This window comes from Haliotis rufescens, unplaced genomic scaffold, assembly GCF_023055435.1.
Source record: "Haliotis rufescens isolate VD_foot unplaced genomic scaffold, xgHalRufe1.0.p SCAF_105, whole genome shotgun sequence".
Lineage (NCBI taxonomy): Eukaryota > Metazoa > Mollusca > Gastropoda > Lepetellida > Haliotidae > Haliotis > Haliotis rufescens.
The window spans coordinates 12055-156233 of NW_025963786.1; the positions used below are offsets into that span (position 1 = coordinate 12055).

The 144179-nt window shown below is 40.7% G+C and overlaps 6 protein-coding genes and 3 long non-coding RNA genes across 11 annotated transcripts in view; 5 read left to right on the plus strand and 4 right to left on the minus strand.

Annotated features, from left to right (window-relative positions):
* LOC124152870 overlaps window positions 1-12151 on the plus strand; it is a 16540-nt gene extending 4389 nt beyond the window's left edge. For both annotated transcript variants that reach the window (XM_048392007.1, XM_048392006.1), the window contains exons 2-8: window positions 227-427; window positions 1453-1807; window positions 7712-7879; window positions 8443-8605; window positions 9428-9591; window positions 10753-10839; window positions 11732-12151. In XM_048392007.1, coding sequence (XP_048247964.1) covers window positions 236-427; window positions 1453-1807; window positions 7712-7879; window positions 8443-8605; window positions 9428-9591; window positions 10753-10839; window positions 11732-11985 — 1383 coding nt within the window. In that variant the 5' untranslated portion in view covers window positions 227-235 and the 3' untranslated portion in view covers window positions 11986-12151. The remainder of the gene's footprint in view (window positions 1-226; window positions 428-1452; window positions 1808-7711; window positions 7880-8442; window positions 8606-9427; window positions 9592-10752; window positions 10840-11731) is intronic.
* A 4906-nt stretch (window positions 12152-17057) lies between these two features.
* Window positions 17058-23604, plus strand: LOC124152871 (tumor necrosis factor receptor superfamily member 1A-like). The gene is made up of 7 exons (XM_048392008.1): window positions 17058-17540; window positions 18460-18820; window positions 19110-19271; window positions 19871-20063; window positions 20362-20492; window positions 21193-21276; window positions 21853-23604. Exons 1-7 carry the CDS (start codon window positions 17454-17456, stop codon window positions 22116-22118), a joined length of 1284 nt encoding a protein of 427 aa, XP_048247965.1. The 5' UTR covers window positions 17058-17453; the 3' UTR covers window positions 22119-23604.
* A 3325-nt stretch (window positions 23605-26929) lies between these two features.
* LOC124152841 lies at window positions 26930-66134 on the plus strand. The gene is made up of 10 exons (XM_048392015.1): window positions 26930-27025; window positions 27470-27500; window positions 29161-29261; window positions 31604-31747; window positions 33316-33661; window positions 35347-35505; window positions 37674-37845; window positions 38028-38146; window positions 64861-64947; window positions 65194-66134. The coding sequence occupies exons 1-10, from the start codon at window positions 26930-26932 to the stop codon at window positions 65490-65492; spliced, it is 1554 nt and encodes a 517-aa protein (XP_048247972.1). The 3' UTR covers window positions 65493-66134.
* Window positions 44978-50766, minus strand: LOC125377911. Of its 2 annotated transcripts, XM_048392009.1 has the most exons (8): window positions 50314-50766; window positions 48734-48854; window positions 48203-48250; window positions 47883-47927; window positions 47195-47367; window positions 46862-46960; window positions 45953-46020; window positions 44978-45101 (listed from the first exon to the last, which is right to left on the minus strand). In XM_048392009.1, exons 2-8 carry the CDS (start codon window positions 48756-48758, stop codon window positions 44993-44995), a joined length of 567 nt encoding a protein of 188 aa, XP_048247966.1. In that variant the 5' UTR covers window positions 48759-48854; window positions 50314-50766; the 3' UTR covers window positions 44978-44992. The 2 variants fall into 2 exon arrangements, with proteins under 2 accessions (XP_048247966.1, XP_048247967.1); XM_048392010.1 differs by lacking the exon at window positions 50314-50766 and having other exon boundaries at window positions 48734-49580.
* Window positions 66135-76015: 9881 nt separating the features above from the next.
* On the minus strand, window positions 76016-98795 carry LOC125377913 (glucose-6-phosphate/phosphate translocator 2, chloroplastic-like). The gene is made up of 4 exons (XM_048392016.1): window positions 98733-98795; window positions 81728-82658; window positions 78933-79262; window positions 76016-76038 (listed from the first exon to the last, which is right to left on the minus strand). Exons 1-4 carry the CDS (start codon window positions 98754-98756, stop codon window positions 76016-76018), a joined length of 1308 nt encoding a protein of 435 aa, XP_048247973.1. The 5' UTR covers window positions 98757-98795.
* Window positions 98796-101830: 3035 nt separating this feature from the next.
* LOC124112677 lies at window positions 101831-104983 on the minus strand. The gene is made up of 3 exons (XR_006857646.2): window positions 104855-104983; window positions 102959-103103; window positions 101831-101914 (listed from the first exon to the last, which is right to left on the minus strand). It is a non-coding gene; the product is annotated as an uncharacterized LOC124112677 (long non-coding RNA).
* Window positions 104984-114395: 9412 nt separating this feature from the next.
* On the plus strand, window positions 114396-115264 carry LOC125377914. The gene is made up of 2 exons (XR_007219866.1): window positions 114396-114662; window positions 115012-115264. It is a non-coding gene; the product is annotated as an uncharacterized LOC125377914 (long non-coding RNA).
* A 5556-nt stretch (window positions 115265-120820) lies between these two features.
* LOC124112678 lies at window positions 120821-121688 on the plus strand. Its single transcript, XR_006857647.2, has 2 exons — window positions 120821-120932; window positions 121421-121688. It is a non-coding gene; the product is annotated as an uncharacterized LOC124112678 (long non-coding RNA).
* A 7978-nt stretch (window positions 121689-129666) lies between these two features.
* Window positions 129667-144179, minus strand: part of LOC124112710 — a 14558-nt gene continuing 45 nt past the window's right edge. Inside the window, exons 1-8 of the mRNA XM_046472837.2 lie at window positions 144165-144179; window positions 139687-139881; window positions 138580-138949; window positions 136907-137068; window positions 134903-135074; window positions 133667-133842; window positions 131152-131238; window positions 129667-130665 (exon numbers count right to left, since the gene is read on the minus strand). The exon at window positions 144165-144179 is cut by the window's right edge and continues 45 nt beyond it. Coding sequence (XP_046328793.1) covers window positions 130412-130665; window positions 131152-131238; window positions 133667-133842; window positions 134903-135074; window positions 136907-137068; window positions 138580-138949; window positions 139687-139866 — 1401 coding nt within the window. The 5' untranslated portion in view covers window positions 139867-139881; window positions 144165-144179 and the 3' untranslated portion in view covers window positions 129667-130411. The remainder of the gene's footprint in view (window positions 130666-131151; window positions 131239-133666; window positions 133843-134902; window positions 135075-136906; window positions 137069-138579; window positions 138950-139686; window positions 139882-144164) is intronic.

Consider the following 144179-nt stretch of genomic DNA (forward strand, 5'->3'; position numbering starts at 1 on the left):
TATTACAACTGATCACTGTATATTGCAAATGAGGGCCGGTGGGGTGGCCTAGTGGTTACAGCGGCCTGTCACGCCTTAGACCGGGGTTCGATTCCCGACATGGGTACAATGTGTGAAGCCCATTTCTGGTGTCTCCCAGCGTGATATTGCTGGAATATTGCTAAAGGCGTTGAAAAATCATACTCACTCACATTGCAAATGACATTGAACTATTTAATAATTTCAGAATAAATGAATGGGATCTAGTGTAGCCATGAAACAAGGGACTCGAGTAGCACAACAAGGTACTCGCCGACACACAGAGCAGGGCACAACACGGATGCTGATGTTGTACCCTAGACGAGGACCTGGTGCTGCTGTCGGTATCTACGTTACCCTGCTACTAACAACGACATCACTGTTACAGACGGCCGCGATCCCAGCTCCCGTGAGTATGAACGCCACATTGAGATGACGAGCTAATCATTTTCAAGTCTTAAGCGTTGTGAAAAAAATACCAATTTTTTTAAAGATATGTTCTGAAGCATGAATCTTGAAGGAAGACCCATCACTCTCATAAACCCAATCTTTAAATGTCTACCTTGACTGTTGGGCAATATGCATATTGATTTATATATATCTATGGACGACAGTTGAATGCGGAACCAACGTTCCCACAATGAATTGATGACACCAACCAACTTGGAGAGTTTATAAGTGCATCATCTGTCCACTCCGAACATTGTAAACCGTGACTCCAAACAGTGACAAAAGATGTACTCATTCATGCACATCCAAAAAGACAATTTCACGTTACTTGATTGATGTGGTCTTTGATAGGCGTTTACAAGTTGGGAAAACATAAATACATAACACTTTTTTATGGATAGAAACTTCTTTCTGTTCTTTGTGCGACGTATCAGAGCTACTTTGTGCTCCTTCATCAGGTGAATGCTTACTAAATGCATAGAGTACTATATATATATTACACAACACAATGTTTTGCACATTCATCCCAACTTGTTTTGGATAAGAAGAATAAAAAGAAGTAGCTTTCCATAAAAAAGTGTCATGTATACATAATTGATGTGATATAAAAAAAACTAGTTCCGTTACCCTGGATTTCGGAGACACGAAATAACATTTTCGTTGAGACATTCAGCTTGGCGTAAGTGATAAGCAGTACATATGCATATAGGTTTCTTGTAAGTCAAAACATGTACATTTTGAAAGGAAAACTCTCTTAATCATTCAGATGGCATCTGAAAATTTAATGGTTTCTAAGAGTTGCAAATTTTCAAATATAGACATATTCTGTGGCAACAGGGGGCCCTAACGTACCTTATCCTGAGCAAACAATATTCACCATGCAATGTACACATGATTATAATTATGCCCTATCATGAAGTAAATAAATGATATTGCAATAATGAGTGCTCTTTTAAAAATCCGATTGTATGTTTCAATTACCAGGTTTCGGACCGCCTGACGACATACACACACGGCGAGAATATATGTTTGAAGTGTAAACCTGGGACATTCCTCCACAGCCACTGTTCAAGGAACTTTACTTTTTCTGTGTGTCATCGATGTCCGCCTCAACACTTCCAGACTTACCATACTCAGGCCACGCGCTGTGCACCCTGCCACGCCCATTGCCTCCATGACCGGAACATGGTGCAAGTCCAGGGCTGCTCGGCCACCCATGACATGCTCTGTGAGTGCAGGGAGGGATACTTTGAACAAAAACAGGGGGTCGGGTATGCAGAGATACGTCACTGCTCCACATACACGCCCTGCCAACCTGGACAGGTTGTAGTGAAAAAAGGTAAGTTCTATATACATCGTATATTTTTCCCTCAGTGAACATCGGCTGCAGTCTACATGCGTGTCTTGTCTGTCTTATCCTTGTCTAACATGACTGTCTTGTCTCTCTTATCCTTGTCTTACATGCTTGTCTTGTCTCTCTTATCCTTGTCTTACATGCTTGTCTTGTCTCTCTTATCCTTGTCTTACATGCCTGGCTTGTCTCTCTTATCCTTGTCTAACATGACTGTCTTGTCTCTCTTATCCTTGTCTTACATGCTTGTCTTGTCTCTCTTATCCTTGTCTTACATGCTTGTCTTGTCTCTCTTATCCTTGTCTTACATGCTTGTCTTGTCTCTCTTATCCTTGTCTTACATGCTTGTCTTGTCTCTCTTATCCTTGTCTTACATGCTTGTCTTGTCTCTCTTATCCTTGTCTTACATGCTTGTCTTGTCTCTCTTATCCTTGTCTTACATGCCTGTCTTGTCTCTCTTATCCTTGTCTTACATGCTTGTCTTGTCTCTCTTATCCTTGTCTTACATGCTTGTCTTGTCTCTCTTATCCTTGTCTTACATGCTTGTCTTGTCTGTCTTATCCTTGTCTTACATGCTTGTCTTGTCTCTCTTATCCTTGTCTTACATGCTTGTCTTGTCTCTCTTATCTTGTCTTACATGCTTGTCTTGTCTCTCTTATCCTTGTCTTACATGCCTTTCTGTCTCTCTTATCCTTGTCTTACATGCTTGTCTTGTCTCTCTTATCCGTGTCTTACATGCTTGTCTTGTCTCTCTTATCCTTGTCTTACATGCCTGTCTTGTCTCTCTTATCCTTGTCTTACATGCCTGTCTTGTCTTACTTATCCTTGTCTTACATGCCTGTCTTGTCTCTCTTATCCACGTCTTACATGCTTGTCTTGTCTCTCTTATCCCTGTCTTACATGCTTTTCTTGTCTCTCTTATCCTTGTCTTACATGCTTGTCTTGTCTCTCTTATCCTTGAGTTACATGCCTGTCTTGTCTCTCTTATCCTTGTCTTACATGCTTGTCTTGTCTCTCTTATCCTTGTCTTACATGCTTGTCTTGTCTCTCTTATCCTTGTCTTACATGCCTGTCTTGTCTCTCTTATCCTTGTCTTACATGCTTGTCTTGTCTCTCTTATCCTTGTCTTACATGCTTGTCTTGTCTCTCTTATCCTTGTCTTACATGCTTGTCTTGTCTCTCTTATCCTTGTCTAACATGATTGTCTTGTCTCTCTTATCCTTGTCTTACATGCTTGTCTTGTCTCTCTTATCCTTGTCTAACATGCTTGTCTTGTCTCTCTTATCCTTGTCTAACATGACTGTCTTGTCTCTCTTATCCTTGTCTTACATGCGTGTCTTGTCTTTCTTATCCTTGTCTAACATGATTGTCTTGTCTCTCTTATCCTTGTCTTACATGCCTGGCTTGTCTCTCTTATCCTTGTCTTACATGCTTGTCTTGTCTCTCTTATCCTTGTCTTACATGCTTGTCTTGTCTCTCTTATCCTTGTCTTACATGCTTGTCTTGTCTCTCTTATCCTTGTCTTACATGCTTGTCTTGTCTCTCTTATCCTTGTCTTACATGCTTGTCTTGTCCTTCTTATCCTTGTCTTACATGCTTGTCTTGTCTCTCTTATCCTTGTCTTACATGCTTGTCTTGTCCTTCTTATCCTTGTCTTACATGCTTGTCTTGTCTCTCTTATCCTTGTCTTACATGCCTTTCTGTCTCTCTTATCCTTGTCTTACATGCTTGTCTTGTCTCTCTTATCCGTGTCTTAAATGCTTGTCTTGTCTCTCTTATCCTTGTCTTACATGCCTGTCTTGTCTCTCTTATCCTTGTCTTACATGCTTGTCTTGTCTTACTTATCCTTGTCTTACATGCCTGTCTTGTCTCTCTTATCCACGTCTTACATGCTTGTCTTGTCTCTCTTATCCCTGTCTTACATGCTTTTCTTGTCTCTCTTATCCTTGTCTTACATGCTTGTCTTGTCTCTCTTATCCTTGAGTTACATGCCTGTCTTGTCTCTCTTATCCTTGTCTTACATGCTTGTCTTGTCTCTCTTATCCTTGTCTTACATGCTTGTCTTGTCTCTCTTATCCTTGTCTTACATGCCTGTCTTGTCTCTCTTATCCTTGTCTTACATGCTTGTCTTGTCTCTCTTATCCTTGTCTTACATGCTTGTCTTGTCTCTCTTATCCTTGTCTTACATGCTTGTCTTGTCTCTCTTATCCTTGTCTAACATGATTGTCTTGTCTCTCTTATCCTTGTCTTACATGCTTGTCTTGTCTCTCTTATCCTTGTCTAACATGCTTGTCTTGTCTCTCTTATCCTTGTCTAACATGACTGTCTTGTCTCTCTTATCCTTGTCTTACATGCGTGTCTTGTCTTTCTTATCCTTGTCTAACATGATTGTCTTGTCTCTCTTATCCTTGTCTTACATGCCTGGCTTGTCTCTCTTATCCTTGTCTTACATGCTTGTCTTGTCTCTCTTATCCTTGTCTTACATGCTTGTCTTGTCTCTCTTATCCTTGTCTTACATGCTTGTCTTGTCTCTCTTATCCTTGTCTTACATGCTTGTCTTGTCTCTCTTATCCTTGTCTTACATGCTTGTCTTGTCCTTCTTATCCTTGTCTTACATGCTTGTCTTGTCTCTCTTATCCTTGTCTTACATGCTTGTCTTGTCCTTCTTATCCTTGTCTTACATGCTTGTCTTGTCTCTCTTATCCTTGTCTTACATGCTTGTCTTGTCTCTCTTATCCTTGTCTTACATGCTTGTCTTGTCTCTCTTATCCTTGTCTTACATGCCTGGCTTGTCTCTCTTATCCTTGTCTAACATGACTGTCTTGTCTCTCTTATCCTTGTCTTACATGCTTGTCTTGTCTCTCTTATCCTTGTCTTACATGCTTGTCTTGTCTCTCTTATCCGTGTCTTACATGCTTGTCTTGTCTCTCTTATCCTTGTCTTACATGCTTGTCTTGTCTCTCTTATCCTTGTCTTACATGCTTGTCTTGTCCTTCTTATCCTTGTCTTACATGCTTGTCTTGTCTCTCTTATCCTTGTCTTACATGCTTGTCTTGTCTCTCTTATCCGTGTCTTACATGCTTGTCTTGTCTCTCTTATCCTTGTCTTACATGCTTGTCTTGTCTCTCTTATCCACGTCTTACATGCTTGTCTTGTCTCTCTTATACTTGTCTTACATGCTTGTCTTGTCTCTCTTATCCTTGTCTTACATGCCTGGCTTGTCTCTCTTATCCTTGTCTTACATGCTTGTCTTGTCTCACTTATCCTTGTCTTACATGCTTGTCTTGTCTCACTTATCCTTGTCTTACATGCTTGTCTTGTCTCTCTTATCCTTGTCTTACATGCTTGTCTTGTCTCTCTTATCCTTGTCATACATGCTTGTCTTGTCTCTCTTATCCTTGTCTTACATGCCTTTCTGTCTCTCTTATCCTTGTCTTACATGCTTGTCTTGTCTCTCTTATCCTTGTCTTACATGCTTGTCTTGTCTCTCTTATCCTTGTCTTACATGCTTGTATTGTCTCTCTTATCCTTGTCTTCTCCTTGTCTGAGGACGTGTTTTGATTTTTTCTTATATTGTTTTGTTTGATACATGCTTTTTCATGCCAGTGCTATGCCTGACTATGTTAGGCAACACCAGCCTGCATCCTTCTATTTGCCTCATGGCTGCTTCAGTATAACTTACATGACTTTTTCCTTAATATGGTCTTATAGCTAAAATGGATAGAACTATTATTAAACCGCCCGCATGTTATCAGAAATGCGCGGGCCACTGTAACTTGATAATTAGGAGATGAACATACTGTGTTTTCAATGTAGAGGTAGGTTACCTGTAGATTTAACCCCGCTAAATTGAATTTGGAACCGAACGCGCAGCGTGAGGTTTCAAATGTTATATTTAGCGCGGTTAAATCTACAGGTAACCTAGCTCTACATTGAAAACACAGTATGTTTATCTCCATTCTACCATGACTAAATAAAACGCGAACTCTTTGGTGTTAGCAAATATACTGTGTGAAGCGGCATGGGTTGAGTTCAGTGTTTTGAGTGGGTTATCGATCTGAATTACCGAATCACCGAACTAAATATGGTGCTGTATATACTCAGGCAGTTTGTTAACACCGTAATACTTCACTCGAACATATGACAGGCATTGGAAGCATATAAGCACGGCAACTTGGTAAGCTAACATGAGGTGGGCATCCCTAAAGAAAACAAAGCAAGCTTTGCATGGCTTTCGCTCTACATCGCGCGTCACCATTATGACGTCATATCTCTCATTGTGACGCAAAAGATATGACGTCACAGTCGTATATAGAAAAGCGCCAAAATTTCAAGCTCTCTGTTGTCTCCAAAACGTAAATACATTCCCTTTGTTGATTTCTGTCGTGTTTTTCTGCACGAAATGTATTGCCACACATCCTTTGAATATTGTAGTAACCGCATCCGTGCATTTTGTAACCTGTAATTGGAGATATAGTTATTTAAATATGCCTACCGACAATGACTGAAAATAGTACTATTCTATCAATATTAGCTTCCGCGGTGATGCGGCCGTCAAACCAGCTGTTTCAATCAGAGGGGGTTTATTGTGATTTAATAGCCTCTGATTGACCAATCAGAATCGAGTAAATTCCAAATTCATGGTAGAAGGCCCAATATCACGCCCGTTGTTAGGTGACGTCATATGATAGGGATAGGTGACGTCACGTTCAAAAGTGACGTCATCTGGTTTGTAAAAGTGGGTCAGTTATATTCGTGTTGATTGCAGTAAATGTTTCAAAACTGATATTGTTGTTTCTTTTTATTTGATAACAAATTCCATCCAGTTTAGCTAAAATAACGGAAACAGTATTTTTTCAGGGCTTTATCATTCGCAAAAGCCCTCGGTCTTGTAAGTAGAAGTCCTCAGGCTTCTGCAGATGATAATGCCTTGGAAAATAGCGTTACCCTTATATTACATTTTCTTCTGCTGTTCTTCTCACTATGCCCTGATTCACTTGATCTTTTCTGTTCAGTCTTCTAAATGCAAACAATAATGGCTAAGTTCACAATATTCCTTAATTATCATCGATTGTAAGATATTCCTTCTCTGCATCCAGGGACAAAGGTCTTTTCTGTTCAGTCTTCTTCTAAATGCAAACAATAATGGCTAAGATGACAATATTCCTTTATTATCATTGATTGTAAGATATTCCTTCTCTGCATCCAGGGACAAAGGTCTTTTCTTACTTACTTACTTACTTACTTTGGAGATTTAACGTGCGCTTTCCGACTGATGCGTTTTTCGAACACAAAGGTCTGTTCTGTTCAGTCTTCTTCTAAATGCAAACAATAATGGCTAAGATCACAATATTCCTTTATTATCATTGATTGTAAGATATTCCTTCTCTGCATCCAGGGACAAAGGTCTTTTCTTACTTACTTACTTACTTATAATTACTTTGGAGATTTAACGTGCGCTTTCCGACTGATGCGTTTTTCGAACACAAAGGTCTTTTCTGTTCAGTCTTCTTCTAAATGCACACAATAATGGCTAAGATCACAATGTTCCGTAATTATCATCGATTGTAAGATATTCCTTCTCTGCATCCAGGGACAAAGGTCTTTTCTGTTCAGTCTTCTTCTAAATGCAAACAATAATGGCTAAGATCACAATATTCCTTTATTATCATTGATTGTAAGATATTCCTTCTCTGCATCCAGGGACAAAGGTCTTTTCTTACTTACTTACTTACTTACTTTGGAGATTTAACGTGCGCTTTCCGACTGATGCGTTTTTCGAACACAAAGGTCTTTTCTGTTCAGTCTTCTTCTAAATGCAAACAATGATGGCTAAGATCACAATGTTCCTTTATTATCATTGATTGTAAGATATTCCTTCTCTGTATCCAGGGACAAAGGTGTCTGACCAGGAGTGTGGACACTGTGCTTCCGGGTTTTATTTCCAGGGAGGTAACTGTAAACAGTGCACGTTATGCAGCGACAACTCCACAGTTCTGAAGCACTGCAGTCACAACGAAAACACCATATGTTCCGAGCTGGACGTGGTACATGTCGAGGGTATGTGAAACGATCCCCTTGGGTTGGAACTCAAAGTGCATGTACATCTAAGCAGTGTTGACAACGTGGCACTATCTAATGCAGCGATTCATTAACTGTGTTATTGTACATTTTACTGTGAGATAAGTTGAATATTTACTTAATTCTAAATTATTCGAAACAATGAATTACTTTCTGGAAGACCATAGTACCTTTGATCATGCATTATATTTCACAAGTGGACGAGATGGGTGGCCACATATGGTTAGTTGAATTATTCAACAGGTTGATTCGGGCGGTCGGGTAGCCTAGTGGTTAAAGCGTTCGCTCGCCACCCTGAAGACCCGGGTTCGATTCCATACATGGGTACAATGTGTGAAGCCTATTTCTGGTGTCCCCCGCCGTGATATTGCTGGAATATTGATAAAAGCGGCGTAACACCATACTCACTCACTCAACGGGTTGATTCTACGTGTCTTACTACAATGCATTCAAATTAGTTTTTCCAACCTCAATGTGATGACGAATTAACATGAACCTGTTAATTGCTAAAATGTAATGTTTTCTCTGCGGTTCTGTTTCAGATGAAGTTGGTATTCTTCCAAAGCATGATGACCGTCACAAAGCGACCAATAATCTATCAGTGCTAATACCTACTGGCGTGCTGGTTTGTGTTTTCGTCAGCGTATTAGCAGCACTGTGCTTTCTTTGTAGGAGGCGTCGAAGAAACATTTATTCCTCAAATAGGTATGTTATGTATGGAGATAGATCATATTCCTTTGGGGTTTTCTTACACATGACAAACACCCAACTTCAGATATTTTTTTTTCCGCTCTCTTTCTATCAAGTGTCGGATAATGGACCAACACGGTGATACTGTATGACCATAAATACCCTAAGTCAATCATATTCGTAATTATATCAGATTCGCCCAGAGAGGATTATGGTATGAATATATCCACATCAACCATGTTTGTCACAAGAGCCGACAAAAGAGAATCCGGTGGTCAAACTATGATTTGGCTAATTGCAGGTCACTGTGCTCCAAGAGTGTGGATCACTGATCATTGCTTCAAGTCACTGATCGGGCTGCTTCAAACTCGTTTATATACAGGCCATATGACTGACTGCATCCTTGGACACTCCTATACATCCTGAACATTACAATGAGATAGCCCTGTATCGGCACAGCCGGAGAATTAGTGGGTGTGTGAGTTGGGTTTAACGCCGCTTTTAACAGTATTCCAGTTATATCACGGCGTGTCAGCTTAATGTGGGAGGAAAGCCCGAAGTGATGCAGGTCTCAGACGTTTACCACTTCGGTGAAAGCCACGAGCACGGGTATGGTGCTGACAAACCTAGAAACATAATCGGGGCGAACGGGCCACAATCATAGGTTTCTGGCGTGTCTAAGATACGCAACTCTGCACAGCGAATCGCGGCGCCTTAGACGACTGGGCCACCCCCTCTCCCCGGAGAATTAAGTCTCATGTTGAATGATATACTGAACAGACAAATCAAATCTTATTTTCATAGAATAACAGTTTATAATGTATGGTGCATTTTCAGTGCGCTGCCCTTGTTGGGGGTTTCATCTCCACAAGCAACTACGAGAGTGCCCACACCAACAGCTAATAGTGGGACCACGACACAAGCTATAGGTTTAAGGAGAAGGTCATCCTTAATTCCACTACAGACATCTCGGAGATCCAGCATCTATTTAGGACTTAAAGGTAGCAAACACATCAGTCCATTATTAAACATGATTTATGGGTTTTAAATTGTAGTTACGTGTCAATAGGCCATCATGCTTTAACAACAGCATACATTTTAGGTTACACAAATACCCTTGTTTTTCTTCCATCACCCTAAAAAACCGAGCTCGTTTTAGTGTGTTTGACTGTGAAGCTGTTTCCCAGCGTCGGTCGTATAACATCATAACAATGCCGAAAGCAGTATTCATTACCAGACATTCCACTGGCCGTCCACTTGAATATTTCCTGATAACATGTGACACTCCACTGGCCGTCCACTTGAATATTTCCTGATAACATGTGACGCTCCACTGGCCGTCCAGATGAATATTTCCTGATAACATGTGACTCTCCACTGGCCGTCCACTTGAATATTTCCTGATAACATGTGACACTCCACTGGCCGTCCAGTTGAATATTTCCTGAAAACATGTGACTCTCCACTGGCCGTCCACTTGAATATTTCCTGATAACATGTGACACTCCACTGGCCGTCCACTTGAATATTTCCAGATAACATGTGACGCTCTACTGGCCGTCCAGTTGAATATTTCCTGATAACATGTGACACTCCACTGGCCGTCCACTTGAATATTTGCTGATAACATGTGACACTCCACTGGCCGTCCACTTGAATATTTCCTGATAACATGTGACACTCCACTGGCCGTCCACTTGAATATTTTCTGATAACATGTGACACTCCACTGGCCGTCCACTTGAATATTTCCTGATAACATGTGACACTCCACTGGCCGCCCAGTTGAATATTTCCTGATAACATGTGACACTCCACTGGCCGTCCAGTTGAATATTTCCTGATAACATGTGACACTCCACTGGCCGTCCACTTGAATATTTCCTGATAACATGTGACACTCCACTGGCCGTCCACTTGAATATTTCCTGATAACATGTGACACTCCACTTGCCGTCCAGTTGAATATTTCCTGATAACATGTGACACTCCACTGGCCGCCCAGTTGAATATTTCCTGATAACATGTGACACTCCACTTGCCGTCCAGTTAAATATTTCCAGATAACATGTGACACTCCACTGGCCGTCCAGTTGAATATTTCCTGATAACATGTGACACTCTTGAATATTTACTAACACGTCTTTGTGCAACTATTGCAGAGCCAACTTCCTGGACTGAACCAATTTTCAAGATTTTATGTACCCACCTAACTGGAAATTGGAAAATGTTTATGCGACATTTACCAGGTAACATCTCCAAATATATTATTTAAATCATTGACGGGTGAATTAAATACTTTGGTAATAACGAATATACATGGATAAGCTTCAAGCCACAGACTTCAATTGTTGTACCAGTAAATTCTATAATAACTGAGTAATGACTCATGACTGTACACCTTGAGTTGTACCATTAGGACAATGTCTAACATCATTTAAGCCCTGCATATCGAATGAGGTAAGCTCGGTTAACTCAAAGTGCTTTCAACAAAACATATATCGAGATATCGGGTTACAGGGCCTTCAAGGAAATTACCTATATCAAGCAACAAAAGCTATCATTTTGTATTAAAATGAAATAATAAAGAAATCATGTATTGAAACATGACTACCTTCACTATCGGATTGGGAGGGTCTGGGATTGTATTTATAATACAATTCGAATAACTTGCTCTTGAAAGTACTACCAAAATATAATATGGACTCATTTTTACCAAAAAATGTCCCCAAACCAATGTTAATGTTTTGTTTCCCAATAATGTTACAGTTCAGTTAAAAGAGAGAGTAAAAAGGGCATAATATTTCATTATTGAGGTCAATGTGCGATTTCCTACATTAAGCCTTGAGTGACATACTGCATGCACGTCGATTCACTTGGAGAGGTCTTCTAATAAGGTCAGATCTATTCTGATGGGACTGGGACCAATTACTAATTACCCATTACCATAGCCCTACTCATGTACCTTTCTGTACTAGCATCGTTTTATATAATAATTAATTATTTAACAGTGACTGTCACCGTTGGTTGGTCTTATCTAACTGTTGCACTGCTATCCCTTTAAATTATCCTGTAATGTGTAATCGATCGAAGTGTAAAATCCCGTTCTCGCACATCTGTATATTTTGTGATTTGTTTCAGGTGACGAAGAATACAAATCATCAGTTGACGCTCGGTGTGAGCAGATTTGTGATGAGGTCAGAAACAACGTCCCGGAACAAATCTACACTGCTCTCAGAGAGTGGACGCAAGCATGTGTGTGGCCAAATGTTTCTGTGGAGAGCGTTCTAGCTTCATTGGAGTCGATGCAAGATACTGAGGACTTGTGGAAAAGGGTGTCAGATGCAGCCATGAGGCTGAATGAAACAATCCCAGAAGAAAACAAAACAGCGTAGAGTTACAGCAAATATATATTAAATGAACTTGTGATTTCAGGATTCATTAAATTAATTTGTCGATGACCGGCTGAATTGTTGTAATGGTCTGTCCGTTGGTCCCTTCACTCATTCAGGATGCTGTAATTTCCTTACCAAACAAACAGTAAACATCACATTGATCATCGCAATGGTTGTTTTAAGTTGCATCGAGATATGCCGTCACAATTGTTGTTCGGCCAAATTATAATTACCACTGTGTGTGTGTGTGTGTGTGTGTATGTGTGTGTGTGTGTGTATGTATGCATGTAATTATGTGCATATTGATATAAGGTCAAGATTCGTATTTCTGTCACAAGGGGGCAAACAAAATATAAAAAAATAATTGGGTAATAAAATGTTGTAACTCAAAAGTGAACTATTGAATCTAAATTTGCTTCGGCAAATCAGATCCAGGTAGTGAGTTGAGGGGGTGGAGGGCCAAATATTCCAATTGGGTATTAACCTGATTCTGTTTTTACATTAATTAGACAATAAAGGACAGGGTACGATAATATCAGGTTAACATGGATAGTCTTTATTTGGTCCTCATGTACAGACACGTGCATTTTAATGGACATGGGTATATATATATATAAACCCCAGGGTACATTTGAATCAGAAATCATTGATAATAAATAATATGAAATAAATGCTGCTTTCGTTATTGACAATAGTTGGTCAGTGTCAAACGTTGTACTCCTGTACAGTGAAATTATCAGATCTAGAGAGTCCATACAGTGACTTTAACAGCACGAGGATAACCTATTTGCCATTGGAAGGAGTGTCGAATCTTACCCTATTGGGAGCATGAAATATCAGTGAAATTATTGTCAGTAGATCTTACTTTTTATATAACAATATTGTTTACATGGACAGTATCAGTGTTATCGAAATAGTTTCCACCGACTACTTTGTGTAGCACTGATACGGCTGCCACAAGACAACAAATACATCTATCTCATCTTGAATGTGCTGTGAACCAGGCTCGTACCTGGCTTGCGTACAGTGTTGCGTAATTTCGGACCCAAACACTGGATCGCGGCGAAATCTTCTCTTTCTTTAACCGAGACTACATTTCTCGGATTTTACCTCCACTTTAGGGATTTCAACAGTAGTTGATAGCAAGTTAACGTGACGTATCCGTAATGCACACTGGATCCGAAAGTAAACTCTGGCTAAGTCCGAAACTTAGTGGATCCGAAATTCACGCCATTGTCAGCAATGTTTCTTTCATGGTAGTTGTTGTGTACAACATGATTGGCAATTAAAACAATCAACATTCTCTTAGCTTGGTCTGTGATGTCGTCCATCAGCTTCACTGAGACGCACATTTAAAAACTGGCCTGTTGTTAAATGATCCGTTCTATTGACCTGTTTGTTTGTTGTTTAACGCCGTACTCAGCAATATATGACAGCGATGTGTAAAATCGATAGTGGGCCAGACAATGAAGTGATTGACATCATGAGCATCGAATCTACACATTAGGATACGATGACATGTATCAGGCAAGTCAGGGAGCCTGACCACCCGATCCCAGTAGTCGCCTTTTTCGTCAAGCATAGTCGCCTTTTTCGTCAAGCATAGTCGCCTTTTTCGTCAAGCATAGTCGCCTTTTTCGTCAAGCATAGTCGCCTTTTAGGGCTAGCATGGGTTGCTGAAGACCTATTTAATGTATGTTGATCTCCTTAGCGCAGCTCTCCCATTGACTTGAATAACAAGGACGTAAATACTCCCTTTTATGAAAATCTAACGGGTGCCTATTGACCTGTTTCTCCCCTGGAGATTTAATTTGTTGTTTATAAGTGTTGATAACATAGATTTCTGTTCCAAGAGAAAAAAACCATTGTATTTATTGTGTTGCGGATCCGAAAGTATTTTCGCTGTTTCATTGAAAGGAATGCCGTGAAGCTATGGCAGAACAATATTCAGAGCCTGTAACAAACAACAACCCATCCCGCAATGGTTATACAATAATTGCTCCCACAGCACTTTTCCTATTATGCCCCAAAGTCAACATTATCTGTAAGACGATGACGATTAGTGAAATGCTGACAATTTGTCAGATAACATGGACTATTACTCATAGGGGCACGGGTATCACAGAAGTTATTTTCAACGAGCATTACCTAATTTTTCTCACGCCAAATGTTCCATTGTCTTCGTTGTTTGCGAAGCTGATGAACCGTTGATCGGCAACGTAAATTATACATTTTAAAACGAAACAAATAAATACGCCAAAAGCTCGGAAAATATTTCACTTGGGACAGACAATGCGTAATTCCTCGTAGCGCGTAGGGTATTCCTGCGGTTATGTACATATATATTTACAAATATATATAAAACAAATATTTACTACTCAAGCCTTCCGTGGTCCCACGCGTCACAGCCACGTAGGCAGACAGGCAGAAATAACAGTGCATGTGTGTGTGTGTGTGTGTGTGTGTGTGTGTGTGTGTGAGCTGCGTTGTGTGCATACAGACTTCACCCGTGGGGAAATCAGGTTAGGCTCAATTTCACGTCCACACACAAAACTGTATTGCTCCAACTGTAAAACGGACCGTCTTGGCTACTCCAAATGTAGCTGCTGTAGTGCCATCTTTCTACTTTCTTCCATCCGCTCATGCTTGTTTCTATTCTGAGTATTCTGATGTTTTATAGGTTATCACTGATCAAGGTCTTGTAGTAATGGAAATTATGACTGTATAAGTATTTGATGTTAAATACAGAGTTGTTCGTTTCATTTGAAAGTTTATTTTAATTATGATGTTGACTGATGAGGGTGGTTCCCAAGGATTTATCACAATATTTGCTGTTCACTGGATACGCAGAACGTCCTCACAAAAAGACATGTGTTACGCAGGTAACCTTACATTAGTTATACGTCCCATTTGACATACACCTTTAAACATCATAGGTCATGGCTGAATGCACTGATTGGTCTACCCTATTTTACCTAAGTATTAGAATGGAGTGATCTATTAGAAAAGTGATCTATATGAGTGAACTTATACACAAGGAATATAAGATAATGTAGAAAAGTAAACATATTAATATATAAAAATTCATCATTATTTTTAACAATGTATATCTGTCTTTGTTTAGCACAATATCAATAGCACTGTATGTTTGAATTGTCTGCATAGAAGCCTGCAGATTGGGTGGGGCTGCTCCGAAATCGATCTGGGCCATCTTCGTGCGGGCAGCCCTCTCGATTCTCTGAATACTAGTAACTTCAATGAAGCGGTAAATATTTGGATGGTCGTTGGGTAGTTCTCGATTCACTCTGTTATGAAAATCCTCAAGATCGTTGTTTGTGCCAGCTTGTTTCAGAGAACAGGTGACCTCCGATGTCAACAGGGCTTGCAAGACTCCACCTTATTCAACCATGAGTGAATGTACGATGTCCACAGGGCTTGCAAGACTCCACCTTATTCAACCATGAGTGAATGTACGATGTCCACAGCGCTTGCAAGGACTCCACCTCATTCAACCATGACTGAATGTATGATGTCCACAGCGCTTGCAAGGACTCCACTTCATTCAACCATGAGTGAATGTACGATGTCCACAGCGCTTGCAAGGACTCCACCTCATTCAACCACGAGTGAATGTACGATGTCCACAGCGCTTGCAAGGACTCCACCTCATTCAACCATGAGTGAATGTACGATGTCCACAGCGCTTGCAAGGACTCCACATTTTTCAACCACGAGTGAATGTACGATGCATATGTCCACAGCGCTTGCAAGGACTCCACCTTATTCAACCTTGAGTGAATGTACGATGTCCCAAGCGCTTGCAAGGACTCCACCTCATTCATTCCTGAGTGACTAGGCTTTGAATAATTGGTTGGTTGGTTTGTTGTTTGACGCCGCACTCAGCAATATTCCAGCTATATGACGGCGGTCTGTAAATAATCAAGTCTGGACCAGACAATCCAGTGATTAATATCATGAGAATCGATCCACGCAGTTGGGATCAATGACATTCATCAACCAAGTCAGCGAGCCTGACCGTCGATCCCGTAATTCGCCTTTTACGACAAGCATAGTCACCTTTTACGGCAAGCATGGGTTGCTGAAGACCTATTCTACCCAGGAATCTTCACGGGTCGGCTTTGAATAAAGAGTGATTGGGTTGGCTTTTACGTCGATTTAAACAGTATTTCAGCTGAATCTCCACGTGTCAGCTTGATGTGGAGGAAAGTTACAAATGATGCCAGATGCAGATGCACTGGATAAGCGACTCCACATAGGTCTTAGTGTCGTTAAAGAGGGTGGGGATGAAAGGTGTATGGGGCTTAAGGTCTCGTCCAAGACTACTGCATTTTCTGCATACTGTGTGTGTCAGCGTAGTTGCTTAGTTCTACTAGTCCGGACTAATGCCGATTTTATAGTGCTAGCCCACTGAGATATCATGCTGAAGTTTATCAAGAATACCCCACTCAGACACAGTTTACTGAGTTAAACCCGACCCCTTCTTGTGTTTTAGCCGAATGCCGAGCACCAGGCACGATGACAACAAGTACCATCTTTCAACATAGTTTGGTATGACGCATCCAGATAATTAAACCAGCGTCATTCCGCTCTCCAAGCATAAGACCATAGAGGCGGACTATATTTTTCGGGAAAGGGTGAGTGAGTTTGATTTTACGCCGCTTTAAGCAATATTCCAGCAATATCACGGCGGGGGGAACCAGAAATGGGCTTCACACATTGTATCCATGTCGGGAATCGAACCCGAGTCTTCGGTGTGACGAGCGAACGCTTTAACCACTGGGCTACCCGACCGCCCCTTTAAGAAAGGAAATTGAGTAAAAAATATATGCGATGTCGTAACTTCAAAGAACCATTCCTTGATGCTAAAGGCATAATGTCCGATACTATATATAAGATATATTTGTTATGGCATTGCGTAAATGATTACTTGTTAAGGTATGCGGCGCAACCACTGAACGTGAAAAAACGATGACGCCGCGACTTACATAGATAGCGTTCTCATATACCTAACCAAGGTTTGTACACATTCATGTCATATAGAAGGTTCGAGGTTTGACGCGAGGGTTCAAAGTATATGTCACGCGACCTACATTTGTGAATGGGCTCTCAATGTAGTCCGGGTAGACCTACATTCGACCGATAGACCTACTGAGTACAGATACGTGTACTAGTATTCCCTTGACATTGAGACGGTGGTGGGGAATAAACAAGGACAAGATTCGTGATATGAAATTAGAGTATGACTCACGAGGCGACAATCGGCTGATCAGGACAGTTGATGTGGTTGTCCAAACAGTCCGTGTATTTCTGAGAATGACCTCAATATGCCTTCTGTTTCTGTGATTGACTGATCACACTGAGTTTCGGAGTTTATCCCGTGTGGTATAACAGTATGGTAATACGTATACATAGGCCTATTTCATTGTCACCAGGACACAGCAGCGACAATGACGTTGACATATTTCCACCCTGGATTGAGATTACAAACGGCTCTCTGTTTTATGACGGTTTTGCCAACAACATGTTTGGCGGCTGTAAGTATTTATTATATTTATTAAATTCACATTTCTCAATGGCATTAGTAATTCTGATTTCCTAAGAGTATTGGGTAAGACCTCATAACTTTGTACCACAATTAGAGACAGTGTCCAATATTCTTTTACGGTTCATGTTATTAGTTATGGTGTCTTTAGTTGCCGTATACCGTGTAAATATTTTCCTGCTAACCTAATATCACACCGTATACGGCAACTAAAGACACCATAACGAATTTGTTATGCCGAAAAGTTTACACTCCCTGACATCCATATCGAACGTGTCATGTCAAAATGAAAACTTGACAATTACAACCGTAGGTTGACATTAAGGGTCAAAGGGAGACTACTCTTCAAACCTTAGAGGGCAAAGCTTGTTGACAAATTAACTATAATCTTTATCAACAAGAACGTGATCTAAAAAACAGATTAACATCCCAGAAGATCACAATTAATGATATTAAAACACAAAACAATGTCAAATAACGAATTCCGGTACCCGAATTTTCATGTGAAATATGTGAGGTGGGTGTTTGAAAATCCAAAATGGCTGTTACTGACGGCATATGGTCTAATATTAGGTCAGTATCAACCATCTTGGATTTAAACTGACGGTATACGCTCATGTGGGGTCAGTAGTTCTGCTCTCTGATTGGTCAATCTCACTTTGAGGCACAGTAAAAAATTATATGCTGTCTGGTCACACAATAGGATACGAACTGATAACACAACAGGTAAACATAACTCCAGTTATTCCTGTGTTCCCAGACAACGTCTCATATAGATAATATAGCGTCAGATTGCACGCAAAATAGTAATTCTTTCCTGGTCATGTACATGGGGATCTGTAATATGTTGTAGTCAAGACAGAGAACATATGTAACTACCACGTAATATAGGAGCATGTTTCTGATTACAGATTATAAGAGACACCCCTCACCTGGGAACCTACCCCCATGATGGAGTCACCTGTTTCAAGTGTCCACCTGGAACATACGTAGACAAGCACTGTACTGGGGACTTCACATATTCTGTGTGTAATGACTGCCCTGTTGGCACCTTCCAGTCTCACTACAGCCAGGCAACAGAGTGCTCCCCTTGCCAGACATTCTGTCTCCATGACGACAACATGGAGGTGGTTGAGAGTTGTACATCCACCCATGATGTGAAGTGTCAGTGTAAACAAGGGTATTATTTACAGGTGAAAGACGTGTTCTCCGATATAAAAATATGTAAAATATACAGTTCCTGCCCCGAGGGACAAGTTATAAAAAACCCCGGTAAGAATTGTTATGTTGAATGTTTATAAGTAACAATATATTTATTAATTATAGAATAACAGTTATGGTATTATTTTCTGTTTTACAGGAGAAGAAAAAATATATTATAGGAGCAAAGGAAGTTTGATATTTCTACAGTAAAAAGTACATATTTGGGTTGTAAGGATAAATGAAGTAAATAAATAAAAGATTTCTTAAACGTTACATTGCGATTTATGAAAGTTGTTTGAGAAACGCAATATTCATTGACAACAGTAATAGCCCTCTCTCTCGTGTTCTACTGTTCCAGGGACATCAACATCAGATACCGAATGTGGTTATTGTCCAGAGGGTCAGTTCTCCAGGGATGGACAGTGTCGGACATGCAGCTCGTGTAGTGGGGAGAACAACACGCAGCTCAAACCCTGTAATGAAACTTCTGATGCCCAGTGTCTTCATCATCACACAAATGGTAGGAGAACTGGTACACACTCTCTTTCTTACACACTGGTACATATGTAATGTAACTTAAGAACACACACACACACACACACACACACACACACACACACACACACACACACACACACACTCTCTCTCTCTCCTACACACACACACAGACACACACACACAGACACACACACAGACACACACACTCTCTCTCTCTCTCTCTCTCTCACACACACACTCTCTCTCTCTCACACACACACACACACACATTCAAACAAAGTAATAGTGATGTGTTTTTCATGACGCTTTTAGCAATATTCCAAGTAGTGCTGGGCTTCACATACATTGTATTGCACCCAGCGTGAAGATCAAACTACATATAGACCTTATTGTGTTATCTAAACATTAAGACTGAGATTGAAACAAAGATAAAATTAGAATATTCATTTTTAAATATATCAATTAAATGTTTCAAGTAACAATGTTATCGGTTTGATGAGACTCAATAACCTAATTAGATAGCGATGGGAGGGGTGGGGTGGGGGAGAGCTTAAATTATTTGTTTTGATAACAATAATTTGTTCAGGATATAAAATATGATTATCTTCTCCTTGTTTGCAGATACGACCGAATTAGTTACGGGAATCCCAGAAATAACGACCCACAAGAAGGATGGCAATATAGGCGTGGTAGTCGTGGTTGTTCCAGTAGTTCTGTTGTCCCTCATTGCTGCGGCAGTACTTCTAGCAGTACGTTATGTTATGGCAAGAAAAGGTCAAAAGGGGATCTACAGCATTGAACTGAATGAAAGAAGGTAATACATCAAATGTGCTTTCCAGTTAGGACCAACATGTTTAACAGTAGCTTTGATTGTAAAACATTTGTATGTAACAAATAGGCTTACCATTATCGTGATGATGCAACAGTTTTCCATCAGTGCATGTGCTCTTGGGTCGTCGCCATAAAATTGTACGGCTTTGGAGCCCTGTAAACCAATATTCATTCACTCACTTTCCATTGACAAACGAATATGTGCCTGATTTGTTTCGATGAGAATGTGACTTTCAGTATCTCTGTTTATATAAAGTGTTTTTATATTTGTTTGTTCTTAGAGTCACTGAACCCCTAATTGACAGATCCAACTCCACGTGTTCAACTCAACCACCAAGGAAAAAACAAAGAACATTCAGTGGTAGTAGTGCTGTCAGCGCAAGAACAGTGTCATCATTTCCCGATCTTAGTGGTATTGATAAACCTCATTCTCTTTTCTTAGTGAGCATACATTAGGTGTGTGTGTGTGTGTGAGTTGGGTTTAACGCCGCTTTTAACAGTATTCCAGTTATATCGCGACGTGTCAGCTTAATGTGGGAGGAAAGCCCGAAGTGACGCAGGTTTCAGACGTTTACCACTTCGGTGAAAGCCACAGGCACAGGTATGGTGCTGACAAACCTAGAAACATAATCGGGGCGAACCGGGATTCGAACCCACAATCATAAGTTTCTGGTGTGCCCAAGGGACGCAACTCTGCACAGCGAATCGCGGCGCCTTAGACGACTGGGCCACCCGTGCCCCCTATACTTTAGGTATACAAGTAGATGTTTACTTGGGCATCATGTATATGTACATTACTACTCGCAAGTACTCACCCGTAATGTTTTAGCAATACCACAGCTAAACAATACGTTAATTCCGCTACCGTACCGCGTTTATTCCACAAAGCGTACCCCCCTATTACAAAAACGTACACCGTAAACTCCGCGGTACAGTTCCGGAACTCCACCACGATCATGAGGGCGGAGGCTGTAAGCTATAGTGTATATTGTAACTATTCCAAAGAGACTAGTGAATCAAAATGTATTCTGTTTTGTACTCCTGGGAGTATAATGTGAATAAAACATAAGGTTTTTGTCATATGTATAATTCCATCCTTTTATCAAATGCAGATCCAGACATGTGGAAGCTGAGAGTGTTCGACCTCCTGTGCAGCAGACTCACGAACTGGAAACGATTCATGAGATACCTTCCAGGTAGAGTTACGTTAAACCTGCACTACAAATAGATTTAGGTTTCAGGTTTGATTAACGCCGTGGGCAGCAACATTCCTCTATGAAGTAGACGGTACAATTAAAGGGACAGTGTATTCCACGGTCAAGAATCTGTTACCATTTCCGTTTTGCATTAAGGTGATACATGGGTATATGAAAAGGGGCGGTCGGGTAGCCTGGTGGTTAAAGCGTCCGTTCGTCATGCCGAAGGCCCGGGTTCGATTCCCGACATGGGTACAATTTGTGAAGCCCATCCGTCGTGTTATTGCTGGAATATTGCTACAAGCGGCGTAAAATCATACTTACTCATTCACTCCATACATGAAAATGAGACATTGTCCCACAGTGAGTAGGGCCATTGTTTAGTACTAGACGGCTATTCTGAAGAGCACTGGTGACATTTGAAACATTTGATTCTCATTTGCTGTGACCGCCAATGTGCCTCTTTGATGGTTTTATAGGGTATGTAGTTTAATACCGTGTTGAGTTCCCCAATATGTGATTTTACACTTGTCGTGACAGTTAAGATATTTTATTTTCTCATTTATAACTCTCCAGGGGATGCTGACTTTAGATCGAATGTAACCAGTCGATGTGAGCAGATTCAATGGGAGGAACAGGGTGATGTAAGGGAACAGATCCACAAGGCCCTGGAAGAATGGTCACGGTGCAATGAAGATGGATATGTTAAGATTGACAGCATACTCGATACCATAGAACATGTTATTGGGCATAATGACAAACTATACAAGGATGTTTGGGACCTGTGTTGTGAACTAGCCAAAGAACAGAAACAGAAACATACCCCACAGTCTGTTGTATGATGTGCGGACGTACCACCGACAGACAGAAAACCTGCAGGATGGCAATGTGTGGAGTCAGCACTCTGTGATCGTTATAAGGAGACCTTATTCGGTCCGAAAGACCATTGGCTGTGTGTTGTGATGGAATGTGTAGATGCTGAAGTGGTTGCCATGGTACAACTACCCACGGTTAAATATAGATTGCCAATTCAAGAGAACAACCAGCCTAGATTTTCTGCCGAAACAGATTCCACTTGACGCAAAGGGCCATATAGCGGAAATTATATGAATGGACCACTGAAAATCAGTAATGACACCAGGTGTTCACGAAAAGGTTAAGTTATTGAACATGGACTCGTATGCAATTCTGTGATAAAAACAGTGACTTGTGCTATTTATATGGAGAACCTTCCTGAGTTCATGTGACTATTGCTTCGGTGGTGTGATGGAATGTGTAGCTGTCACAACGACAGAATGGTTACCCGGGTACCAGTCATGCACAATGCTCTTGGCAGAACCATATCTTTATTTTTCTAAGGATAGTCAATAATTCATTTTCAGTTGAACATGATGGAACTTCAAAATGTATTCAAAGACACGACTTAATTTACAGGGATCTCAGCATATATGTTTGTTTTCAGCATCTGGTCATCTATACATATACTCACAGCCAAAAGAAACGCGAACCATAGTAACATATAGAAAAGAATGTGCGTAAAGAAGAGATGTTTCCAATGTGTAGCAACTAATGAAAAAACTAACAATCAGTGATCATGAAGTCCTACCACAGAGTGTCATTCTTATCACGATATGCTGCATGGATTTATGACGTCACATGTGATGCGTTCATGAGCGTCGGTTCACACAACATACCAGTATGTTCGTTTGTGCATCAAATCAATGTTACTTATCTTGAATATGAATAATTATTCCTATATTAACCAACATCTATAGTATTCGCGTATCTTTTGGCGGTGAGTATATATGTATGTATAATTCCCTCAGATGGAAATCCTGAAACACCCAGTCTGCGTTTATTCTACTCATATATTTCGAGGAAATTTCCAGAAGTATTTGTTTATGATTTTTTAAATACTTTTGTATATTTTTCCCAGCGACTTACATTATTTTAATATATGTATACGGTGGCATCTTTTCTACCGTTCTAGCCATTAGATATCTTTGCTGTAATTGCAATGTGGTTCACAGCAAAACCCTTTTAAGTCCGAACCCCGTGAATCCGGAAACCCGCTTTCCGGGTGAATCTGTTGGAAACTCTTCCATATTTGGAAACGACGTGGCATTTCGTCGACCCGATGATTCGTTCATCCGGACACTGTTTTAACCTGACGATTTCACGGGGAACGCATTTACGGATTAACGAGGTTACATTGTACTGAGTATTCACTTCATGTCCGTACATATGCTGGCAATGCCAATGATATGATCTAATTGCGAGATGTACCTTCATCTTAATTACTTGTTAGAATAAACAATTAAAAACAAACGTTTTTATATCCTTGTTCTGTTGTACACCTAAGGCCACTGTTGTGTTTGTTTGTTGTTTAACGGCGGTCTGTAAATAATCGAGTCTGGACCAGACAATCCAGTGATTAATATCACAAGCATCGATCCACGCCATTTGGGATCGATGACATGCATCAACCAAGTCAGCAAGCCTGACCACCGGGTCCCGTTAGTCGCCTCTTACGAAAAGCATAGTCGCCTTTTATGGCAAGCATGGGTTGCTGAAGACCTATTCTACCCCGGATCTTCACGGGTCACCACTGAAATATTTACATGTGAACCTCCGACATAGATATTTCACTATTTTTACGAATGTACTATCCTGTTTTGCATATACAAACAATTAAGGAGGTTTATTTCGTTGAAAATAAACCTGGAACTTCACTTTTTATCAAGAATACCGTTGTTTTTTAAATCTTGTTCACACACATTAACAAAGTGGTGATTGTTTGACGCCGCACTCAGCAATATCCCAGCAATATGATGGCGATCTGTAAATAATCGAGTCTGGACCAAACAATCAATATTATGCGTTACTAACAATGCAAGGCTAGAGAGTATGTACTTCTGACATGTTAAATACATCGCCCAGAATGGAAGGTGTGAAGTATAGTATATACATCATGCAGAGGTCGGTAGTGTATGTATAGCGGACATTTTATATACCTCACTTGGAATGAGTTAAAATTTTAAGTCACATCGGCAATATTTCACTTGGAATGAAAGTTGAATGTGTATTCATACAGGATATATAGTATGCATTTCTCACAATGAAAGGCTAGTGAGTATGTATATTGGATATGTTATATACATCACTCAGAATAAATGGTGAAGGTGTATTCATTCATATAGGATATATAATATGCATTACCCACAATGAAATGCCGGTGAATATATTATATATAACGGACATGTTATATACATCACTCAGAATGAAAGGTGAAGGTGTATTCATATAGGATATATAATATGCATTACTCACAATGAAGGCGAGGAAGTATGTATATCGGACATGTTATATACATCACTCAGAATGAAAGGTGAAGGTGTATTCATATAGGATATATAATATGCATTACTCACAATGAAGGCGAGGAAGTATGTATATCGGACATGTTATATACATCACTCAGAATGAAAGGTGAAGGTGTATTCATATAGGATATATAATATGCATTACTCACAATGAAGGCGAGGAAGTATGTATATCGGACATGTTATATACATCACTCAGAATGAAAGGTGAAGGTGTATTCATATAGGATATATAATATGCATTACTCACAATGAAGGCGAGGAAGTATGTATATCGGACATGTTATATACATCACTCAGAATGAAAGGTGAAGGTGTATTCATATAGGATATATAATATGCATTACTCACAATGAAGGCGAGGAAGTATGTATATCGGACATGTTATATACATCACTCAGAATGAAAGGTGAAGGTGTATTCATATAGGATATATAATATGCATTACTCACAATGAAGGCGAGGAAGTATGTATATGGGACATGTTATATACATCACTCAGAATGAAAGGCGAGAAGTATAGTATATACATCATTCAGAATAAAAGTCGGGAGTGTATGTATATCGGACATGTTATATCACTCAGAATGAAAGGTAAGCTGTGTTCATATGGGATATACACTGGATTGTTTTGCCCAGTCTGAATTATTTACAGACCCCAGGCATATAGCTGGAACATTGCTGTTAACAATGCACAGTTGGCACGGTTGTTTCGAATTAAAGAGTTTTATTCAGTGCTACACCACCATCTTACATCCACATTGCGAAAACGATACATGCTTAGGACATATTCACTTGTCGGTTAGTACAACTCACACATCCGTGTGAACACACATACTGGCGCGACGAGCGCTCATGGGCTTATTATAAACTACAATTCCCAGACCATGGATTAATGTTGAATTTAATTTTGTTTTATTTCGGGCGTTGACGGTTTCCATTTTCTTTGTATAGAATCAACTTTGAAATACCTCTGTGTTACACTGGAGTATATCTTGTTACTGTAAATTTGGAAAGCATGACACCTGTATCTTATCAGCGGTTAAATATCTGCAAATATATTTGATCTGCAAAATTATTAAACAGACCAGTAATTAATCGAAAGGTAGTTTCTTTTTTACTATCTTCATCAACACCTGTTTAGCGTGATGAATCGTGAAGTACATTCTTTGTGTGTAGGCTTGTCACTGAGGCGCCCAGGACCTGCACCTGGTGGTAAGTATTGCCCTATTTCAACGAACCAGCATATGTTGTTTTGTTGTTAATTATGATCTGTTTAGTTCGAATCAATCATGTGAAATGTTTTGTCAGCACCATACCCGTTTTTCCGAAGTGGTAAAAGTCTACGGCCTGCATCACTTCGGGTTTTCCTCCCACATTAAGCTGACACGCCGTGCTATAACTGGAATACTTTTAAAAGCTTTTAAAACCCAACTCACTGGGGGCAAATGATGGCCAAGAAGACACCCTAGGGGCAGAAGAGGCCCCCGGAGGGAGGACGACTGCCAAGAAGTATCATGTTAACACCCCGGAGGCAAAGAAGACAGAAGAGGTCCAAGAAGTCCTCTGGAGGCAGGACGATGCCAAGAAAACCCAAGGGACCCCCAAAGAAGACACCCTGGACGCAGATGAGTTCGCGCTATATGGCTGAAATAATGCCGATGGCCAGAACAGTTCGCGCTATATGGCTGAAATAATGCCGATGGCCAGAACAGTTCGCGCTATATGGCTGAAATTATGCCGATGGCCAGAACAGTTCGCGCTATATGGCTGAAATAATGCCGATGCCCAGAACAGTTCGCGCTATATGGCTGAAATAATGCCGATGCCCAGAACAGTTCGCGCTATATGGCTGAAATAATGCCGATGGCCAGAACAGTTCGCGCTATATTGCTGAAATAATGCCGATGCCCAGAACAGTTTGCGCTGTATGGCTGAAATAATTCCGATGCCCAGAGCAGTTCGCGCTATATGGCTGAAATTATGCCGATGGCCAGAACAGTTCGCGCTATATGGCTGAAATAATGCCGATGCCCAGAACAGTTCGCGCTATATGGCTGAAATAATGCCGATGCCCAGAACAGTTCGCGCTATATGGCTGAAATAATGCCGATGCCCAGAACAGTTCGCGCTATATGGCTGAAATAATGCCGATGCCCAGAACAGTTCGCGCTATATGGCTGAAATAATGCCGATGCCCAGAACAGTTCGCGCTATATGGCTGAAATAATGCCGATGGCCAGAACAGTTCGCTCTGTATGGCTGAAATAATGCCGATGGCCAGAACAGTTGCAAGAAGTCCTCTGGAGGCAGAGCAACTGCCAAGAAGAAACAAGGGGGCACAGAAGAAGACAAAAGAGGCCCAGGTAGGCAGTCTTTTCTTCAATATTTTAGAAAGAACACATAGAAAATATGAATTCTGTTTATTTTTCAAATTTCGAAGACATTATCGTGAGCACAAAACAACGTAAATCGCATTTCAACATGTTATTACACTACCTGGTGATGAAATGTGCTTATTGTATATGTTGACTTATGGAATCTGTTTTATTACAATTATTCAATATTGCAAACAATATTTTCGTCGAAACCTTGTGTGAACTTGGATCGGCAGATCGCACCAACTCACCATTATTTCCAGCAACCGCCATCACGCCTTAAACCGAACCTCGGTTGTCACAGAATGTGTACCTAAATCATAAATGCCTTACTCATATTAGTCAGATATAACAATTAGTCCTGATACATTGATACAATGACTATATAGAAGTGTGATAATGATGCTTATCCTTGACTGTCATTTCTTTCAGACGCAGGAACCCGGGTACACTTGGAGTAGAGGTAAGGCGCCGCGCTCACTGCCCATGCGTCGCCATGTGGATGGAAGAGATCCGGGGCAAATAGGACGCAAACTGATCCAGGGCGGAGGTGTATGCTTCACGTTAAGGACTAACTGCACTTACCCCGCACTAACTCTGCACTAACAACTGATCGAGGGCGGAGGTGTATGCTTCACGTTAAGGACTAACTGCACTAACCCCGCACTAACTCTGCACTAACAACTGATCCAGGGCGGAGGTGTATGCTTCACGTTAAGGGCTAACTGCACTTACCCCGCACTAACTCTGCAGTAACAACTTGCACTGGGCGCATACCCTCCAATGGATTACTTTTTTTCTCCTACGGTGTAGGAGTCCAGTCTATGGTTTGCCATACACTGCAAACACAACGTTAACCTGTTGTTCCAATATTGTGATCTATCTATACAGAAGAAATAATATATATATTATAAAATGTAAACAGAATGGATTACGAAGAAAATACACAATTATTTATTTAATCAATGACAAGTAATAATTATCGGTATCGTGCACAAACATAGACCCAATATCCGAATACATGTATAAGCTTTATTCTATACAACTTCGAAAAGGGGGCCATTTTAGCATCGAATGTATATAATAAATATACTATTTCATAATTTGACAAATACGATGTATTATGCTTTGTCAAATAAAATGTATATCGCATCACGTGAAGTCTGAAAACCCTAATTCCACTCGATGCTTCGCAGCTCGTGAAAATGTTTTCAAACGTCACTCGATGCGATATACATTTTATTTGACAAAGCATAATATAGTCTATTTATTATACGCATACGCATTTATGTGAAAGAAAAATCATATTTCACTTTTACACAAAGAAAAGCCAGTAGTACCGTAACACAACAAGATGAGACAGCCTTTCTTCTTCTGATATTGGGGGCGGTCGGGTAGCCTAGTGGTTAAAGCGTTCGCTCGTCACGCCGAAGACCCGGGTTTGATTCCCGACATGGGTACAATGTGTGAAGCCCATTTCTGGTGTCCCCCTCCGTGATATTGCTGGATTATTGCTAAAAGCGGCGTAAAACCATACTCACTCACTCCTGAAGGAATGCTGAAAATAGTTGGGTGGACTTTAGGGGGGATATGCTCCTGATATATGTTATCTCGTAAAATATATAACATAACATTTGTTTTAATTAAGAATGATAACAAAGTATGAAAGAAATACAGAGATGCTCGCTAACAATATTCAAATATGCTTGGAGCTCGGCACTCTCCGACGGTTCAAGCAAAACAAAATGTCATGATGTGGTTGCTTTAAGTGTTAAAGGGGCCGCCTTCTGCCTCTCGGCTGACCAGCCCCTCATTGGGACTCATGTGTGTGTGAGTAGGGAACACATGTCTATTTGGATGTTCAGTATTGACAGAAAGGGGTATCGGGTTCACCGTCCTTTCATACTACGAACACCCCTTTAAGATTGGCCTACATATACAGGCTGTGAGATAGCTGTTACATCACAGCTCGCTTAACACGTTACACCACGCAGGCACTTTTTATTTTTAGAAAGTATGTGGCATCAATTTTAGCTCTTTTAATATGACGTCAGGAAGTAGGGCGGGGGAGGAGAATCTCGAATATTTTCGCGCACATGTGACTTGTGAATTGCCATTGACAGAACACTGTTACGGTAAGTCTCCCACGGTTTACATAACGTTTTATCTTGGACTGCCAAGGCGATCACACTGTGGCCAGCGTTTCACTGTGGGGATTGTCAAGGTACATGTATCAGTGAGAGGGCTGTTATTTTACTCGAACACAACCATTGTTTTATACTATTGATCATCGACATCATAATTGATAATCTTGTTAATTTCGGGGCGGTCGAGTAGCCTAGTGGTTAAAGCGTTCGTTCGTCACGCTGAAGACCCGGGTTCGATTCCCGACATGGGTACAATGAGTGAAGCCCATTTCTGGTGTCCCCCGCCGTGATATTGCTGGAATATTGCTAAAAGCGGCGTAAAACCAAACTCACGCACTCACTCACTCTTGTTAATTTGAAGGTATGTTATGTTTACAGCAAGGATATGTTATTTACGTTCATAATTTTGTCTTCAATCCCAGGGGCGGTCGGGTAGCCTTGTGGTTAAAGCGTTCGCCCGTCACGCCGAAGACCTGGGTTCGATTCCCGACATGGGTACAATGTGTGAAGCCCATTTCTGGTGTCCCCCGCGGCGTGATATTGCTGGAATATTGCTAAAACCGGCGTAAAACGCACTCACTCACTCACTTCAATCCTATTGTACATGTATATATTGAATGTGTCGTCGCAATACGCATGTATGTTGTCGGTAGGACGTTACATTATTCTACCATAACTCACCAGATGTAATGGAGAAGCCGTTATGAAATGTATTCAAAGTGAGCTCTCTTTAAACCGGAATCCTCGCTTTCTGGACGACCTATGTGGGGGCGTCTCTGTGATTCAAAACATATTATACCTGTTTATCCGGACGAATAGCCCGGGAAGGAGCTTCACTGGAATACTGGGGTGAGTGAGTATGGTTTTACGCCGCTTTTAGCAATATTCTAGCAATATCACGACGGGGGACACCAGAAATGGGCTTCACACATTGTACCCATGTCGGGAATCGAACCCGGGTCTTCGGCGTGACGAACGAACGCTTTAACCACTAGGCTACCCGACTGGATTACTAACAATCATTTTTAACATAAGGTATTTTAGCCACTGACTCATAGACCCGCGGCTCATGGCTTGTGATAGGTATAACCTATATATACTTATTACCTATATACCCAAACTAGGCCATCGTATCACGAGACAATGACAAGTACAACATAAATGAAGTCCGTGTTGCTGACACTTTCACAAGACTGGGATATTGGCTCAATACTAATGACTTATTGGTACTTGCTTATTCGTATTCCGTGTGCTACTGTCTACAGTGCAGCCTTGGTAGACCGGATACTGGCAAATCGGGAAACGACCTCGCAGTCGATTCCAACTGGGAAAGCTTACATCTACACACATATGGACATTATTAAATATTCCTAATTAATTAATCCGGACATTTGTTAAACCGGACGATTTCTTTTGGGGGGCTACCCTCCGGATTAAACGGGTTATCGCTGTGTATAATTACCGCCATGGACCATGGGTGAGAAAATGTTTCCTATGCGATTCTATTGCTGTTGGTTATGAATCCGAAAATTTGTTAAAACAGCTGACTTCTGTGGGTCTACTAACGTCCGGATTAACGGGGTGTCACTATCTCGGGGTGTCACTAATGTTTCCTATGCCATTCTATTGCTGTTGGTTATAAATCCGAAAATTTGTTAAAACAGCTGACTTCTGTGGGTCTACTAACGTCCGGATTAACGGGGTGTCACTATCTCTAATTAACCCTGGGGACCTGGGTAAGAATAAAACCCGCCATTCTATTGTTACTGTTAAGATTGGATAGGGTGGTAAGACAAATAACGTGGTTGATTGCGTGTCATCGTACCCCGGCGGCAATCACAGGATTGTCTGGTCCAGATTGGATTATTTTCAGACCGCCGTTATATAGCTGGAACAGCTTAAATATTTCGGACAACGGCGTCATAAAACTAACAAACAAACATACCACTGTATGCTTATAGTATATTTCTATTCATTCTGTTACACAATCGCATCCTCCTTTTAGACATGACATGTTTAAGAATAACGACAACGATGGTGTATGTCAGAATATACGTCAGAAATCATTGGTCACGATGACCTGGTGACTCACCACTGCATGGCCAGACTTGATGTTATCTTCATGTGCACATGATTAGTGACCAGGTGACAACAGTTATTGAAGAAAAAAAGGATACATACATGACATGTTTAAGAATAACGACAACGACGGTGTATCACTCAGAATAAACGTCAGCAAACACGGGTCACGATGACATGGTGACTCACCAAAGCATGGCCAGACTTGATGTTATCTTCATGTACACATGATTAGTGACCAGGTGACAACAGTTATTGAAGAAAGAAAAGACACATACATGACATGCTCCACACTTGTAACATAGTCAATATATTGACGTGTATGTATCTCTGATTTCAGGCCCTCTTCATCGTGATGGGCTCACTGCACAAATACAAAAGACGGATGACGAAGCCTTTTCAAATATCCAGTGTCAGCTTTTTCAAAGGCCCTGCTGTGTTGGTTGCGCTGTTTATTGTGTGGGACAATGTTGCCTGTTGTAATGTAAGTATTTGCTAACGCCCACGAGTTACGTACAGGCGACACCGCATGCGCATTATCAGTGATTCATGTCACTGCACATTCCACAAGTGTGTCGTTCTTCCAAAGGACTCCTGCGTATAATATTGACTTGTTACAGTGAAACAAGTTGCACAATTGACTCAATATTTTGTGGATATACCTCCACAGCATCACGTGATGTCCACAGCAAAAGGTGTCACTATTGTGCGATTTCTTCTATCTGACGCTCAGAACATACAAATCAACCCTATTAGGTGTAGTACATTCTCCACAAGAGCGGCGGTGGGGTAGCCTTTTGTAAAAGCGTTCACTCATCACGCCGAAGATCCGGCTTCGATTCCCCACATGGGTACAAGAGCCTTTATTCGTCACCACTTTCCCCTGCCGTCACCTGTCCCGGAATGGCACGAGTTGGTCACGAATGCAAGAGTCTATTGTTTCGAAATTGGACCAATTTTTCACTTTAGATTAGGCAACCAGTCTTCTCGAACACCCCGATAACGCGTTTCGTCTGTCTACATGTGTAGGGGACAGAATGTCCAACATGCAACTCATTTGCTACATGTGTTACATCAAACCGGACCAGAACAAGTGGGTGAGTGAGTTGGGTTTATCACCGCTTTGAACCCTATTTCAGTTATATCACGGCGTGTCAGCTTAATGTCGGGTCGGGTACATTTACCACTTTAATGAATGATCATTAGTATGGCACTGACAAACCACGGTTCATATATTCTGGGTTCAAACATGGACCAGGGACACAAAACAACACAACAAATGTTTATGTTTTTAAAGAGATATGGCAGATACCATTAAAATTCAAATAATATCTTGAAAGTAATTTTATGATTTTGGGTGAACATATTCTTCTATAAATGGATTTCAGACACATACTTATTTTATCATTAACTTAAAAGTCCTTTAAAACATATAGTCCAGGAGCCAGGGGCCATTTATCTGCATGAATGAGAGAGTCTTTCATTGGTATTTCTGAAAGGGGTATCCCATGGGGTATCCAAAACAGAACTGCCTGAATGGCACAGCCGGGGCATTTTAGCCAGAATTTACCCTTTTCTCTCATTTTGCCGGTATGGACTATCTGGCGAAAAAGTGGGGAAGGGCAACTTCAAAATTGAAATGCGCTCTTATTAATGGACCTATAAAAGAGATCTAGGTGTCAAATTGAACAATCATGAAATATACAGGTCAGTAGGGGGCTCCTGGACTAATATATTTCAACTTGTTTTCAGGAGGACAAATCTTTTTCCGAGCGTCAATAAGTTCAGTTTCACATCAGGACGAAATTATATTCAATTATCCCGACAGGGCAATGCTTTTCGAAACTAATCTAATAAATGTGTATTTTACTTTCAGTTAATAAATAAGTCTCACATTAAGTAGAAATCTTAATTTTATCCCCGACTCGGCAATGCTTTTCGAAAATAAATGAGTGAGTGAGTAACTTGGGGCCACTACCAGCATGGTAAGGGAACCAGACATGTTTTGAAAGAATCTCACATGTACTTCACTGATTAATAAAACTTGTACAGGCAACAGAGGATCATGCCGTCTCCTATCTCCACCACGGAACTGTGTGCTTCAAGTGTCCACCAGGAACATACAGGTACAAACACTGCGCCATGAACTTCACATCCCCCGACTGCAGGCCGTGCCCCCCTCAAACCTTCCAGTCTCATCACACACAAGCTGGACGCTGCCAACCCTGTCTTGACCAGTGCCTCCACGACACCAACATGGTGGTTGTCCAAGCCTGCAGCGGAACAAGTGATCTGACCTGCGAGTGTACAGGCGGATATTATCTGTATAATGATGGGTACTCTCACACGTGCAAGAAGCACACACCCTGTGATAGTGATCAGTTCACTTTACAAAATGGTAAGTTGACGGATTAATCTCTTTCCTGAGCGGCGTCCAATAAAACTAAATTCTCTTCTGATCGGTGTTCAATAAGATTAAATTCTTTTCTGAGCGGTGACCATTACGATTAAACACTTTTCTCGGGGGTTTCCACTACGATTAAACACTTTTCTCGGGGGTTTCCACTACGATTAAACACTTTTCTCGGAGGTTTCCACTACGATTTAACACTTTTCTGGGCGATGTCCACTACGATTAAATTCTTTTCTGAGCGGTGACCACTACGATTAAACACTTTTCTGGGCGGTGACCACTACGATTAAACACTTTTCTGAGCGGTGTCCACTAATATTAAACACTTTCCTCGGCGGTGTCCACTACGATTTAACCCTTTTCTGAGCGTTGTCCACCTAGATTAAACACTTTTCTGAGCGGTGCCCACTAAGATTTAACACTTTCCTCGGCGGTGTCCACTAAGATTTAACACTTTTCGGAGTGGTGTTCACTACGATTAAACACTTTTCTCGGCGGTGTCCACTAAGATTAAACACTTTTCTCGGCGTGTCCCCTAAGATGAAACGCCTTTATCGGCGGTGTCCACTAAGAGGAAACACTTTTCTCGGCGGTGTCCACTAGATGTAACACTTTTCTCAGCGGTGTCCACTAAGATGAAACACTTTTCTCAGCGGTGTCCACTAAGATGAAACACTTTTCTCAGCGGTGTCCACTAAGATGGAACACTTTTCTCAGCGGTGTCCACTAAGATTAAACACTTTTCTGAGGTGTGTCCACTAAGATGAAACACTTTTCTGAGCGGTGTCCACTAGGATTAGGGACATGGAAACGTGTTCGCACTGTTCCCAGATTTGCAAATTTGCAAATTGCAAATTTAACATGTTTCTTTCGAAATGTTACACATTTAAAAAAAAATAACAATTAGAAATTTAACGGAATTTATCTTGAAACACCGGGAAAACAAGAATCACTGAAAAACTTAAAATGTCAAGGAAACGTCCAGAAAGCTATTCCCACCGCGGATAGACATGGTGGACATATCTTATGACCACGTCCTTCAATTGATTCTTTCCTGTGTTTCATGTGATTCATGCTTCATCGATTTTCAGGATTTTCTTACTTGGTCATTTTATTTTTGTTGATTTCTTTTTAAGATTTCCTTGGTTTTGAATCGTGTTTCTAATGATTTGGCCGAAGGAAATCTGTTTCTTTGGATAATCGTGACTGGTTAATCTCTGGCGTTTTACGTGTGATGTTTACTGAAGCAAAATCTGTAAGAAATATATAGCTTTAAAAGAAAGCGTGTCCTAAATCTTGAAAAGTTGCGAAAACGTGGCAAGTCTCTTAGAGACCGAACTAATTCTCAACATAAATAAATGTTACATATTAATGCATACTAAATCGCATATGTTACATACAAATGCTTGGAAAGCAAATATTATATCTTTACAACTTTAAAACTGCGTTATTTTTATTGTCACTTTCGTTGACAAGCGGGATGCTTATAAATAATCCAGTAGTCTAAGGGGCAAGAAGGAGCTTCGATCCTTTGTCAAATCAAGAACAGTTCGTCTTGGGTTCGAATCAAAGAATCACCCCATTACATTCCTCGGTCTGTAAACTGACGCGCCGTTACACAACTAGAATACTGTTAGACGCTCACATTCAATGACGAGGTATACTTGCAGGCACATCCACGTCGGACTTCGTGTGTTCCATGTGCCCAGGGAAACAGTTCTACAAAGGTCAAGGTCATTGCGTGTCGTGCACTTCCTGTGCAGCTCTGAACAAGACTCAACTGTCGCCATGCACAACTGATGAGGATGCAACGTGTGACGTAGCACAGGGTAGGTTAACGTATTATTATCCCACCAGGGTGCACTGTGTCCATTGTCTGGACGGGATGTTATTCTTCGTAACGGCCCCAGCAGGCGCCTACACTGTGGACATTGCAAACATGTATCTATGTCATCTGTAGGGTCATCAGTGCACAGTGTCAGCGCCATATCCATGTCATCTGTATGGTCATCAGTACACAGTGTCAGCGCCATGTCTATGTCATCTGTATGGTCATCAGTACACAGTGTCAGCACCATATCTATGTCATCTGTATGGTCATCAGTACACAGTGTCAGCACCATATCTATGTCATCTGTATGGTCATCAGTACACAGTGTCAGCACCATGTCCATGTCATCTGCATGGTCATCAGTACACAGTGGCAGCGCCATTTCTATGTCATCTGTATAGTCATCAGTACACAGTGTCAGCACCATATCTATGTCATCTGTATGGTCATCAGTACACAGTGTCAGCACCATATCTATGTCATCTGTATGGTCATCAGTACACAGTGTCAGCACCATGTCCATGTCATCTGTATGGTCATCAGTACACAGTGTCAGCGCCATGTCTATGTCATCTGTATGGTCATCAGTACAGTGTCAGCACCATATCTATGTCATCTGTATGGTCATCAGTACACAGTGTCAGCACCATATCTATGTCATCTGTATGGTCATCAGTACACAGTGTCAGCACCATATCTATGTCATCTGTATGGTCATCAGTACACAGTGTCAGCACCATGTCCATGTCATCTGTATGGTCATCAGTACACAGTGTCAGCGCCATGTCTATGTTATCTGTATGGCCATCAGTACACAGTGTCAGCGCCATGTCCATGTCATCTGTATAGTCATCAGTACACAGTGTCAGCGCCATATCTATGTCATCTGTATGGTCATCAGTACACAGTGTCAGCGCCATGTCCATGTCATCTGTATGGTCATCAGTACACAGTGTCAGCGCCATTTCTATGTCATCTGTATAGTCATCAGTACACAGTGTCAGCGCCGTATCTATGTCATCTGTATGGTCATCAGAACACAGTGTCAGCTCCATATCCATGTCATCGGTATTGTCATCAGTACACAGTGTCAGCGCCATATCCATGTCATCTGTATGGTCATCAGTACACAGTGTCAGCGCCATATCCATGTGATTGGTATTGTCATCAGTACACAGTGTCAGCACCATGTCCATGTTCGTGGGTATCACCAAAGTGGTAACTCAACCTCTGATCATGCGACCTGCCCTCGCGGTCCCCCACATCGTGATATAACTGAAATATTGTTCAAACCCAAGTCACTCACTCATTTTACTGTGGGCAGTTGTGGAAATGCAAAAACGTATGTCACGAGATGGGACTTTTCTAATCCTTACGTTAAGAAGATAATTATAGCTTAAACTGTATAAAAGTGATCAAAACCCTTAAAGTTTCCATATTCAATTGAAATATCCGCCAAGAGCAGAGTCGACCGCACGACTCCGACTACATCATGAGCATGTGTTTATGAATGAATCACTATCAAATAGTGATGATACTAGGTGTTCGCGAAAAAGGTGAGCGTATTCTGCCCCATCTGTGGCACCCGTCACAAACACATGGAAAGGCAAGTCAACTGTTCACCTGGAAAAGCACAGGAACAAATGGAACAAGTCAAAATAGGGCATTGCATCGGGCATCATTTTGTCACTGCGTCAAATCATTCTATAGTAATGACCATAGGAAGTATCTGATAATAAATATATTCCATTTCCATTTGGTGAACTGATGACAATAAATTATACAGTAAACTACGTTTATATCGAAAACGCTTATACCGAACTGGCGGGTATAACGTACTGGTTTGGGGTCCTATTGATTTGCAGTATATAGGGTGTATATGTGCCTATAACGAACTGCGGTTATAACGAACTACAATAAGTGGTCCCTTTTATTTCGTAATAACCGTAGTTAACTGTATATCCGAGCCAGAATATCGTGTGTACATAATAAAAACGTTACCACAATCGTTTTCAAATATATATTGTGCATTGTTTTCGTGGTGACAACTTGCGAATATCTTGTAATTATTGTTCTACTTTTATGCTGATTACATAATTATATAAAAATAATCTTTACTTTACAACTGCAACGCAAACCCCTATCATCGCCACTGTTTCATTCCAGACATGTCTGTGACAGAGATGACTGCACGCAATCAACATGAAAGTAACAACATCCCTTTCATCACTGCTGGGGTATCCGGGGTCGTCATCGTGATAGTTCTGCTGATGTTGTCTCTTGTATTCTACCTTAAGAGAAGGAAGCACACCATCGCTTTACCGCACAACGCAGAGAGGTGACGACAAGTACAGATATCCTGATGTAACAATAACTAAATCCTTATGACAGATTTAATAATAATAGAGACCATAATAATAATAGAGACCATATTTATTTATTAGGTTACATGTTTGTTAACTGAGGATACCTTTTGGAAATTGAATATAATAATAATCAGTTTTATTCTTGATGCTTCAGCCCTGATCCTGGCAAGCATGATCCCACATCGACATCTTTACCGCTTCTTCCTCCTCGACCAGTGTCGTTATCTTCTTCCACGTCAACGTGTCATCATGCACAGTTCCCGGAACTTGCAGGTGTGCCTCCCGTCATTATTCATCTTTCTGTACACACTATCTATATACGGGCACAAGGGTGGTCCAGCTGTCTGAGACGAGACAAAGCGTGTGCAGAGTTGCGTCCCTTGGCATGCCAGAAACCTTTCGAGCTTTCGAATTCCAACTACGTTTATCTGGACACGCGTTAACCCGAAAGCTATCAGAAACCTATGATTGTGGGTTCGAATCCCGGTTCGCCCCGTTTATGTTTCTAGGTTTGTCAGCACCATACCCGTGCCCGTGGATTTCACCGAAGTGGTAAACGTCTGAGACCTGCATCACTTTGGGGTTTCCTCCCACATTAAGCTGACACGCCGTTATTTTGAATATGTGTACATGTATGTGTGTGTGTGTGTGTGTGTGTGTGTGTGTGTGTGTGTGTGTGTGTGTGTGTGTGTGTGTGTTTGTGTCTGTCTGTCTGTCGTGCGCTGTGTGTATAGCATTCTTTTTTATTGTGAAATTAATAGTATTATTAGAGAGTTACCAGTTTTGTCACTGTTTATGTCTTACAGCCTCATATACTTGTCACAGTATGGCTTAAACTGTCATTATGTGTACTGGTCCTAATTCACTCGCCCAAGTGCTTAGATCAGGAGGAACCTTAATTACAATTCTCCGACATGCTGGTCCCCGTTACAGTGTGATGTGTGGCAACCTCAACATGTTACACAAGACCAAATAGCGTCCATTCCAATTTGGAATGATCGTTGGATTTCTTTGGAAAGATCGCTCATTCCAACATTTCCAAAGCTTGGAAAGATCGATCTTTCCAAAAAATCCAAAATTGGAATGGCAACATTTCCAAGCATATTTCCAAAATTGGAAATGTTTGGAATGGCTTGGAATGGTTTGGAATGGTTTGGAAATATGGTTAGAAGGAAAAAGTTAAAATATGTTTTATCAGTAATTTGGACAATAACAACAGTTATTTATTGAGTTTAAACTATATAATAATATATTTATCTCAAACATTCACTACTTGTCTGTGTAGCGAGGGGCTTTTACAGTCTCAGTCCCTAAGGTGGGAGAGAGACCCGCACTTGACTCGACAAGACCCTAATAGGTCTCAAGATTAAGTATTCGGCTGGATGGCAGCTGCCATTTAATGACAAAACAGACGGTCGTCTAGACGGCTCACATGTAAGTGCGCCGACATGTGCCTAAGATCATAGAATGGACAATCTTTAGTAACATCTAATTGATTGTTGTCTCAGGCCAGAGCTGTGAATAATTCTGTTCATTGAACAATTGGAATTCAGGAAGTTATCAATAATTGTTTTATTTAACATGTTTACGACATAATATTATGACATCAGGACGTACTACAGACAGAACCATATATTTTAAAATCAGTTTGCAATCAGTTTAAACTCTTTAACCGCGGGAAACGAACACTGAATTATTTATGAATGCTTCAATAGAATACAAAACATGTTTTTGTTATCCTTATTACAAACAAAAAATAATAATTCCAAACCGACAGATTTCAGATAACCTGAAATTACGCTTCTAGAACAAGTCGGGCGTCCTTATAGACGTGTATTTATGTCATATAATGAAAGACTATGATTTCCAAGTCCCGATTATCATGTCAATGATATATCAGTTTTACCACATGTGCACAGACCGCCTATACTTTTGCATAACTATTCTCAACTGAAAGTCCTATCCTCTTATCAAATATTCTGTGAGAGTAATCATCATTAATATAAGAAAACTCATTCTCATCAAAGAATACAGAACAAATGACTCAGATGCATACATTTATTACCATGCTTCATTCATCACGAAGCAGATTTACATAATTTGTGAACAGCCCTTGAACTGTGATTATGAATTTTACCATTGTCCATATTAACATAATAATATATACATATATACAAAACAGGTCAAGTTTGGAATTTTGAAATATGCCATAAAAGGTAGAAGGAGGAGGGGGGGGGGGGGGGGGGGGGGGGGGGATTCCGTCAAACAACTGTCAAACCATTTATTGCCATGTACGTACTTGCACACAGGGAAGTCAGCGCTGTCTGGGGCTCCAGGTAAATAAACATCGTGGTTTTATGACGGGAGATCAGACGAACCGTGAACCAGAGGCATGCGACGTAATTACACCAGGGTATTGTCTCTTGAACTGGCTAATTGACTTCATATAATTGGTAAATATATTCGTTTTGACGACCGTGATTCATGCGCATCCCGGCTCATTAAGTGGGCTCCAGGCCATAAAAACAAAACCACAAAAAACGCCCCAAACTAATACAACAGATAAAAGCGCCAACAATCTACGTAAACTAGGTAAAGACATAGAAATAGTTTGGATCCCTGCCCACGTTGGGGTGTTTGGCAACGAACATGTAGACAAAGCAGCCAAATCAGCACTAAAATTAGAAGAAGTAAGCATCCCAAGCATCAACCTACCAAAATAAAAAAAAGGAAATTAAAAGTATCACAAAGGAAAACAGCGGCAAAATAACAATCAGAAATATGATTGCAAACTAAAACGCCACTCAAAAAAACATATCCATCATAAAACCAAAAACATTGACAGAGTAATAACCAAACTACAAACAGGCCACACTAAGTTAAGCTCTCACCTACACCTAATTAAAAAAACCACCAAACCGGTAAATACCCCCACTGCAACTTAAAAAGAAACGCCCGAACACGTATTATTCCCGTGTGACATTTACATTTAGAGCGCCCTATTCAATACTTTATGGAACACATTACCAGCAACACAGACCAAACAACACTCCAATCCTCACTAAATTGCAACAATCACATGACTGTACTGAACCCCCTACATGACTTTAAACCTTTGAAGCACTAAGCATATATCTAATCAAACCAGGCCTACTTGGCCGCATTTAAAAAAAAAGGACAAAAAACAAGCTGCCAATAAACCCTAAAATTCCTAACCTATAAAAACACCCCTTTTAGTAAGTAAGTAAGCATGTTCTGATGAGGATATGAATGATGATGATTCTAAACTACTCCATGGTATGTCAGTGCTGAGCTGACCCAGCTGTCTTCTTTCTGCAACCAGGCAGGAGGTGGTGCAAATGACGAGACACCTGTAATTCGTCTCGTCCGTGGTACGATGGACGCTGCTGTCTTGGTTGTTTTACTAAATGTCTCGTCGGCCACTTTTTTAGCGGCCCTCATTTCATGACTCTCCCAGTCCCTCCTTCTCACATTGAAGACCCGGTTGCCATCCTCGTCGACCGAACTCTCTTCTGACGACATGAGCTGCGTTTTTTTCATTACTCGAATGTACTTGGTCCTTGTGTGATGAGGTAGTTCGGATTTTTCAATGCCAGTTACACGGTGTCTGCTTTTCTGAAAGCAAAACCGTTCACTTTATAACACCCACCTTTCTTAAACACGAAATAAAACGAAGACAAAACAGAAATGTGCCCATTACTTCAGTAGAATAGTTTGTCCTGAGCATGTTGTGTTTAGAGTCACTATAAATCGAAATTCTGTAAATGGGAAGAAATATATATCTAAATCTATAAAAAGAAGTCTACAGATAATCTTCAAGTTTCAGTAACATTAACTTACAACTCATAGTACATATTATTTGCAGTTGAACTCCTAAAGTAAAACTCACTGCGTACAAGGGGTTTATGTTATTTTAGAAAACATGTAAAAGTAGGAGTTATTTAAGACGTTTTAATGCAGGAATAACAAACATGAAACATTTTATTCTCATTTCAGAGAAGCAATTGCAGCAACTATAGTTATACGCATCGTTACATTCCTAACTATCTATCTGGTACTTGGTGTGAATATTAGTCACTCCCCACAGAGTATGAAACATGAAACATTTCGTAGTATAGATAAATATACTACCAAAAGACATGTTACAACAATGATCTGAAGGTATGATTGGATTTATATACGTTTTAAAATGACACGACATTTCTAACAACATTGGAACATATCGCAAGTAAGGGAGATATGTCAGTTACGATTCCGATATTCTGGTTTTGTTTATCAGAACAATTTAAGAAAAATCTCTGTGGAATGGCTGGGCAGCTGAGTGGTGATCTGCTCGAGGCTAATTTGTGTCGATTTAACATGTTTGACAACGAAAGTCCGGATCGATAGTAATGTAACTCATCAATATAGAATATTTGGTAACGGAAAGAATCGGATAGTACATAGTACATTTAGATAAGAACGTAGTGAAATAAATGGCTACAAATTTGATAGATTTGCTCCTCATAATTTATCTTCTAGTTGTGGTTACTTTTATCAGGGTAATGTTCATTATCTGTTTCAGTACCCAAGGTACAGTCCTCTGAGATGCAATAGTAAATTATGTGGAAGGAATTTGTCTGGAGGGAACTTCATATAGGCATTGTCTGTTGGCCTTCTTTATTTGAGATAAACCATTCTTTAAATCATTAAAAACAAATGCTTCCTAATTTATCATATTCTGAGAGTTTCTGTAATTGTATTTGTGGCATATCTACCTCTAACCAATTTTCTATGTGCATATACATGCGGCCGCGGGTGACAGATTTATTAGGGTCATTGGGTGACGCTCAGGGTTTCTATAAAGGTAGAAAGATGGCGTTATGTACCTTTTTATGGCGGAAAGTGTTATTTGTGTAACATTAGTTATTTAGGAAATGATTTCAACTATTTGAATATATTGACAACACATTTACATTGAGGGTGCAATGTAAATTCGTCAAGTAACATTTAAAAGAAACTATTAATTTCTTGCAACGACAATAATAACTACCAAGAAATGGTAAGATTTAAACCTTACCTAACAACGTTTATACAATTCAATATTACTGAGACCGGGCAAAACCCTGCTGTTAAAAGAGAAATTCATACGCATATAATAGCAAGCCAATGATTTTTTAAATTTTGTTGCTAAATCGTATTGCTCAACACAAAATAGTATTGAGGACAACAGGCAACCTTGCCTTACTAGGCTTGGTACTGGAAACATATCCGTCGGATGGGCATTAATGGATACACATGACCTATTATTTCATATATTGACAACTGCTCAAAAATCCGTTTCAGTATTACCGAATTTTAACAACAGAACAGTCACGGTTTACTTTATAAAATGTTTCGAGGCGTGATGTTGACAAACAAAAAGTAGTACGCCTCATAATATCCTTTGATCAATGACCGCTTAAAATGTATGCAGGTTCAGTCGTTTTACTCTTCTGTATATGAATTGATTCAAGCCAGGTAAATAGGAAATTCAATAAGTCAGAGCAAAGTTATACATGGAATATCAAAGATATCCCGAGGTGATTAGCGACACACCTCTTAATAAGTATTATGATGAGTTTATTTCACAGGTTAAAATACTGTGAAAGACTTAAAAAACGATATTATATATATTGACTGGATTCTATTATCTACTAATGTGCAAAACCACAAGCCCTAACCACTGACGTCAGTACCGGCAAAGCACTCGGGAGCATCGCTTGGAATCTTCTTCTTCTTCTTATTTTCTAAACACGTTGTATGATGATATTGCATTTACATGAATTCATTTGCCAATGTCCTAGTTGACTCTCCGATGCATATGTGCATCAATGGACGCCCAAAATATTATTTCGAAGCTGTTATGCGAATACATGGAAGAATACCGGCAGAGATGTGCCCCACTTTTACTCTTATGTAGAAGACGAGCGAGTGGTAGCTAGACTGGCAAAAAGCTCTTGTAAAATATATACTTTCATATTAAAGGTTAAAAAAAAATCTCTTTCGCGCCTGTGGTTTATTACACCTCCACAAATGTTTTCTGAACAGTGATTGAAATTATAAACAAGTTACACAAGTCGTGTGTGTTGTCCCACTCATTAGAAGACTGACTAAAATAGCTGAGCTACGCGTGTGTCGACTCTGGCGTTAACTAACAAGACAGAGACTGGGGGATAATAGAAATAGTCTGTCACGTAACACATTGAATATATACAGGTGTCGGGTGATGGTCGTGCCACTGTTCATAACAACATTTTTTCAGCACTAATTACAATGATATAATGACAAAGCAATATATTGACAAGTTACAAAGGTGGGCATTATAGACAAGCTAATCAATGCTAGTCAAGTGATCACGGTTTGTTAACTCACGTTGATTGGACAGTCTAGACAACACATGACGGCCTTTCCGTCTTAGAATTGTAGTGTATACTTGTAAAATTACCTGGGGCACTATGTATATATATACACTCATAATATAAACAACAGAAAATTACCCGGGGTGTAAACTATATAAGGGTAAATAGGTAAATATTAAAAGCAGGCAATTTACCAATTTTTATACACCCCGGTTGTCCTAATAAAATTCTCTATTCTAATCTATCCTGCTGTTAATTCTGCAAAAAACATATGTATTCCAAATTCCACCTCTCCCTATAACCTTACTCCACTGGGCACCTTTTAATTATATATTAATAAGGCGCCACTCACCTCTAAATTTCTCTTTTTTTTAACTCGGCGGCCATGGCCAACAGGCCTATATAAAGTCACACCTCAAACACTTCCAACAATTGGCCTTACTTTGCCCAAGTTAAGCTTCACTCAAAATTCATCTTCAATAATCCAAATTTTATATCCTAAGGGGGTATTTAATCCCTCCAGCAACACAAATCTTTCAACTTACCGTCAGTTTCCTTGAATTCTTTCTGGACGCGTCCGTGTGTTCTTTCTCTTTTCCGTTACGTGTTAAAATAGGTTTAAATCTTTCCACTAGTAGGCATGTGTACCTTTGCATTGACTTATGGAATTGAAATGTTTTAAAAATGTTCATGACGGACACATGCATTTGAAATACACTTAAATGATAAAAATACCTTTAAATTCCTGTTTTGTCATGCTTGGAGCTATCACCTTAGAAAAGTCCCAGATGTATTTGACAACTTGTCGATTCTGTGCGGACTCCAACCTGCAACAAATGTTTTACTTTTATTATATGACCAAAAATATACATATGCCAATAACTATTACATATAATCTTCTTTAACGACTTCAGCATGAACTTATTAACTTATTTTGAAGTAACTAAAAGAAGCAAGATTATTAGGTATAATTTCACTGCATAATTAAGACATATTCGTTTAGATTTGAGATATATTGGTGGTACAGTTTTCTGGTACAAAAATAACAAAAAGATATATATTTATGTGACTGTCTCATATAATTTCCCATTACAAAGATTCCTAAGACTTTATTTATGACTATTTTCTACTGAATCGGGATTCATGGAAGAGAAGTAATCGTGGTGGTATTAAGAAAATATTATTTTTGCCAAAATTGCGTAACAGTCTTTTTCGGATGTACCTCCAATTTTATCAGAAAAACTTGAGGCACACAAAACTTTGCGACTCGTTCATTGATTTTGGAGGTAAAATGAACACTAAAAAGGCGATAAGATTTTAAAACAAGCCTATCTATTCATCTGAATAAAAAGTACTGTAATAAAAGTATAAGTGAAACAAAGATAAATTACATATGACTTTTGATAGTTTTGATTAACTTTTATCAGCGACAAACCTATAGGGGTTTAAAAAGAGATAAATAATTATATAGGTTACATACTCGGTCTCACAGACGCAAAGATACACATATCAACAGAAATAGTGCTTACAATGCCACAGTGTTTTCCTGGTGTAAGTCGACTCCAGACAAATGGTTGTCAAGTATGGTAAAAATGATATTTTCGAATTATTTAAATGATTGTAACAGAATGAACATATCGTCCTTTCCAAAATTATCACTGCACACTACGATATTTACGTGAACATAGGCTCCATAGTCCACCCTTTCTCAGTTTCAGCATGGTCGATCGCTGCCTTCAATGCTGCCTAAGGAAGAAAATTGATAAAATATAGTTAACACACAATAGAAAGAATCAATATTGGTGATTTTATCTGTGAGATAAATCTATCGAAACTTGATATTGTCTTATGAGAAACGCATCGATTACTGTAAATCGTGAAATTAATGCGATTGCTGAACCCAAGCTATTTAAAATAGATACACCTGGCCATTTAAAAAAAATTAAACAATTACAATAAAAAACAGTTGCATCCCACATCCACCTCTGTGGACACACCACAACATACCTACCTCACTCAGATACCACCATGCACAAATTTACGTGACGTTCACACACATACACTCAAGACATAATTACTTTCATACTTGCATACATACGAAACTCATACGCATTTACCATTCTGGACACAAACAACGTTCACGCATACAAACACTTTCTCATCCAAACACACTCATCCAACATACAAAAACGCTCTATGCTCCATGTCTACAAAATACCGTACCACAACAGTAACAGGTCCATGCGTTGGTTTACAACTTGATTGTTTACAACTTGATTGTAAACAAAGTGGTGTTTTATCATTACACTAGTGCAATCTCCCCCATGCCAAATATTATTTTAGATAAAGAAAGTGAATGCTTTCAAGCCGAAAGTAACTGAATTGAACCTTAATCCGCTTATTAGTGCCGAGTACTTCGGGAAAACAATCGTTATGGTGTTTTTCTTCCCAATAACAACACATAGTTTATGTTGATTCCCCTCGTTTAACGCGCTGTATAATCTCGGTCGCTAAACACATGTGTATTTTTCGGGTTTCTCACGGTTTTCCACATATCCGCCGTTTTGATGTTTTGCTGGGATCTTACCCTTATGTTTGTACTGACTTTGCTGGATTTGGTCGAAGTTTGTGTTGGTTCCTGGACCCTGTTGTCCAAACGTGTAACTTTTGCAGTTAGGGCGGTAACCTGGAAATACAAATATAGTGAAAATTGACGGTGAAACGTATCATGGTATGCCCTACTAGTTCACTTACTGTTATATCGCATGATCCAACACTGGCTGGATGCAATTTTTAAAATCAATGTTTCCTTGTAATGACACGTAAATATATATTTAACTATAATTTTCCCCTTGAAACACGATAAATCATATCGAGAATGCATTTTAAACTGAATACAGTGTTGACTATCATCACTTACCTGTGTATTCTTTTCAGTAAGTTTGCTCTTGAGGTCTCTAACCTCGCTGTTTAAGTTTCCAATTTCCTTTTTAAGGTCGCCGACTTCGCCCTTCAAATCTGTAATGGCCCTGTGAAGTCGTCCTTCCATGACCCTCATGAGTTGGAGAAATTCTGCATAGGGGATTGACTTTCCTGTAATTAAGAGAAACATTAAATACTTACAAAGCACCTGGATGACCGTTTTACGTTCTGGGAAAAATTCAAGTGCAACCTTCTCCAAAATATGCACTCAAATATCAAATTCAAAATATATTCGAGCCAAACAGAACTACCCCTCCTACCCCCTTCTTATTAAAAAGAGTAAGCTAATTTTGCCATCAACTGCAATCTGAAGTGTTATAAGCACTTGGTTGCAGTCATTTGAAATCCCGCTGGAATATAAGACAAGCCTCAGCGGCAAACATAAAAAGGATAGTTACATTAAATGATCTTGTTGCTGGTCGAATGTAATTGGTGTTGACGAATGAGTGTTTGAATATCATTAGCTAGGGCATTTTAATGTCGATTAAGCAATCCTTATCAATAATGGAGATGTTCCTCCTGTGTCATTCCGCGTATCTTGTGGCAGCTAAAGATGTGCCAAAATCATATAAATGTATGATTATTCATACAATGCGAAAAATCATTTCATACGTTGTGTGACATACCTTGTCTCATACGAGGAGTCTCAGCTTGAATTGCAGCTTGTTTCTCTGAAACATTAATTTGTTTATCAGATGCCGTATGAGTGCTATTTTCTAAGCAAATTGCAGACACATCGATGCACTACATACCATTGATCGCCAATGGATACGGATTTCATTTATCTTTATGAATATCCATTTAGATGTTGAAAATAACTGCGTGTCTAAGCATACCTACGATAATCTCTGATTGAAATGAAAGCAAATTACATGTTAAACTACACGAATGTGACAAGAAAATTCATGAACCTGCTCATAGAATTGTGTTTGATGAAAATACATACTACAGCTTGAGGCTCTTCTCAGTAAGTCCTGACCGTCATCTTCTCCATCTGCATAGAAAAGTACAATTTAAGAAATGGGCTTGGGTTGATGAAAATATATGAATCAGTTATCTTGAACGTGCTTTATTGCTCGAACATAATAGTTTTTAGACTGCATACATTTGCAAAGTTTATATACATTTTGCCTTGCACAATAATTTACAGTTCATGTCTTTCTTTGATGATTGAGCCCTGGACATTTAAAAAGGTAAAGAAATTCATCTGCGACTGCAGGCGAGTCACAAACGTTATACTTTGTTTGCTTCACGTGGACTGCTAAAGCTAACGGTCAGTCCTACTTGTCGTAATTACAGACATATATTTTATTACAGTCTCACCTCATATTTACAATATAAAATCTATTTAAAACAATTATGTATGAACAACCCATTACAGGTTATGAGAGACACTTTCTGCAATCACAGACACATTACAACAGTTCAACCTGGCCACTAATTAGGAACCATTATTGTAAAGTTCGGTAAGAAATACCTGAAAAGTCGTAAACTCTTGTCATAGGTGTAGATGAGGCAACTGGACCGCTTCCTAATCTATTCTTTTTTCCATTTTCTTCCCTTTGTCTCAAGATTTTGTTCTTGCGCTTGACTGGACTCTACGATGAGACCAAATACAAAATTAAAATGTTTCCACAATATGGTTATGCGGTAAAACTTGAATTCGTCAAACACTTGTTTTCGACACTAGCAGCAGATGATGTAAACGGGTGATATAAGTGTTAACACATTTAGTAAAACAATCCCTGACAATATGAATATTACATATATAACTGACAGATGTATAACAGATAGTGCACAATGTTCAAGTTTATAATATATTACAACACCGTTTTCATTAACATTACTGAAATCAGACCACTTTGACAATGAAATCGTTAATTGATTCAAGAAAGGTATAGACTGGCAGAAACTGAAGCAAAGCGATAGTGGCAGGGGAGCTATGTCTCGTCAGACTAATGAGGCCGCGTGATCTAAGGAGCGTGAACAACATGGATGCCGCGTTTCGGCCGTACCGAACAGTCAAGCTGCGATCTCGGAGCTGCTCGTCCGATTGAAACCAATTGCAAGCGGAGACAAAATTATCTCCCTTACCCAAACATGATCGTTGCTCAAATCTATCTTGAGTAAATCATGAAATTAATGCGAGCATGACATATATGCGAAAAATGCGACCGTCATTCCCTCTGATTATTTTTTTATGTTTCATTTCATCATGATAAAACAGTTAGTCACTTATAAGGTTACCAGGTTGAACATAAAAACGATCGTTCACAAAAACGACCAAATTTATTCTCTCATCACTCAGCCTAACAGTGATATAGCTGCACATAAAACGTTCAAGTGCGCTAAAATATTACACATGGTGGGTGGAGGACCAGGGGCACTTTGAGTTTGACAGGTGCCATCAACTGGTCAAGTAACATCACGGTTTGTATATTCACGTTGATTGGACAGTCTAGGCTGGCGCCAACTAATCATGACGGCGTCTTCAGAACAGAACAGGACTTTATTTATTTAGTCTTCAGATCATATTATCACTTGTTGTTACTTGAATAAAACTGATATGCATACAGATTTTATTGTTTATGATTTTTTTCCCATGACTTTTTTTCCTAACCTACTCTATGATTTTTTTCAATATTTTTGTCTCGTTCACCTTGGCGATATTCCTTTTGGAACACTATGATGATACAATTCAGTTCATACAGACACACATTCAGTCTACTAATAAAACATTCATGTTACTCTATTACAAGAGGTCAGCGTATAGTTTCCTGGGACATGAAGAAACCGAAATAAATGATACAACATTACTTAACTGTCTCACTGTATTTCCTTTTTACAAAATGTTATTCATTTACATTAGAATATAGTTACTGCGTACATTATTGTAAGAGGAAAGATGTTAGACTTAGTATAGATATTTAGTTTTCGGTTCACCTTTTCCCTATTTTGTATCGTTATATTATTTCCGAATGAAATATTGTTTAAATCAAAAATTGTTAACTTCCCCGGATAATCAGTGAATAATCTATTCACTATTTCAATTAATACCTGGTAATTGGTGGCAAATTCCGACGATGTGTCACTCTTGTCCTCCTCGTCGATCTGGTATTCGGATCCTTAAATTGAACATGATAAATATGTTGTAAGGATATAATGCATTGCTTACCTTGAATCTAAAATGCGAATCAGTATTTTGCGATTGACTAGCATGTGTTTCAAACAATATGTAAGTGAAATGGGATTGCTTGGTTTTAGCGTGTTTGTAGGGATATGGTCACACATCTGAATACTTAGTTTGGTAGTTTGGGTAAGAAGCATAGTTAAGCCTTTGTCCTATCGAATGATGATAACTGTTCGGTTTTCTTATAACATAAAACGCAGGTAGAATAATTACAATTGAAGAGATACTGATTATAAATTCAGAGGAAAACATGTAGTTTGCATGGTGGAACTAGATTTAGTCAGAACAATCTACTCAAAATGCCAGCCAAATAGAGGAATGATGTTAATCAACTCTATTTCAAGAGCCTGAATTCATATGAATATAAATAATTCATATATCAATTATTTGTCTTAAGTTATTAAGAAAATATCCAAATGACAAATAACCCAAAATATTGTAGTAGGTGACTGTAGTAATTAATAATTACGTTTACGATTTGAGAGAAATAAACATACACGCCGTGGTTCCCGTGCACAAATGCCGATGTCATAGAGAATTGGCTAAGTTTCATTGCAAATAAATTGCACACGTATCACTACCCATCATAGAAAATAACAAACTCATGCGGCAGTAACGCGTGTTACCTATGCATATTGTCAAATCAGTGTGAAAGCGGCAGACAGTCAAATTAAGCGGCGCCATACTGTCTATGGTTATTCTCAATGTTTATCAATAAACATGTGGTAATGTCCTCTTTAAATTGGCGTTGAGTCATCGTTAGTCAAGCCTTGACAAGACATTTACAGTGATAACAGGTGTCAATCATTCCGCTAGACATTCCAAGGCGGCAATTATCTTTGATCTTGAACTAGGGCCCGGTATGTGCGACATGTTATTGACAATCTATACTTTTTTGTGGTTTCTGCCAAACCGTCATTGGGCATATACTATTCCAAATTAAAAAGGCTGTTTTTGATATTTTTACCAACGTTTTATAGTGCCATTTGTCAAACATGTGAACTGAGAACTGAGCCGCGCAAACAATCTCATCAAGTGTATAATATGTCCATGTTAAAAAGGGGATTCAAACTGTAGTAACAAATTGTTTAAACGAAATAACACATATGCAGCTTCTTAATAAAAGATAGTTAGAGTTTCCGTGGCACTGCATGTTTGCAGAATAAATTACTTTTCATAGGCGATACAAAATCAAAATCTTCAGTTTTATTGTGACACTGCTTGTAGATATCACAAATAATCTTTGTTTATCAACATTGTTGTATTGGAGGTTTTTTAATAGTCGTATACCCGGGTGTCGCATTGTGCAGTTTTAGCAATGTACGGGGATCAAAAATCTAATAGATAACAACTAACGTTATACTATGTACATGCATACGGTAAAGCGATACGTTATTTTAGAACATATTTTAGAAATAATTGTCTTCTGTGTCAAAGGTTCTCACTATAACACTGCAGTTCACAACGAAGTGTGCTTTCTGCGACAGAGATAATAAAAGATGGTAGATGTAAATTGTTAGGTCCGTTCACAACTCTATATCGAACGTCTTATGTTAATAGAGTAGTCATTACATTTCTATATTCATGTATATGGCACTAAACGATTCCTTTACAATGTATGTATATTTGTCAGATATGAGCAATATCTCAGAAAGGGAAAACATTTCATAATCTTATGTGTGATGTTTTGCATAATATAATAATATCGAACGATAATGTATCTCCTCTATATGGTGATTTACACAGAAATAAACCGATGTCTTTACATAAAAAAATATGTAGATATTTGGTCTTACCTGAGCTTTCTCCTGAATCTGACCAAATTCCATGCAGTGATGCCTCTTCCATTGCAAAAAGTCGATCCAAGATAATGAACAGCCTTTTTTCAACGCGTTTCAAACGTAACTGGCCATCAGACGTCTAAGTATATATGCATTTTGGATTTTTTAAACGGAAGTGAGAATTTGTATAATGTGGACGTCTCTGCCCAATACTAAAATGTTTTCACAATTCAGTTGAACGTTGAGTCGCAACGCACAGTTCATAAACGGCACCTTTCTTCTCACGATAAGATAATCTTATTGAAGGATTAACATATTGGCGCACATGTTTGGATCAGTGATTGTGATTTAAACAAAGCAGATTCTTCTAAAAACATCATGGTTTGCCTTGGTCACAGCCAGCAAAAGCGTTTACAAAATATAATATATTAGTTCAAATATTACTAATGAGGCCCTCTATTGTAGAAACGATCTTTGTTCTACGACAATCGTCAGTCGGTATGGGAAAACAAAATATTTGTTTATTTATTCAAATTTCATAGGCAATGTCATATGATTATAGACAAGGAAGATAAGAAAATAAATATAAAGAGTAGCCACTTTACATTTCAGTTAAATTTGCTCATGATTTGGTCTTTTCGTGGTAAATAGTGCCAAAATATAATATGCAGCTACCAGTAATTGTATCTACAATGATATAACTCAATCTGTTTTTCTCATCATTATTGCAGTGAATTGTCGTATGAAAGGCGTATGGCCTTTCTGAATAAAAACTGTTAAATTTAAACCAGACAAAACAGGTGAAAACTAGAATCTTTGAAAAGAGAAACAAGGGTAGTATTTTGATAGGGGTTTCACTGAAAAAATTAAGTTCACAGCGAAGCATTCTTGCTTAGTCTGTTCCTACAAATAGAACAGAAGGCTATAAGGACCAACCGTATTCCGTTATATATGTTGCTTCTGTTTCATCGTTTCATACATTGTCCTTTCATCATGCCGGGTTACTATCTTTAGATACACAAAAATCACCCCAAAAAGCTATTTTTATTCATTAAAAACAATAACAAGGAAAAGATTTATTAAAGGTAACAGTAAGTGTTATCTGAAATATTTATATTCTATTATCCCCTTTATTTGGAGTGGGAGTGTCACATCATCATTCAACATCGGCTTCACAAATGGGATGTGCCCGACGGGTACAAACACAAAACAAGATATGGTAAATAATCTAACTGAATATTATGTAAAAACTAGAGGTGAGTTTAAGATAATAAGTTAAGGATTACTTCAGATACTAAAATGAGTTGTTTCTTTCGTTTATTTAACGTCTGCTTCACAGAAAGTGAATTTTATTTTAAAAAGGTAAGTAAAAACTAAATGAATAAAATATAATGTTGATTGTATAAAAGCACTGAAAGATGGCGTCAGTTTGGAATGAAGACGATTGCACACCATGGCATTAACTTCTCGCGCGTAACATATCACGTGACTGCTCGCTATGTCACGTGGTAGGTCATTGGTGCTATATGACACGTTCTCCTCAGCGGCAGAGTATACCCTGATTGGTATGCTTCAACAATCATCACATTCCTGTGTTTGCCCAGCTGCCTGCTCAAGTTGCCATTCATCGTAGATTAAGAAACTGGTCAAGTTTCTGGAGAGGGCCGGATTAACAACTGAATAAGTAAGTAATCATTTTACTTCTCCCATGTAGATGTTATGTTGCGTAGAAGATATTGATTAATGAAAGCTGAAAACAATGTCTTGTTTGACGATATGATGTAAATTAGATGGCAATGCGTTACATGTAAACAGCTTTTCTTTGCGATTTTTCAAACAGATTTAGAAGTTGCTTTCATACCATACGAAACTACTGTCTAAGTTGTCGAAAGTGAATGTGAGTCGAGAGTATGTTAATTTCTGAAATGTCTCAGTACAACTCCGGCTATACCACTCCCAGATAAAATATTTAATTAGTTTAGTGTCCTTGATACCATTACACGACTGCGAGGTAGGTTTTTCAATACGAGAATACGACATTGGGTATGTCCGTAGTTGACGAGAACGTCTTTTGAACTATGATATATTAAAAATATCATAGTCGTACATAGACGGCACAATTTCACCAATAGCGTAAACCAATAAAGACTTATGCGTAAAATGTTATGATAAGATACACGTGAGGGTAATCGGAATTCAAAAGATGAACATGTTGACAATCTTCAGATAACCGTCACTTTAGAAAGTGTGAAATTCAAATATCATTCTTCCATAATGAAAGCTATCACTCTAGAAAGAGATAAAACTGCCAACCATTAATTGCCGACCTGAGCATTATGCCAAATCTTTTCTTCTTGATACAGGGAAATTATAAAACTGTAACTAGTTCGCAACCAGTTATTGTAGATCTTAACTTTACTGTAATTTCCATGCACTAAAACAGAATTGGATCCGTTGTGTTCATCAAGCATTCAGATATAAATCTTATACATGACCAGTTACATAACTAAACCCGAGTCTGAGGCGAGCATGCACTAGAGAAATATTGAACTGTAGAATGGGGTATTGATTATATTTCGAAAACTTACCGTTTTAATGTCTGTTAATTCGTTTAGGGTTCTGTTAGATAATAGAGTGACGCCTCTTGACTCGTTTTTAGTTATCTTACTACAAATAAATGTGAACGGTTCATATATGAATACAGTGTCAATATACTTCTTGTTCCAATAAGAGTGATGTTGGAAACACTATATACGACTCACTATGACAAATCCAATGACTATTTATCTATAAGTATTCTGGCAACTTCAACAATAGATCGTGTTATTTTGGAAACAAAACTACTTTGTTTTTAATTGAGAGAATATATAACTATGTGAACATAGTGAGAATTGCGTATGAACTCTTTGCTTTCAACGATGATAATATGAAAGGGGTGGGATTTTGTACAAGAACGCCACGAAACAAACGACAGTTGAAAGCAACAAACGCAGCATTAAAAACCTTTCATACTAGATTTATATGTGAAATTAAGCATTATTTCGCGGTCCATAACCAATTTAATTGCATTTCACACCGAAATATTAATTATTCATTATTTGTTAAGTCCACTTAGATTTGATGGTATAAATGTTCGAAGTATTTTACCGACTGATGTTATATTGATACTTTCGTACGAGACAACTTACACTCCTTTGATACCTCTGATTCAGTTTGACTGACCACATCAGAATCCAGAACAGGCTAACATCATGGTAGAACCAATATGATTAACCTAAAAGTGTATGGATTCACGTTTTTATTGTTATCGTATAAGGACGTTACGAAGCTATGGCTTGAGCATTACATCAATTTTTATTTAATGAATTATTGCTTTTTGAAAGGCTGTATAAGTTTATCATTATATAACTGGCACAGAAACTCGATCTCTGTAAACACTATCACCATGAATACGTAATTGGTCGCAAGTGTTTATTGTATGGAATGACATTAAGATGTGGCATGTGACTTTACTGCATTTAAACCAAACCTTTCGTCCAGTTCTTCGTCAGTAAATTGTACCTGCATATTCTGCCATAGAAATAGTAAACCATAGAAATAGTGCTTACTAGTTTTTAACATGTATATTTAAGACAGTGGCATCCTTACACTGCAAACACGAAAACGTCGTTTTTTTCCGTATATGGTCATTGGACGGAAAAACGACGTTATTTGGACGTTTTCAAACCATCGTTTTTCCGTCCAAATAACGTCGTTATTTGACATCGGAATTTACTGGGAGAGAACGATAGCGTTAAGCTCCTCCCTTTCTTGATTGACATTGTCAATCAAGCAACAGCGTCTACCGGTATTTCTACTTCTCAGATTTCATTGGTCAGTCTCCGCGTGTTAGATTACAGGCCCGCGTTTGACGCTGCACTCGAAGCGCTTAGCGGAAGTACTGAAATCAATCGTTCTGCGCATGCGGATTACTTAATGCCTTGACCAAATTTTCCGTTCTGTGCATGCGCGACTTCGCGTATTGTTTCCTAGATTTAATGTCACCACTATTTGACAATGGTTCATAAACTCAGTCACGTGAAGGTTCGGAATCGTAACGAGTAACTCCATTTAAATTAAAGAGGAGCCCCAGTGATATGGGAGATTCCAAGATGAAACTATTCTATGGCTATCTAGGCTGCCGCCCAAACCGATCTAAACGGAACCCGATAGCTTATTGTATGCTTTATAGTCATATGGAAGTGGACAAGAACTATACATTGTATTCCGGCCGATTGTTCTTGCATTTACTTATAAGTCAGGAAAATGGACTTAAAAGGGGAGTTGTTGAATGTAATTATTTTAATTATTAAATGTTGCCTATACACTAATCTGGACGAACTTCTCATTGTTCTGTTTATGTCATCCTATATACTATTAGTATGTTACCGTTCTAGAGTCAACCTCTCACATAACATTATATTGTTCACAGTATCAAAGTTTAATCAACAATATCAAGAGCAGCGATTTAAACCACTGAAACACCCAAACACAAGGCTGTTATCAAGCGCTAGTGCAGACGTGATGCATAAGAAAAACTGTATCGTGATGTCTTCAGAGATTCAATTATACTACGAGATAGTACGGCTAACGCTGACTCACCGGTGGAACAAAGACAATATCGCTAATACAGATACATATATAACGTATTTGAATGTTAATACTAAAGAAAAACAATCATTATTTTTGCAGTGACGATATAACACGTATACACGTTTATTGTTAACTTTCATCAGTTTTGCTCTTCATTTTAATAACTTTGTTTTCACATATATATGTAGCAATACCCGACAAGCATGTCATACATAATTATGGGGCAGTTTTCAATCTTGTACTGACTTACTCTGGTGTTAATGAGCGCAGTTTATTGGCTTGTGTGTAAAACCCCGTTTTTCTGGTAATCCTATTATTACTTAGTTTATTTCTATCTAATGACACCCTGTTCTCTGGATCATGGCTCCGTGACTATCCATAACAATTAAGATGAACATTCAGTTCAAATAAATGAATGAGTTTGTTTTGACGCTACAGTCAGTCAAAAAACCAATGCTTTGAGGTTTGATAACACTTCTACCAGGTCGAACATCGTGGATCCTCATTTTCGGCCTAAAGAGAATCATAGTTCATATGCTAATCCATCTGCGAATACCCCCCCACTCAAGATGACCTTACTTGTTGCTAAATCTATCATCTATCCCCACAATATCACCCCTCACGCCCCCGCCCCCACCCCCCACACGCACGCACGCACGCACGCACGCACACACACACACACACACACACAAACAACTGACCTAAATAACCTGGATAGGAAATACTGCTGATAGCCTCTGGTCAACTCAGCCGCGCCACCGCAGAATGTTCGTCCAACTCTGCAGGGGGCATTCTCAGTGGCTTCAAACGCGCTGAAATGTTTTCGCCTTGCATCCAAGATGGTGGACAAGTGAAATCGTATGAAATTTGGCTATTTTAGGTCCTATCTCTTTTTTGATTACCCAATAAAGTCAATTCATAGTTACACGGTTGTGAAGAAGCTTACAACTTTATAAGACTTATTCATCGCATTCCCAAAAAGCTACTCGCGCTCACATAAAGTTGTAGTTATTATGTCACTGTTTTATTTCTTTAAAAATATATTACATGTTCAACAATATCAATTAAGATGAACATTCAATTTCCGATATAAGTAAATGGAAAGTGTGTTTTACGCCACAATCAGTCAAAGACCAACGTTGTCCGGTCTGATGACACACAATCTACCAGGTAGCACATTGAGTACAACCTATCCCCATTGAAGTCTCCACTGTGGGTATTCCTGAGGACGAAAAGGCCCCATGTACCTAGGAATTTCATCAATACATTCATGCGCGGCATTCTCTGCCTAAAGAAGATCATATTGTTAACATGCTAATCCAACTCGAACTACCATCCCGCTCAAGATAAATGTTTTATGTAACATCCAACAGGCCCACATTTACGCACGCACGCACGCACGCACGCACACACACATATTTGGATTTACCAATCCCTGAATTGAGAAGACGTGCGTTACGAAGCTCCTCCAAGTCATCATCAATATCCGTATATGTCTGTGATATCATTACCCTTCCAAAGCCGAATATACATTTATTGTGTTTTCTTGACAACAAATGTTATAATTGGGATAACACTTTCTGAGTAAAGTACAGATTCTCGTACTTTCTTGGGTTGAGTCCCGTCCGGGATTTGAACCCACACTGTGAGTGAGGCACCCAATCGCCAGAACACAAAGTTGGCGATCTAACCCAGCCACCGAACCAAAAATGTTAGTCCAGATGACGTATACTTTGTGTACTCCTCTGACAAGAGAAAAATGGCACGGCTTCTATGACCGAAAGCTTTGAACCAAAATGCCTTTAAGAAAGTGATCAACAGTAACACACATTATATTTGGATACCACTTTCTCAGTAAACTATATATTTTTAGGGTGGAGATAATAGACGTTGATGGTTGATTATCAATGGACAAATTAAAGCCAAAACTTAACTTATGAATGATTGGTAATGGGAAATGGACAATGGGCAAACGGGAGGCGGGGTAATCAGCGCCATGCCAGTTATCTGTTGGCTTCCCTTGTTGCGTTCCCTTCTTTGCTATCGTTTTACTTTTGTTGTTCTTACAGGTACAAATATATGTTCTCTGCCTCATAGCATTTAATAATATGCACCTGATGAAGGAGAAAGTATATATTCCGAAACGCAGTGTTCCTCCGTTGACATCCATAAATATATTTCCTTGTGTGTATCAGTTCTTAATGCCCTTAAAAGACTCAATCTAGCTTTGTTTTTAAATGTGGTGATATGTGCGTACAATATAATATGGTCATGCCTATATACATTTGGGTCTTTGTCTACATAAGCATTTAGACATACAATTTAGAGCTAAGGACATTGCAAATTCTGCAGTCATGAAGTACACGTCATAGCAAGCTGTGATCTTTATTCATACTTTAGATATTCGTAATGGAGATCTGTAACTGAAGTTTACCGTAATCTTCCGCAACTCCCACCTCCTGACCAGTTGAACGTCTTAGTGCATTCAGATGCCATTGTAAAATTCCAGGCTGCCCCTCCATCTGTGATGTTTTGACGGATGAAATCTATTGCGTTATAATCTCTGTTTGCTGATATATAATATGTACATGTTGTAAAATATTTACGATATTTTAAACGTGTAATTCGATGCATATGCAATGCAATGTGAACATAAGTGCGGATGCACGAAGGCGGTTATAGTCATAGTTATACTGGGATGGATGTAGGGGAATGGTAGAGGGGTGTATGTATGTATGTATGTATGAAAGCACGAATACCGATACATGAGGGCGGATATAGTTATAGTTCGATGGATGTTGGGGAATGGTGGGAGGATGGATTATGTATGAAAGCATGTGCATGGATCCATGTTGGCTGACGTAGACATAATGGTGGGGAAATAAGAATGTGATGTGGGTGGGTGTGTGTGCGTGTGTGCGTGCGTGCATGCGTGCATGCGTTGTGATACGAGGGTTGGCGAACATGTTGTCAGATGATTGTGTGAGTAAGTTAAGTGATTGAGGATGTGGCAGGTATGAGTATTGATACATGCAGACTTGGGGTTGTGGGACTGGGTGTGCCTGTACTGAGGTATTTCGTTTCACTCACTTATAGTGTTTTCTTTCACTCAAATACTGTTTTACGCATTTTAATGACTGAAACTGTAGTGACTCAAAGGTCATACTGGCCGGGCATTCAACATATCTACCCCAACTACATACGTAGCCATTTTTATGGTGTACAATTCTTCTTCTACCTCACACACACACACACACACACACACACACACACACACACACACACACACACACACACACACACACACACACACAAATTTTTAACCTGTATATTTAAGACTAAAAGTATATTTAACAAAACGGATATTCCGTCACTTTAGAAATAGTTATCAATAAACATTTATCTGTTCATTGACCTCTTTATGCTGTAGGCATATAGGTACTTCCCACATGAACGGATGATGTGTATGTTTATTAATGTAACAGGTTTAGATGTATTGTCTATCTTATGTACAAACTACTAATTTGTTACTATCTTTTTCAGGAATCATGGCCTCCTTTATGAAGAGAAAACGCTGTGAAGACTGTGGAAACTCTTTTTCCTCTTCTTCTAATTACAAGCGACACAAAGGCACTTGTCCGAGTACAGAACCTGAACCTGCATCTCAAGACAGCTCTGACGATGATGAAGAGGTATACTTTGATGAAGATGAGATTGACGATCTGCTTCAGAGTTTTCAACCGAGAAAACCTCAGCAAGCTGAATCCTCTCAACCTGCCTCACCGGAAGTGAAACCATTTTTTAAGGCACTCATCTTATGGACATGTTTCTTCCTCTGCATTTGGCAGTCTGTATTTTATATTTCCTCAAATGCCATCGCATTCCTTCTGAAATACCTTCATGCCCTTCTCGCCGTTGCCGCTCAGCATTACAAGTTCCTTGCTGTTGTAGTACCGATGTTCCCAAGTACTATTTTCCTGCTCAAGAAATTACTCAGAATTGACGACAATAACTTTTTCCACTATGTTGTATGCCCAGCATGCTGTAGCATATATAGATATTCTGACTGTATTTCTGTTTTCGAAGGAGAAGAAGTCAGTATGACTTGTTCAAACGTCTCCCAACCTAATCACCCAATGAGACATTATCGCCAGCCTTGTGGTGCACAACTGTTACAAAGTATGACCCTTTCCTCTGGCAAGAAGAAGCTTGTACCACATAAGAACTATTATTTTAAATCTCTGAAAGATTCACTTTTTAACTTTTTGTCAAGACCAGGTTTTGAGGAGAAATGTGAACAATGGCGTGACAGGGTCGTTAGTGATGGTACTTTGCATGACGTGTATGATGGTCGTATCTGGAAGAGCTTCAGTGGGACATATTTGAAGAAGAAGAGAAACTATGGCCTTATGCTTAATTTAGACTGGTTTCAGCCATTCAAACACGTCAAATACTCTGTAGGTGTAATGTATTTAGTCATCCTCAATCTACCTCGAGAAGAACGTTACAAACGTGAGAATGTTATCATTGTTGGTATTATACCGCACATGAAGAAAGAACCCCCTACAAACAGTTTTGTACAACCTTTAGTTGATGAGCTTCTTGAAGCATGGACAGTAGGTTTTTCATTCAACTCTAAGATATTTCGCTTGGCCTTAATGTGCATTGGATGTGATATCCCTGCTTGCCGAAAGTTATGTGGCTTTCTTGGACATGCAGCCGTCAAAGGGTGTTCTCGGTGCAAGAAGTCTTTTCCTGGTGAGTTCGGCAAAAGAGACTACAGTGGTTTTGACAGAACTCAGTGGATACCTCGCACCCATGAAAAGCATATACGAGAAATTAGACACATCACAAGTGCCAGAACCAAGACAGATAGAGAAGCACTTGCGAGTTCGTATGGAACAAGATACTCCGTCTTGTCTGAGCTGCCATACCTTGATCTGATCAAAATGTCTGTTGTGGACCCTATGCACAATTTGTTTCTGGGGACATCAAAACATATGTTGCATGTATGGAGAGACACTGGTGTACTAACTGACAAGAACTTAGACACTATCCAAGCAAAGGTGGATGCAGTTAACTGTCCAAGTGACATTGGTCGCATCCCACATAAGATTTCCTCCGGTTTTGCAGGGTTTAGTGCAGACCAGTTTAAAAACTGGACGTTACTGTTTTCTGTGTATGCACTGAAGGATGTTATTTCTGATGATCATTTAGAATGTTGGCGAAATTTTGTATTGGCCTGTAGATATTTGTGTTGCCGAGTATTAACTGAAAATGACATAAAAATGGCAGATTTATTACTGATGCGCTTCTGTGAGAATTTTGAGCGATTATATGGCCGTGACAGAGTTACCCCTAACATGCACTTGCATGGTCATCTGATTGAGTGTGTTCAGGACTTTGGACCCATTTACTCGTTTTGGCTGTTCAGTTTTGAACGGTTTAATGGTATGCTGGGCGACTACACAACTAACAAGAAAAGCGTAGAACTGCAGCTGATGAGACGATTCGTAAGCCATTCACATCTCCTTGGATTGGTCTTAGATGACGAGTTTCACTTTGGAGACACCCTTGAGCCGATCATCGCCACTGTTACAGCTAACATTAAAGTGGGTACTCTTGGCAAGATTAATTCAAGTGAATGCTTGCAGCTCCGACAGATGTCATCCCGACTTCATCACATTGAAAACCTTCAGTGGACTGACATTGACAGGTTCATTTTTTCAAAATATAAAGTCCGTGGCCTCACTGAAAATGATGAACACTCCCTTCAAGAAATGTACAGAGCCCTCTATGGCGAAACAGTCGAGACTTTGCCGGCCGTTAGGGAAATAAAAACTCTATACCTTGGATCAGAAGTCTTTGGATCTGCCAAGTCTCAAAGTGTGAGATCTTCTTACATCACTGCTTACTGGACAGACGGGGACGGGAAAATTGGTTGGGGGGTTTCTCCGAGACCTGGAAAGGTATTGAGATACCTTCAGCACTCAGCAAGAGTTGACGGCATAGAGAAGAGACACATCCTTGCAGAAGTTCAATGGTATCGGGAACTTGATGATAAACTAAAAAACCATTGTGGCCGACCAGTGGAAGCCTGGCACTCTTCCATGTATGTTGACTCTGGTCCATCTTCGTTTATGCCCATTCAACGAATTAAGGGTAAATTCGTCAAAATTGAGGGACAAATAGGTACCAGGACAGTTACATTTGTGTCACCAAGGGACAGATTTGTGTGTGTGTAATTTATTGGTTTATTGTTGTATAGTTTTGCTTTAAATAGAAATTTTAATTGTACATTCTATATTTTAGTTCTTGTATGTGTATTATTGTAGATATAATTGTATACATGTATGATCATTACCCAGTGATGTGCCCAAGTGTTATTTATTGTACATATACCTTGAACTATGACATGATATCCTGAATATAAATTCACGTTCATCCTGTGTTTTGTATTTTTGTTATTTCTGCATGGCTTGGTGAAATGTAAGATTTGGAATGAACACCTCGACAGCAGTTTAGTTATAATGCTATCAATTTATGGATTAGTTCTGAGAAACAGAGAGAGAAACAGCCATATATAACAGGGTACCAATCCGGTGTTCAATCGCATCGCCATGTCTGATAAAGGTATATTCGATTTGTAAAATAGCACTAGTAAAACCACGATGCCTCTCTTGTGGTGGTGTACATCCTGTGATAAATTTCAAATCATTTATGGTGCTAAGTTCATATTACAAAATATTTGAACAAAGCGCAACAACAAACTGAGAACCAGAAGAAGCACCAGTAGAAACATAATTCTTAATTTATTGAGGCTTACATCTTTTATGTGAGCTTGTTAAACAACCAAGAGAAATTCACTGTACTACGCTATATACAAATTAAATAAAAAATCTACCCTCAGTGACCTTTATTTTGCATCTTTGAAATAAAATCATGATGTGTTGCGATATCTAAATATTTCCAAAATATATGATGGCCATAAGTATGATACACTTATGTAACGTATTACAGATGAAATGTTTTCATCGACAAATGAGCTTGGTGACATGAAATCAAATATGTAGACATATAAGTCCACCATGTTCCGTTATACAAGCCTACGAACTGAAAGAAGCGGCAATAAAACCATGATGTGTTGCCTTATCCAACACATCCTAACATTTGAAAAGTATCTAATGGGGTATTTTATGAAAGCATTCGTTTGAAGCTTTAAGCCAAAGATGCACTTGAAAGAGTGCATTACCGACGTAATAATAATCTCAAGTGCACTCAAGTTGAAGAAGCGGCAGTAAATTCTTGATGTGTTGCACCGTCAAATACATTTATAAACAGTATTATGTATTCAACTAAAGCGTTGGGATAGAATATTGCAGCAAATCCACTTTGGAAACGATCTGAACAGCTTAACCAGCAGACAGAAGAAGCAGACATAAAATCACCTATGTATTCAAACATTTCCAAACAAATCCAAACAAATCCAAACATTTCCAAACATTTCCAAGCTTGGAAATATGACCTTTCCAAATTTTGGAATGGTCATATTTCCAATTGGAATGACGGTATTTCCAAGTTTTGGAAATGTTGGAATGGATGATATTTTGTCCAGTGTTAGCTGTAGGATAGTGGAACATGTGGAACATTTGTTTTTTTTGTTGTTTTACGCCGCACTGAGCAATATTCCAGCTATATGACGGCGGCCTGTATATAATCGAGTCTGGACCAGACAATCCAGTGATTGACATCAAGAGCATCGATTCACGCAAATGGGATCTATGACATTCATCAACCAAGTCAGCGAGCTTGACCGACCGATCCCGTTAGTCGCCTCTTACGAGAAGCATAGTCACCTTTTACGGCAAGCATGCATATGGGTTGCTGAAGACCTATTCTACCCCGGATCTTCACGGGTCGTGAATATAGATACAAATATCTAAACTGATATCTAACTAAAGTGATACCTGATCATATGTTTCATCATTTCCATCTTTTCAGATCCTAACACATGGACAAAAGAAGTATTTCTGATATTATCCCGAACACTGACACGCAACTGGAAAGTATTTATGCGGAACTTACCAGGTACATTGATTCTGGCATCTTGGAATTAAGTTAATTACCGGATATTTTTTGGGTCAGTGCTTCAAAATATATTACCATGTCTTCCGAACATTAAATTCAACAGTAAACCCTCATGTAGAAGTTTTTACCAGCATTTTGTGGAACAATCAGACGTATTTTGAAAAAAAATCTCAGACACGTGGTATCCCAAATGCATTACGTTCTGTCTTTAGATCATTTGTATAATTACCTCTGAAATGGTTTCAGGAGATACTGACTTCAATGCTAGTGTTCACTACAAGTGCGAGCAGGTGGAACTGGATGTACAAGGTGTCCCTGAGCAGGTGTATCAAGTCCTGCAGTGGTGGTCGGAGTCCCAGTATGGACCAGCAGTTTCAGTGGACAGCATCCTCTATACACTTCACAAAATTGGCGACTGTGAGGATATACAGAAGGGAATCATACATAAATGTTCAAAACTCGCTAGAAGTAAACCCAAGAAGAAGCCCAGCAATATCGACAAAAATGACGTCATGGTAGAAAGTGGGACAATAATGACGTCATAGCAGACAGTGGCTCGACAATAATGACACCGTAGCAGACAAAGGGGCAATAATGACGTCATAGCAGAAAATGGGACACTAATGACGTCATAACAGAGAGTGGGTCGACAATATTGATACCATAGCAGACAAAGGGGCAATACTGACGTCTCAGCAGAAAGTGGGACACTAATGACGTCATAGCAGAGAGTGGGTCGACAATAATGACGTCATTGCATTCAATCAGATCGGAGTAACATCGCCAACAAACCATTAGGAGAGAAAGTGGTTACATACCTGTATTGTCCTGCTGCTAATAACATGACATGCATAGGGTGTATTCCAGAGATATCCATTTGATTTGTTCCACACATGGGTGTCAATAGTTCTGGATAGACGGCAGATATTCTGTTAAACAGAAACTGTGTGTACAGTTTGACTTGAACATATATCGATGGCATAGTGACGTGCCATTTTAGCTGTATTATGATGACAGGCGTGTTTGGTCGCCTACAGACAGTGGTCAGGTGTCCTTGACGCTCGAGTGTTTGCGCTCCTAAAGGAGAATATTTTGCACGTCCTAAAGGTTCTACTACACCAAATCAGTACCAGTTTGGAGAGTGCGGTTTTCGTAGCCTTCAGTGCAGATCGAGAGATATCTGCAGGCTGTGATTGGAGGATATTCTGTAAGATTTTTATGTCTTTCAAATGTACATCCATCCAGTTATTAAAACTGTCCATGTTTTTCTATATTTTTCAACATGATGACTTATGCTGAATGTGACCACAGCTATTTTCAAGTAGGTGACATTTGGTGCGAAACTGGGGGTGGTGTGTTTAGCTTCCGGTACTCGGAAAAGGAGCTGGCTAAGCTAGTCATTTTTATTTTTTTTATTGCTGCTCTAAGGCCAAACTGTGCACACACGTACAGGTAATAGCTGTTGAATGCTTAGTTATTTTAAAAAAAAATCATAACGTTACTATAGAAGTCTATGGGAAAACATTTGGTTGTGTGTAACCTGTATGAGCACTTGGGTTATTAAAGATAAAATAATAAGCCTGCTTTTGTTGCTGATGCTTTGTCAAAACAGCTAAAGGGTCCCCAAGAAGCTGATAAAATGGTCATATGAATATTCATGTACCGTATTCGACGTAATAAGCGCCCAGGGCGGTCTAAAAATTAGAAATAGGGGGCTCTTATCAGAATATTATTTTGGTGGAGTTGAAAGATAAATTTCGTGGTTTATGCTGACGGCCTGACTGTTTATATACGACAGATATATTTTTCCAGAATTTAATTGCCCATAGTTAAGGGTGCATATAACACACGAGTGCGTATTATACACGAATAAATAAGTCTTGCGTACATTGATCAATCGGAAGAGGTGCTAATTGGGATTGTTCACTAGCCAATACATTAGCGAATATCGCCGTGGGCGCTTATTAGAGCGGCGCGCTTATTACGTCGAATACGGTAATGTAGTATGTTACAAGACCGAAGAGAGCACAAAGGAACGCCGTTTTATTATTTAAAATGGCCTATTTTAGGCTTTTGTTATATATTTGGAATACATGTATTCCATACATATTGTGTAGTAAGTCTTTGTAAAATGTATATGTGCACCTATAAATGCATTTCTGATTTTGAAAAAGCTGACTTGTTATTGTTTTGACAGAGTAATGAGCACATTGAGAAATTTTCCCACTTTGGCGGCCATCTTGGACGCCATTTTGGATTTCGGGGTGACCGCAGTAAATTTTTACGAGCACACCAAGAAATAATGTTAGGTAATGGTTTAAGCAGGCTAAAAAACATGGTGAACTTAGTTTGTAAGATGGGTACAATGGCACCCAAAATCTAAGCATGCTATGGGAATCAGACCTTCGATTATTGAAAGGAACATAACGTATATACATATTTTACTCCATCAGGTAAATAAATGCTATTGCAGACGTTCTAATTTCCACCAGCGTCAATAGTAGCCGTTCAGACGTTCAGCCATTCTTCACACTTTCCTCTCCTGATAAGATATTTTAAGTAAAATATATTCTAAAATGTTTGCACGTGAAAAAGAAGAATAGTGTTTCAACTGGAACACGGACATCGGACAAGGAACTTTACCGCTCTGCCATCAAGAAGTGCGTGATGGGTGTTGTAGGACAATTTATGGTTTAAGTAAGTGGTTTCTGAGACTAGTTTATATGTCCGTTTCAGTTACTTGTACCCGCCTTTTATTTATATCGTACTTGGTGTATCGGCCAATACACCTACACCGTTCGTAAAAGTTTCCCGGCTGACGGCTCCAAAGTACCGGTAAAACACCGGGTGTTTGGTTGATGCACACAGTATTGTATGCATGGGAGTAGTACATTGTGCACAGCCAGTCGTCATCATTAGGATATCGCGCAGAACATGCAACCTTTATTAAAACACACATTCGCCAAATTATCACAACAACAGAGAGGCGTGAAAAGTTGTTACTTAATTTGGGTGTGCGTGCGTGAGTGCGTGCGCCCCTACGTCCGTCAGCGCAAACCAATCCATGTACACATACCCATACATACTTACTGGTTTTTTTAGTTTCAGTGGCAACACAGTAGAGAGGACACCGGTCGTTTCTAGTTTTATAAAGCAATTTTAATTCTGACGAATACATTTCTAACAAGACTGTGTACTTCTCTTGGGTCAATGGAAAGCCAGTGAATGGCGTCTTCCCGAGGCCAGGACGTAAACTGACTATAAAAGTCCAATTTCCACCCTTGCCGAAAGAGGCCGGAACTTCCAGGCTATGATCGTTGCGCCAACAGTGGACCTTCTATGTTCCACCTATTGACCAATCAGATTCCATCTCTCATATTACTTGCATTTGCTTCAAACAAAATTGCGGCGCCCAGTCAAGATGATTGCTCGATAGTCAAGATCTGTATTGTAATACAACGGGTCTTAATCAAATCACGTAAGCATCTTGTTTAAAAACATAAAGCAATTTGAAGAATGTCTGTCGACGCCCAGTTGGCGGTACACATGCTTTGCAAACCCTTTAGTCGACTGAAATCTGCACGTTGTTTACGAACTGAATGTTTAGTTCGTTACGCGATTTTGATTGGACCATGGGCGGATAGAACTTTTTTGAAAAGCGGGGAGTGCAAAATTAAGATCTATTTATTGTCTTTGGTGGTAATTTATACAGAAATAAAGATTTGTTTTCGAAATAAAAAAAAAAGGGGAGGGGGATGCGCACCCCCGCACCCCCCTCTGTATCAGCCCATGTGGACTATGCATATACTCGTTAGTCCGGCAAAAACTCCATAATTGCAGCTTAGTTCGGCAAGGATGGAAACTGGACTTTTACAGTCAATTGACTCCCTTGCTTCGGGAAGATGGTAAATGGGGGTTATTCGTATATTTGTGGGGCGTTTCCTTGAGTGATCTGATGAAAATCTATTATTACTGTCAATAAGTGTTACTTTCAGCAGGCACCAAAAAACAAAACCTGTGCAACGTACAATGTGGATACAATGTGGATACAATGTTGATGCAATGTGGATACAATGTGGATGCAATGTGGATGCAATGTGGATGCATACTGCCTACTTCCAACGTAGTTTATGGAACAGTTGAAGATACGAGATATAGTGAGGAATGAAATGTCTTGTTTTACATGTATTCTGATTTCTTTTCTCTCCCATGTTTTTAGAGTTTGATCTTAATCGGGACCCAAGGGCTAAGCAAAGTGTTGGGTTAACGTACCCCTACCCTTATTCAACTAACCCTAACTACGGAAGAGGCACGTCAGATCAGAGGCAGTCAGATCAGACACCCTCCAGCTGGAGCCAGTTAGCCCGAGCAGCCCCTGGTAAACTGGACCCGTGAAGATCCGGGGTAGAATGGGTCTTCGGCAACCCAGGCTTGCCGTAAAAGGTGACTATGCTTGTCGTAAAAGGCGACCAACGGGATCGGTTTGTCAGGCTCGCTGACTTGGTTGATGCATGTCATCGATCGCAATTGCGTGGATCGATGCTCATGATATTAATCAGTGACACTGGATTGTGTGGTCCAGAGTCGATTATATACAGACCGCCGTCATATAGCTGGAATATTGCTGAGTGTGGCGTTAAACAACAAACTAACCAACCAACCTGGTAAACTGCAGTCTTGACATATTATCTACCAGCTCATGCACTTTGTGTTTCGTAAGAGGGAAGTTCCTACATCGCGCAGCTCGTGTCACACAGAACGTTAAAAAAACGTATCAAGTCGCATGTATTTTGTTTCTTTGAGAAACAGCGTGTCGTTCCCAATGATAACCTGCAACATTCTTCCAGTTCCATCGCGGGCGGTGTGCGCGAATGGATATTGTATTCAGTTTATGGAAACTGTGTGGTTCGAAATTTTGGGTTCGATCACACTTGGAGCATTTTGTAAATATTTAAAAAAAAAAAATGTTTATCAAAAGCACACCTTCCCTGTATTCAGGTCACCCGAGGCTGAATGATAATTTAAGTCGCACATATCCACAATCATCATATCGTACGGTGGCCCATAAGGGACATTGAGTCTGTTTTTCAATATTTTGATGTTTAACCTACTTTTATCTTAACTTTTGCAAATTAACACAATCTGCCATACAAATATGTGATAAATCATGTATAAAAACATCCGAAAACATAGAAAATGTACTTTTAAGTAGCTTTTGAGTCGCTGAAATGTGAAGTGAAAATGTCAAAAACCAAAACGAAAAGGTAAAAAAATAAAATGAAAATGTCAAAGACACAAAACGAAAAGGTAAAAAACTAAAATGAATACACAGAAAACTATTTCCACCGCGGTGAAAACTATTTCCACCGCGGTGATAATATTTACACCGAGGTGAAAACTATTTCCACCGCGGTGATAATATTTACACCCCGGTGGAAATAGTTTTCTGTATTTTCATTTTAGTTTTTGACATTTTCGTTTTGTGTTTTTGACATTTTCGTTTTAGTTTTTGACATTTTCGTTTCGTTTTTCAGCGATTCAATATCTTCTTTACACATGATTTATCACATATTTGTAAGACAAATCGTGTTAATTTGCAAAAGGTTACGATAACAGTAAGTGAAATATCAAAATATTGAAAAACAGACTCCGTGTCCCTTATGGGCCACCGTAATATCGTCATAATTAATAGACAGTGTATTTGTGTTTGTACTGTTACCGAGACAGCGCATGTTTCCACCCCGAGACAGCGAATGTTTCTACCCCGAGACAGCGCATGTTTCTACCCCGAGACAGCGAATGTTTCTACCCCGAGACAGCACATGTTTCTACCCCGAGACAGCGCATGTTTCTACCCCGAGACAGCGCATGTTTCTACCCCGAGACAGCGAATGTTTCTACCCCGAGACAGCACATGTTTCTACCCCGAGACAGCGCATGTTTCTACCCCGAGACAGCGCATGTTTCCACCCCGAGACAGCACATGTTTCTACCCCGAGACAGCGCATGTTTCCACCCCGAGACAGCACATGTTTCTACCCCGAGACAGCGCATGTTTCTACCCCGAGACAGCGCATGTTTCCACCCCGAGACAGCGCATGTTTCCACCCCGAGACAGCGCATGTTTCCACCCCGAGACAGCGAATGTTTCTACCCCGAGACAACGCATGTTTCCTCACCGAGACAGCGCATGTTTCCACCCCGAGACAGCGCATGTTTCTTCCCCGAGACAGCGCATGTTTCCACCCCGAGACAGCGCATGTTTCTTCCCCGAGACAGCGCATGTTTCCACCCCGATACAGCGCATGTTTCTACCCCGAGACAGCGCATGTTTCTACCCCGAGACAGCGCATGTTTCCACCCCGAGACAGCGCATGTTTCCACCCCGAGACAGCGCATGTTTCCACCCCGAGACAGCGCATGTTTCTACCCCGAGACAGCGCATGTTTCCACCCCGAGACAGCGCATGTTTCTACCCATACTGGAACAAAGCAACTATGCTTGTCGTAATTGTATTACCTATTTCGGGTTATTTTATCAAAATATTTGTACAATGTCGGTCACGGAAGTAAACAAGAATCTCCGCGCTCAACTGCGTCGAGTAATCTGATTGGTAAATATCACCATGTGTGTTTGTTATGGCTGGAGCGCACACTAATCAAAGCGCTAGACGCCATTGAGCGGTCTGTAAATATAATCGAGTCTGGACCACACAATCCAGTGTTTGACATCATGCGCATCCACCTACGCTATTGATATACGATGACATGCAATAACCAAGTCACTGAACCTGACGACCCGATCCCGTTAGTCGCCTCTTTCGACAAGCAAAGTCGCCTTTTACGGCAAGCATGGGTTGCTGAAGACCTATTCTACCCCGGATCTTCACGGGCAGTGACCATTAGAGAACGCGGTATGGGACGAGGTTGCTGAAGAACCCGGGATCTTCACGGGACAACCGTAGTATGAATCAGATTGACGTAAGTGAGTGAGTAGGTGAGCTTGGTATAAGGCTGTATTCCAGTTATATCACACCTTATCAGCTTAATGTGGGAGGAAAGCCCGATGTGATGCAGGTCTCATATTTACCTCTTTGGTGAAACCCACGAGCACGGGTATCGTGACCTAGCAACATAATCGGGGCGAACCGGAATTCAAACCAACAATCACAGGATTTTGTCGTGCCCAAGGGACGCAACTCTACACAGCGAATTGTGGCGCCTTATATCACTGGGCAGCCCGTGCCCTACTGTTTGTTGACCTACCACCTCAACCATCTTGTTCAGTTGAACCAGGTTCTCCGTGTTAACGTTCCTGCTCTAGGCAGTGGTCCTTATGGGCATCAAATGCACACCTGCGTGTCAATGTATAATCCCTCGTCTGTAGTGAAAAGAACTTGACGTGTCCTGAGCAATATTTAATGCAAGACAAATCATGCCTAAAGTTAGTCTGATAAGCTTTACTGAGAACATCAAACATGTCCAACATGGTAATGGTAGATTTGATGATGATATATTGCAATGATAAGAAATACCCTGAAGATTTTTTTTAAACTTGGATTACAGTTGAAACAGTTCACAAACTGAGTGCAGTCAGGATAAAAGTAGGCTATTACCTGAAACCGATTGAATGAAATGTAAAGAAAGTTGTTTACACGAAGACTCGGAGTTTTTTTTGTCGCATGTCGACTTCAATTCACCTGCATCCGCATTTGATATTATAGTGTGGTTCTTAAAGGGGAAGTGTACACGCAAAAATCACTTTCTTTCTTTTTCTAAACAAAACGCAATTTTAGAATTAATTAGTATCTGTGTTTGAAAATATACACTCATTTTTTTCACAGTGAAAGTAGGAAGCTCACAATAGTGTGAAAATGATATACCGTTATGAGGCCTTCGTTTTTCGAGCTAAACATGCCTGAGTTATCCCCCTTAGATTATGACGTAATTGGTGCCAATTCAACTGGGTCCCTGTCTATTCTCAACGCAAAAGATATCAAGTACCAGTTTGCGGTAAAACAACATGGCCTACGACACACTCCGGCGCAGTGGTGACTCAGCATAACACTATGCTGGCTGGCATCTGAGACGCTAGAATCACACAACTAGACCTACACCACGTGAAGCGGCTCTAACAAAGCATGATGACGTCATAATGTTTATCAATTGGCACCAATGACGTCATATTGCAAGGGGCATAAGCCATGGTGTTTTTGTTGGGGAAATAGAACACTTGGTAAATGTGAAAAATATAAATCGTTTTAATGCGAAAAATATGTTAATTAATTGTGATATTTTTATATTTTTGTCTATGACACTTCTAGGTTAACACTTTTAATGTGGAAAAAGTACAAGAAAAATAGGTTAATTTCCGTGTGAACTTGCCCTTTAACGATTATGAATATTTTACAACCACACTTCTCTTTCTACAAAGTTTTCAAAGAGCACCAAACGCCTCTCGCTCAAAAGTTGTGTGATCGAGTTACAACATTCAAGGACTCAGTAAAGCTTTCAAAAAGGTTTTATGGTAGACACACTATTATCACATCTCTAACCATTTTATGGGAAACGAATCCAAGTCATCAGCATGACATGTTCCAACTTCGCCTATTGCTAATGCCGGTGTATAATCAACGCGACTATTGTGAGTGCATGTGTGTATGAGTGTATGAGTGAGATACAATTTAAATCCCTTCAGGTGTACTTCAGCCACATTGTGACAATGTGACGAATATTGGAGAGTCACCCAAATGGATAGGAATGGTAGGATTGATGTCGTCATGTTGAAAACTTGACCTGAAAAGAAAGTGGTAGTTACATGCACTTCCATCGAGTGACATCATAGTTGATAAGCCCATATATGTTTGTACATGTGTACATCTACCACATACATGTTGATACATGTGTACATCTACCACATACATGTTGATACATGTCTACATAACCACATACATGTTGATACATGTCTACATCTACCACATGCACGTTGATACATGTGTACATCTACCACAAACATGTTGATACATGTGTACATCTACCACAAACATGTTGATACATGTGTACATAACCACATACATGTTGATACATGTGTACATAACCACATACATGTTGATACATGTGTACATCTACCACATACATGTTGATACATGTGTACATCTACCATATACATGTTGATACATGTGTACATCTACCACAAACATGTTGATACATGTGTACATAACCACATACATGTTGATACATGTGTACATAACCACATACATGTTGATACATGTGTACATCTACCACATACATGTTGATACATGTGTACATCTACCACATACATGTTGATACATGTGTACATCTACCATATACATGTTGATACATGTGTAGATCTACCACAAACATGTTGATACATGTGTACATAACCACATACATGTTGATACATGTGTACATAACCACATACATGTTGATACATGTGTACATAACCACATACATGTTGATACATGTGTACATCTACCACATACATGTTGATACATGTGTACATCTACCATATACATGTTGATACATGTGTACATCTACCACAAACATGTTGATACATGTGTACATAACCACATACATGTTGATACATGTGTACATAACCACATACATGTTGATACATGTGTACATCTACCACATACATGTTGATACATGTGTACATCTACCACATACATGTTGATACATGTGTACATCTACCATATACATGTTGATACATGTGTACATCTACCACAAACATGTTGATACATGTGTACATAACCACATACATGTTGATACATGTGTACATAACCACATACATGTTGATACATGTGTACATCTACCACATACATGTTGATACACGTGTACATCTACCACATACATGTTGAAACATGTGTACATAACCAAACACATGTTGACACATGTGTACATCTACCACATACACGTTGATACATGTGTACATCTACCACAAACATGTTGATACATGTGTACATCTACCACATACACGTTGATACATGTGTACATCTACCACAAACATGTTGATGCATGTGTACATAACCACATACATGTTGATACATGTGTACATAACCACATACATGTTGATACATGTGTACATAACCAAACACATGTTGATACATGTGTACATAACCACATACATGTTGATACATGTGTAGATCTACCACATACATGTTGATACATGTCTACATAACCAAACACATGTTGATACATGTGTACATCTACCACATACATGTTGATACATGTGTACATCTACCACATACATGTTGATACACGTGTACATCTACCACATACATGTTGATACATGTGTACATAACCACATACATGTTGATACATGTGTACATAACCACATACATGTTGATACATGTGTACATCTACCACATACATGTTGATACATGTGTACATCTACCATATACATGTTGATACATGTGTACATCTACCACAAACATGTTGATACATGTGTACATAACCACATACATGTTGATACATGTGTACATAACCACATACATGTTGATACATGTGTACATCTACCACATACATGTTGATACATGTGTACATCTACCACATACATGTTGATACATGTGTACATCTACAACATACATGTTGATACAATGGAATAAAGAAAAATATATTGAAATAAACTCAGCATGTGAAGTAGATATTGCTGAATTCTACAGGATTGTAAAGAAACAAAGACAATCTAAGACTGTAAATACACACCTCAAGTACAAAGAATGCTGTTGCAATACACCATCAGAGATGTGCAACTTGTGGGCAGACTACTATGCAGATTTATTATCACCTCTCGACCGGCCGGAGTTTGACAACGACTTTCGTGTTGAGACGGACTCTAGAATAAACAACATCTCAAAGATACCACTTCTGGACGATGATCCTATACTGAAGAGAGACATAGAAATACACGAACTAAAACGACTGAAACAAAGCTTAAAAATGAGAAAGTCACCAGGACCGGACCAAATCACAAATGAACATATCTATTTCGCTGGAGATATGCTTCTAAAACACTTAACTCAACTGTTTAACATGATGATACGAACATGCTACAGCCCTGCACTGTTGAGATCTGGAACAATTATTCCAATATATAAAGGAAACAATAAGGACAGATCGGATCCTGCAAATTACAGAGGTATCACTCTGACGTCAGTGGTGGGAAAACTGTTCGAAAAGATCCTATTAGAGAGAATTGAGAGACATATCAAATATATGGAGCCCGACTTCCCACATAGATTACAATGTGGCTTCAGGCGAGAACACGGTGCAAACATAGCTACCTACATACTCAAAGAAGTCATATATTTCTATACGGAAAGGTCTTCCAACGTATACACGGTGTTTCTTGATAATGAGAAAGCGTTTGATCGCATCTGGCACAATGGACTACTCCTAAAATTATTCATCCTTGGTGTGCAAGGGAAAGCCTGGCATATCATACGTCAGTCGTATCACGAATCTACTGCATGTGTCAAATATGCCGGTGAGACAAGTCGAACGTTCCCAATCGGACAAGGTGTAGGACAAGGACGTGTCTTATCCGCCTGGATGTTCCTTGTGTATATTAACGAGCTTATAATCCGCCTTGACCATTTGAAACAAGGTGTTATGCTTGGACGTGATCACTTCCAGGTTGTCCTACTCGCGGATGACACAACTCTCATAAGCTCAACAAGTAGTGGCATATGCATGTCCTTACAGACTGTACATCAATATGCTTGCCAATGGAGATTGACATATAGTGCAAGAAAAAGCTGTGTTCTGGTGTTTAAAGGTGGAAACAAAATCAACCAACCAGGTTCTTTTAGACTAGGTAACCATATACTGGAAATGAAATCGAACACAATATATGCAGGTTCTATTATCAGTACTCATTTAGAATCCGAAAGGACCAGGAGAGCTTGCGCTAAGGCGAGGAAGAATTTGAATTCCCTGAGAGATATTGGTCTAAGAGCAGGTGGTCTGAACCCAGTCTGCTGTATGAACATATGGCGTAGAGTAATAATTCCAGGTGCCTTCTACGCGTGTGAACTGTGGTCAAATATGTCCAAGACAGAACACAATGAAATTGAAAAACTCCAGCGCTACTTTGCACGTAATGTACAAAATTTTCATGTAAGATCTTCGACCGTTGCAACTATTCAAACGCTGGGATTGTGGACAATGACATCCGAGATTGACAAAATGAAGCTGATGTTCCTTGGGAGGATGTGTAGAAGCAGCCACAGATATGCCCCGAAAAAGGTGTTCTATTTCAAGTGTGCTCAATATATAACAGGCAGTGACAAAAGTAAGTCTGTAACACATGATCTACTCAATGTGGCAAAGAAATATGAATTATGGACCATAATAGTTCACTTTATGAAAACTAACCAGTTTCCATCCAAGGATGTGTGGAACAAAACCGTACAGACTAAAATAACAGAACATGAAACTGCTCATTGGCACACGAGTCTGCGAGATCACCCTGAATTAAACAGATTTATTAAAATTCACAGTAAGCTTGTACCTCATAGACTGTGGAATATGTGTATTCTGTACAATATACCAACTAGACCAATGTATGCACTTGTGAAACTGGGAACACTACCAATAACACCTGGACAGTGTTTAATGTGTGATGAGGAGTGCGATGACATAATAAAGCACCAACTGCTATGTTGTACAGCTTTAGATGATGCAAGGAACACCCTCTATGAACATCTATTTGACTCTTTAAACCTCGAACAATACATGCGTATTGAGGACTGTGCAGATGACGAAGTCAAACTTGTGACATTGCTAGGTGGTATAACCCCTATTGTAGAGGATATGAGCCTTGACAGATGGGCTGAATTCATATCTTCTGTATCACGAGACATAAGCTCCTGGAACCTGCGATCACTGCTCTATCTATAGACAGTATATCTCATACCAGGACCAGGACATGTAAATATTCAGTATTGCCAATTTCTCTGCAAAATATAATGTTCGTGTAAATATGCTGGGTTAACATGATTCCAAATGTATATCACTCTCCGAAATTAATGGAGGAAATAAAGATCATTCATTCATTCATGTTGATACATGTGTACATAACCAAACACATGTTGATACATGTGTACATCTACCATATACATGTTGATACATGTGTACATCTACCACATACATGTTGATACATGTGTACATAACCACATACATGTTGATACATGTCTACATAACCACATACATGTTGATACATGTGTACATAACCAAATACATGTTGATACATGTGTACATCTACCACATACATGTTGATACATGTGTACATCTACCACATACATGTTGATACATGTGTACATCTACCACATACATGTTGATACATGTGTACATCTACCACATACATGTTGATACATGTGTACATCTACCACATACATGTTGATACATGTGTACATCTACCACATACATGTTGATACATGTGTACATAACCAAACACATGTTGATACATGTCTACATAACCACATACATGTTGATACATGTGTACATAACCAAATACATGTTGATACACGTGTACATCTACCACATACATGTTGATACATGTGTACATAACCACATACATGTTGATACATGTGTACATAACCACATACATGTTGATACATGTGTACATAACCAAACTCATGTTGATAAATGTGTACATCTCCCACATACATGTTGATACATGTGTACATAACCACATACATGTTGATACATGTCTACATAACCAAACATATGATGATACATGTCTACATCTACCACATACATGTTGATACATGTGTACATCAACCACATATATGTTGATACATGTTTAACATACCTATTTCTAATAACCATCATGTCTTGTATTGTATTGCTGTATTTTGGGTATGGTATCATTATACTTGTGCAATAATTCTATAGCCATGTCCAAAGCCATTTTACTGTCCTTTGCCTCCTTAATATAGGGTACACCCCTTGTCCAGCTGTTACGATAGCTGGACACCTTGTGGTAGTTGTTGTCCAGTATCACGTGAGGGATGCCCAGCAGGGTGGACAGGATGTGTCCGTGTAGGCGGTCAGTGATGACCACTCGTCCTCGCTGCAGGAACAACATGCCGTTGGTGGCAATGTGAAAGGCATACTCCATGGCAGGAGATTTTGGGGTCGGCCAACTCAGCCAATCTGCCACATGATAGGATAGCTGATGGGGAATATATGGCATTTGGTATTTGGTGCTCTCATCATCACTCCGCCTCATCCACAAAATGTCAAATGTTGGGCTCACGAATCTCTCCACACTACCTATCTCAAAAGCCATGTCTGGAACAAGTAAAAGCCGTGGTTTTGTTAAGACTTTGCGAACTCTGTCTAATGACATCCTGTCCCGAATGGTGATGGTCAAATGTGGATGACTGTTATAAACATTTGCATAGTGTCTCGTTTTTATTTCAGGGTATCGCATCCAAACACTCTGAGGGAATAGTACTACCTTGTGTTCTTTAAACCTATTCAGAACCTTTTCTCTGATAATGTCCAACCCTTCATACGAGAATATGTTTCCCCCACCCTGAAGTAGAACGACTGTCTGGTTTCGAGGATATCCCTTTGCGATTCCATATGATCTTTCAATGTTTGATGTTGAACATTTACTGGTCATACAATAGTAAAGAAGTTCGATTCCCATTCGTCTCAAAAAATAAATCTCTCCTGTAGCAATGGCAGGATCTCCTTTGTTCTCATAATCAGCCAGGTCAAACAACAGGGCGTACTTGGCACCACCGAAGAGATCGCTGAATACATTTAAATGGATCCGTTTTGCTTCTTCTATGACATCATAATGAGTGGGTAAAAGGGGAGACAAGAGGTCGGTTGAGTTAGGATGATTCAGTAGACGCAGTTTCCGAAAGGCATCGATATCTATGGAAGCATGCTCTTCAATCTTCTTTATGATGTTAGAGTCTAGTTCTTTTCTTGTTGTCCGTGAGTTGGTGTCTATTGGTTGGTTTTGGTGGATGTTTGAAATGACTGAAAAAACACGTCCTGTGTTATGGGCCATGTAGAGGTTTGTACCAACAGTCATCACAGACAATGTCACCAGAGCTGCTCCCAGGACTGTAATTCTCCAAAATCTCGAACCTGATGAAAACCGAATTATGATAACGAATTATTACTTTTACAACAGCATGAATTTTGTTGATGGCGTCCTATTATCCAACTTGATAGAAATTAAACATGCAAAACCATAATTATTGTTAAGAATTGACTGTGACCTTTTCGAGATAAATGGCATTTCAAAACAAACGATAGTATTACAACGCACTATTGAGGATATAATGTGGAGACAATAATCACAGGACACATATGCCTAACTGGGTAACTCAACCCTGTGTGTCATTTTGGGTAGCATTCTGTGGGGAACCTTGGTCAGAAGAGGCCCCTTAGTTTCTCATTCTCGTAATATTGACTAAAGTGGGGATTGGGTGTTGAGCGTATGAGACTCGGATGACCGGTGTCAGCGTACCCCAATGGAGCTGTTCTCTGCTCATGTTTGTAGTCACTGGTTGTCTGGGACCACTTGCACAAAGCGATCTTAGCGCTACGACTATTGTAAGCCTATGCTAAAGTATGGGAGTTACGCTCATTTTAGCGCTAAGATCGCTTTGTGCAAATGGGCCCTGGTCTTGACTGCAGCGTTACATTTACTCACTCACATCTGGGACCGAAACAAGGACATAACACTGACTGAGTAAGGATAAGAAATTTATGGATGGACAACTTCTTTATTACAATTAAGAACGACGTTTCGGTGTAGGTTCTAACACCGTTATCAAGCACTTGCTACACCGAAACGTCGCTCTTAATTAATTAAACGTCGCTCTTAATTGTAATAAAGAAGTTGTCCATCCATAATTTTTTTATCCTTCCTCAGTACTCCAACTTCTAAATGCCTATCAAACAAATAACACTGACTGTTCTTGACTAACCCGTCATGGAGAAGTTGACCTTTGGCGTTGCTATATTGAACATAGTTATGATAGACTCATTCATTCTTATTGAAAGGAGAAGATCCATCTTTTCGCACCCATTTGCAATAGTCTCATTGTGTGTTGATGTTTCACATATCAAACAACGCTTTTTAAATCATGATAATGTTCACAACTTATAGACACTGTTCTCAAAAGGAAGCGTTTCTAACGATCTGATTTTAACATACAGAAACTTTCAGGTATATCAAACTCAAAGGGATCATAGATATATAATTCGTCACAACCGGAGTTCGTTATAAGCATTTCCACTGTCAGACATCTTGAATCAAGTCACGGAAGGTCAAGCGATTCATGAGAGCGGAAGGTCCAGGGTTCTATCCCCGGCCGCGTCATACCAAAAGACGTTAAAAGATGGTACTTGTTGTTACCCTGTCTGGCGCTTGGCATTGAGGGGCTAAAACAAGGACTGGTCGGCTCAGAGTCAGTATACTGTGTCTGAGTGGAGTATTCATGTTAAACTGCGGCATGGTATCTCAGTGTGCAAGCACTTTAAATCGACATCAGTCCGGACTAGTACAAGCAGACACACACACACACGCTCGTGCATGCACGACCTTATATAAGTGCAATACTCTTGGACGCGACGTTACACCCCATTTCACCACACCTACTTTAGTTTACATATGGTAAGAGTGGAGACTTCTCGCCACGAAAAGCTGAAAGATTGCTGATTCGGCATTAATCAACAGTCACATACTCGCTCACTTTTAGGGTAATAACTATGACACATAATCTCACCTGGCTCTCTTACTCCGCCAATAATCGTTGACATATGCAGTTGAGTTTTCTGTAATGTATAGATGATCAGACCAATGAAGGATAGCAGTAGGCCGGATATGTTCTCAATGTTCAGAACCCCTTTCCCAGCTATACACAGCAATACTACGACACACACCCGCTTGAAGATGTTGAGGAGAGCATGGGTGACAACAGACAGTGTTTTGAGCACCAGGGCTACTGATAGGTAGGAGTACAATACATGGAAGATGGCGGATATTAGGGATAAAATGTACAAAGGTGCAACGTCCAAGCCATTGGGTGTCTTCGCCAATATGACTAATCCTACCAAAGCCACAGCGTTCACAGAGAGAATAGATTGAACAGAACGTGGAACAATCTGCATCTTCACATCGAAGAGTTTCTTCATGGCAATATTTCTGAACGCCAGTGCCAGATTAGAAACCAGAGCCCAGATTAAACCTCGAGACAAGATGGCGTCTTGAAATGGATTTCCCGTGAAGATGACGGCTCCGGTGACGATGATGGGGAGGCTGAGAACTGTTGACACTGAAGGGGTAACAGCAAACACAACCCACTGAACAAGAGCGCTTGTGACTGGTTCCAGCATCTTAATGGCAAAGGTTGAGGAAGCGCGAATCAGAGACATGCTGTAATTGGTGGAAAGTGTAGCGACCACGTGGCTTACACCACATATAAGTTTAAAATGTTTCAAGTTTCCCTTTTGGTGGATGCTTTCATGGTTGTCTTCTGCTGTAATCTCCAGACACGAGACACAAAATAACAACTGGCAAAATGATATGATACACACTCCTGTAAGAGTCGGCCCGCTTTGGATCAAAAACTCTTTTGCAATATGATGACACAAAAAGGAGGTAATAGTCCACAGAGAAAACGCTGTGCTGATTAACACACACTGGTTGATCAAAATCTGCCAAAGAGAAACATGTCATTTTATAATTATCTTTCAGTACTACAACAATAATATACTACCATCAGCATTTCACACATCAAAAAGCAAAATTCAGTTTGTGTAGATCTTTTTTGTCTGCAAGGAAAACAAGTATATATTATGGGAAGATTAACAATTTGCAATTATGGAATACGAACGCGTTATACCTACAGGTGACAAACATGCTTGTATATGCAAATTGAATAAGTGGTGGGTGCTACCGGTATGGTAGAACATGCTTACCCTTTTCGCGAACACCTAGTGTCATCACTGAATGAGTGAGTGAGTTAAAATTTAACGTCGCATCGGCATCATTTGAGCCATATAGCGACGAGCCCAAGTTTATTTATTCACAAGTGAGTCATTAATGTCAAGTAATTCAAAACAGATTTCATCAAACACATGTGGGCATAACATTCTCAAATATGCAGTTTAAAACACGGGCTGTAGGCCACCAAAAACCAAAGTTAGGCCACCTCGCTGTATTGTGGGTGGAAAACACAGTTGTATGCTGGATTTGATTTTTCATCTCATTCAGCCAATAAGGATGCAATAGTACAGTTAATAAGCGAACCTCCTGTTGACGCGCTATTTTAAACACATGGCGAACAATCAAATACACGTGTAAGTTGTGAATAAGAGGCTTTTGTTCAAGGCTGCTTTGAACAGTATATCAGTTACCGTATTCGACGTAATAAGCGCCCCAGGCGATATTTACTGATATATTACCTAGTGAACAATCCCAATTAGCACCCCTTCTGATTGATCAATGTATACAAGACTTATTTATTCGTGTATAATACGCACTCGTGTGTTATATGCACCCTTAATTATGGGCAATTAAGTTCTGGAAAATATATCTGTCGTGTATGATACGCACATACTTTTCTTTTGTATCATTTCAGGCTGTCAGCATAAACCACGAAATTTACGATCTTTCAACTCACCAAAACAAAATTCTCACCAAAATTATATTCTAATAAGGGCCCCCTATTTCTAATTTTGAGAACGCCTCGGGCGCTTATTACGTCGAATACGGTAGTTCAGGTCATCTTGATGTGGGAGGAAAGGTCTTAGTCGTATGTGAGTTAGGAACGGATGGTTACACCAACACGAGAGCAAGTAATGAACTGCATGATTTCTTCAGGCCGATCTGTTTTCTATATTAAACCTGAATGTCCTGTGTTTGTTTGGTTGCTTGTTGTATAACACCATACTCAGCAATATTACAACGTTATGACGGCGGCCTCTATATAATCGAGTCTGAACCAGATATTCCAGTGATCGATATTGTGAGCAACGATTCTGACCATCAGGTCCATGTGGTCATCTCTTACACCCAGCATCCACACAGGATGCTAGGGAGCTTTTTTAGCCCTGACTCCATTCCCGACGGGGCACTGCCTCGTGACGTATTGTATGCCAATTATGATGCCGTAATCTTTTATCATGATTTATCATCCAAAACTGGCTCCCACAGGAGACATCGCTTGGGTGGGATCAAGCGATATCTACACTGTATATATCGCTGCAATGAAATTGCATCACAATGCTTTGCAGGCCATTATGACGTCATTGGTTACCCCCCCCCCCCCCCCCCCCCCAAACACCTAAATAACCTGGACAGGAAATACTGCTGATAGCCTCTGGTCAACTCAGCCGCGCTACCGCAGAATGTTCGTCCAACTCCGCATGGGGCATTCAAACACACTGAAATGTTTTCGCCTTGCATCAAAGATGGTGGACAAGTGAAATCGTATGAAATTTGGCTATTATAGGTCGCTGTCTCTTTTTTGATTACCCAATAAAGTCACTTCAACATTCAATTTCCGATACCAGTAAATGAATAAGTGTGTTTAACGCTACAATTAGTCAAAGACCAACGTTGTCTGGTTTGATGACACACAATCTACCAGGTAGCACATTGTGTACACCCTATCCCCATTTAAGACTCCACTGTGCGTATTCCTGGTGACAAAAAGGCATCATGTACCTAGGAATCTCATTAAAACATTCATGCACGGCATTCTCTACCTCTAGAAGATTATATAGTTAACATGCTTATCCAAGTCGAACTATCATGCCGCTCAAAAATCCAGCAGACACACACACACACACACACACACACACACACACACACACACACACACAACGGACCTAAATAACCTGGACAGGAAATACTGCTGATAGCCTCTGGTCAACTCAGCCGCGTTACCGCAGAATGTTCGTCCAACTCTGCATGGGGCATTCGCAGTGGCTTCAAACGCCCTGAAATGTTTTCGCCTTGCCCCCAAGATGGTGGACAAGTGAAATCGTATGATATTTGGGCTATTTTACGTCGCGATCTCTTTTTTGATTACCCAATAAAGTCAATAAAGTTGTAGTTATTATGGCACTGTTTTATTTCTTTAAAAATATATTACGTGTTCATGAATAACAATTGAGATGAACATTCAATTTCCGATACAAGTAAATGAATAAGTGTGTCTTACGCCACAATCAGTCAAGGACCAACGTTGTCTGGTTTGATGACATTATGTACACCATATCCCCATTTAAATCTCCACTGTGCGTATTCCTTGGGACGAAAAGGCCCCATGTACCTGGGAATCTCATTAATACATTCATGCGCGGCATTCTTTACATTAAGAAGATCATAGTTAACATGCTTATCTAACTCGAACAACCATCCCGCCCAAGATGAATTTTGATTTACCAATCCCTGAAATGAAAAGACGTGCGTTACGAAGTCGTTACCAAGTCGTCATCAATATCCGTAAATGTCTGTGATATTATTACCCATCCAAAGCCGAATATATTTATTGTGCTTTCTTGACGACAAATGTCATAATTGGGATAACATTTTTTTAGTAAAGTACAGATTCTCGTACTTTTTTGGGTTGACTCCCGTCCGGGGTTTGAGCCCACACTGTGAGTGAGGCACCCAATCGCCAGGAAACAAGTCAGCGATCTAATCCATTCTCAGTAAACTACATATTCTCGTAATATTTAAGGTTGAGATAGTGGACGTTGATGGACAAATTAAAGCCAAAACCTAACTTATGAATGATCGGTAATGGGCAATGGACAATGGGCAAACGGGAGGCCGGGGTAATCAGCGCTAATTATCTGTTGGCTTCCCTTGTTACGTTTCCTTCATTGCTATCTTTTTACTTTTGTTGTTCTTACAGGTACTTGTATATGTTCTCTGCCTCATAGCATTTATTCACCCGATGAAGGGGTGAGTTTATACACCGAAACGTTGTGTTCCTCATAATAAAGACGTTGACATTCATATTTTTTTCCTTATGTGTATCACTTCTTAATGGCCTTCAAAGACTCAATCTAGCTTTGTTTTTTAAATGTGGAGATATTTGCTTAGAATATAATATGGTCATGCCTATAAACATTTTATAGCTGATGACATTGCTTAATCTGCAGGAATGCAGTACACGTTATAGCAAGCTGTGATCTTTATTCACACTTTAGATATTCGAAATGGAGATCTGTATGTTTATCGTAATCTTCCGCAACTCTCACCTCCTGACCAGTTGAACTTCTTAGTGCATTCTGATGCCATTGGAAAATTCCAGGCTGCCCTTCTTTCTGTGATGTTTTGACGAATGAAATCTTTTGCGTTATGATAATCTCTGTTTGCTGATATACAATATGTACATATTGTAAAATATTTGAATGCAAGCAATGTAAACATAAGTGCGGATGCACGAAGGCGGTTATAGTCATAGTTATAGTGCGATGTATATAGGGGAATAGTAGGAGGGTGTATTTATGTAAGCACGAATACCGATACATGACGGCGGATATAGTTATTGTTCGATGGATGTTGGGGAATGGTGGGAGGATGGATTATGTATGTAAGCATGCGCATGGATCCATGATGGCTAACGTAGACATAATGGTGGGGAAAGAACAATGCGATGTGTGTGTGCGTGCGTGCGTGCGTGCGTGCGTGCGTGCGTGCGTTGTTGTTGGCGAACATGTTGTGAAATGATTGTGTAAGTAAGTTAAGTGGGTGAGGATGTGGCAGGTATGAGTATTGATACATGCAGACTTGGGGTTGGGGGACATGGCGTGCCTGTTCTGATGTCTTTTGTTTCACTCACTTGTAGTGTTTTCTTTTACTCAAAAAAATGTGTTACTGATTTTAATGACTGAATATGTAGTGTCTCAAAGGTCATACTGACCGGGCATTCTACATATCTATGCGAACTACGTAGTCATTTTTATGCTGTACAATTCTTCTTCACACACACACACACACACACACACACACACACACACACACACACACACACACACACACACACACACACACACACACACACACACACACACACACACACACACACACACACACACACACACACACACACACACATGAGGTTTCACATTTGTAAAATTATCTCTCTTATCTGTCTGCACCATCAACTTGACTGCCCTCAGCCCCTGCAGTTTTCCCATCCCATATTGCCAAGCAGGTCACCCACAAGGAGGAATACGGCCCTCCTTCAGTCCAGCTATACTGTGCCCAGCACAATATGTTGTGAATACGTAGCCTTGCTGTGGCAAACATTTTGTAACAATTTGGCAACAGAAAATATAATTCAGTTTTATTTCAACAAAAACGGAAAAAATCGGATCCTGCTTATTTTGTGGATACCATAAAAATAAATCAAACCAATGGATCGTTTGAGCTAGCATGAATATAAAAAAGTAATTAGCAAGTCGATAGTCATAAGTCCCTCTGTTGGTCCCAAGTGAAATGTTCTTCATATATACTGTAAATCATGAAATTAATGCAATCATGCGAGTATAGAACCCTGGCCTAAAATGCGTCATGACATTTATGAAGGTAGCCTTGCAAAATCACTGTGGAGTCACAATTCAATAATGTAGTATTGGCTGATAGACGTTCGACCGAAAATATCATTTGCTAACTTCAACTGTTCATCTAATTTCCATTAATGTATGTTACATAGTTAATATGTTCATGGGCTTCTTCACTGAATGTATAGTGTGGAGGACTACTTCACTGTAGGATAAATATTTTAAAACGTGTACTTTTTCCTAATTTAACACCCTTAAAAGAGGCTGTAAATAATGTGGATATCTCATATAGAAATAAAGAGTCGTGGTCGTTGTTTATGGTACAATAAACAACTCCTACTCGTCGTTTGTGTCTTAATTACATGACCATATACACTAGCATTATATCTTTTCATGTTTATCAGTCAACAAAAGCGACATAAGCATTTCCATTACCATAAGAAACCCTTGCCAAAAGTAGCGGCAACTGCACGATTACGACAAGACCAGGAGCATGTTTCATGATTCACCATAAAAATGATGACACTGGGTGCTCGCAAAAACGCGAGCTCAATCCGCTCCACTAGTGGCACCCGCAAAGGCAAGCAAATTGTTCACCTGAAAAGGCAGAGAATTGCATCAGACATCATTTTGGTCATTGATACGTCAAACCTTGAAATGTCGTCTACACGTCCAACACAAAGCCCAAGCAAGGACCCTAATCCTTTAAACCCGCCCACAGTTATGTTAATTACATAGTTTTTACATTTTCCCCTAACCTTAAGTAATATATCCTAGTTCTGAAGTAAATCGTATTTACCCGTATGAATCGTCTTATGTCATTTATTGCCGATAAACAGAATATGCACACTTTCTGAAAGTAATGAGTGATAAGTCACGCACCAAACCTATACTATCGATATACATCCTGCGCTTACTTACAAAAAACTGTTGGGTTAACAAGATACGTATATTAAAGTGCCATGCTTACCTGATGGGTTATCATCCTAATTTGAAATAAGGACATAGATAGCTACCACTCATCTTTCAATATTTTTCAAGGTTGGGTTATCACCAACATATTTGAATATATACAACAGCTGTACTTGCTTATCTTTATACTTAAAAGCATCAGTGTTGTCTGTCATACAGACCCCGAAACAAATATGTCCAATACAGCCCAATATTTGGCAAAATGAAGAAGGTCTCTCGGCTCCTTTTTATTATATTTTATAACTATTCTTTTATAACTGTTTTTTTCTGTCAAATATGTTCCTTTCAGGGATTAGATGCTATTCTAGCATCAGGTCTGTGGTACGTTCACTACATCAGAGTTGACATTAAAACGATATTTACATATATAAATACATACATGTACATAGCATCTACCTTTTAAGGAAGAGTGCAGGACGACTTGCTTTATACAGATATGTCTAGACATATATGTATGAACATTTGGATGAATATAGATATACCTCCTTATATATAGATAGTGTTCGTAGATGATTGTAGAACGTGCATGAAGAAAATGGAAAATTATGTGAGTAATCGGGTTAATACCACGTTTAACAATATTCAGCCATATTGCGATATTGGTTTCCAACATACAAGACGGACCATGAAATTGTGACTTGAATTTGGAACTGGCTTTCTGGTGTGATGTAACACCCCATAATATCCTGTAGAAAAAGAGCTTAAAGCACGAATGTTAATTCATCAGTATATATGTATTTTGCGCAAAAGGATATTGTAGGATCGACGCTGACATGCGCATATACTAGTAACCTATTCACCATTGCTGTAATATTTAATTTATTTGTATTTTGACACATATCGATAGGAACATGGAGAGTCTGTCTGAAGATATATAGACACGCATGGGATCTTTTGGATATTTGTACCTCACGGCTAGACTAACGCTCAGTCTCTGAAAATATATTACTTTGATTTAAACGAGAAACTATATTTAAATTTAAAGGAGCCCCAGTGGGATGGACATTTCAGCCTGAACCTGTTGAACATCTAGGCTTGTTTCATTTGGGGCTATAGCATTGCAGTGAGGCCTGGGCGGAAGAAAAAAGCTGTTTACACCCATCAGATTCAAGTCACTACTTCTCTCTCCAAACGAAAATAAAATACGAAAAATGTCAGAAGTGTTTCATCTTAATCCTTCTAATTTTCTATTTAGATACAAGTTTTAACTTTAAAATAATTATATGTATCTCATGTTAAAAAAATGTATTATTGGTATATGTGGTGCTGGTACCGTTTTGTCGCCATTGTGTAGCTTTTGTGGAGTTGCTATGAATATCAAATACATGTCTTGAAATATGCACTTGTAACAGAACCCATCATTGAACCATTTGCAGTCTAACCCACCTAATTGCCGTGTATGGACATATTATCCATCTACTTATACATATTTATTATGGACATGTACATAATTTCATTGCAACATATTATTTTAAAAAATACCCATGAAGATCGGGGTTAGAATAGGCCTTCAACAACCCTTGCTTGTACAAAGGCGACTCACATCATCGGGTGGTCAGGCTCGCTGACTTGGTTGATGCATGTTATCGTATCCGAATTGTGTTGATCGGTGCTCTTGATGATCATAACTGGATTGTCTGGTCCAGACTGGATTATTTACGAACCACCGTCATATAGCTGGTATATTGCTGAGTGCGGCGTTTAACAACAAACACTCAAACAAAAACTATTATTAAACACCTTCCAACAATGAGAAATTAAACTTATATTTTCTATATATTCTGTTATATTTATAACATAATTTGATTAATAATTTAATTATTGCATTGCTTTCTTGTCTGTCATTCAATGCACATGTTCAAACCCCTAAACTTTGAATATTTGATTTTTTTCAATAATGGTTACGTTAGTGAGTTGCCTCGATCTCTCGTTACCTTCTCACACGAACAGATTAAAATAATTTGTTTTTACTATCATATTTCAGTTTATTTAATTCATAATACGAAATTAATAATTCATTTATCACAGTATAGATCATATTCGTTTATATCACTATCTGGTGTTAAGGTTTTATTGCAGAAATTATAATGAATTCAAAATGTAGAAAGATACACAATTTGCCATTATTTGACGTTAATACTGTACAAAGTATAATATAATGATGAGAATTCCTGTAACGGACAGTATTTAAGAAAGAAATATTAGTCGATTAGTCAGATATGCCCTTCAGTAGTATTATTGTATATCTCCAGACAGGTTTACATTGTAGTTCTCATTATTTGTGGATAATTCAACAAGCAAAAGTAGAAAATATATATTCTATCATAACGAAAGAATACAGAGTATACAATAACTCGTAATTGTTCAAAAGAGATTTCAAATCACAATAACATATCTAATATAAAGAGAGGTGCTAAAGGTTTAATCTCTACATTGTGCCCATGTTCGTGAGCCCTTGTTCTATTCAGCCAACAGCCCAAACCCGAAACAGCCCTTATCCAATTACACTGACCCAGTCCTCCAGTTCTCCATGCGATACTGTCGCTCTTGTACGTCTCCCAGTCCATAGAGAATAAATTTAAAAGGAATCCAACTCAAGTCTAGAACTATTTGTCAAGCCTAGATTGCCTCAATGCTATCAATGAAAGTAAGCGTTAATAAAAAATATTGTTCTTGGCTGCTTCAGATTATATTTTGTAGATACATATTTTTAACTACGAAAATTGTACTGACACCGGTGTCCCGGTATAAACACTCCCCCGTACAAATTCTCCCCCCGGAGATTTTATACCGGTATAATAAAATCTCCCCCGGGCGGATATATTTCGCGCCCCCCTCAGTATAAAGTCTCCCCCCTGATTATTCGGTTTGTTGCAATGTCTTTAAGTACTATATCCTTTAAATAGTTATCTTTAATGTAAGGAGGGTTACTTTAAAATTATACTAGCCACATAAAGAAACTGTGCACGGAGAAAATATATTCTGGACTGAAATACAACACAGCAAGAACAAAATGATGCAGACGCTGTAGCAGCTGAATGATCGGACCATAAGAAAATGTCAACGGGACCTGAACAACATCTGTTACGATGACGTCAGAAGATCAAAATGGAGTAGGGGGTCAAACGACAAAGTCACAAAGTCAATAACGGGTATGACCACCCTGTGCGTGAATCACAGCAGTGCATCGGCGACGCATGGAGTCCACCAAATGGGCATGGAAGGCCTGGGGAATGGCCTGCCATATCCTCCTCAAATCCTGTGCCAAGTCACGGACGTTATCTGGAGGATGTGGAAGCTGACGCAGACAGCGCTCCATTTCATCCCACACATGCTCTATTGGGGAGAGATCTGGAGAATTTGCAGGCCATGGCAGTAACATGACATTGTTATGGTGAAGGAAATCCATTGCGACCCTAGCCGTGTGAGGACGAGCGTTGTCCTGTTGAAATGTCAATCCTGGGCCATGACGTTGCAGGAAAGGAATGACTACAGGCCTCAGAATCTGATCTCTGTAGCCAACACCGGTGGGATTGCCCTGAACAACCACCAAAGGGGTTCGGTGCCGTGCTGTTATCCCACCCCAAATCATCACAGAGCCACCTCCAAAACGATTTCTCTCCACAATACAGTTGCGTGCATAACGTTCTCCCAAACGTTGGCGCCGGTCACTGTGGGAAATGTTAAACCTCGATTCATCTGTAAAGACAACATTTCTCCACCATATTCGAGGTTGGCGAACATGATTTCGACACCATCTTAGACGTTTGACTCGATGACGGTGTGTCAGGATGGGACGTATGGCAGGGCGTCGTGGTCGAATCCCGTACTGACGTAAACGATTCCTGACAGTGTTGGGATGGATACGGCGCAGTCCAGGAATTGTCTGGGACGTCGTTACTGCCGTTTGGAACCTGTGTCGGAGATGTGTAACTCGAATCCATCTGTCCTGTCTTGGCGTCGTTACTCGGGGACGTCCTGAACATGGTTGGTCGGCAACGTCATTTGTGTTCTGATAACGCCTCACCCATGCCGATATCGTGTTACGATGGCATTGGAAATGTGTTGCCACCTGTTGTTGCCTCATTCCCGCTCGGATCATTCCAATGGCTTCATGACGCTGTGCAGCTGTCAATCTTGGCATGATTTGCTTGTGATATGCTTGTGTCTGCGCCTGAGAAGTTTTGAATTTTTGAATGACCACAGATCATGCTTTCCAAAGTGACAGCAAATTTTGAGTTGCACATGCTGTGTACAGCTGCACATATATGGACGGTGTGCCCTTATATCTATATTTTCTCCATGCACAGTTTCTTTATGTGGCTAGTATAGATTATGAAATATGGTCATAATGAATTGATATTTCAGCATATGTTATTTGGTAACTGTACCTTCCATCCTAAAATAATTATAAGACATAATCATACCAAACAAATTTGAATTAAAAATAACTTAATGTGACAAATACATGTACGGTTACTGTTGTAACTGAAATTCAGAAATCTTATTAATCCTCGCAAACATTCGGTTTTAACACGTAAAAACTGTCAACATATCCACGCGCGCCTCCAGCTCAGGCTGTCCGTTATACTCTGATTTAAGATCTAAAATATATTCCTTAATACAGGCTACGATTTGAAAATGGTATCGGTGTAGGTGAGGTGAGGTGAGGTGAAATGGGGTTTAACGTCGCGTCCAAGATTATTGCACTTATATATAGCGACGTGCATGCACGCGTGTGCGTGTGTGTGGCTGTTTGTACTAGTCCGGACTGATGCCGACTTATATGCTAGTTCACTGAGATACCATGCCGCAGTTGAATGAATACCCCACTCATACACCGTATACTGACTCCGAGCCGACCAGTCCTTGCTTTAAACATAAAACATCATAACTATCTAATTCAGCAGTGATTAAATCTACTGTGTCTTTAAGACAGCGTACGTTTAGATGTATACTCTTTAAATCTGGACTATGCAAAGGTCCTGGATTCGGACTATTTTATCGCAGCAAAAGAGAAAAAGTAAAACTAAGAATGATAATCGGAAATTTTATAAGCAAAATAACCCAAAATATAGAGAAATGTGTATCATCTTCCCGAAATGATTAGCATGTAGAATAAATTCTAAAACACCCACCGCCAGCCTGTATTGAACAACATCAACCGGCATCTTCAAAGCAAAGTGCAAATGCAATTGTTACAATCGGGCTGGCGGTGAATCTTAATGGAAAAACACCTTGTTAAAAAGACACACCGAAACCTGATTTGCATAACTGATGACCACAACATATTGAAAAATATCAAAACAGTAAAAATGATACAGTATAACCTCATAATCAATCGCCAGCTGCCAATATACAAAACAGAATAATACATCAAGATGACAGTTTTCATGTAAAGATTAAGTATTTCTAAGCAAATTAAAGATACATATATCTAGATATTGTGCATATCTTTAAGTTGCTTAGAAATACTTAATCGTTACATGGAAACTGCCATCTTGATGTATTATAATGTATTGTGTATTGACAGCTTGTGATTAATTGTTTCCAGATGGCTCCAGCTGTTGTAGCAGACGACACACTTTCCAACAATGGGGAAAAGGGTAAAAATATGAGTAGGCTGGTTATCATCGAGCAGACGGCTCACCAGTCTGAGATGTATTGAAAATACACACACTTAATTCTCAACCTTATCTAATGTTAATTCAACAATGTATCATATACTTAGCAGTGGGATATTCTGTTTATAATCTCTCATAATTCTATTGAATGGTTCTGTACATTCTATCAATGTTTATTTGCACAAAGCTGTTTTATGTATGTACAGAAGTGGGACATTAATACATTATTGTCTGTCTGTCTACAATGTATACCTTACAATTTAACCGATTACACACGCATGGCAAGTATTTATATAAACGACCGAAAAGGGGTGGGGGGTGGGGGGGGGGGGGCGGGGGGGGGGGGGGGGGGTGGGGGGGGGTGGGGTGGAATTCTGGGGGGAGATTTTATTTCGTAGGTGGGGGGAGAGTTTATTTCGAGAGGGGCGGAACTGTACCGGTATAAATTCGCCGGGGGGAGATTTTATTCTGGGGGCGAATATATTTCGTGACAGGGTCCAGGCACACAATGACAAGTGAGGATGCCGCGCTATTCTTAATTTCAGACTAGAGCTGTGGAAATCTAGACTTTCCAAATCATTATAGACTTGAGTTGGTCTCATTTTTTACATTATTCTCTTGGGTCTACGTCACAGTTCAAGCCACACAATAACAAGACCAGTAAGTCCCCCGGCGGAGCGCCTGGATTTTGGTTATATCATCTATTTTATATCATCTATCTATATCAACCAAACTCTCTGACTTATCCCAGACTAAGCTAAGACGCTAAGTTCAAAATTAAAGGGTCTAAATGACAAGAAACAACGCTTCTGTTTGAATTCGTACATGTACCAGGGAATTCTCAGGGTTTTCCCCAGGAATGTGGAAGTGGTCAGTGTTTATGTCATTTCAGGAATATAGTCACGTGAAAAACGTCATGTGACCGACCTCTCCTCCAATGGAAAAGCCGTATATCTTGTAAACTTCACATAAAAAAATAGTTACTGTTATAACCAAATGAAACACAACCCATTATCCGATAGAGGTATCTGTGCATAGCGGAGGGATATGTTATCACAATAAACTTGGTAACATGGTTTGATTTGACTTCTTGGCGCGTGTCTGAATTCCTTTAACATGTTACATATCCTAAAACTGCTAATCTCGCTGCACTACGCGCGACAGATACTAGAGCAAGGCATGCCAGAAATACGAAACCTTATGCTTACCGAAAGGACGCCTTAGGCATCACGTGCGTCGGGGGACCAGCGCCATTTCATTGGCTGTTAACAGTTGTACAAGGCGGGGCACAAATAATCGTTTTTCCGTCCATTTTACGCTTGAAAAACTCGACCCTTTTCCGGACACTTTCTAGACGCTCGCCAATTAATCAATTTTAATGAATTTTTAGTCGTTTTTCCGTCCAATGACCATATACGGAAAAAAACGACGTTTTCGTGTTTGCAGTGAATTATATTCTAACAGTGAATTGTTGAAACTTTCAATGAAAACGGAGTCCATACAATGAACGTAGTTGTGTGTTTGTACACAACAGTACTTTTCAAAGCTTGACACAGAAGTAGCTCAGCCTTTGGGTCACAAATCAGTGTTTTGGATGATTCATAGTGCGCGTCGAGTCTACATCTTGAACTTTCGGAACAGTTTTTAAGGATATCTTTGTTATAATTGACCACATTCGTAATACTATCGGGGGCACGGGTGGCCCAGTCGTCTAAGGCGCCACGATTCGCTGTGCAGAGTTGCGTCCCTATGATTGTGGGTTAGAATCCCGGTTCGCCCCGATTATGTTTCTAGGTTTGTCAGCAATTACCCTCGCTCGTGGGTTTCACCGAAGTGGTAAACGTCTGACACCTGCATCACTTCGGGCTTTCCTCCCACATTAAGCTTACACGCCGTGATATAACTGGAATACTGCTATAAGCGGCGTTAAACCCAACTCACTCACTCACTCGTAATATTATCGCGGAGCTTCTTCGCATCTTGATCGCAGTTCCTAATCGCAGTCTGTTAAGACTTGTGCACGGACTGGATCGATATTTTTCTCAATATTATGAGAAAGTATTTTCGAGAAGTTGTTTGTTTGTCACAAGATTAGGGTTCCCTTCTCCAAGAAAAGTTTTGATTTTCTTCGCTTGTTCATAAATGAAATCAATCTCGTCTCTGTTTTCAACTGAAAAGTTAATTTTTCCTCGTGGCGAAGTTTCCTTTTCTCTGCTCTCCGAATTTCTTCGTTTCACAGCTTCCGGATTGTCTTTCGAATATTTTCTCTTAATCCCGCCAATATCGGTTAATATTCCAGCAATACCTGCCATTCTTAACAATATTCGTCACACAATAGATCGGTTGCATAAAATCAGCAGACAACAAATAAAGAGAAACGCGGGAAATTAGGCGTGGCTTATGTAGCCCCTAGGGGTGTGACAGGTTACTTTCGCTTTTGATAAAAGTTTAACTTTGAGACTTTTGATAGAACCCAACTTGAGTTGAACTTATTATTTCGTTTATCACATGTTTTGTTAATATAAAACAACATTGGTCAATTTGGATTGTTTGAATGCAATGAATGCCACTAACCATCCAGACCATCACAACCCATCCACCCCCGAGTGTATTATACTACCCACCAACGCTTGGGTCACGCGACATAAGAAACAGCTGACCAAAACAACGCGCTACCATTATTTTGAGGGTTGTAGAGGGTGCTTTCCATAAATTAAAATTTTGATTTGTGATGACTAGTCATGCATAAATATGCTTATTTGTTATGTTTAATGTTACTAATTCTTGGTAAATAATGAAAAATTCCTGATATCGCTACAAATCGTATATTCATCAAACCTTTTCATGAGGGGTAGTATATTTTTCATACAATGAGCTCTTCCAAATTCTATCGGTTTCTAATAAGTATCACAACCAAGAAAATTTTGACAAGTCGCTTTCACGTTCGTTCATTGATCATATTTTCAACGCTTTCATGATGTCATCCAAGTTCTCTGTAATGCATATTGTAAGAGGCGACTAACGGGATCAGGTGGAGAGGGTCACCACCTTGGTTGATGCATGTCATCGTATCCTAATTGCGTGGATCGATGCTCATGATGTCAATCACTAGATTGTCAGGTCCAGACTCGAATATTTACAGGCCACCGTGATTTAGCTGGAATAGTTCTGGGTGCGGCGTTAAACAGTTGGAAATGTTGGAAATGCAGACAAAGACCGACGTCGTTGAGTGTGATTTTACGGTCGGTTAAGGCGTCACTCAGAAGTGAAACTTTGACATGGTCGGTTGAATTGTCATTGTAATGTATTTTATGTTTAGTTCCCATATTCTTACAATGATATTATTCCCTGGCATATTCTTCATAATGTTAAGGAGGTATACAGGGAGATTTCTAAAAAAAAGTACCCAAGGCTACACGTGTAAAATATTAACTTTGTTTTCTTGTTTTTCGAGCACAGCGTTCGTTTTTATATCTGATTTATTTCACTTTATGTCATCTAGGCCCTTTGTTTATGTGGCAAAGGTCAAATGTACAAGGAATTCAGGGATGTATGTATCGTTTATGTGTAAAGTTTGTAATATATGTAATGTAATCAGCGTATAGTATATAATACATGCAAGTGAAACGTGATTTGTAAACACTATGCCTTATGATAAGATGATGGAAAGTTCAATTTTGGCGTTGTGTTTGTGCATTTTCTGAACCGTTCTAAATGATTCTAGACTTGTTGACGACGTTTCTGTATGACCATTTGTGTTTGATAAATCCAAGCTGTGTGAAGATAATATTGTTAAATTAAAATACAGCTGGATTACACATTGTGGAGAAACATCAGGTGTGGACAGAACTAGTTTTGGAGTGAGTGAGTGAGTATGGTTTTACGCCGCTTTTAACAATATTCCCGCAATATCACGGCGGGGGACACCAGAAATGGGCTTCACACACTGTACCCACGTCGGGAATCGAACCCGGGTCTTCGGCGTCACAAGCGAACGCTTTAACCACTAGGCTACCCGACCGCCCCTCAAAGGCTGGAGGCATGCACATGTAACACTGTGCTACTCCCTCACTGATGATAGACCCCCGATATAAAGTTTTAATTGTCACGAAACCCCAGAGTGAGTGAATTTGGTTTAACGCTGCTTTTAACAGTATTCAAGTTATATCGCGGCGTGTCAGCTTAATGTGGGAGGAAAGCCCGAAGTGATGCAGGTCTCAGGCGTTTACCACTTCGGTGAAACCCACGAGCACGGGTATGGTGCTGACAAACCCAGAAACATAATCGGGGCGGACCGGGATTCGAACCCAAAATCATAGGTTTCTGGTGTGCCCAAGGGACGCAACTCTGCACAGCGAATCGCGACGCCCTAGGCGACTGGGCAATCCGTACCCCACCCCAGAGTAGCATGGCTACAGCGTACATGCAGCTTAAAACTCCATGAATTCTAACATACTTTACTTGAATTTGCCATGGCCCACTCGCGTTTAATAAACAGGGTGTGCAGATTCACTTTTGTATTGTAGTAAGGCAAGTATCGCGGCGTTATTACAACACACAGTATCCATAATGAGCTTATGAACATATTATTTATCAGGTAAGTACTCACCATTTTGAAAAAACGAAGTACCATTTTGCTCTACCGAAACACAACCAAACTGTAGGAGATCTGCGGCCAATGTGAGTCCGGAAAACGATCTGTGGTTTGTTTGCCTGATGTCTGGGCCTTCTGTACATGAAAGAGTCGATTCCGTTGCTGATAACTGATATTACATTTATTGCGTACACGCACGTATCAAGGACGTTATCATGTAAGTCAATACTTCCTATTGAAAGAAATACGGTGGAACCTCTATCATATAACAACCTCTGGTTTCGATGTAGATTCTGACACCGTTATCAAGAATCGTCATCTTGATGCAATAAGCCAAAAGTTGTTAGCCATAAAGTTGTACTCCTCTACTTTTGGAATGTCAATCAAATAGTTTGCGGTGAGACCTCGTAAGGATTTAGGCAACATTTGGATAACATGAATCACTGTCAGCGCAATCAACGACGTGAAGCGTGGTAATCAATTGTCACCCAAGGTTCACAGACAGGTTCAGACGTTGTGTCGCTCTGCTGTTCAAGCAAATGATCAGATATTACGACCTGTAAACAGTAAATGTAAAACCAGAGGTTGATGGTATGGGTACAGATAAGCCAGGTAAAACACTGTAACAATCCCATCCTCATCTATACCCTTTTTAAGAAATGGATGGGTACGGCGACCTATTTCTGCCACGTATTTCCCGGGATAGGAGGTGTGTGTGTGTGTGTGTGTGTGTGTGTGTGTGTGTGTGTGTGCGTGTGCGTGCGTGCGTGCGTGCGTGCGTGCGTGTGTGTGTGTGTGTGGGGAGGGGTAGAATAACGTTTCTTCGAAGATAGCATCATAAGTGTATTGTAGTTTGACCATCAATAGTAATTCTAACCTCTCAGGAATGATTTCATTGTTTAACTCAGCACTCAACAATATGACGGCAACATGTATATTAGATTGACCAGACAATCTGCTGTAACCGCGCTTGAGCACCCGATCCATTTAGTCGCCTCGTAGGAAAAGCCTATTCTGATAGAGACCAGTTCTAACCCGGAATACCAACAGGGTTCACATAAGTATTTTCATACCATTGTATGTGTGGCTTCAGTGGGTATCGCCCTTTACACAGCCACATGGATTGAAAGGATTTTGTCACCAATATTGTCGAAGACACGATGCAAGTCTTTATTTCGATCATGTCACAGTTAACCCGAACCTCGCCTGAGTCGCATTGTCTGGAACCTGATATATCTGACTAAATGTTACATATATATATATGTGTGTTGCCTGGCCGAGCCGGTATTTGTAATGCTCCCTTGCACACACGTAGACAGCATGGTATACATAATATGGGTTGGTGCGAACAGAACACGGGACAATATCACGAGCAGGATAACATTGACACGCATTTGAAAATTCGCGCACGAATGGTTGATGAGAAAAGAACTGATTTTAATAAGATTCCCTACTTCAGTTGACATCCAAGAATATTTGACATCAAGATTCATATCACTGCACATGCCAATATATTTTACACACAGTACATATCAGGATTTCATTGCTTGAAACATAATTGACAGTCTGAACATGTATTTTATTTCTAACCAGAATAGGAATGACACCACGTCTCGTTTAACGAAGTCCTCTGATCTCAGACTAGTTTAATTTAGGAACGACCAGTTACATTTTCTTGTAGACTTCCACTTTTATCATTAGGCAAACCAGTACCAAAGTATCTTTGCGGAACTGTGTACATGAAAATGAATTTCCAATCTGGTCAGGATATCATGTAAGGTACAATAATAATTTGATTAGTTGTAATGAAGGAGCCTTCAGAGGTATCGTATTGCAGGATCTAATGTCACGGCCGACTGTTCTATTGAACAGGCGTTGAAGGTCGATGACGTGACCTTTCATTCAGCACTGAAGTTTGATATATTACAAAGAACATCTCCGCGACAAAGGTGTTAACTGAGTTAAAGCGTGTCAGCTTAATGTGTGTGTGTGTGTGTGTGTGGGGGGGGGGGGGGGGGGGGGGTGTGCCGAAGTGATGCAGGTCTCAGACGTTTACCACTTCGGCTTTAGGGATCCAGGGTAATATGGGTCCTCAGGTCTTCATTGTTGGTCATAAAGAAGATTAAAAGGGAACCCGGGGGACAAAGAGGCTCTAATTGGTCCCCAGCTGCCTATTCTGATCGTAACAGGCGTCTTCAAGGATCGGATGGTCAGGCTCTGTGACTTGGTTCATGGCGTGTCAAAGAGGCGACTAATGGAATCGGCTGGTCGGGCTCGTTGATTTTGTTGACTGTTATCATGGTCATGATCACTGGAATGTCTTAACCAGATTCAATAATTTACAAACAACTGAGCGCAAAGTTAACAACAACAAAACAAAAGAGAATGAAATTAAAACACTAACTCCAATCGTCTGTTTCAACGGGATCAGTTCTAAACAGTTTCCAAGACAACCACTCACACATGCAAAGTCAAACAGATGATGGTCTGATAATTATTGGACCAAAATACAGAAAAACACTAAAGCAAACATATGCCTTACAAAATGTGAAACTGTCAAAATTCTAAATGATCAATACCTTGTAGTTTCATGTCATAGAGTCCTCCGTAGACAAACCCCTGCGAGCATCTTCTTCATGCGATGCTGATCTCATCACTGGTAGATTCTCCATGTATGGGATTCCCAAAGCGATTTACTGTTCATAATCCTTTTGACTGCATGCATAACGGTCCCGTGAAGATCCGGAGGTTCACATGTAAGTATTTGTACACAACAGTGGTGACCCGTGAAGATCCGGGGTAGAATAGGTCTTCAGCAACCAGTGCTTGCCATAACAGGCGACTATGCTTGTCGTAGGAGGCGACCAACGGGATCGGGTGGTCAGGCTTGCTGACTTGTTTGATGCATGTCATCGTATCCCATTTGCGTGGATCAATGCTCGTGGTGTTATTGGCTGGATTATTTACAGACTGCCGTCATATAGCTCGAATATTGCTGAGTGCGGCGTTAAACAACAAATAAACAAACAAAAAGCATACATACGAAGAAGGATATCACTGTTAAAGATAACATCGCATTGCTCTCCTCAAATGATAACAAGAAAACAATTAACTGAGTTGCATTGTTAATTTAATATACAATGTAATTATATTCCAATTTTCAAAACTTAAACCGGAAATGTGCTGGGGACGTCTTTCTGAAATGAAGAAAACAAATATTACAACAGTTATATACGTCACCTTGGCCCACTTGCACAAAGCGATCTTAGCGCTAAGATGATCGTAACTCCCATACTTTAACATAGGCTTACAATAGCTGTAGTGCTAAGATCGCTTTGTGCAAGTGGGCCCTGGACTTGATGACGCCATGTCACCTTGGAACGTGGTGGCGCGTGGTCCACTGTACAGGTCACAAATCAGTTGAAGTTAAGCAATGATGGTCGCGGACAGAAGTTGGAGGGATGGTCCTGTTTTGCACATGTGGTGTTCCTTAATTATGCAAGGTTTGTTTGAAATGTGCCTCTGTTCACCCAGCACTGGATCGGTACCAGGCAGGAACTGAGAATGAAAACCGATTGCACACGGATGCGTTGACCAGGGTAATAATATGGCGTGTTGAGCAAGCATTGGGGTGTGGAAATGGCGCTCTATCAATACGCACATTGGTGATATTGTTATTATTGTTAAACACGTGCTGTTGTGGTATCATGAAGGCTGCAAATTGAGTTAAACTGGGAATCAAACCCTCGACCAGCAGCTAGGAAACATACCGCTGCATGGCCCACTGGATCACCCGCGTTCTCTACTGGGCATCGACCGTGTTGATATTGCAACAAATCTGTTCCCGGACATTCCCCACGTTCAGCGAAAAATACGTTTAGGTATTACCGTCGGCAATATTTTTTTCATTATTTTAAGGAACAGAATACGTTTTCCAAAATTCCCACCGCCCCCTCAAAAAAAATAAAAATAAATAAAAAATAAAATAATAAATAAATAAATAAATAATGAAACTAGTGATGTTTATTTTGTCTAGAAATCAAAGGTCCTCGAACAAATACGTCGGGGCCGAGACAAGCACGCACACACGCACACACGCATGCTTTCACGAATCAGACAAGACTCTGAAAGATATTGCTGTTACCATTCTTTTTTATCCTCTTCAGTGGAACACAACACATTGCGGTTTACATACATTTAAAAAATGTGTCCTTATTCTGAATTTGGTGACCAATACTTACACGACTCAGTTTCCAAGAACAAAGTGAACACAACAGACTGCCTCCGGCAGGGGCCCACAGGTTGGAGTAGTGAGTCCCGTACACTGAACAATGGTGGTGTCAATGCACGTCCCAGCCACAGACCGACATTCCTCCGTGTCTGGAACTAGAGGGGACAACAGGAGTAACCGTGGGGATTACAGCCATGGGTTGCTTCCCCAGAAACACATCTTGCCGAAGCAAGGGAGTTAACTGACTATATATAAAAGTCTAGTTTCCACCCTTGCCGAACAAGGCTGGTATTATGGAGTTATATTTGGGCTGGACTAACGAGTCTATGCATAGTCCAATCAAATTCGCGCGCCGAAATAGAAATCCAGTTCATAAACTGTCGTGCAGATTTAGGTTGATTGTTGGATTTGCAAAGCATGTGCACCGTCAACTCGTTGTCAGCAGATATTTTCAAAATCTGTTCATGTTTATAATCAAGGTGCTCACATGTTTTGATGCATTTGGCGATGTAAGACCCGTTTTATCACAATATAGATCTTGATTATCAATCAGATCGTCCTGACTGGGCGCCACCATTTTGGGTGAAGCAAACGCAAGTGATACTAGAGGTGGAATTTGATTGGTCAATAGGCGAGGCTTAGAAGGCACATAACTGGTAATAGCCACTGGTGGCGCTACGATCGAGCCCAGTACTTTCAGCCTAGTTCGGCAAGGGTGGAAACTGGACTTTTAAAGTCAGTTAACGCTCTTGCCTCGGGAAGATGCCAGAAACACTGCTTGTCTTATGTTTGTTTATTGTTTAACGTGGTATTTTGCAATATTCCAAATATACTACGGCAGCTTCTATATAGTCCCAACTTGCCCAGGCGAACATTCACCTGATGAAGGAGTAAGCATATACTCCAAACGTTGTGTTAAGAAGTTGACATCCATAAATTCTCTACCTTAGAACTAAGGTTGATATTATGATCAACGCCCGACGCCACAGGATACGTCGATGTACACATTCAACCACGCCACCGAGCTCTGGTCACCAAATCATTCTCCTCCCTCCACAACCATTGGTTGTTTGGGCCTCTTCCAGCTCAAAAGGGGGCATGGGTGGCCCAGTCGTCTAAGGCGTCGAGATTCGCTGTGCAGAGTTTCGTCTCTTGGCCACGCCAGAAACCTATGATTGTGGGTTCGAATCCCGGTTCGCCCCGATTATGTTTCTAGGTTTGTCAGCACCATACCCGTGCTCGTGGGTTTCACCGAAGTGGTAAACGTCTAAGACCTGCATCACTTGGGGCTTTCCTCCCACATTAAGCTGACACGCCGCGATATAACTGGAATATTGTTAAAAGCGGCGTTAAACACAACTCACTCACTCACTCACTCGAACTCGGAATCCCAAGTGGCCACTGAATTATGAACAGGAAATAGGAAATGATAAATAGGGATCATGATCAGGTGGTCGCCATGTGTGACTTAGCTGTTCGAACCCGACGACGTAGATCGTTGCTCAACGCTTTCAACCACTGGTTGACACGGCCTCGAATACTTACAAGCCGCCCTTACATTACTGTCGGGTGTGGCTGACTACTCCCAGTAGTGTCTGGACAGGTTAGAGGCACTAAGCATATGGTAGGATTTCGCAAGGCGTATTCATATATATATGTAAAAGGCGACTAACAGGATCGGGTGGTCATGCTCGGTGAGTTGTCGTTTCCCAGTTGCGTTGATCGATGCTCACAATATCAATCACTGGTTGTCAGGTCAAGACTCGATAATGTAACTATTGTCACATATACATATACATATATATATATATAGATTGTTGCAAACCTGTATGATACACTGTACAGTAACACGTGCACTTCAGCATTTGTTCAAGTCAAACAACAATACACGTCACAAGAAACTCACTTAGTCGCCGTGACGAAAATCCATCTGCACAGATCCCGAAACACACACAAATCAACACTATAGTTGATACTGATACCATCTCGAAGCACAGTACAATGCAATGGCTGACAGGAATGCAACCTAATTAGATAAGAAGTTTTTAAAAGAAAACACGAAGAAGTTTAAAGTAGGTCGAATACATGCCGCCTGTTCGGATGTTTCCGTGTCATAAATATCTAACAAACCAATCAGAAATGTTGATTGTTACGGATTGCGGTTTATATGAGACGTAGCCAAGGATGTCCCTGGGATAATCTAGAGGACTCAGCAGTAATGTTTGGCGGATCAAGTCGTGAGTAGGTGAGTATGGTTCTACGCCGCTATTAATGAGTGAGTGATTTTAATGGTCCAGTTATATAACGACGAGTAGTACACCCCACCCACCCCCCATCCCCGATCCAATACACCTCTCATAAGACCGGAATTTTGACAGAATTCCGCCTGTTTATTCCTCTGGTGTAAGATTGACATAAAGAGGGGTGGCACCAAGGCCAACGCATTGTACCGTTATAGACATTTAATCACTCTCCGCATAAGGAACCAAAATGATCTGGATTTTTTTATCAAGGTTAGAATATATGCATTTATCATACAATGGGTACGTTTCTCGGCATGATAAAGCTAACGTATAAACACGATAACCGGGGTCAATTACAGATAGATAAGAAAGATAAAAGGTCAGGTAGGCACTCCTTTCAGTGTTAACAAACAAATATGTTTATCGGAGATCGAACAGCATTGACGACAGGGGACCTGGACAAATTAATAGGATAATTGATATCATTATCCAGATAATAGTCTGAGATACCGATCTGAAATGGGCCAAGTGAAGAAATTAATCGAGGACGGTCTGGATGTCAGCTTTCATAACTGTGCTTGGCAAATTCTGCGGATTGTGGTCTTACTCCAGTAGACCGATGGATTGCCGCGAAAGGCGATCACTGATGAGTAGAAGACTTGTCGGAGGCAATTGCCTTCTTGTCTATAGGGTAGTTACGTCACTGTCTTACAGACAAGTTTCAGTTGGAACTATATTGACTATTGACACTGACTGACTAAAACATTGTGCACATTCCAGGAAACTTGAAGTGTTTCGACACCGTTCATATTCGTAACGGAATTATATAGACGTTATCACGCTCGAGTTTTGGGGATGCTAAATATCCTGTACTAGGAATAAACGATATATATATCGTGGGTTTCACCAAAGTTGTCGGGTTCGGTGGGGTAGTCTCAAAAAGTTAAAGCGTTCGATTCCCCTCATGAGCAAACTGTGTCAAGCCGATTACTGGGTGTCCCCCGCCGTGATATTCCTGGAACATTGCTAAAAGCGGCGTTATACCCACTCCCTCCTCAAAGCGTTAAACGTCTGAAACGTCTAAATGTTGAAAGCAGCGTGAAATCGCTCACTCACTCACACATTTATTGTTGTTTTCGTCACATGGTGCACGTTTCGTTACCTGTGTTCGACAACGTCCCTGTAACCTGCTTACAATTGAACCTCGTTAATCCGGTATCACATATCCTGCTTACACTTGAACCTCGTTAATCCGGTATCATGAATCCTGCTTACACTTGAACCTCGTCAATCCGGTATTGTGTATCCTACTTACACTTGGACCTTGTTAATCAGGTATCATGTATCCTGCTTACACTTGAACCTCGTTAATCCGGCATCGTGTATCTGCTTACACTTGAACCTCGTCAATCCGGTATCGGGCATCCTGCTTACACTTGAACCTCGTTTATCCGGCATCATGTATCCTGCTTACACTTGAACCTCGTTAATCCGGTATCATGTATCCTGCTTGCACTTGAACCTCGTTAATCCGGTATCGTGTATCTGCTTACACTTAAACCTCGTTAATCCGGTATCGTCATCCTGCTTAGACTTGAACCTCGTTAATCCGGTATCGTGTATCTGCTTACACTTGAGTGGGGTGGCGCCCCTCAAAGTAGAGACTGGACGCTACACAAACACGCCCCTAGATGAAGGATTAGTCCATTTTGTGCTGATGGTATAGAAGACGAAGAGCACGTATTACTAAGATGTCCTAACTATGAAACCGAAAGAGAAGAACTTTTAAGAAAAGGTTGCGATGTTGAAGACGATTTTAAGAATTTCGATGATCCGAGAAAAGCCAGTTTTATCCTGTCTTCCCAAGATGTGATATATTTAAGTGCCAAAACCTGCTTTAACATTTTTTCTAAAAGATATGATTGCCTTTATTCTTAATTCATGGTTTTACTTTAATATGCGTTGTAGTTTATGTACCTTTTATTTATATTTTAATATGCTCTTTTTATGAAAAGTCTCTCGTAACCCTGTATAGGGTGGCTCGTTACATTTTATACTTGTATACTTTTACATATGATATGTATTTGAGATATAAATTTTTGTATTTTAAAAGTATGTATAAATCATTGTAATGAGGTGAGACTATAATAAACTGTCTGTCTGTCTGTCGGTCTGGTATTTTGGTAGACTTTATTGTCAAATATACAGTGCGGATTAGCAGTCGGAGGTGACTGCATTGGCGGTGACTTCTTTATTATTATCACCTGAAAGTGTTGAAATCGATTTGTGCTGAGCTTGGATTGGTTTGTACGGGATGCCGCGATGTGATTTGTAACATGCTCTCGTGCGCATAGCAGATTAGCCAACAGATTGCACAGAGGATGAAAGCTAATCATGATTACTTAAAAGTGTTGAATTTGGTTTGTACGGTTGAATTGATATGATGTGAAATATCCGCGGAAACGTTGAAAATCGCGTTTTTTAAAACAATAGTCCTTGGAAAAATCATCTTCCGCGTAAAAATATAATCAAAGATTTAAAAGAAAATACTCCGAAAAAATATCGTGTTTCCGGACAACCGTCGCGGATTGTCCTGTTTTGCGATCAGAGCTTTCAGCATCAAATTAAACATGCATTTATTATTATTCATAACACAATACTATTATTGTCTGATCTTAAGTTTTTGGACATCATACATTTTCTATCACGAATACTTGCACTATAACGAGGGGTGTGGCATCACACAGAAGTATTCCGATGATGGCTTGTTTTTATAATAACGTTGTCTTTTATAAGTCAATGAGATGTTTTACAGTTGTTCATATGAAAACACCATGAATGTTTATTCAGCATCCGAAAACTCATAACACGGGGATATATGTTGCAATTAATGTCTTATGTTTTACAAAAGGTAAGTAAGTACAAGGTTAGCTTTTCTCAATATGCTTCAACATGGGAAAAGAGTCAGACATTGCACGTTTGTAGCAGTATTGCTCCCAGACCTGGCGGGTAGCCGGGTGCGCTGAAGCTATTCCCAATTTTTTAAAAGTACTGATTTAACTTTGAAATTTTACTGAATCCGCCATCTTTGACTTATTTACTTTTGCCAAATAATCAATCAATGAGATACTCTTGTTATTGCGCAAAGAAGAATCCAGTACCAATGAAAGTGAACAGCATCCATGACCCGATGTTATACAAAGCAATGATTTCATATAACATATTGCAACTCATGGTTGTTAACAATCAGACCGTCAACATAATGACGGTATCAGTGGGCACATCGTAGTTTTTGAAATTAAAAAATGATAACTTCATACTTATACTTATACAAAATGAACTCTTATATTTGCACAGTAATTGAGTTCATGCTTTCATTGGCAGCTTCAAGATATTAAATGAGATATATTGTGTATGATTAAAATAAACTGACGTCCAAAAGAAACTTTACCAGAGTTTGAAATCACTCTTGCTAAAAAACAACAACCCAATATATATGGCATGAAGTAAAGTGTATGGAGAAGATCAAGATATTAAATGAGATATATTGTGTATGATTAAAATAAACTGACGTCCAAAAGAAACTTTACCAGAGTTTGAAATCACTCTTGCTAAAAAACAACAACCCAATATATATGCATGAAGTAAAGTGTATGGAGAAGATCAATATATCAACATAATCAACACTGAAAGTGACAATCATACCACGACCAAGAATGACGTCAGAGCCCCCTAAAGTTTGGTGTGGTACAAACCTCGAGCTTTCAGAATCATGTACAATAGGCAGAGTACATAAACAATCGTTCACGTTCAATAACAAGTCATTAGTCGCGTGTGTGACCACCAAATGCCTCACTACACGCAAAACTCTTCGACGAAAAGAAAAAGTCAGTCGTCTGATGAGGTCACGTGGGATTTGACGCCATTCTTCTTGGAGGGCCAAGATCAGTTCTTGCCGGTTGGCTGGAGAGTGTGGTCGTTGTCGAACACGACGATCCATCAAGTCCCAGAGGTGTTCTATGGGGGACACGTCGGGTGAGCGTGCAGGCCACGGCAGGGCGTTGACGTTGTTGGCTGCGAGGAAGTTAGTGACAATTCTGGCTGTATGGGCTCTAGCGTTGTCATGCTGATAAATGACACCATGTGGCTGCGGTTGGAGAAATGGTAGGACAACTGGACGAAGAATGTTATCCATGTAACGCTGAGCTGTCAAGTTTCCGTCAACGGTGACCAGCGGTGTCCTCTCCTGCCCACAGATCCCTCCCCACACCATGACACTCCCTTCACCATATGGTACGACCTCCTGCACGCAACACGCCGCCGTTCGTTCACCCCTTCGGCGGTAAACACGTTGTCTTCCATCAGCCCTGAACATACAGAATCGACTTTCGTCAGTGACGACAACCCCCTGCCAGTCACGTCGTTGCCAACGTCGTACAGTCCAGGCCTATCTTAATCGCAGACGACGATGTTGCGCTGTCAATAGCTGTCCTCTGTATGGTCTAAAAGCCCTGATTCCATGAGCCCTGAGTCTCCTGGCCACTGTCTGTCGACTAACCCTTTGACCTAAGGCATTTGTCGCCGATGACGTCACTGTCAGGAAGCGATTTCGGAGGTGCAAGGTACGCAAGTACCGGTCATCATGGGGCGTGGTCACCCTGGGTCTGCCTGTTCTTGGCCTGTCAGCGGTCCGCCCTGTCTGTTTTTAACGTTGCATCAAGTTGGTTACGGCAACACGGGAGCAACCGAAGGTTCGTGCAATATGGGCGTGGGTGGCTCCCATCTGTACCTTATCCAAGGCGCGTTCACGTTGTTCGACTGTAAGTCGTGGCGTTTCTTTTGTGTGGTTTTTTATCACTGTGGATGTCTGACTTTTGCCGTTGCCGTTGCAATCGTTTTATACCCTTACCCACACGTGCATTTGCAATTGTCCGTGGTGCACGTGTTTTTCACTTTTTCGCGTGTTATCTCGCAAACATGTAACAGACGATTAACATTTTGTGCATACACTATTGTTGTATTTAGGTTATGTGTTTTTGATAGACTTCATGGAAAAAAACCAAAAAACTTTGTCTGAAATTTACGATTTCTTTGAAACGAGTGAACAGTTTAGTATCAACTGTTTAGTTTTGCTAGGTTCATAAAACATGGTATTATGGCTCGTTTCGTATTTTCTAAAGATTGAATGATACATAAAGGGCCGTCCCTGCATTATATAGCCTGCCACGAATGAGATGCATCACAACTGACACATTATGTTTTGGTAGAAGAAAATCATGTCTTTTGAAATAACAGACGAGACACCTTTATGTATGTTATAGTTATACGACATTTTTATCAAGTCACGAGCGGATGCGATACAGACCAATTTTCATTTAACTGTATACTGCACCTTGCTGCCTTTGAGAGAGTCTGTGTCTGTAGAACTGGTTTGGTCCTTGTCTGTTTGGTATACACTCGCTGGAACACAAATATTGGATATTAGCATTGTATTGTGATTTTGAGCATCCGGGTGCCTATATAACTTGTAATATATTTCCGATTATAGTACTTGTTGTTCATTCATATGTTCTAGCAATAAGAAATTTGATAAATATTCGTTTTGCTTAATTTCTACTTTGAAAAACTTCGTTGGCGCTCAGAACGCTTGGCGCTGTACAATTCAGCACACGCATGGTTGGGTTCAAACCAAATTATGTTTATTTGTCATAAATTAAACCACCAGCGGCGGTACATGAGCAGATATATAATGTCATACAATACAGAATAGTAGATCAAGATGGCAGTTTCCCTTTAACGATTATGTATTTCTAAAGATTTGTAAAATTTATCTTGATAACTGTTTTTAATCTTTGATCTTTTGTAAAATTAATAGTGGAAATGGTTGAGTACATGAACTGGTTTAGTGACGTATTTTACATTAAAAGTGGCGTGATTTACATCGTTAAAATATAAAAGAATCTACACAGTGATACAACTGTAAATGGTTGTGATTTATTTAAGAACGAAGTCAGTAATCGGGTTTTAACTTGCGCTTTCCGACATTATGCGTATTTCGCACACTATTAAGAACGAAGTGTCATTCATTTATATCATACCAAGTACGAATGCATCAATCCGCCCGCGTTGTATCTACTTACATGTTCTTTAATGCCAAAAGACACCAACATCACAGGACGAAGTACATAGTTCGTTGAATGTTATTTCGTGAATACAGATATTGCGTAACACAGAGCACAAACCCAAATTGCTTGTCCCTTTGTGACAGGTGTTAGAGAATGTATTGCCACCACATTATGTCCCGGCAATTTTATGACACTTAATGAACCTGGTCAGTCCATGGGTCTGTAACATTATAAAATCAAAGTAACATGAATGTTACGTAATTCGTATTAAATAAAAAGTTGACTTAAAAGGTTATAACATGAATATTATTGCGCTTTTGAGGATAAAAGTGAAACTTTTTTTTAGGGATGACAGTACAAAAACACACCCTTAAAAATCAACTGCATTTATGCACGACTTCACACAGACTGAAAAAGTATACATATGTTTATCTAGCTACATGCATGGCACAAAGATTAACATGAAATAATAATGTTGGTCATGTTTGTTAATTTCTACATTTCGTTGTTATTGGTATTCTGAGGATGTTGTAATTATACACGGGTTCTGATCTTCTTTGACGTAGAATACATGAACTGGTTGAGTGACTTTCTGCCATCAGCGTGAGGGAAATTACCTACACATATACCCACAATCTTTTTAACTAATCGACAATATCAGAATGCTATTAACCAAATTTAACCAAAAGTCATTGATAAAAAATCTTTTCATTTTACGGTTAGGTATTGCATTTAGATTGACTTTAACGTGAAATTGAATAGTTTCTGTTTTCTTTGGATTATACCTACTTGCTTTAATCCATTTGGTAATTTTCTCCAAATCGGCATTAATATTTTACGCAATAGTTGGAATTGTCCACTTAGGGAATTGCCTGGACCCCGCCGAAAACACAGTAAACAGACATTCCAAGGTGAATAATATATACAATTGTTTCTTGGCTCGACATGCTAGGGTCCATAATGTTACTTATAATGTAAAACCAATAGTAATATTAAATTATATTAAAACATTTTTATACATTTATGTATTTAACATGAGAGAGGTAGCGACACATATATATAAACATGCTGCATTTTATAATAATGATTGTACAATTCTGAATGCTTTAAACCTGTTGCATTTAACAAATTTTGGATGAGAGGTTGTCACATTGTGAATCAATTTATTTGATATTCACTTAATGGCTTTGTTGTGTACTAGACTTGTAAGTCATTTTTTTTATTTCTTCCAAATGTTCTATTGCGAACACATACAGAGTCAGCGCTCATGATTGCCATATCTAATGCACGAATGAATGAAAATCTCATTATTAATAAATTTACCGGAGCTCACTGTGTGTTCTGAAGTAAAATCGATGTAAGGCACCCTGCACGGCTTCGTTCACGTTCACCCTCAAATGTACGATAGACAAATCTGTGATTCTGTGTGTTCTATGTTCAACTACATTTTTGTGACAGGCGTTCGTTTATTTATTAAAATTCCACAAATTCATAGATCACATTGAGTTGCTCGCCTCTTCTCGAGCTGCTCACACTCTCCACTGATGCTGGCTGCCTTAGCTAACTGGAGTCCGCATATAACTATTTACAAACTCTGTTCTAATTATGCTAATCGAGGAAGTGCATTATACCAGATGACAAACTTAGTTATCCTGTCACACTAATCCCACTAATATGTCAATTGACTAAACGAACATCCTTTTTTATATACTTACGTAGGAGTATCACATTGGACAGTGCATACAACTGTTTGTCAAAACAATATCAAGCAACATTTTAGATTTAGAATCACCATACCATGACATAACAGAAACATATATATTAAATTGTATATATTCATATTTGCCGACATTCATGATATATTAATTTTACCGTCATTGTTTGAAACTACTCTGAACGACTTGTATGTATAGATCTTCTTATTTGTAAACAGATGGCGCACTTATTATATATATTATTGATATAACTGTCTGCTTAAGTGTTCTATTTCTTTATTACGTAAAATGCTGTCAACATAAATAAATACAAATTATTTCATAACACTCCAAATAGAGTTGTCATAATGCCAATAGTATACACTTGTCACATACAATAATACTTTCCGGTATTCTTAGTAATATATTCAATAGCAACCACATATTGTGAGCATTAATGTCTGCAATGTAAAGAAACTGAATGAAGCAGAGGTAAAATCAATCCATATATACAAAATTGTTTATTTTTGGAAATACCAAATATACAAAATTGTATATTTTTGGATATATCATATATACAAAATTGTATATTTTGTATATATTGGAATTTCGCCTTGTGGCTGATCTGTTCATTAAGTAAGTGAGTGAGTGAGTGAGTGAGTATGGTTTTACGCCGCTTTTAGCAATATTCCAGCAACATCACGGCGGGGGACACCAGAAATGGGCTCACACATTGTTCCCATGTCGGGTATCGAACCCGGGTCTTCGGCGTGACGAGCGAACGCTGTAACCACTAGGCTACCCGACCGCCCCTGTTCATTAAGTATGAATGGTATGTGATCTATGTAGTTCTATGCATAGGATGAGATCAATTTCATACTTAGTTCCAGGTGTGTAGAGGTATATATACCCAGCGTCATTATTAGGGGGTCACGCAGATAATAAGAGATATCGCGTTGCATTTTTGATGTTACAAGCTTGCAGTTCCGTTGCATCTGAAATAAACCATTTTATACCAACAATGTCTTATTAGTCAAATATAGTTTGCGCATGATCTAAACCACTGGTTGCTTTTAGGCATTTTTTTAAGTTAGCTTTTCCCACCACCTTTATCTTTATTTGTTTGTAATAGTCGTTGTCCATTATTATAAGTTTCATAAAAAAACATCCAATCACTGTGACATGGGCATAAACAACATGTTCTTCAACTGACGCTTGTTGGCATATTTTGTTGACATTTGACACCCGTCACACATAGATGACCCTTTCTAATGATACTGAGTATATGAGATGCCATATCCCAAGTGTGACGAAGGTTCATGGGTTGCTGAAAAAATCAATTGAAACCCGGATCTCCACGGGTCTCAAAAGTAGTTTCATCTTCATCGGACATTTATCGCTTCTACACCATGTATATTTCTCACAATATGTCACACTGAAATACATTGTATTGTCGCACATTTTGATCCAAATATAACATGGAATAAGACGAACATTGTCCCACCTGATTTATTTGGGAGTGTATCGTCAGATAGCAGATAAGAGTTCAGATAACACTCACACAAGCATGGCGTTTTCAAGCACACATGGAGCTGTTCTTCTGTATATATGTATGACACTGTATTTCTGCCTGGTTGCAAGTTCCACCGCATGTAAGTAATTAGTTATTCACTTCATTCACAGGTGTATGCAAAACTATCATTATGAATTTATCCCATAAAATCGTATTCGCAACGACGCCATTCCCGTGAGAAGTCCAGAAACTGAAAATGTCCAGCACGATTTGGCATTTGAGTATATCCTAAAAAGGTAAAAAATAACATTGCAGAGCAATTTATTACTGGAACTAGTCTCTTGGTCGTGTTTTCAAATACGATTTTATTATTTTGATTAAGTAATTTTAAATCATATCACATTGTTAAGAATCTACAAGTACTGACACATTCAGTAATATTACCCAAGAGAACCTGAAGTTTATGTTCACATCCCATAATGTTTCAGACGTGAACACGGATGCCTGTAAGGCACTCAATGGGAACTGTGTAGACAGTCGACTGGTCAGATGTGCCGGTCTGGACTTCAAGATTTGTGGGTCTGAACCGTTTGCTGCTTGCTGCCCTGGAATAATGATTGGCTAGCCGCTTATCTCAGAAGCATCGTCCGCATCATCCGCCGAGTTATCATTAACCTGAAGGCCATGTTAATAATGATGATGATGATGATGCCTGTACTTATAAATAAAATATAAACTCTGCTGTCATGTTCTCCATTCATCAACACTGAATAATAAAAAAGATGTTAATCGGCATCAGACCAATGAGTATTTTTGGTTCTGTCCTCAACGATACAGAACTTAAGCTGAATCTCACCTCGTAGGTTCTGCTCCACAAATCGATCTTATAATGATGATGATGCCTGTACAGTAAATAAAATATACACTCTGCCGTCATGTTCCCCATTCATCAACCCTGAATAATAAAACCAGATAGTGCTCCGCATCAGACCAATGAGTAACTGGCGGTCTTGTTACTACTTAGACAGTATACGTTGTGGCAGGATCACGGGGGTACATGGGTTTTATGCGTCTTGCGTCAGGTTTAATACCATGAGCCTGATGGGAGTGGTATAAAACCCAACGAGGGACGCAGAAAACCAAATGTTCCCAGAGTGATCAGACTACAACGAATTTATCTTACCGACATGTTTTAATAATACATTATAAAAGAATAAAAACAATATTAATTCAAAATTGATAGAAAACAGCTGTTCGATTGAGCTGAAGTTAACTTGTCCCATGTCATGTGATTTTCATTGACTTGGAAAAAGCGTACAGCACTTTGCATCCAAGCCGGACTTATTCTGCCTCAGAAATCCACGTGCAGCCTTACTTGCTGGTGGCGGGGTATAAGGGATTTATTCTCCCGCTGAGACATTTATTTCCCTCCAAGGCGGGATGCACAGTATTTTATCCAGATCACTTGGGCCAATCATATCTCATCATTCTGACATGGAGGTATGATAACGTATGGTTTGGTCCTGTCCTGAATGACAGCTCGTAGCCCCTGCTACACAAAGCGATCTTAGCGCCAGGACGTTCGTGACTCAGTAGTTTTACAAAGGTTTACGGCAGTCTTGCTGCTAGGATCGCTTTGTTGTCCCCGCTTTTGGGTGCCGTCGCACTCCTGACTCTGTTGACCTTTAACGGTTGGGGGCTGGCGACGTGATTGTCAGGACAGTGTCCCATCCCATCCGACAGTTTTGAAAAGATAATGTTGAAAACAGATTTAAAGTAAAATTACAAATATTACGTATAAATAGCGGTTATCACGCGAGTGTGTTTGGGGATGGTAAATATCCTGCATAAGAAATAAACATTGTATTTGGCGAGCCTGGGGGAGCTAAATACATAGTGTTTATTCCTAATACAGGATATTTACCATCCCCAAACACACAAGCCTGATAACCTCTTTATCATATAATGCCATTCTTTAATTCTGTGCTTGAAAATCGAGAGTCTCCGAGACTGATTTTCAGTATAATAGACTGAGTGTTCTTTTGATAATGATAGCAATTATCCCTTTAGTTTATCCAGATTCCCGATGGTTATTCTGACTCGATCGCCGAATGACAAGGGCGACGCCATGTTTGTTTGTAAACGCTGAAAGTAGTCCCTACTTGACCTTTGATATTTGCATCTCTATCCGCATATGACCGCAACGGCTTTATCCTGCCGAGAACCCTACCCATTATATGATAAATATCTTTACGTGTTTGATATTGTTTATGTTATATTATTACAGTTGTAAATGATACAGTGAGCTAACTGTAAGATTTGGGTTAATGCGGAAAGTATATGATAGATTGATAATTTTACATATAATTAATCTGCTTAAAAAATACACAACGTATATGATAGAGTGAATATTACTGCAACGCAATTACTAACGAAATGTAACATACTTGTAAGGAATCATTACGATTATTCGATACACTTGCTTAGCCAAAAGGACTTATTTCTGCAACTGATTTGGAACGAGGAAATTTTAAAGTAACGTCACGAACGGAAACGTTTGTCGCAGAGGACGCCTCACGTTCAAGAGTGAAGATTCACACCAGGTATAAGGAAGCCGTGGTAATTCATAAGGATGCTATTTACCCATAAACATGTACAGTGAGATACTCGTCACGATATGGCTGAAATATTGCCGATGTGACGTAAAGCATTACCTCACTCACTACAGTGAGATATTCAGTAATTTGGAAGAAATCTATTATTTTGGTAGATAAACGATAAAACAATTTGAGAATAAAACACGTCCCATATTAATTCTGGAACCCCAATAGTCCAGAAACTCTACAGAACATACTAAGGAAGAAAAAATGAAAAAAAAATGTTAAAAACCTCAATATTTACACTATGGGCAGGCCCATGGACGAGAATATATTCCTTTACTTAAAACTCATGTTTTTGTTTCGCAAATACACAAATTATTTTATTCAAGTATCATGACACATAAATTAACTCATTTTAACTTAATTCAACTTTTTTATAGCGTTATTAAAATATTTCGCCCATGGGCGAGAATATTTTCCTTTGTCCATGGGCGACATAGTGTAAATATTGAGTTTTGGAACATTTCCTTTTTCATATTTTCTTCCTTTGCATGTTCCCATGAAAACAGCATGTTTTTTTGTAAATACATTTGACCGAGACTGGGCAGAGACTGTAGAGTTTCCGCTCCATCAATACACAAGCTACATAAGACCACAGTATTTAAAGCAGTCTTGTTCCACTACAGTTGCAATCGTGAGTGAGTGAGTGAGTTGGGTTTAACGCCGCTTTTAACAGTATTCCAGTTATATCACGGCGTGTAAGCTTAATGTGGGAGGAAAGCCCGAAGTGATGCAGGTCTCAGACGTTTACCACTTCGGTGAAACCCACGAGCACGGGTATGGTGCTGACAAACCTAGAAACATAATCGGGGTGAACCGGGATTCGAACCCACAATCATAGGTTTCTGGCGTGCCCAAGGGACGCAACTCTGCACAGGGAATCGCGGCGCTTTACACGACTGGCCCATCCGTGCCCCCAGTAGCTACAGGGATATTCGTTTTGTCTAACAAATAGAGAGTTGAAAATAAACTTTGCACAATTAATCAACATCAGTTGCGTATTGCATGACACTAGAGAGTACAATTTTCTTAAACATAGGTTATGAGAATAATGTTTTGGGAAATATCTGTTTCTTAAATGCTTATAATATGGACATACAAACAAGAAATGGAACTCATCTTCAACAGCTTGCATGTCCCAATAATTACAAAGTCTTTGAGAATATTCCACACCACAGCGTCTACCAACAGGGTAGCTCACCAGATCGTAACAGAACAATAATATGGCTATAAATTTGTTAAACAAAATTCAACGTTCAAATGTAACTTAAATTCTTTATAGAATATTAATGTACAACCTGTGATTCACGATATGGCTGAAAACTCACTCACCACCTCTAAAAACTGGTGTGAGGTGTGTTGGTATGTAGAGCCTCTTTGGTATGTGGAGAAGGCGTCCTGTGTTTTGATCCCATTTAGAATGAATACCTCTTTAAGTAAATCTTGAACTTTCATTTACAGGTATTATGTAACATACTATATGAATGAATGCTGTTTTACGCCTCAAACAAAAAACATTCCAGCAGTACCACGGCGTCATGTAGCTGATGAAGCCAGGACCAGGAAAGCTGATAGCATGAGCAGCATCCACGCCGTCGTGGGACCTTGAAGTACGTCCCACATTGTGACCAAACAATACTCAATTGACCACAATTTTCCCTACGCGGAAACTCGATGTGAATTAAACAATCATGTATTTCTTTCTCAATGTAGCCCATAATTCTAGAAAAATATATGATATGAAATCGACAAACATTCATCGTTTCCTAAAAGCCACGAAGTAAATAATTTAATAACCAGGTTGCATATATTTCATGGCAACATGAGCATGGATCTTTACCTCTGACGTCACAACGCAGTCATAATATTCCGGCTCTGATATACGGAGTTCATTTGGTTGAACGTCGGTTTGAACAATTTTCCACAATGTATCACAGCGTCTCAGTTAAATGTGGAAGGGAAGACCAGCATCACGCAGGTCGTAGGGGTATACAAATGTATCACTTAAGTGAAATCCACGACAGTATTTGTAGACCGAGGACCGTACATAATCGGTGCGGATACTGGATTGGCTAAGGGACGCAATCCTGCATAGCAGGTAACTTACATGATTATAAACCAAATGATGGCGTTTTTGCTTTTTGTGCGACACATATAAGCTTAAATGAGTGAGTGAGTGAGTTTGGTTTTACGCCGCTTTTAGCAATATTCCAGCAATATCACCAGGATTGGGCTTCACACATTGTACCCATGTCGGGATTCGAACCCGGGTCTTCGGCGAGACGAGCGAACGCTTTAACCACTAGGCTACCTGACCGCCCCTACCTTAAATGACAGTTCTTCGGTAAGGCTATGATGTTAAATATCAGACAAAAAGTGAATTTGTTCACTTTTTACCATATGTTTTGAAGCAGTGACCCTCCGTGAGCATTCCAGGTCAGACATCGTCTCCCAGCAACCTATGCAGGTCGCAGCGGGAACATAATTGGTCAGGGGGTCAGGCTCAGTGACCTGGTTCAACGGGTCATCATAACCCGGCGGCGTGGATTGATGCTCATAATATCAATCACTGGTTTGTCTTGTCTAGGCTAGATTATTTACAGGCCGCCGTCACATAACTGGAATATTGTCGAGTGCGGCGTTAAACATCAAACCAGCACAACTAAAATAGGGCGGTGGGTAGATATCGCCCTGATATCGTTGGACTATTGCTAAAACTATACGTGCTTATCGGATATAATATGCATGTTCTGTGCCTCTCTTTGTAGTCAAGCTCATCGCAGCGATAGCCCGTTCGCGGACCTCTCTTTACTATCGCTGCGACCAGTCAAAACTCCCCACTGCGATAGGTGGCCCCAACCATGCTTGGAGTTGAACTCGCAACCCAATGACCGTTATGTTTACAAACAAATGACGACTGTCGTGACGCCGAATACACTTACCCCTGCTAAATTACTTTGTTTGTCAATTTGAACTTCTTTTTCATTAAAACTATCATGTTATTGGTATAGTAAGAATGTAAGGGAGAAGCTGGTTGATAGTCCGTCAGTCTGCAATCTCGAACCAATCTGATTATACAAACAACAAAGCAAATTCATCTGGAAAACATGGTCAGTCGTAAACCTTTTCAAAATGAAATATGATGGCATTCCCAAAGTCAAACAAAAGTATGAACGTTACTACATTTGTGGTTAGAGGCCAAATTTCAAGATTCTTGTAATGGCCGCGCCCACACTGGTGGCAGCGATGTTACCGAGAGTGTAACGAAGGTGTCACGGCTGTGAAGGAACTTGTTTTATAGTAAATTGTGTGGACGAAGCTACATTCCAGCTTACCGTTCCAGATAAAAATGGACCAAATAACACCTTTCAAAGTACAGGGCTTCTTATCATGCTTATCTGGGACACTCCTTTACACGAGGGACCCTTCATAAACACTTACCTTCATATTCCCTATTTCCTTTACATGAGAATATTAATTATCATATCATCGGTCAGTGATAGAGGGAAATGACAGTGGAGAGTACACCATATTTTTGAGTTAAGCCTATTTAGCCAATACTCGTATACACATTCATGAACAGTTTGTAATGCGCAAATGTGTTATTTTATTCTTGACACGACCCCTTGCAGGACTGAGACTATATTCTGGGAATACGTTCACATTAATGTGTTAACGGTTCCTGACAATGAAGGCTGTATTAGGACTTTTGGTCGTGTTGGTGCTGTGTGCGGCTTGTTACGGATCGGGTAAGCACTTCAAGGATTGTTACATGTTTCTGAAAACTCACTGAACTCTCTTAATAAATTGTTGTTTGTCTGTTATTTAACGCAATATCCCTGCAATTTTACGCTGGCCTAGCCTGTCGAGGCTCGCTGACATGCTGTCACCCACGGTCCCCAGCACGTGATCCTGGGGACCATAGCCGTTCGGGTAGCCTAGTGGTTCGCTCGTCTCGCCGAAAACCCGGGTTCAAATCCCGACATAGGTACAATGTGTGAAGCCCATTTCTGGTGTCCCCCGCCGTGATATTGCTGGAATATTGCTAAAAGCGGCGCAAAACAATACTCACTCACTCGTAACCGGATGTCCCTGCGGAGTTTCACTGATGTTGTACTCGAGCCAATCACTTCAAGCTAACACGACGTCATATAATTGAAATACTGTTACAAAACGGCGTCACATATCAACCAAGCCACCAGTCAATCACCATGTTGAACTTGTGTCTCATTCACAGTGATCCGTGAGACTACCTGCAGCGGATTTGGCGGCTTCTGCGCTGATGCAACAAGGACTCTGTGCCGCTTCCTTGGCCCCCAGGGATCCTGCGCGGGGGATCTGATGGTCTGCTGCCTGAACCACCCAACTGACGTGGTCGGGCCCCTAGGAAAGTGAACATAAAAACAGTAACGGCTGAGTTTGTGTCAAAGCGTGTATTTCCAGCGTTTTCCTCAAATGTTTTAATTTGATATAACAGCTATTAAAATATGTGCCTGTTTACCAAACTACGGTATACTAGTATATCATTTGTGATTATTTGTGTTTACACGTACGTGAATGTTGTAGAGAGGTGAGGTGAAATGGGGTTTAACGTCGCGTCCAAGATTATTGCACTTATATAGCGACGTGCATGCACGTATGGGTGTGGCTGCTTGTCTAGTCCCGACTGATGCCGATTTATAGTGCTAGCACACTTAGATACCATACCACAGTTTAACATGAATACCCAACTCAGACACAGTATACTGACTCCGAGCCGACCAGTCCTTGTTATATAGCCCTTTAATGCCGAGCGCCAGACAGGGCAACAACAAGTACCATCTTTTAACGTCTTTTGGTATGACGCGGTCGGGGATCGAACCCCGGATCTTCCGCTCTCCGGGTGGACGCTCTACCACTATACCACGAAGGCGGTGAATGTTGTAGTTATAGTGAAACATTTTCAAATCGTACTCCTTCAATGATCATAATCGTCATCGTCCATTGGTAGCACACATGAACTTCAACTTAACAAAGTCTCCACGTATAAGGTAATAAACCAAGTATGGTTTTAAATGTGTGATTCACACAATAATAGGCTTCTCTGTCAGTCGAGAGAACCGTCACATGACCGCAAAACAGACGTCTATACGTTTAGAGATGGCTAGAAATGGCGTAACAGCTGTCTCTGCAGCAGCTTCGTCGGGCAAACACACCATGGGTCCGACCGCCTCCGTGGTCTAGTGGTAGACAATCGGCTTCTCTCTCAGTCGAGAGAACCACGACTGACGTTCAAACATTTTTGCGTTTACACATCTTTCGCGATAGAGTGATAGAAGTGACGTAAAAGATGTCTGTAGAGCGACCTCGTCTCGCAAATCCTGGCGTATAACGTATAGTGGGTCCAGGGCCAGGTTCCACAAAGCGATCTTAGCGCTACGATTGTAGTAAGTCAGTGTTAAAGAATGGGAGTTACGATCGACTAAGATCACTTTGTGGAACGGGGTCCAGGGCATTTACCACAATAGAATGACGACAATACCCTGGTTAATCGAGGATGCTGAGTGTGTGGTGTTCACGATCAGCCTAGATACCACTGGAACCAAGATGACGAAAGCTACATCAACTTGATTGCATTGTACCCTTCATTCAATTTAAATTATAACATGTGAAATGTGTTTTATGGAATGTGTATTTGCCGTTTTAAAAAGTGCATTGAACCCCCATGACACGATTAATGGAAGGAAGTGTCGCTGCGGTTGTATTGATTTCCGATAGCCTTCTCGGGGACTACATATGCCTCCCAGAAACCTTTGATTGTGGATTCGAATCGCAGATTTGCTCATATTATGTTCCTAGGTTTGTCAGCACCATACCCATGCTCTGGGGGTAAACCAAATGGATAAACGTCAAAATGCAGCAACACTGCGCGTTCATCCCACTTATAAACCTATCATGGTGTTGTAACCATCTCCCAGACGACCTTTCTTTTGTAGTAAGACCACTCAGCAGGTTTTACAATTGCTCCTCAGGTTTTGCTCCTCAATTGCAATTGTAAAACCTGGGGAGCAATTGTAAAACCTGGGGAGCAATTGTAAAACATGTCGTGAAATCCCGATTGCTGGATGGCATTTGTAGTTTCTCTAAAATGCAATTGAAAAACCTTTCAAATAAAAATGTCATCCTTTTCTGCAGAATTTTCATCAATTAACTTACTTTGAGTAAGAAAAATATCGTCATCGTCAGACATCCTCTCTTGTGAACAGTCAATGCCATGTGGTACGACGCACGCGGTTCTTTCTGCACGTACAGCCCTCTTCTGCACGTGCAGTCCGCGCAGCGGCCCGCGATAACAACTGTTATAAAGCGTGTCTCGTTATACCGCGCTTATTTGCGACCCGTATACCGCGTAAATATAAGCTCCAAAAATGACATAGATTAATGGATAGCGGTTTATAAGTTGGACAAACCATTCCACCTCAGGAATGGTATGATTGTATAACCGGGTAGGCTACGCGTTCTCGGCTTTTCTGTGCCTACCCGGTTATACAATCATACCATTCCTGAGGTGTCATGGTTTCTCCATTACAAAAAGCTCACACGCCAGAATACCGTTCAAAGTGGTGTTAAGCCAAGTTCACTCGCTCACTCTTGGGGAGACTAAATACAAACTGTGTATTATTATCCCTGCACCGACATGTTGGGCAGGTATGGATCGGCCTTCAGTATATTAATCATATAAGATGCGGTCCTAAAATCTCAAACTCTGGCATGTATCTGTGTATCGTCACGTCACATTACATGTCGTGTTGGGAAAGTTACACATGCCATAAGTATATCTGGGTTGTCCAGATCACTCAACCGCAAAAGAAACGCAAGTTGTATATAAAATGTGCATAACATTAAGAGCATAAAAGATATGTAGATAATAATAAGAACATGATAACGGAGAAAACATTTGATAACAAATGGGTGTTGATTGTTTGATGACAACCAGCCGTGTTTATTGAAAATTCCCACGAATACAGGGTTCCCCCCAAACAGAAAAATGACAAGTGTTGGTCGTGTCCATCAATAGCGTGTGTGGTCACCGTTAGATGCGGTACTGTCGCACACCACCGTCTCATTGAGTTGACAAGTCTTTGGAAGAGGGCTTGAGGAATCCCGTTTCATTCCCGGACCAAAAAAGCTTCCAGTTCCTGAAGAGTATGTGGCTGCCTTGCAAACCTGGAGATGTCTCCCAATCTCGTCCCAGACATGCTCAATTGGTGCCATGTCCGGTGACAAAGACGGCCAGGACATAACAAGAATGTTATTCACTCCGAGGACTTTCCATAGAGACCCATGCTCTATGGGACAAGCGTTGTCCTGCTGAAAGACCAGGGGTTGAGGTTAACCCAGGAAGAGAGGTCTGACGTGATAACGAAGAACATCATCCCTGTACACGACAGTCACACGCTGACGGACCACGTTTAGAGGGGTCCTGTGAGGATAACTGAAGCCTCCCCTCACCATGATGCTTCCTCCTCCCCACCGGTCGGCCTGTAAGACACAGCAGTTAGAGCTACACTCATTACGTCGTCTCCATACCATGATGCTTCCTCCTCCCCCACCGGTCGGCCTGTAAGACACAGCAGTTAGCGTAACACTCATTACGTCGTCTCCATACCATGATGCTTCCTCCTCCCCACCAGTCGGCCTGTAAGACACAGCAGTTAGAGCTACACTCATTACGTCGTCTCCATACCATGATGCTTCCTCTTCCCCACCAGTCGGCCTGTAAGACAGCAGTTAGCGTAACACTCATTACGTCGTCTCCACACCATGATGCTTCCTCCTCCCACCGGTCGGCCTGTAAGACACAGCAGTTAGAGCTACACTCATTACGTCGTCTCCATACCATGATGCTTCCTCCTCCCCACCAGTCGGCCTGTAAGACAGCAGTTAGCGTAACACTCATTACGTCGTCTCCACACCATGATGCTTCCTCCTCCCCACCGGTCGGCCTGTAAGACACAGCAGTTAGCGTAACACTCATTACGTCGTCTCCATACCATGATGCTTCCTCCTCCCCACCGGTCGGCCTGTAAGACACAGCAGTTAGCGTAACACTCATTACGTCGTCTCCACACCATGATGCTTCCTCCTCCCACCGGTCGGCCTGTAAGACACAGCAGTTAGCGTAACACTCATTACGTCGTCTCCACACCATGATGCTTCCTCCTCCCCACCGGTCGGCCTGTAAGACACAGCAGTTAGAGCTACACTCATTACGTCGTCTCCATACCATGATGCTTCCTCCTCCCCACCGGTCGGCCTGTAAGACACAGCAGTTAGAGCTACACTCATTACGTCGTCTCCATACCATGATGCTTCCTCCTCCCCACCGGTCGGCCTGTAAGACACAGCAGTTAGAGCTACACTCATTACGTCGTCTCCATACCATGATGCTTCCTCCTCCCCCACCGGTCGGCCTGTAAGACAGCAGTTAGCGTAACACTCATTACGTCGTCTCCATACCATGATGCTTCCTCCTCCCCACCAGTCGGCCTGTAAGACACAGCAGTTAGCGTAACACTCATTACGTCGTCTCCATACCATGATGCTTCCTCCTCCCCATCGGTCGGCCTGTAAGACACAGCAGTTAGCGTAACACTCATTACGTCGTCTCCATACCATGATGCTTCCTCCTCCCCACCAGTCGGCCTGTAAGACACAGCAGTTAGAGCTACACTCATTACGTCGTCTCCATACCATGATGCTTCCTCCTCCCCACCGGTCGGCCTGTAAGACACAGCAGTTAGCGTAACACTCATTACGTCGTCTCCATACCATGATGCTTCCTCCTCCCCACCAGTCGGCCTGTAAGACACAGCAGTTAGAGCTACACTCATTACGTCGTCTCCATACCATGATGCTTCCTCCTCCCCACCGGTCGGCCTGTAAGACACAGCAGTTAGCGTAACACTCATTATGTCGTCTCCATACCATGATGCTTCCTCCTCCCCACCAGTCGGCCTGTAAGACACAGCAGTTAGAGCTACACTCATTACGTCGTCTCCATACCATGATGCTTCCTCCTCCCCACCGGTCGGCCTGTAAGACACAGCAGTTAGCGTAACACTCATTACGTCGTCTCCATACCATGATGCTTCCTCCTCCCCACCAGTCGGCCTGTAAGACACAGCAGTTAGAGCTACACTCATTACGTCGTCTCCATACCATGATGCTTCCTCCTCCCCACCGGTCGGCCTGTAAGACACAGCAGTTAGCGTAACACTCATTACGTCGTCTCCATACCATGATGCTTCCTCCTCCCCCACCGGTCGGCCTGTAAGACAGCAGTTAGCGTAACACTCATTACGTCGTCTCCACACCATGATGCTTCCTCCTCCCCACCGGTCGGCCTGTAAGACACAGCAGTTAGAGCTACACTCATTACGTCGTCTCCATACCATGATGCTTCCTCCTCCCCACCGGTCGGCCTGTAAGACACAGCAGTTAGCGTAACACTCATTACGTCGTCTCCATACCATGATGCTTCCTCCTCCCCACCAGTCGGCCTGTAAGACACAGCAGTTAGAGCTACACTCATTACGTCGTCTCCATACCATGATGCTTCCTCCTCCCCACCGGTCGGCCTGTAAGACACAGCAGTTAGCGTAACACTCATTACGTCGTCTCCATACCATGATGCTTCCTCCTCCCCCACCGGTCGGCCTGTAAGACAGCAGTTAGCGTAACACTCATTACGTCGTCTCCACACCATGATGCTTCCTCCTCCCCACCGGTCGGCCTGTAAGACACAGCAGTTAGCGTAACACTCATTACGTCGTCTCCACACCATGATGCTTCCTCCTCCCCACCGGTCGGCCTGTAAGACAGCAGTTAGCGTAACACTCATTACGTCGTCTCCATACCATGATGCTTCCTCCTCCCCACCAGTCGGCCTGTAAGACACAGCAGTTAGAGCTACACTCATTACGTCGTCTCCATACCATGATGCTTCCTCCTCCCCACCGGTCGGCCTGTAAGACACAGCAGTTAGCGTAACACTCATTACGTCGTCTCCATACCATGATGCTTCCTCCTCCCCACCAGTCGGCCTGTAAGACACAGCAGTTAGAGCTACACTCATTACGTCGTCTCCATACCATGATGCTTCCTCCTCCCCACCGGTCGGCCTGTAAGACACAGCAGTTAGCGTAACACTCATTACGTCGTCTCCATACCATGATGCTTCCTCCTCCCCCACCGGTCGGCCTGTAAGACAGCAGTTAGCGTAACACTCATTACGTCGTCTCCACACCATGATGCTTCCTCCTCCCCACCGGTCGGCCTGTAAGACACAGCAGTTAGCGTAACACTCATTACGTCGTCTCCATACCATGATGCTTCCTCCTCCCCACCAGTCGGCCTGTAAGACACAGCAGTTAGAGCTACACTCATTACGTCGTCTCCATACCATGATGCTTCCTCCTCCCCACCGGTCGGCCTGTAAGACACAGCAGTTAGCGTAACACTCATTACGTCGTCTCCACACCATGATGCTTCCTCCTCCCACCGGTCGGCCTGTAAGATAGCAGTTAGCGTAACACTCATTACGTCGTCTCCATACCATGATGCTTCCTCCTCCCACCGGTCGGCCTGTAAGACACAGCAGTTAGCGTAACACTCATTACGTCGTCTCCATACCATGATGCTTCCTCCTCCCACCGGTCGGCCTGTAAGACACAGCAGTTAGCGTAACACTCATTACGTCGTCTCCACACCATGATGCTTCCTCCTCCCCACCGGTCGGCCTGTAAGACACAGCAGTTAGCGTAACACTCATTACGTCGTCTCCATACCATGATGCTTCCTCCTCCCCCACCGGTCGGCCTGTAAGACAGCAGTTAGCGTAACACTCATTACGTCGTCTCCACACCATGATGCTTCCTCCTCCCCACCGGTCGGCCTGTAAGACACAGCAGTTAGCGTAACACTCATTACGTGGTCTCCACACCATGATGCTTCCTCCTCCCCACCAGTCGGCCTGTAAGACACAGCAGTTAGCGTAACACTCATTACGTGGTCTCCACACCATGATGCTTCCTCCTCCCCACCAGTCGGCCTGTAAGACACAGCAGTTAGCGTAACACTCATTACGTCGTCTCCACACTCTGATGCTTCCTCCTCCCCCACCGGTCGGCCTGTAAGATAGCAGTTAGCGTAACACTCATTACGTCGTCTCCACACCATGATGCTTCCTCCTCCCCACCGGTCGGCCTGTAAGACACAGCAGTTAGCGTAACACTCATTACGTCGTCTCTATACCATGATGCTTCCTCCTCCCCACCAGTCGGCCTGTAAGACACAGCAGTAAGCGTAACACTCATTACGTCGTCTCCACACTCTGATGCGGCCATCGGAGTGAAACGTTTATGCTTGATTCGTCTGAGAAGACTCTGTGACTTTTAACGTTGCCAACGCAGGTGCTGTTGGGCCCACTGCGGACGTTGTCGGTGACGTTGAGTCAGTATGGCCCCGGCGTATGGACGACATCAGATTCCCGCCGCTCTCAGACGACGACGAACTTTGTCGGCTGACACGGGATGACGTGGACCTTAAATGGTTGCTTCTGTCGGTGTTGCTCGTCGCTGTCGGTCAGGCAGATGTGTCCCCAGGATGTGGCGGTCATGCGCTGGAGCAGTGACCCTCGGTCGCTCAGAACAAGGCTGGTCTTGGACACTGCCTGTCTGTTGATGCCTTGCGACCAATCTGGACGTGACAGCCAAAGTGCCTCGCCACTGCAGTTGATAAGGGACCCGTTTCACAAAGCTATCGTAGCGCTACGACTACCGTGACCCCTATACTTTAACATAGACTTACGACTGTCTTAGCGCTACAATCGCTTTGTGAAACGGGCCCCTGTAGCATCCCAATGCAACACCTGTCAAGGGTTCAGTTTATCGAACCATGTTTCCTGTCCTTTTTCAAAGTCGAGTGTGAAATGCCTGGTGTGTGCTTTATAAGGTAGGGGCGGTCGGGTAGCCTAGTGGTTAAAGCGTTCGCTCGTCACGCCGAACACCCGGGTTCGATTCCAGACATGGGTACAATGGGTGAAGCCCATTTCTGGTGTCACCCGCCGTGATATTGCTGGAATATTGCTAAAAGCGGCGCTAAATCATACTCACTCACTCTTTATAAGGTGGCTTATAAAGGTTAGACAATGGAGAAATGCTCGCATTTTTGCATGTGATTTTCTGTGCCCGTGCAAAAAACGTCAAACGAGACGAAACGACTGGTTCCTGCCACGTTCTCTAAATGAATGATGTAAATAGTGAAAAGTGTTTCTTCAATGTGTCTCTTTACGTTTGTATACATTTCTTCTCACAAATTACTATTTTGTGCATTTCACAAACAAAAAACGTTACTCGCATTTATTTTGCGGTTAAGTGTATAAAAACATAATATCTCAAATAAAGACAAACTGTGAGTTTTAAATAAATCGAACACAGAACATATAAGAACTTGAATTTATTCCACTTAAGACTTCGAGTTGAATTTAACAGAGTTAAATGTTCTTTGATGAAGACGGAGATCAACGATGCTACCGAATGTGATGAGACTGGAAACCGATAAAGTAACAGGGATGGTACAATTGCAACCAGTGTGATTTGTCTCCGTGATGTCCTGAGGTTAGATCATCCGAAGTTGGCAAACCTGCACATGACATTCAGTCTTGAGTGAGTGAGTGAGTTGGGTTTCACGCCGCTTTTAACATTATTCCAGTTATATCGCGGCGTGTCAGCTTAATGTGGGAGGAAAGCCCGAAGTGATGCAGGTCTCAGACGTTTACCACTTCGGTGAAACCCACCAGCACGCGCTATGGTGCTGACAAACCTAGAAACATAATCAGAGCGAACCGGGATTCGAACCCACGATCATAGGTTTCTGGCGTGCTCAAGGGACGCAACTCTGCACAGCAAATCGCGGCGCCTTAGACGACTGGGCCACCTGTGCCCCCCATTCAGACTTGAAATAATGACAGTGAAACGATGTCACGATAATATTAACAGTAGGCGACTTGCATACGAAGAACAATGTACCAGCTCCAGTTAAACATTAAGTATCGTTACATCCAAAGACGATTGAAAATGGAGATGAAACGTTTAAAATATTTATCTTGGTTACGAAACGAGGGCTGAATCCTCAGCTTCCCTCGCTGTATAACCACGTCGAGATAGTACTGAATGGGTATCCAATGTCAATTATTCGGGTTTTTTTCGGAGTTTTTTTGGTCCAGCTTGAGTCCCTTGTCAAAGATGTTCTTCTGCATCACCTCGCATCCACCAATGGTCTGCAAGGAGCACAGAATGCTCTCCACAGACATGATGGGCCAATCATGGGCTTGTTTCCACTCTCGGAGAGCCTTGTAGATCTGCTCCTGTGTGTCATTCCTGATGTCGTCACAGATCTGATCACAGCGAGCGTCGATACATGATGCGTACTCCTCGTCACCTGAGTGTCACATGAACATCATGAAACCTACATTCACAGGTACAACATGTTTTCTGTAAACCAAAGACCTGGAGATGATAGTTGTGTGTTTACATGTACAGTGTTTGAAAAAAAAACTTTATTGATGTTAACATTAAAAAATTTCAGTCAGATGCGAAAGTTGACTATTTGTTTGTTGCTTAACCGTCACGATATGGCTGAACTGTTGTCGATGTGACGTTAATTATTAACTCACTCACTTGTTGCTTAAAGCCGCTCTCACCATTATTCCAGCTGTCTGGCGGCGGTCTGTATATAATCGAATCATGACCAGACAATCCAGTGATCTACGCATTTGGGATAAGATAACATGCATCACCCAAATCAGCGAGCCTGACCACCCAACCCCGTCAGTCGCCTCTTACGACAAGCATTGGTTGCTGAAGATAAAATCTACCTCGGATCCTCATAGTGTTGGGGTGATTTGAGCCGATGTTCTTTAATTACCTGGTAAATTTCGCATGAACATTTTCCAGTTCCCTGTTAGATGTTTACACAGAATTGGGAAGATGTGTCCAGTCCATGAATCAGGGTCTGCAATTATGGAACATAGATCGATAAGTAAACTCAATCATGAACTTGAAACAGAGCGTCAAAGGTGAGCTCGAAGCAAAGATATTAATATTGTTTATTGCACGAAAGACCATTTTTCCAGAGACACGTTTACAATTCATAAGTATATATTAAAATACCGTTACTTCAATTTCTAATACAGAACAAACAGCAAGAAAGAAACAGTCAGGTGGGATTAATTGCACAATTTTCTGTCCTGCTTCATCGTTTATCGGTTAGGTATTTCATAGGCAATTATGTCCTAATATGACCACAGATAGCGTCAGTAAGAACAACATGATATAGGTCAACATTGTTGTTACTATGGTGAGGTGAGGTGAGGTGAGGTGAGGTGAAATTGGGTTTAACGTCGCGTCCAAGATTATTGCACTTATATAGCGACGTGCATGCACGTGTATGTGTGTGTGTGTGTGGCTGCTTGTACTAGTCCGGACTGATGCCGATTTATAGTGCTAGCTCACTGAGATACCATGCCGCAGTTTAACATGAATACCCCCCTCAGACACAGTATACTGACTCCGAGCCGACCAGTCCTTGTTTTAGCCCCTTAATGCCGAGCGCCAGACAGGGTAACAACAAGTACAATCTTTTAACGTCTTTTTGTATGACGCGGCCCGGGATCGAACCCTGGACCTTCCGCTCTCCGGGCGGACGCTCTACCACAAGACCACGGGGGCGGTCTGTTACTATGGCAGTAAAGACAAATACCTTTCATGTTACTTGTCAATTCTTACGCAATCGTTTCCATCTCATATGGGGGTTAGCCTTATTATGAAAGCGTTCGCTTGTCAGGCCGAAGACCCAGGTTCGATTCCCGACATGGGTGCACTGTGTGAAACCCATTTCTGGTGTTCCGCCGTGATATTGCTGGCATATTGCTTAAGCGGGGTAAAACCAAACTCACTCACTCACGCCAACTCACATGCGGGCAAAGTCGTATGGTAATTATTACGTACGAAGTCTGTCAAATAGGTATAAACGTCGCGCGCTACTGTTGCAGTATGTATGGATGGAGAAATATACCTATATATGCTTTAGGGGGACCTATATGTTTTAGGGCGACCTACACCTGGACAAATAGCACAGGGACGAGTTAAATGAAGAAAAACACAGTGATGTCAGGTGCGGACTGTTCTTTGTTTAAAGACGTTGGATACCATCGTTCATGTAATGGCGAGTATTTGTAATGCGGTTACGTCCCTTTGACTCTTGGCTAATTGTACTCGTAGAAATGTAAATTTGGGCAAGAGTTACCTCCCCTGATTCATTATTTTAGGGGTATGATGTGTTGATTGAAAATAATTTGAATATCCTCTGGTAACATGTTGTTTTTATTTTATACTTTTATTTTTCAATGAATAAACATTAGAAATAAGCCAGTTTGAAAAATATCTTGATTTTGTAAAATGCTTTTTTGACTGATGAATCATTTTTTTTGGAAAATGTACTTTTTTTAAAGTCAAATGATGTGTGAAATTAAAAATTTTTTGACTTGAATTTTCATTTTTCTGTTTTGTGTCATATCAATACTGTAATATGTCTATTTATAAACACTCATTTAATAATCAAACTTTAAAAAGACCATTTTATTGGCAAAATGATTTTATTATCCGGAGCCTCTAGATGGCGCCACTTATTCAAAAAATGCCGTGGTGACTTGGTTTTTTTATTCCGTAATTTGATTCAGGATATATTTTCCTACAAATTGATACCAAATATACCCATTTCTTGAATTTTTTGTTTTTTGTATGCAACCTCTTTAAGGACGAACTCTGCATTATCCAGCAATATGACGACGGTCTGTAAATAATCGAGTCTGGACCAGATAATCCAGTGGTTGACATCATGAGCATCTACATACGCAATTCCATAAGATGACATGCATCAACCAAATCAGCGAGCCTGACCACCCAATCCCGTCAGTCGCCTCTAACGACTAGCATGGCTTTTTGAAACCCAATTCTAACGGGACCAAATTTAACGGGACCTTTCTTGTGCGGGGGCATTATCTTTATTCCGATAAGACTAGTTAGCTAAAGAAATAGTCTGGTATCTAATGACGCACGATCAACCAGATCACATATTGTAAAAATCTGATCCTAGTCGACCAGTACAAGCGTTGGGATACTCTGACCCGATGTAGTGTGGGATGAAGGCCCGAACTGAGTCAGGTCTTGCTCCCTATATAGCTACCACTTTGGAGAAACCCAGGGCATATGGACATGGTTCTGACAACCCTAGACAAATTATCACAGCGAGTTTTGAATCGAACCCACGGTCATAGGTTCCTGTCACGCCAAAGGGACACAACTGCGGCGACCTTGACGAGTGGGTAATGGAAGCCCTATATTCAGGCTTGAACGGGCGTCCAGATCAATGGCGGTGTTACCTTGAAGAGAGGGGAAGTAGATCTGTGTGCTGGCACTAACGACGCTGCTTTCACTGAGGGTCCTGGATCGCTGTCGTTTCACTAACGCCTTCCTCGCCTCCTCAGCCGTCACTGGCGGGGTGGACTGGGACGTCGCAGTCGCTGCCGGCGTCTTTACTACTAGCAGTGGGACGTTACTGAAAGCAAATAAATAAACATTGAAATTCTGATACCCCCGCGTGTATTTGTCGTATATTGCGTTATATTTGTAATTATTAACAGTCACCGATCCATCCAGACCAATGACGCACCCATCACAAACAGTAGGCAACTCTCTTTTTTCCGATGCCAAGTCTTTGTGCAATTTGTGTGAGCTATATGACGGCGGTCTGTAAATAATCGAGTCTGGACCAGAGAGTCTAGTGATTAATATCATGAGCATCGATCCACGCAATTGGGATACGATGACATGCCCCAAACAGGTCACCGAGCCTGACGACCCGATCTCACAAGCGTAGTCGCCTTTTAGGTAGGTTGGTTGGCTGGTTTCTTGTTTAACGCCACACTCAGCAATATTCCAGCTATAGGACGGCAGTCTGTAAATAATCGAGTCTGGACCAGACAATCCAGTGATTGACATCATGAGCATAGATCCACGCAATTTGGATACGATGACATGCATCAACCAGGTCACCGAGCCTGACCATCAGATCTTACAAGCGTAGTCGCCTTTAGGGCATTTATGGGTTGCTGAAGGCCTATTCTCACCCCGACCTTTACGGGTGTAGGATACATGACACCTGTGAAGATCCGGGGTAGAATAGGTCTTCAGCAACCCATGCTTGCTGTAAAAGGTGACTATGCTTGTCGTAAGAGGCGACTAACGGGATCGGGTGGTCAGGCTCGTTGACTTGGCTGATGCATGTCATCGACCCCAAGTGCGTGGATCGATGCTCATGATGTCAATCACTGGATTGTCTGGTCCAGACTCGATTATTTACAGACCGCCGTCCTATAGCTGGAATATTGCTGAGTGAAGCGTTAAACAACAAACAAACAAACAAACAGACGCTTCATTAACTTGGCCATGGAGAGATTATCATTTACTCATTAAAACATAGCAGTGCTGAGGATTCTGATGTTATATATACTGAAAAAAAGTTTCTGTGAATCCATTCTGCGGCGCGGTATTCAGGGTGAGTGAGTATATTATGCAGCCTTTATCAATGTGCAGATATGCAAATGAAAGTGATTTACCTTTTGTCGGTCTGTACAATAGAGTCATCATTCTGTACGCGACATTTTCGTTTGAAGATCATGACCACAATGAGTATGACGGAAGCGCCACACACGAAGATACCAATCGCAATGCTTGACAGTATCACAATGGTCGTGTCACCAGCTTCGTCAGGTAGATCAACGTCGGTCTCTGAACAGAATACAGTCTTTTAAGTCACCGTTGGTCATATACTGTCCCCAGGGTACGCCACAAACATATGATCGTGGGTTCGAATCCCACGCTCACCTATATTATGTTACTAGGTTTGTGGGTTTCACCGAAGTAGTAAACGTCTAAGACCTGCATCACTTCGGGCTTTCCTCCCAAATTAAGCTGACACGCCGTGATAGAACTGGGGTACTGTTAAAAGCGGAGTAAAACCCAACTCACTGTACATTGTAAAGAAATGTTAGGATCCTAACACATGAAATGGGCTAACATCACTACAAACCAACAATATTCCTAACTTCTTTTCGGTGTGAGGTATAAACGTGGTTGTAGCCTCAGCGTATTTAGAATTGTACAAGTTACCCTATTCCTGGCAATCAATATAAGCCATAACAAGCAGTTTATTAAATATCAAACGCTAAACATATATTAAATAATATATCTATATTTAGAGACTTGCGTACAATAAATAACTTTATTAAGTAAATGCTGAAACCGAAATTACTTCAGTTACTATTGAACATTACAAATATGGCAATGGATTCGCGGGGGGGAATTTTCTATTCACGAACAGGGAGCACGGGTGGCCCAGTCGTCTAAGGCGCCGCGATTCGCTGTGCAGAGTTGCGTCCCTTGGGCACGCCAGAAACCTATGATTGTAGGTTCGAATCCAGGTTCGCCCCGATTATGTTTCTAGGTTTGTCAGCACCATACCCGTGCTCGTGGGTTTCACCGAAGTGGTAAACGTCTGAGACCTGTATCACTTCGGGCATTCCTCCCACATTAAGCTGACATGCCGTGACATAACTGGAATACTGTTAAAAGCGGCGTTAAACCCAACTCACTCACTATTCACGAACAATACCCAGTGTCTAACACTTTGTGTTCTTCTTGTGACGGTCTACGCGATATCGACTCTATTCTCAGGGAGCAGTTCAAACGTTTATGAAGCGTCGGATTTGAAAATAAATATCCTAACATAGTTAAGATTTCAAACATTCATGGTAAGCCATGTCATCACATTTTCAGGGTAGAGATTTGACGATTTGAACTGTTATATGGTGACAGAAATGCCGTCAGATGAAAAGCAGGCAGAACTGATGATCATCCTCACAAAACATTCAGGAATTCATTTTTTTACCTCACATCGAACTTATCCTCATTTATCCAGGGTAATTTCCTTTCCATTATAATATACCCTGGTGAGGTGAGGTGAGGTGAAATGGGGTTTAACGTCGCGTTCAAGATTATTGCACTTATATAGCGACGTGCATGCACGTGTGTGTGTGTGTGTGTGTGTGTGTGTGTGTGTGTGTGTGTGGCTGCTTGTACTAGTCCAGTCAGATGCCGATTTATAGTGCTAGCCCACTGAGATACCATGCCGCAGTTTAACATGAATACCCCACTCAGACACAGTATACTGACTCTGAGCCGACCAGTCCTTGTCTTTTAGCCCCTTAATGCCGAGCGCCAGACAGGGTAACAACAAGTACCATCTTTTAACGTCTTTTGGTATGACGCGGCCGGGGATCGAACCTCGGCCTACCATTAGACCACGGAGGCGGTCAATATACCCTGGACACTTCGCCACGTAACCATCTCAATCTGTCTTATCTGTTATAATTTCTTTCGCTCGTTATTGTAATTTGATGGGAAGGCCTTGTCAAGCGTCATTTATTTTGAGTCGGGCTCAAAACGAGGTTAATGCAGCTTATCTGGATGTCCGCTCTGCGATACAGGTAATCTATTTTGGACTGAGAGGGTCGTGATCACGGAGTCAAGAAATTGTAACTACAAATTCCTTTTGTACATACCGTTTACGTGTTGAATTGTCGAACACACGACATCAGCCGTGACGTCACATGGCCGTAGAACTGTGGTGTTGCCACTGCACGAGCTACACGTGACACAGTTGTCTCCCTTGGCAAAGTGACCGGATCCACAGAAGCCGCACTCCTGGTCGGCGAAGTCTGTACCTGGCCGTCAGAAAATAACAATTGATATGACGTCATTGTAGTGCATATGCTATTATTTTATCAATTAAAATTACTTGGCTTTAAGGACTGAGTCTTCGGTCATTGTTCCATGTTCGTGTCCATGCGTGTGTTTTTTTCATGTTCAATCCCACTTCGTTAAACTGAGCGAGTGGGTGAGTATGGTTCAACGCTGCTTACAACAGCTATACGAAGGCGTGAACGCTTGGTGAGGTGAGGTGAGGTGAAATTGGGTTTAACGTCGCGTCCAAGATTATTGCACTTATATAGCAACGTGCATGTACGTATGTATGTTTGTGTGGCTGCTTGTACTAGTCCGGACTGATGCCGATTTATAGTGCTAGCTCTCTGAGATACCATGCCGCAGTTTAACATGAATACCCCACTCAGTATACTGACTCCGAGCCGACCAGTCCTTGTTTTAGCCCTTTAATGCCGAGCGCCAGACAGGGTAACAACATGTACGTCTTTTGGTATGACGCGGTCGGGGATCGAACCCTGGACCTTCCGCTCTCCGGGCGGACGCACTACCACTAGACCACGGAGGCGGTCCGTGAACGCTTGGTGTGGGAAGAAACCTCGGAAAGTGATACAGGTTAACCGCTTTGGTGAAACCCACGAGCACACTTATTGATGATTGATATCATGAGCATCGATCCACGCAATTGGGATCGATGACATGCATCAACAAACTGAGTTCAGTTAGACCTGTCGCCCCATCAGCTTCATTGAAACGCACATTTAAAGAGCGTCATAGTTAAATCATCCGTTCTATTTACCTGTTTGTTTGTTGTCTAACACCGCAATAGTCCAGTTATATGACGGCAGTTCGAGTCTTGGCCAGACAATTTAGTAATTGACATCATCAGCATCGATCCACGCAATTGGGATACGATGACATGCATCAACCAAGTCAGCGAGTCTGACCACCCAATCCCGTTAGTCGCCTCTTACGACAAGCATAGTCGCCTCTTACGGCACGCATGGGTTGCTGAAGGCCTATTCTACCCCGGATCTTCACGGGTTGTCTCTGGCATGTCTGAGAATCAACTTCCTAGGAGAGGGGGCTCAGCGTCAACATGTTCAGAATAAGGTACCATGCTTCTAAGATACACGGGGATACTGTTAACCGGGCAATAGTCGGATCAACGAGTGTCCCGATACACGAAGCATAGCTCTGGAGTTATAGCCTAATTTCCAAAAGTAATCGGCCGGAATACGGAGAGTCCAGATTAAGGAGGTCCGAACTAACGAGGTTTCACGCTATCAGAATAAAATATACGACACAATACCGAAGATTAAATAATGTAACGTAAGTTCAGAAAAAAAATCTGGTTACGACTCCGAATTATACAAAAGACAAAATAAAGAGTATTACTGGAGCCCCAAACAAAGGGAAAGTAAAAAGTTTAGAAATTTAAAAAAAAAAGAAAATGGAAAATGGTATCTCTCATGTTTTATATTTACTTGAATATGAATTAATTTATACAAACCATTCTTCACTACTATTTGACCCGGCACACAAGGCGTGTAGGGGAAACAGGTGCGAATCAGTGAATGTCCATTCGCCAATCTCTCTTCATAGTATCCCTCCTTGCACTTGCAGGCTAGATCTTCAGTAGCCGAGCACCCCTTGACTTCAATCATATTGTCGTCGTGGAGACAGTGGGCGTGGCAGGGCTGACACCACCTGGCCCGGGTGTAGTGCGTCTGGAAGTGGTCGGGCGGGCAAGACGCGCACTCCGAGGACTTGAAGTTACTTGTGCAGTGGTCAGTAAGAAATGTCCCTGGCTTACACTTGACACACGTGTGTCCATTGTGAAGATATGTTGTCAGGTGATCGCTGTCGTTGTCGGGAGTTGGCTGGAATTTATGGATTTTAGAGTGAGTGAGTGAGTTAAGTTTAACGCCGCTTTTAACAGTATTCCAGTTATGTCACGGCGTGTACACTTAATGTGGGAGGAAAGCTCGAAGTGATACAGGTCTCAGACGTTTACCACTTCGGGGAAACCCACGAGCACGGGTATGGTGCTGACAAACCTAGAAACATAATCGGGGCGAACCGGGATTCGAACCCACAGTCATAGGTTTCTGGCGTGCCCAAGGGACGCAACACTGCACGGCGAATCGCGGCGCCTTAGACGACTGGGCCACCCGTGCCCCCCATTTTAGAAAAAAATGTAATATGTTTTGGTATTATGTGTTAAACAATCGTAAAGATACAACTTTATAAAATTAGCGGATAGTTGCTACTGACAGTGATACGTCCACGAGCGTGTGAATTCAAACGTACCAGTTCTGTCCTTTGGGACGTAAGAACGATCAGTATCAGAATGACTAACGGGATCGGGTGGTCAGAGTCGCTGACTTGGTTGATACATGTCATCGATCCCAATTGCGTGGATCGATGCTCATGCTGTCAATCACTGGATTGTCTGGTCCAGACTCGATTATTTACAGACCGCCGTCATATAGCTGGAATATTGCTGGGTGCGGCGTTAAACAACAAACAAACAAACAAAAGAAACTGCTTACGTCCTGATTGAATTTTTGTGCATGTCATTTTGCAAATGAAAAATATAAACCTCGGCAGTACTCACAGGAGCCGAGGTCGTTGGGGTCTGAGCCAGCACTATCAATAGCGCGTAGATCATGATAAAACGAACACGAGAGCTAGGGCACAGCGCCGACCTTACTGCCGTGCCGTGCCCCGCGTGCTGTGTTGCGAGGAGCTCTGTGAACCTGACTGCCGTCGTTGTTAGTCGAGGGTCATCCCACATCCATAAAGGGTTATGCTGGAATAGAACTTGTATACTTCAGCCTGTTGAATTGTTAGTAAGTGAAACAGAACTAAATTTTATGAATGTTTCTGTTTGTGTGTTCGCGTGTCTTTGTGTGTGTGTGTGTGTGTGTGTGTGCCCGTGCCCGTGCCCGTGTACCTTTGAGTGTGTACGTGTGTAAATGCATGTGTCTGTGTACGTGTGTGACTTTGTGTATGTGTGTGATTGTGTGTACATGTATGTGTGTGTCTTCGTGAGTGTTTTTGCGTGTCTTTGTATGTGTGTGTGTCTTTGCATGTGTGTGTGTCTATTTTTGTCTTTGGGTGTTTGTATGTGTCTTTTGTGTGTGTATTTCAGTGTGTGTTTGTGTGTGCCATTGTGTGTTTCTGTGTTTCTTTGCGTGTCTGTCTGTGTGTGTCATTGCGTGTGTGTCTATTGTGTGAGTGTACTTTTTTGTTTATCTTTTCATGTGAAAGAAAACATGCCACACAACTTCGCAGTATATCGTGAGAATGTGTGTCTTATAACATGGTTAATACTGACATGAATCCTTCTGCTTGGTTATCCGGCTAAGTGGGTGAACTTTGGCGGCATCACTTTTGCATCTATGGACGTGGGAATCGCATCTATAAGCTGTATTTTGTATCCTCCCTTCGATCCTTAATTACCGTCCCGATCAAATACATTAAACATGTTACATATTCTCCGATCCACCCAATTAAATATATATCGTCCCGAAAGGTATTTTACAAAATCCGCGCTGTGTAAATCTGCTTATAGTGTATTGTTACGTCTTATAGCAGATACGCAAACCGTTCCACTGCGAATAAAGCTCAATCACGATATTTTGTCATATCTGAAATAACAGTCAACATATCAGTTCTAAATCAGTCTTCTAAATCAAAGGCATTTTGATAATTATGATAATTTCTTATTTATTTTCTAAGACCCCTTTTAATCTGAAAATTGGGATTCCAAAAACACATTAAAATACTATGGCCGTCTTTAAAACATATACTCACCCGATTTCAAAGACCAAATCAAGATTCAGACCAACGGCATTGACACGTCTTATTGTAATCATCCTAGATATAATCTAACGTGTCTGACCACAGTTGCAGCTCTAGAATCAGTTATCTATTAGCTGTGTATTATCTAAGCCTGATGTCTCGACCCCCGTACGCGATAACATGTGAGTGACCTGATGTTTGTTTGTTTCTTTCTTTCTTTGTTGTTTAACGCCGCCCTCAGCAATATTCCAGCTATATGACGGAGGTCTGTAAATAATCGAGTCTGCGAGCCTGGCCACCCGATCCCGTTAGTCGCCTCCTACGACAAGCAAAGTTGCCTTTTACGGCAAGCATGGGTTGCTGAAGACCTATTCTACCCCGGATCTTCACGGGTCAAGTGTCCTGGTGTCGAAACGTACGGACCGAGCGTTAAACATACATCTCCACTATCAGTCTATCACTTCAAACATGAGTAACAGATAATTTCAGCGCTGATAGAAGCGTGACATCAGCTGTATGAGAATATCAAAAGAAGTAAGACGATAAACACGAAATGTTTCACGGGTATCGTGCACTTTAAAACCTGCGCATAAGTCATTAATAAAGCCAATAAAAATATTTTTCAAATGAAGCATACTGTTTTCCGTGCTTGACAACTGATATTGTATTAAAGGGTCGAGGCCAGTGTGTGCCCAGGTGTGTTGTTGGTGAGCTTAGTGGGGACAAAATACATGACCCCCCCCCCACCCCACCCCCCCCCCCCACCCTCATCACTTGTGTCTTCAATAAAAATTAATAATCCTACCTCTCTTCGCCTTTGACAAATTTTGTTTGTTTGTTTATTGTTTAACACCGCACTTAGCAATATTCCAGCTATATGACGGCAGACTGTAAATATCTTGACCAGACAATCCAGTGATTAACATCATGAGCATCGATCCACGCAATTGGGATACGATGACATGCATCAACCAAGTCAGCCAGCCTGACCACCCGATCCCGTGAGTCGCCTTTTACGACAAGCATACCTTTGACAAATATGTGTCCGAGAAATATATATTTCGCCTAACATTTATATATTAAAAAATACATGAATCGCAGGTTTGAGACTTGCCACACAAACTTCAAGGGATAGCGGCGATATCACATAGATGTATAGATATTCATAAAAATGACGTGTGGACGTGGCATGGGTACAATTTGTGATCCCATATCGGGTGTTCCCTGTCTCCCGTTGTCAGTGCTAAAAGCAGCGTTATCAATACTCACTCTCACTTGTTCCCTGCAGGTAGAATAAGTCTTCAGCAACCCATGCTTGCCGTAAAAGGCGACTATGCTTGTCGTAAGAGGCGACCATGCTTGACGTAAGAGGCGACTAACGGGATCGGGTGGTCAGGCTCGCTGACTTGGTTGATGCATGTGATCGATCCCAATTGCGTGGATCGATGCTCATGATATTATTTACAGACCGCCGTCATATAGCTGGAATATTGCGGAGTGCGTCGTTTAACAACAAACCAACCAACCAATCCCTGCAGAGCGCAGAGAAGAAAACTGAATGTCAGCTTGAATATTAAGGTGCTGTGCGAACACCTAGTATCATCACTCATTGATAGTGAATCATAAACACCTGTTCATGATGAGTCGGTATCGTAAATTGACTAATAGTATGCTTTAGCAGAGATTTCGTGGTATTATTGAAATGCTTTCGTCGTGTTTATTGTAACATGTTTTCATTGTGATGAATCATTCATCTGTTTTAATGTTTAACTGCAAAAGGCTATTCTTCACGTGCAACTGCTTGTAAGGAAACACATTTGACACATTGCCACCTACATCATCTAAAATGCGACATACAGTAAAATACGGTAATAACGAACACGCTTTTAACGAACTGACGGATATAACGAACTTACTTTTTTGGTCCCGACTGTTTGCTGTACTTATGCTGCATATATGCTTATAACGAACTATGGTTATAACGAACTAAAATTAGTAGACCCTGTAGTTTACTGTATTGATAAATGAATTCAGGCCTCCTAATTAATGGTCGGTTTTTCTACTTATTTTTATTTCTGAAACTTCTGAAATGAAAGTAAAACCGCATATGATAAGATATGATCAGTTGGGTTTTAATAATGCTACCTCCTTTCCCACATCATTTATTTTCAATATAACCACATACTTCTAGAAGAGAAACGGTCTATTTTAATTATCATTTAGTTGCACGGTGGCAACTATGCTTGTTGTAAATGGGATCGGGTGGTCAGGCTCGCTGACTTGGTTGATGCATGTCATCGTATCCCAATCGCGTGGATCGATGCTCATAATGTCCATGGGCGGATACAGAGGGGGTATGCGGGGATGCGCACCCCCCCCCCCCCCCCCCCCCCCCCCCGCTTTTTTATTTCGGAAAAATCTTTATTTCTGTATAAATTACCACTAAAGACAATATATAGATCTTAATTGTGCACCCACCCACCCCCACCACCCCTTTTCAAAAAAGCTGTATCCGCCCATGATGTCAAGCACAAGATTGTATGGCCCAGACACGATTACTTACAAAGTGCCGTTATATAGCTTGAATATTGCTGAGTGCGGCGTTAAACAACAAAGAAAGAAGATGCACGGATGTAAATTTCGGTTCGGCGGATTCATAGACGTAATAAACAAATACAAAGACACCACAGACAGATTTCTGTAAAGAATGCATTTCTCTGAATAATTAAAACAAACATAAAATCCTACCTACGCGCACCTGTAATCAGTAGACCGTCAGCGTACATGTGTCCCGAATAGAAGTGCAGGCAGCAACTGATTCAGAGGCCGCGCCCAACCACAAGTTACAAAACATGTCTACACATGCCTTGTGTTCATTCGCCGGTGACACATATATAGCGGAGTTATCAGTCGAAATGGGCAACTTATATACATAACAGTTTAACGATGCTGATTATAAGTCAAATTCAACATCATTCTGAACTATGTCAAATGGACTGACGGTGAGAAACTGACCCTTCGGGTTACTGGGGTGACAGCGATACCACACCCACTTACCCGGGTGACACTGTCAGTGAAAGAGCAACGCCACTCTCTCACCTACCCGACAGGCGTGTTACGAGACGACGGTATATATACATATATATAGCACTACTGAACTGACATAACATCTTTATAAGCGTTAAACAACGGGGATGATGAAAAAATATCAACCTGGTATCATATAATACAACATATAGCCATAATATATCAAATGATTTGGTTGGAGTATATCAACAGTACACTCACCTTAAATGCTTGCCG

Bases quoted from the DNA above. Each gene is read 5' to 3' on its own strand.
- LOC124152841 (XM_048392015.1), top strand. From the start codon at position 26,930: ATGCCGATGGCCAGAACAGTTGCAAGAAGTCCTCTGGAGGCAGAGCAA. The intron at 29,262-31,603 runs GTACATGTATCA...CTCTGATTTCAG, and splicing joins TCACTGTGGGGATTGTCAAG to GCCCTCTTCATCGTGATGGG. The intron at 31,748-33,315 runs GTAAGTATTTGC...AAACTTGTACAG, and splicing joins ACAATGTTGCCTGTTGTAAT to GCAACAGAGGATCATGCCGT.
- LOC124152871 (XM_048392008.1), top strand. From the start codon at position 17,454: ATGACGTTGACATATTTCCACCCTGGATTGAGATTACAAACGGCTCTC. The intron at 19,272-19,870 runs GTAGGAGAACTG...CCTTGTTTGCAG, and splicing joins TCTTCATCATCACACAAATG to ATACGACCGAATTAGTTACG. The intron at 21,277-21,852 runs GTAGAGTTACGT...ATAACTCTCCAG, and splicing joins ATTCATGAGATACCTTCCAG to GGGATGCTGACTTTAGATCG.
- LOC125377913 (XM_048392016.1), bottom strand. From the start codon at position 98,756: ATGGTACTTCGTTTTTTCAAAATG. The intron at 79,263-81,727 runs GTGAGATTATGT...TACTTGTTCCAG, and splicing joins TGGCGGAGTAAGAGAGCCAG to ACATGGCTTTTGAGATAGGT. The intron at 76,039-78,932 runs GTAACAGCTGGA...TAATTGTTCCAG, and splicing joins CCACAAGGTGTCCAGCTATC to ATCTCAACAGTGCAGGGCTG.
- LOC125377911 (XM_048392009.1), bottom strand. From the start codon at position 48,758: ATGACAAGAGTTTACGACTTTTCAG. The intron at 48,251-48,733 runs GTATTTCTTACC...TTTTCTATGCAG, and splicing joins AAGAGTTTACGACTTTTCAG to ATGGAGAAGATGACGGTCAG. The intron at 45,102-45,952 runs GTAAATATCGTA...CATTTGTTGCAG, and splicing joins ACTATGGAGCCTATGTTCAC to GTTGGAGTCCGCACAGAATC.